Here is a 144,179-nt window from a genome sequence, read left to right on the forward strand (position 1 = left end):
GAAAAGAAAAATACAAAAAAAAAGAGTTTGATGTATATATATGTATTGCTTTAGGGGGAGAAAATGAGAAAAACACAAAAACATTAGAAAAATGAAAAAGCCAAAAAGAAAAATTGCATGATATGGGAAGTGAAATAAATGTTTGTGTTAAAGGGTTTGACTAACACATGTAAGGTGCCATAGCTGAAAAGACTAGGATCTACTGCGATATGTCGATAGGCTTGACGCTCAACATGATAAAAGATACTAAGTGATATAAACATAACGAACTATGTACCATGTGGGTAACATACCAACGGCGTATGATTTTATGGTCTTAAATCTTGCGTTGATAGATAGCCAACATCTGAGGTTTCGGGTCTTTATATTGTTGAATCATCCGAGGATATTTTGGTTGTTCTTCTGCTTAGAACTAAAATTGTACATGACCCCAGGAAAGAAAGTCACTTGGAATTAGCTCATTTCTATTTGAATGTCTGTATGTTTTCCCGATACACACAATTTTGATCTGATTCTGAAATCTTTTCTGAAAAAGTCGTGTACCTCCTCTGCTGCATCCAGATACATGCTGACCTGGAGGTGCTAGGCAACGACAGCTTCTGCTGCATCCAGATACATGCTGACCTAGCTGTCTGTTGTCGCGCTGTAGATCTAAACACCCGAAAGAGGCCCTCTAGTGCCCAAAAGAAACCCAAATAAACCTATATCAAATTGAGAAAAACTCATTTGATCTGTATATTATATCACCTCTGCAAAAGATCTATTCTGTTCTCTTCTCAACCTACTCCCAGTTAAGATTTCAGAAATCTGGATTGGACTTGTGAAATATGTGGTAGGGAAGATACTTACATGATAGAGTGTGCTGTTTATATTTCCGGGATTTGATTAGTATTTATTTGGGTGTTCATTGTTAAGAAATCAAAACATGATAAAACAGATTATATGCAGACCTAGACACAGTCAGGATATTTTAAAGGATGACATCAGTATACTCACCTGCTACGATGAATCGTTGTGCTTACCTTGATCGCGGGGGTATGCCTTGGAATGGGACACACAGGTATAATAGTATAATATTACCTTAAGCATATCACGAAGTTGAAAAAATGAAAGTTGAGCGTTAAAGTTTAAGTGGACAAACATATTGGCAATCGCATACACCAGTTTGATTAGGCTCGTACTGAAAAGTGTTCCTTAGTCTGCCTGAGAACGAATTTTGATCCCATTTGCAATTGTAATTGTATATTATGGTAGTTGTTTATATTTTGAGTTTTTTATTTGTTTTAGTTTTTGAAAATTAAAAAAAATAGAAAAATTCAAAAATCCAAAAATAGTGTGTTTATTTGTTTTTCTTAAAAATTAAAAAATGTAACCGTTCTTGAAGATTTGACTGATCATCAAAAGTTAAAAGAATTTAAATCGTGAAATTTAATGTACCTAGTGTTCATGTGGTACTCTCCCTGTTGCATAAGAAATGTTTGCTTATGAGTTTGTGAGCATGTGCAGAAATTGATTTCAATCAAGAACAGGGGTTGATGAAGACTGAGATGCTGTTAGTTGCTGAAGAAGCCCAAAGCATCACAACAACAAGATGTACCTGAGTCAGAAGAACCGGATGCGAGACATCGTCTGACAGTGAAAGTACATTCAAAGAAGTACCGTGAACCTGCTTGAAAGACAAAGACTGAAGAAGAAAAGAGCTGCTGAGAATCCTCCTCTCACATTCTTTTTGACAAAGATTTTCAAGCAAAGCTGATCGAGATCCTGATATGAAGCTAACCACAAGAGCTGAAGAAAGAGACCCAGTGCTGAGAGTTCAGAAGTCAAGAACTTCCACAACATCTGCAGCTTGGAGACAACCATAGATTTCGTTGAAGACGTTGCTGAATTCAAGTTATGAAGACAATTTGATGGCATCAGTCTAGGGGAGATTGTTAGGCCCTAAAGTGTGAGACTGACGCATCAAATTAATCCAACGGGCTATGGTTACGAACTGGGCTTTACCGGGTTAGTTTATATTAGGTTTTGGACCTTTATAGGTCACTTGGGCCAAGCTTTAGGCCATGTGGGCCAAGCAGGCCCAAGGGGAGCCCATGTAGGGAAGTGGGCTTAAGTTAGTATATAAACAAGTTTCTAACTTGTTTTAGGGTTGGACATTCATAGTTACAATTTTCCTAGAGAGAGAGGCGATTTGGTGAAGAACACTTGTACTAGACGGTTTTGCTTTTCAAGTAATAGAATCGTGTGCAAGTGTTTAAAGGTGATTCGGTTTGTTCTTCGTTTCCGTATTGTGTTCTTTGATTTTCATGTTTTTCGATTTATCTTGAATCATCTTGTGATTGGATTCCGCAGTCTCACAAGATTGGTTGATATCATTGAAAGATCCGGTTATACGGGACTTACATTAACTCTAACGTGTAATACTTTATAAATATTTCATTAAATTTCTATTTTTCTATGTAGTAGTTCATTTTAATAATATAAACATGCATCTTAACATATTCTAAAATGTCAGTGTAAATAAAAACTCTCAACATCATCAACAGTTAATAAAAATAAGAAACAAACCTAAAATGCAAAGGTCTCTTCTCAACTGTTGTAGCACATCTGACTTTTCACGATATTGCACGAAACTATACTCTCTATAAAAAGGAGAAAATCTTCCTGACGCAAGAAAACCTGACTTTCGATTTAATGAAAATTGAACAATGCAACTCTCCCATCAAAGAAGGTAGCACATGCAACTTTTCACGATGTTGCAACAATGATACTGCAACATCGATATTGAAAGGTTGATGTGTGATGGGAAGCTTTATTGAAACGACGATGTTGGAACAATGATACTGGAACGATAACATGTAAACATAATCAACAAACATTCGAACAAAGAAGTGTAATCGGAGATTAGCGGCTGAATCACGAGAAAGATGCATTTGAGAAAGAGAGATACGCTCACAGATATGAGCGATAGAGATTTGAATGTGGAGCCAGATTATTAACCCTTATTTATAGGATTAGAATATGTGGTTTGAATTTTGAATGTGGAGCCAGAATTTTGAATCTCGACAGATGTTTATTGGGAACTGATGTTTGATTATAAAATGTTGAGGGCAGATGTTTAAGCAAAAGTTTAAATGATATTTTATATTAGGCTTTATGTGGGCATACCTTTCCTCAGCAGACATTTGGATTTTGAATGTGGGCCAACTTTGAATTTTAAAGTGATTTATATATTAGGCTTTATGATGTAATAATGATATAAGAAAAGCATTGTTGGACAGCCTCTCCTGCTGACACATCAGCTTTTCTTATGTCATTGGAATTTCTCCTTTTATAGAAAGTATAGATAGATTATTTTTTTTTATTAATCACATATGTTTATATGTCATGTGTGTCTCTTTATTTCGGTATCTTTTAATGAGTATGTTTAATTGTGCATCGTAATTCATATTATAGTTAAGAGAAAATCACGAAAATAAACATTGACCAAAGGGAAAATGCCAAAGTAAAAATAGAAAAACGGCTAGGTTGTAGAGGTTTCACGAAAAACAAGAGGACGCAGAAGTGTAAGACCCTTAATTTATTATCAATCTCCTGTTAGTAATTAAACTAACTTTTTAAGTTAAAAGGAAATTTCCATATTGTTATATGGAGATATTGGTCATTACATAAAAAGGTTGTTTAGAACATCTGTTTAGATACATAGAGTATTTCCAAAACAACATAGATTAAAGTTTTAAACAAAGATTAAACAAAAATTTGCAGAAGCTAGATTCTTCATCGTGTTCGGATCTTTAGCGGCAGCTTGATCATCATCCAAAAGTAGTTACGAACAACCTAGTACTGAAAATTTACAATACATTAGTATTATAATACAAAAGAGAACAATTAACATGATTTGCGTTGCAAAACAACAAAATCAGAAAACTTTAGAAACTGGGTGGCGTCGGCGACGGCCCTTGAGGGCGTTGGCGACGCCCTTTACTGCATCATGTTTGCCGATGTGTTGTTTTATTTGTCCGTTTGACCCGTTTCAAGTCCTTTGCGTTAAAATTACGACTCGGGGCCTCCAGAAACACTTTTATAAAAACACTTTTTTGTTTCAATCTTATGTTACTTCCGTAATAAAAACTTATATCAAATATGCATTACCGGAAACATAATTATGCATAACTATTTAATAGAAAATTTTACCAATTTATCCCTTAAATCAAATAAATCCAACTCCTTACGGATGGAATTTAATTTAAAATATGATGACCCATACCGGGTTCCTCTTATCTTTATTATCTCGCGCTCCCATTTCCGGTTTGTGCTTTTAAAAAATTTGACCCATTAGTAATCCACGTGCATAAACTTAGACTACTTATGAAAGTTATTACTTGGGATTTCACATGTCCCTTCTACCCATTCCCACTATTTATGACTCTCACGCTCCCATTACCGGTTCGCGTGTTTAATCAAATACAACCCTTCATCCGGGCTTAACATTCATGGATAGAGTGCTCCCGTTACCTGGTTCGCACCTAACTTTTAATTTACCCATTTGATTTACTCTTATTAAATCCACCGTTTCAAATAAACCAAACTCATAAATTTTCAATTTCCACATAACAATGATTGATAACAACAAAAGATTAACCATAATAATAACGAAGCTTATAGTCGCATACCTTAAAGTTTTTCTTTCAAACGCCTGTTCGTCCCGGTTTGACCACTTGATGCTTCACCCAAATTGCCTATAGAGTTCACCCTGATTTATCCTTTAGAACTCATAATACAACATATCACACGCAAATTGTCAAAATTGTCATTTATGTGATTCTTTCATATTTTTCAACAATCCAAGATCACTTAGGCATTACGTCGAGCATCTTGTGAGCAAGATTTTTATACTACATTTATCAAGTTCACGATTTAGCTATTAACCATGTATTCACATCTTTTCATGCCTCTATGTCTAGTATGTGTAATTAACACCTAGAATTCAACATATTAACATCAAATTCTACCATTTCACTATCACAATTTAAGTGTTCATCATATTTATCAAAACCCATTTAACATAAGCATGGTTAATCATACAAATACTTAAATTATGGCATTTAATCACTAATTTCTCATCTAGGGTTTGTTCCTAGACTTGTATACATTTCGAATCATGCCATAACATCTACAATTCATACTTGAATTGCAACTACTGATGTTCATCCAGGGGCGTAGCTTAGTTTAAACTCGGGGGTGCACCCGCCCCCTACAGTGTTTCGGTTAGAAGTGTAATCTTTCCGATTTTTCGTCGAAAAATTTTAAAATTATAAAGGATCGTCCCCCCCCCCAACATTATTTTGCCTAAATATTTATATAATATATAAATATAAATTGGGTCCCATGACTTTCCGCCCCCCGGGAACTTTTGGTCAAGCTCCGCCACTGTGTTCATCAAATTTCATAACATCAACTAATATCAAAATTTAACATACCTTATGATTTCCTAGCTTGGGTGATCACTAATTTAGTTCATGCACTGATTTTAGGCCCGATTTCCCTTTTAATTTGGAAGAATTGGTGATTTTAGGGCTTGAGAAGTTTCCCCCTTTGTTTTGTTTCGGTGATCTTGGTCGACCAAAACACACACATCAGTGTGTGTTTTGTGTTTTCTATTTTCTTTTTATTACAATTAGTTTCTAAATTGTTCATTTCAGCCCTCCATGTTTTGTACATTATAAAAAGGGTAATTTTTCAAATGTTCTATTGTTTATTAACATGCAACTAACCAAGTTAAGTTTATAATAGTATTCGTATACATAACATTAACCATAAGGTAAATATTTTATGTTAATTATAGTTATTTTTAGGGGTGTTACAAGAAGGTGACACTTGGATGAAATGACTGAGCTGTAGGGGTTTCCTCTAATAGAGGGAACCACCGACGAACCAAGTATATGCAGACACATGACCTTTTTAAGACGAAATGGCTATGTAGCCGTTTTGAGAGAATAAACGCCTGAGCCCTAGCCATTATCCCTGAAACGACTAGGCTGCTGCTGAAATGGCTAGGGTAAGCGAAAACGACTGAGCCCTAGCCGTTATCCCCAACATTTAAAAAAAGTTGTATTTTTTAATAAATGAAGGAAGCGTTTAAAAAATAGAAGGAATGAAACACTAGGGAAACGTTTGCAAATCTATGGAAACGTCTACATATGTATGGAAACGTGTTAGCATATCCTTGGTCGTCTATGGGTCCCTCTATCATAGGAAACCCCTACACACAACCGTTTCAGCTAAGTGTTATCTTCTACATCCTCTTGTTTTTTCGTGAAAACCTTACATCCTAGCAGTTTTCTATGTTTATTTTAAGTTTTTCCCTTTGGTCAATGTTTATTCTCGTGCTTTTCCCTTGGTCGTCTATGGGTCCCTCTATCATAGGAAACCCCTAAAAACAACCGTCTTAAGATCATTGGATCAAAGATTTAATCTGTTTCATAAGGTTAGCAATTAAGTATAAATCACTAATAATTCATGCAAATACCTAATATTTTTTGTTGATTAATATGATGATGGAACAGGACCGGTAGCGTTAACGTTGTTCTAGCACTACTGTGTTGTGCTAGTCTTTATTCCATAATAATTGAATTACGACATGACCATAACTTTTTCTTTTTGTTTAAATTTTAATTGTCACAATCATTGCTAAACAACTATCCAAAACTATGAAAATTCAATTCTAAATGAATGATTATATATCTTGATTATTTTTCTATTGTTATTTTCTTTTATATCTTTTATTTATTTAAATTGTAATAAAACAATAACGTTCCTATCTTAGACCCCCCGTAACGGGGCGTTGTTTTTAAAAAAAAATTCAAAAAAAACGCTCAATAACGCCGGAATCCCCATTACATGGGGCGTTTCCGGGCGTTTTTTTTGAAAAAAATTGATTCCGGCGTGGTTATAAAAACGCTGAAGAATGTTGAATGGGCCAATCCAAACGGCTAGTTTTTAACGGCTAGTTTTTATTTATTTTTTTTTTATTTCATTTCCCCCTATATATATATATATACACTCAATCATTTTCAACCAAAAAAATCACAAAAACTCTCTAAAAAATACAAGCATTTTATAAAAACTTGATGGATTCTCCTAGTTCTTCCTCCATGCTAAACTATTGCTACCACGAGTTTTTTGCGGATGGCGATGGTTCAACCGATGAGGAGGTTGAGCAAGAGGCGGTTACGGGTGCTTGTAAACTAGCGATGAGATATGCCGAGCATTGTCGTCGCCCCCAAGCCAAAAAAGGTAAAAGAGGTTATATTGAACGAGACCGACGCGGGGCACACGATCGTTTGATGAAAGATTATTTTGATGAGGAGCCGACATATTCGAACGAAATGTTTAGACGTCGTTTCCGAATGAGTAAGCGGTTATTTCTACGTATAGTCCACGACTTGGAAGCCAACTACGATTTTTTTAAACAAAAAGCGGATGCGAGAGGGGAACTTGGATTTACCGGTATCCAAAAGTGTACCTCGGCGTTACGAATCCTTGCTTATGGAAACACTACCGACATCAATGACGAGTATCTAAAAATGGGGGAGAAAACAACGAGAGATAGCTTGGAGCATTTTTGTCGCGGTAAAATTCCTATACTTTACAATTTATTTTTTTAACATCGAGTATACTTTTATTTTTTTTGTCTATGTTTACAATTTCTATAATTTTTTTTTGTGACTATTTTTTTTTATAAAGGTATAATTGATGTGTACGGTGCGCGTTATCTTAGAACGCCCACATGGGACGACCTTCAAAAGATCTACGAGGTACATAATGCTCAGCATGGTTTGCCTGGTATGATCGGGAGCATAGATTGTATGCATTGGCGTTGGAGTAACTGCCCGACTGCATGGCGAGGCCAACACACACGGGGTGACCAAAAAGGACCCACTATTATTCTTCAGGCGGTTGCTTCACAGGACCTTTGGGTTTGGTCTGCTTACTTTGGCGTGGTCGGGTCATGCAATGATATTAATGTTTTTGAACAATCTCCGCTGTTAGAGGAGTGGATTTCTGGCAAAGCTCCTAAAGCGTCGTTTTACGCAAATGGAAACTACTACCCTCATGGGTATTATTTGAGCGACGGAATATATCCTAGGTATTCGATTTTCGTGAAGACGTATAGTGATCCTATTGATGAAAAAAGAGCATATTTTAAAAAGGTTCAAGAGTCTTCACGAAAAGACATTGAGAGATGCTTTGGGGTTCTTAAACAACGCTGGCATTATTTGAGAAATCCTTGTCGTGCATGGAGCAAGCAAAAAATGAGAGATGCTATGTACGCGTGTATAATCATGCACAACATGATTTTGGAAGACGAAGGAAAGGCAATATGCCAGAATTATGTGCCAGAAGCCGTTCAAGAAGAGCATCCGCAGGCGTCAATGGAAGAAAGAGTGAATAATGCGCGAGAGTTGCGTTACGAACCGTACCATTCCCAGTTAATGGTTGATTTACTACACCACGCATGGTCGGTTCGGTATGTACCACCGGAGGGAGAGGAAGAAACGGAGGACGAGGGTGAAGAAAGCGAAGATGAAAACTAGTCTTTTTTTTTTAAATTCGGATTTTAATTTTTTTATTTGTAGTATTTTTTTTATTTAACCGGATTTTATGTTTTTTATTTCTAGTATTGTATTTTTTTTATTTAATAAAGTATTTAAAGTTTAAAAAAAATAATTGGGAAATGATTGCATGGGCATTATCTGAATAATGCCCCACTACACCATTTTATGGTATAATGCCCCTTGCTGACTGGGCTGCCACATGGCGCAAAACGCCCCATGGTGGGGGCATTATAATGTTACACCATTACGCTTAGTCTTAGACTAATTGGTAATTATACCACTCCACTTGTCAAATGGCTAGCCAATGACCTCCAACAATCAACCCACATGGAGAGTTAGGTTGTATCTCAATTTGTCGCTTTATGTCTTTTTCTTGTTCCTTTAATTCAATATTATATGTTATTTCACAAAAATAACAATCTTTTTATTATTTATCATTGTCTACCAAAGGGGCTATTTAAAAAGATACAACTCATTCAAAATTTTCTATATATAAAGAAAGTGATAGGGTTAAAGATGGGGAACAGTGACTTGTTGCTATGAAAAGTATACATATAATTTTTATTAGAGATACTGAAAAGATATTAATATACGCCTATACGGGGACCCGGTGGCGAAACTTGAGATTTCCGACCGGGGGTCGAAAACGTATATACAAAAAAATTCTATAAAACCGGGGGGTCAAAAAACGTATATACCCAAAAATTTCTATACGAAAACTACATACTCTCTACTAACAAGCGAAAAGTTCAGGGGGTCGGCCGCCCCTCCCGCCCCCACAAAGCTGCGCCCTTGCGGGGACCTATATGAGTTTTAAACATGCCACAGATAGTTTTATATGCTTTAAATGAGCAAAAGTTTCTGTAAAACATATAAACTTAATGAATTATAAGTTGATGATGCCAAAAAAAAAAAAAAAATTCTTGAACCTACTTTTGATACAAAATACCTTAAAAGAGATCTAAATTTATGGGTGTTCCATTATTATTTGGAAAACTAGAGTAAAATTGGTCACTTAGATGACAAAACTGACGGTATGCATAGCGTCCTATCTGATAAATTTATTGTAGTGCCAAATTGTTCGTCCCTATATTTGATTTTGTGTATTATCATACTATTGGTATGTACTAGATTTGCAAGTATATGAAATATTGAAAACTTGAGTTTCATAATTGCATTTTTTTTTTTTTGAACAGCAAACGAAATCATTTTATTCATTAATCAGTGGGTTAACATTGAGTTAACCCATTTTACACCAAGAACAAGTAAACCAAAAACATACATCAGATGCCCATATACCTTAAATCGAAATTGCACCATTTTTCCCACGTAAGATTTGACTCCTTTGCTCGATTCTTTAACCATAAAAACCCCAATACTTTAATCTCCTCCTTGATGTTCCTCGCCATTGGTTGTTTACCGTTAAAAATTGCCTCGTTCCGTGCCCTCCATATGCACCAAAGTGTGGTTTGAATGACCGTGTAGATCGCCGTCTTCCATCTTTTTGATCCTCTAGCATCCTTATGATATTGTAAAGCATCTTTAACGTCGAATAACACAAACCTATGCAACTGGCACCATGTTCGCACGAATTCCCAAACCGATTGTGACAATCCGCAGGAGATAAAAAGATGCTCCGATGTCTCTTGCATTTCTCCGCAGAATTTACACATCAAAGATCCCACCTGTATATTCCTTCTAGCGAGATTCTCCAATGTCGGTAGCCGATCCAAAGCTAATCTCCAGGTAAAAAAATTTACCTTAATAGGGCTCCATTTGTTCCAAGTGCAGCATGTGTCCAAGTCTGTGAAGCTTTTGCTTTGCAATAGTTTCCTTAGGCTTTTTACCGTGAACTCGCCCGACTCCTCTAAACACCATTGCCATTTATCCTCCTGCTCATTCCTGTTAAATGACCGTAACTCGTCCTTAAGATTCCGCAGCTCTGCTGATTCAGCTCCTGTCGCAGGAACCCGCACCCACTGAAATGTCGGTTCTAGACTATCATTCGCTCCGCTACACCTCTGATCAAGCGAGACCATTTTGTTTCTTTCCAGCCCATATAAAAGAGGGTATCTCAGGTATAACGGTCCATTTTCGGCCCAATAATCTGTCCAAAATGTTACTGTCTTTCCGATACCCGGTACCACTCGAATTAAACTATGTGCTTCTATATCTAAGCCTTCCAATTCATCTACTGTTTTTGCTACCTGTTTCCAAGGTCCCGCCAGAGACACTTTTGCCGGAATGAAATTCCAAGTTCTCGAACCGCTATGTATACTCCATATGATTTTCCTCCACAATCCTTCTTGGTCCACTTTAAACCGCCACCACCATTTTAACAACATAGCGGTATTAGCTTCCCTAAGCGATCCTAAACCCAACCCTCCCATATCCATCGGTGTCATCACTTTCTTCCATTTTACCCAACACATCTTTGCGTGTTCCGTGGTTCCTCCCCAAAGGAAGTCCCTCCGAATACTTTCTAGCCGATCGATGATTTTGCGTGGCGCTTTATATAATGAGAAAAAATATGTAGGTAATGCATTCAATACGGACTTTACGAGTGTGAGTTTACCTCCAAACGATATCGTCTCAGCCTTCCATAACGAAAGTCTTTTTCTAAACATCTCCACCACTGGCTCCCAATTCCTGCACAGATTCATGTTTGCCCCCACATACAACCCCAAATACTTAAATGGAAATTTTTCGGCTTTGCACTTTAACAACGACGCCATATCTTGTACTCGAGTCTCATCCACCCCAATCCCATACAAGTTACTCTTGGAAGCATTAACCCGCAGGCCCGAAGCTAGATAAAAACAACGAAGGATCCTCTTAAGGTTCATGGCATTTTGGCCCGACCATTCACCTAAGAAAACCACGTCGTCCGCATAAAGAAAGTGTGATATAAGAGGACCATTTGATGCACATTTTATTCCCCTAAACACCCCAACCGAGCATGCTTTTTTCAACACCCCGGATAACGCTTCCATTGCGATTACGAACAAGAAAGGCGACAAAGGGTCCCCTTGTCTTAAACCTCTATAACATGTGAACTCTTGTGTTGGCGACCCATTTACCAATACCGATGCTTTTGCGGACGTGACAATACCCATTACCCACTTAATCCATCTAGTCGGAAAATTCATTTGACCCAAAATTGAGTCAAGAAAATCCCAACTTAATGAATCATACGCCTTTTCCAAATCAACTTTCCAAATCATTCCTTCCTTCTTACTCCTTTTCATCCATGCTATAAGTTCGTTCAGCATCAAGGGACCATCCAAAATGCTTCTCTTCTCCAAAAAGCCTGTTTGTTCTTCCGAGACCAATTTATGAATCACGGTCTTGAGTCGACCCACCAAAACTTTTGATATAACCTTGTTTATGCAATTTATAAGACTAATTGGCCTATATTCCCCAAGTCCACCTGGGTCATTGCATTTAGGAATAAGAGCCAAAAACGACGATGTGCACCCTTGGTTTAGAGTTGTGTTCCAAAAGAAATCTTCAAATACCCTCATAAAATCCACCTGAAACAACTCCCAACATTTTTTGAGAAACCTAAAGTTTATACCGTCTGGCCCCGGCGCCCGGTCGCCCGCACAATCCCACACCGCCTTACGTACTTCTTCGCAAGTAAAAGGTACAATTAGAGATTCCGCCTCCAGGCTCGTCAAAGACGCTAAATTTGGGCACACTAGTACCGGTCTAATCGGCATCGGTTCACTATACTTATTTGCAAAATACCCATAAACGTAATCTTTGACCAAGGTCGGATCCGTCACCCATGCCCCATCTATTTTCAACCCATTGATACGATTGCAACTAACATTTGCATTTATTACCCCATGAAAGTACCGTGTGTTTTCGTCACCGTCGACTGCCCACCTCACTCTCGCCTTCTGTTGGAGATCCATAGACCTTAACTTATCTTCCTTAATAATTAAATCCTTACACTCGGCCCGTAATTCCAATTCATTAGGCGTCAAATCTCGTGTTTCGGATAATAACTCTAAAGCCTCAAGCTGATCAATGTTAGCTTTATATGTGCCCTCCTTAGATGCCTTGTGATTTGTCACCCACTGTTTCATGCGGAACTTAATCCACTTCAGCTTTGTAGCCAAAAGTAGATCTGACGACCCTTCGAATCGGAAAGTAGGCCCAATCTGGTGGACATATCCGAGAAGACCCGGAATCTCGAGCCAAGAATTAAAAATTCTTGTCGGGATGGGACCGTAATCTACCGGAACCATATTCATTAATACCGGGCAATGGTCCGATACGTAGTTTGATAGAGCCACAACTGCAGCCGATGCCCACAAATTCATGAATCCGGTACATACTAAAAAACGGTCCAGCTTACTCCTTTTAACCCCGTCACTGGACTGGTAGGTAAACCTCCTCCCCCCCATTTGAAACTCAGATAAACCTGCCCGTTCGATAAAATTATTAAAGTGCCAGGCATTTAGTGCAATGAACTCAGAATTTTGTCGTTCAGACGGTTCGCGTACATCGTTAAAGTCTCCGAGTAACACCCACATGCCCGGAAACGAGTGCTTAATAACCAATAGTTCCTCCCACAAGCCCCTTCTTTCCACCGCATCATTCTGAGCATAAATATTAACTATATTCATTGTCTCCCCGGTAGCAATTATAGAGCCACTTACCATCAAAAACCGACGGTGTTTGAACACTCCTGTCTTTCGAAACACCCCCGGGTTCCATATAGATAACAATCCCCCTGACAACCCCTCTGCACCTACCGCCTCGAACTCCATTACGGACCGACCCCAAAAGCGTCTGACTGTATTATAACCTACCACCCCGATTTTTGTTTCCTGAATTGCAATAAATTGTACCCCGTTTGCAGTTTTTATTCCCCGAATCCATTCCTCTTTTCTTTGGTCTCTGACCCCCCTTAAATTAATAGTTAAGAAATTCATGTATTAACATCTTGTTCACCCAAAATAACATCACTCACCTGTGCCTTGAAGTCGTTTAATCTGAAACCAACACTCTCACCGACATTGATAGTAGCGATTGTTTCCGGCATAACATTGAAATCGGGCGACATTTGGGGATTTTCACCGGACTGAATTACGCTTCCACCATCAATCCGTAACCCATCGACTGATCTTCCACCATCCGCCGTTGAAAGTTCTACACCGATTGTCTGCTCCGCCGTCACTGACTGCGGCTCCAGCTCCGATGTTCTTTTATTATTTCCCGTCAGTGTTTTATTTAAGTCCAGAGACCCCTCAGATGTTTCATTAGCTAACTCGGACCCAATCCTTATTTCCCCAATTGGACTAAATGTTTCTGGGCTTCTGGCTTGTCTACTACGCTTCCTGGACCTGCAATTTGGGCCTTGGCCCAATTCAGCCCCTTTATCGACTGGCGTGGGACAATTCGAATTCCCAAAAAGACCTGCAGCCACCTTTGTTTTTGGAGTTTGACAACTTTCCTTCGGTAATTGTGCCATATTTTCTACACTGCATTCATTGCTCCCTTCCCTTTGTTCCTTCCCATGCAAACTGTTCGTTTCCTCCACCCTTTCATCTTCTTGCACTTTACGAACACTCGCCGGAATATTTTCTCCGGCTTCATCCTCTACCTCATTCTGGCGAATTTCACCCTCCTCCGCTTCCTCTTCCATGTCCTCTCCTGCCACCGATTCTAATGATTCCTCCTCCATATTATCATCCTCCTCATCCGAATTTCCCGCCGACTTCGAAGACAACCCGTCAACTAGAATCCGGAAATCCCGGTTCTCTGCCTCCGAAACCCACACCGGAAAACGTTTTTCTCGCCACACAAGATCAACCTCCTCATTGATCCTGTATCCGGTGTCAACTAGAACCCCACATTTTCCGTGCTCATTATCGATCGTAGCCCACGAAAAATCTGACTCGACTACTAACTTTCCAAACATGCTTCCGATCCGATCAAAAATGGACTCGTCCCGGAGGTGCACCGGTACCCCCTGAATGTTAAGCCAAACAAGGCGATTGAAGCTGATATCTTGCCCTTCCCACAAAACTGCAGATGCAACTAAGTCTTTCCATAACTCCTCCTCCTTAGTTATGAAATCGACGGCTGAGCGTTTATCCTTAAACACGACCATAAATCTCAAACCACCAATATAACTTACTGGATTATCCCCATAACCAGCTCTGTTAAGCATCAGTCGGAATTCCGGGATAGCCCTAACGTTTACCGCTTCCACCACAACGGACCTCATCATGCAATGATCGGGATATAACGCTATTTTATCATCTGCCTTTATCTCCTTTTTTCGACTTCTACCGGCAGCCACATCTGCATAAGTACCACCAGATTCTTTACGCATCGGTACATATCTGGCCATATTTATCGAAGTATTCTGGCCATTCTTCTGATTTATTGCCATCGGGGCTTTCCTCTGAGCTGCCTCCGTCCCCGTATTTGACCCGAAACTTCTATGATTCTTGTCGTATTTTGCCACCGAAACAATTACCTTTGCCTCATAAATCTTCACCTTGTTCATTTCGAACAAGGTAGCCTTTACATCATGGACCCCTTCATAACGCACAAAACCGAAATAATTTCCCCTCCAGTCTCGTTTTTTTGCCACATACGCATCCTTTATTACCCCGTGCGGTTGGAAAGCCTTCCAAAGTAGCGCCTTAGATACTCCCTCTGGAAGGTTAGCAATGTAGAACGTTGTCGTTGGCTTCTGGTTACTTGACTCTCCTCCAGGTTTCCCGTATCTTACCTCCGCTCTTCTCCCTGGCCAATACATCGACCTTTTCTTCTTTCTACTCTCTCTGCAATCCGAGAGCTAGAAAATAACCGCCCAAGAGACTTTTTGCTTCCTCTTCCCCTATGTTTACACGGTTGAACTTACACACCCCAAAAATAACAACTATTTTGACCACACCCCCTTCATAATTGCATTTAAGTACTTTTATCCCAACAATATCACTTAATTGATTATTTGACGACATTGATCCTCACAAGGGTGAGATTGAGGGCTTCGATCCTCGCAGGGGTTGAAACAAAGGCCATTAATCTTCGCGAGGTGAAATTTGAGAACTATGATTCTTCCTAGTTATTCGAAACCACTAATTTATAATAATTGCATTAGAAACCATGACTCTCATTTCTCACCAAATCAACATTGAAAACAATGATTCTCAGTTGTTACAATATGTTTGGATTGTTGGGTAAATCATAACTAATTCGTAACGGGTCAACGAGATACAAGTTACGGAGCTGGCTGGAATAGGTCGGGTCAAATGGGTTGCAGCAGCTGCGTCAATTTAGTCACTTTGCGTTTCTTTCAGTAGGTTACTTAAGTTTGTAACTCTCTATCGAACGTGTGGTCTTGTTCTTTCGATTTCAATCAATCGAAAAGAGTGAGCACTATCGTTCAATCGTCGTGTTTGAGCATGATGAATCGAGGGCCTGAACCAACATGTCGAATTGTTACGATCCACGATTTCTAAAGAAATTCGGTACTTCACAACCAGGGTTTTTAGCAAGGATATGTTCAAGAGGTTCATGATGTAGTTTAATATAACATGTATGATATATGTAACACTAAATGAGAAATATTAGATAGTAGGGTTGAGATCCTGTACAAACAATGCTAACTGTAAGAATCGTAAGAACAGATCTGAGCCATTGATAGTTTAAATTAAGGGTTGATATTGATTACAAATAAAACCCCAATAATTAATAATTAATACTATCAAGTTAGGGTATTTTAGTCATTTAGTCATTTCCTATAAAATACTAATTCCATCAAGTTTTTTAAACTAAAATAACTTTTATATATTTCATTAATTTTGGAAAAAAATTATACCATAAAATCAAGTATTTTTTTATCTTTAATATGAGTACCATATTGCTATACTTTTTTTTTATTTATAAAAATGACTTTTTAAAAAGTTACAAAAAGATGTTTTATAATTGTGCTAGTTACGTAGTTGGAATGTGCTAATACGAAAATGTATTGTGTTAATTTTAAATCTATACGTATGTTCTTATTTTATTATGTAATTCTTATGTGTTGTTATTTTTTTTCCTTTTGTGTTGTTATTGGGAGCATATTTATAAATAAATTTGTTTTCTACTAGTTATGTAATAGTATGTGTTATTTACAAAATTAAAACAAAAATATGAAATTGTGCTAGTATGTAACAGTATGTGTTGTTTATAAAATTAAAAAAAAATGAAATTGTGCTAATTATGTAATAATTATGAAAATGTGCTAGTATTTGTTTATAAAATTAAAAAAAAAAATGTGCTAGTATGTAACAGTATGTGTTGTTTATAAAATAAAATAAATGAAATTGTGCTAGTATAGAACAATATGTGTTGTTTATAAAATAAAAAAAAATGAAATTGTGCTAGTTATGTAATAGTATATGTTGTTATTTTTTTCCTTTTATGTTGTTATTGGGAGCCTATTTAGAAATAAATTCGTTGGAATGTCGTATTTTTATTGTGCTAATGTTGTTTTGTTGGTGTTACAGTCGGATGCCCAGACGGTGGTGTTAAGAGAGTGCTAATGTCGATATTTGATTGTGCTAATGTCGTTTTTTGATTGTGCTAATATTGTTATTTGATTGTGCTAATGTCGTTTTTTGATTGTGCTAATGTCGTTATTTGATTGTGCTAATGTCGTTTTTTGATTGTGCTAATGTCGTTGATAATGGAAGTTCCTTTTTTGATTGAAACGAGAATGCTGATAATGTGGATGGTCTTACGTTATGCTAATGTCGTTTTTTGATTGTGCTAAGGTCGTTGATAATGGAAGTACCTTTTTTTATTGAAACGAGAGTGCTAATAATGGAAGTTCCTTTTTTGATTGTTCTAATGTCGTTTATGTGGGTGTGCTTATGTTTTTTGTATTGGTGGTTCCTGAAGGTTTGTTTATCTGAATATGTTACAAAAATTCAAATTTTGGTTTGAATTAATATGCATGGATTTAGGGATATTTTGATAATTAATTTTAATTAATTATAAATAAATAGGGTCAAAATGTCTAAATTACCCCTAAACTAATTTTTAATTGAATAACACTTGTCATTTATGTATTGGTTCTTATGGTTCTTACAAAAACAAGAGTTTGTATTTGATCCCATGCCTTAGATAGTATGTTTTTCTTTATGATCATCATTATTTATCTACTAATCTACTATTATAATACCCTTATCCCTACATGATTATGTACATATGCTTCATCTGCACACATTATTTACCAGTAGATTTACTTCATATGGGAAAACATCATCATTCCAGCTTTATATAATCTTGAAAACCCGGCAGATGAATAACTCTATGATTCGGTATTGGAGCGCTCGTGGTTTTGTAAGCCTGTGTTTTCCGTGTTGTCGACAAAATGTGATTTTAATCCAATCCAACATTGGTAATAATCATGATCCACATACGGCGATTCTAGAGCCCACGGGCAGATTCGTGGCATTAGACATGATTCGAACATGAAAGCCATTGTATCTCGTATTCTGTGGGGCCCAGCATCATTGCCTTGCGCAATCGTAGCCTGTAGCAAAGTACTTAGGTTTGTAAAGTGAAACGAATTACATAAAAATGTCGTTTTTATGTGAATAAAGAAATTTTACCTCGTAAGTTTTAGTGTCGGGCCCATGAGGAGTCATGCAACTGTGAAGGCTTGCACCACCAGGCAGAAACCCATCAGCCTTTGCCTGAATATGTATATATTAGTTACTATCTGACAACATTACAAAAATCTAGGGGTGTTGAAAAAGCTCACATCTCCTCGGAAAAAGCTCAAAAAAAACTCGGCTCGAGAAAAAGCTAAGTTGTAAACAAGCCGGCTCGGATCGGCTCAATTGGTAAACAAGCCGAGCTCGAGCAAGGTCTGGCCCTGTGGTTTGGGCCATTTTGCCAGTTTAGTCCAAAGGTTTCATTTTTCGTATGTGGGTCCAAAAAGGTTTCACCGTTGCCATTTTAGTCCACTGAGTTAATTTCATCCATTATTTATGTTAACGAGAACGCCCCGCTTGCGGTATGCGCATATAATTTATATATGTGTGGGCGCTCGGGGGGCAAAAGTGAAAGTGCACTAATTTTAACGTTATTTTACTAATTTCGTGAATATAATTTTAAAAGAGGGGGATGGTTAATCATGCATCATGTGGTGGCATTGATAGCCGAAAGACAAGGGAGTACATGCACTAATTGGTCTGTCTTAATTGTCGAGTGTTATGTGCCTTACGTCCAAGGTTTGATGCAAAACTACCATCGAGCCGGGGGTCTCACTGGAAGCAGCCTCTCTATTCCTATGGGGTAGAGGTAAGGCCGTCTACATCTTACCCTCCTCAGACCTTACCTTAGCTTTGCTATTGGTGGGATTTAGTGAGTATGATGATGATGATGATTTCTATTAACGAGAAGGGCAATTCGGTCATTTTATATGGCCGAATTGCCCTACTAGTTAACATAATTACATATATTAAGTTTAATTAATCAATAACATATAAAAATAAGGGAAAATAAACCAAAGTTATACATATGATACTTTTTTGAATATGGCTTTCAATCTTTAATACACACACACACACATAGATACATGTATATTATTTTTTCTTTTTATATTATCAAGATTTGTACAAAAGAAATTAAAAAAATTAACGAGCCGGCTCGAGCTGGCACGACATTTTACAAACCGAGCTCGAGCTCGACTTTTCAGCTCGTTGAAATACACGAGCCGAGCAGAGCCGGCTCGTTTAATTTCGAGCTCGAGTTCAACCTAGCTCAGCTCGATTACAACCCTACAAAAATCGCATCTTTTTCTCTAGTTCTTGTTATGTGAACGGGTTATTGTTGTGCCAAGTTGAACGGGTCAGGCAAGGTTGTGTTGATATATTCTTTTTTTTTTAATATAATGATTGGTGTGTCAATTTGATACAAAATCCATATTATTTCAGTTACAGTATAATATTTTGAGTTCAAAATGATGTAGGTGGTATACAAGTTGGTTAGTTTTAACCCGTTCGACCCATATGACTTTATATCCTTTTGAGCTATTTTTTTCCTATTTCCTTTGTGGGTCAAAATTGTTGTGCCTCTAAACAAAACAGTACCTCATATCCTCCATGAATAAGACCCATAAATTCACTCATGCAATTGCGGTGGTAGTAAGGTGGTCTAAACGTATGTTCAGCAACCAACCACCGTGGCGGGAATATGACAAAATCAAGCAATGCAACACCAGGTTTATCAGTTGGCGCAGTCAGAACTACATCAGGATTGCAAACAAATAAGACAGGTTTATGTGAATATTAATTTTTCTTTTTATATTAAATTGCCTAAAAGACAATGACAGCAGAATCTACTCACCGGTATTAATTGACGGATCACCATGGTCAACCAAAACTGTATTGTAAGGGCAGAACTTGCTTAGATTATACTGCAAGCAATCGATATGACACCGTCAGTCATTAAGAAAATAAATATATAAATAAACCTATGGACAGTTAGCTACCCTAGCGTGCCCCGTTAAGCTTAAAAAAAGTTCTAAAACTAAATTAAATTAAATAATATACCTTGTAAGGGACATAATTACCATGCCAAGCAACCACATTGAAAGGTGAAAAATCTTGTTTAGCGGTAAAAAGCTCACCACCAAATTTCTGTATAATTGTGTACCCTGGACGAGATTCCTTTTCGAATGAAGCTTTGGGAACAAGGAAATCCCTTGCAGAAGCAAGACCATTTGCACCTAAACGGAATATAAATTTATAACCCATATAAATAACTTGGTTAAATACTTGAGGTGACGAATGAATATTAACATGTTTGATAATACGAGAATAAAGATAGGGAAAAAAGAAGCACCTATTGGACCAAGATCAGGCAGTTGGAAATGGGTACCGAAGATTTCAGCAACATAACCACGCGAAGGGCCATCTGGTAAATCTACAGAAAAGCGGAATCCTTGAGGTAGGACTACTACTTCACCAGGGCATACTTGTAATTTTCCACATTCGGTAGTGATCCAAAGCCCTGTATGGATCATCGAAGTATAAAAATTGTATGTCCAACGTCAAATCATAATATTCAACAAAAACATACCATCTTTCCAAGATAAAATAAAATAAAAACTAGTGAGATTAATATTTAACATAATTAAGATTAAAACTTTGGAGGTCTAAAATAACGATAAATGGGTAATTAAGAATTATGTTTTGTAACATCCGGCCTCTCATACCAACCAATACTGTCCATTTTGCCCATCAAAGATTTGTTTTTGGTTGCCCGGGCGGAAACTTCCTAGGATGGATGTCACCCATCCTAGGATTGCTTCCATTCCACCCGAGCAAGCTTAATTGTGGAAACGTGTTGGTGATATTTGAGGTGGAACATTCCTTACGGCCCAATATCTCTCATGTGGACATAACATAACATAACACAACACAACAATATAGAAGTTGCCTAAGGTGTCAGATGCTCAGTTACAACTTACTTCCAATCTGAGGAACTATCAAGAAATCGCCATCCGCATTGCAGAAAGCGCAGTTATCCATCGATTTATTTGCAGTGTACCTAAACAATCAAATTACATTACATTACTACAAAAAATGCAAACTCTAAAGGGTACCGCAATAAAGTAATTCGGAAGCATATGATACATATGAATGGCGAAACCGTGTCTAAGAAACGAACTCCCAGCCCCACAAACAGAGTACAACCCATCCACAAAATCCGTCGGTTCATCCGGCACATCAACCGGCTTCCACCGAATCTGAGTCGGGTTAATCGCACTATTAACCTGACTAAATTCACTCACAAGCTTCTCATGTTTCGGCACTCTTGGTTTAAACGGTTCATGAGTAACCGAAGGCTTGATCCGATACAACCAACTGTTACAAACAAATTTAACATATAAAATTATAAATCATCTAAATAACACAAACCAGTATTTTGAAACCCTAAATACTAAAAATCAACTGATCCACTAACTCAACTAGCTTTAAATTAAATTAAATTAAATAATAATAATAACTAATTAAGAAGTTAAGGGATTAAATATTGAAGTGTACGGTACCTTCGTTGATTGAGCTTTCGGGGTGCGGTAAAAGAGGTGCCGGAGATCTGTTCAGCGTAGAGGCCGAGTGGGCAGAGAAGTGGGCTGTTTTGGGCCTTGGGGAGGGCTCCGGGAATGGACTCCGACGAGAAGTTGTTAGCGAAGCCGGAGAGATAGTCGGAGTCGTCGGAAGGGAAGTGAGAAGATTTGGGAGACATGAAGTTACGTAAGGAAGTGGAAGAAGATTCAGTGAGTTTATTATAGATGGATATACATACATACACTGACGTGTATAGTTGATAATGTTATAGATGTTAGCTGTCCTTATCAACAATGTTTTAGCCCTTGTGTAATGGGGCGCTTTGGCCAAGCATGGCGCCCAAAAAACGCCCGGAACACCACCCCCTAGGCGCCATGTTTCAGAAATTTGGGGAGGCGCGAATATGTTCGCGGCGTGAGGGAGGAGTGAGGGAGGAAGGTTATTAAGCTTGGACCAATCAAAAAAAGGTTAATGTTTTTATAATTATTTAATAAAAACGAAAATTAATAATTAGGTATTGATGGGTAGGGGCTTTATGACTACGGGCTTAAATGCATAACGCCCCATAACGCCCACCCGCACACGTGGCGCGCCACATGTCGCATAACGCCCCTAAAAGGGCTTTATGACTACACATGGCCTTATAGACTAGTTTGAATGAAGGGAAAATAGTCAAACTGGCCAAGTTTCAGTCAAAGTTTCCGAATTAGCCAAGTCAAACATCTTGTGGAGACGTTTGAAACATGTTGAAACGTCTTGGCGGCTGACCAACGAAAACCTGCCACGTGTCCGACAGAAAAGTGAGACGTCCAGACGTCTTGGCTGAGACGTTTCAGACGGCTTGAGACGTTTCGTTATGGCTGGCCAATTATCCAGATGGCTTGAGACATTTCTGGACGGCTTGAGCCAATTAACTCTATTTAGCCGGCTACATCAGCTCGAACCGGCTAAGACGTTTTGTTGTACGTATTGAAGACGTTTTGTACGATTGTAAGACGTTTTGTACTACTTTAAGACGTTTTGTTTGAAAACATTTAAGACGTTTTTATAATTTTTTTTTTTATTTTAACATGTTTGTTGCAATTATTTAGAGGAATCCCTTATTTAAGATTCAAAAAGTTTGTTTGTTTTTAGTAAATATCTCACAACATGAGGGTGAGGTTTGTTGTTTATTCTGGGGGGAAGTGGGATGTCATTAACAGAAACATTGAGTATGTTACTGATGGCGATTCAAGGAGACGTGGTTTAGAAGTTGAAACATATCATTCATATAATAGTTTTGTAAACTATGTTTCTAACATGTGTGATACTCCAAACATTACACGGTTGTCATACCGGATGTCTACGTTTACTGATCCGATCGATATAATTAATGATCGAGATGTTAGATTTTTTTTTGATTTGGCGATGCAGAATCCTTTTGAATTATATAAATTATATGTTATTCAAGAGTCTGATGTTGGTTCCTCTGGTTTTTCTTGTTTAAACAACTTCAAAGCTCCAGATCTAAATATTCCATTAAAAGAAAGTGTTGATGTTTTAAACGATGAGTGTCCTATTTTAGAAAATAATTTTGAAAAATCATTCACGTCTAACAACGAATCAGGTTCTTCATCTATAGTGTTCGAGGCTGGTCATATATTCAATAACAAAGAAGAGATGAAGCTCGAGTTGGGAAAGAAATGTTTGTTAGAGCATTTCGAGTTTAAAGTTGATAGATCATCTAAGACACGGTATGAAGTTTCATGCATGGGTGATGGTTGTGAATGGCGATTTAAGGCTAATGCTATTCCTTGTGGTAATTTATGGTTTGTTAAACATATGAACGGTAGACACACCTGTTCGAAGACGCAAACACACCCACATTTCCGTCAGGCTAACCCAAAGGTTTTGGGTCACTTTTTGAAGGAACAACTAAAAGACAGTGGTAGGATATATCGAGCGAAAGAGATTGTCAAAGATTTTAGACAAAGGTTCGAGGTTGAGATAACAAACCTTCAAGCTTGGCGTGGTAAAAGCTATGCACTTGAACTTCTACAAGGAACGACCCGAGACTCTTTTGCCGAACTACCAATATATTGTTACAATTTGAAGCTTGCAAATCCTGGAAGCGTTACTCACATCTTGGTTGATGAGCAGAGTCGTTTTGAAATGGTTTTTGTTGCTTTAGGTGCTGCGGTAATTTACACATTTTCTTTTGTATTGCTCTTATTTTTTTTTAAAGTAACATGGGTTTTGCTCTTATTTCGTTTTCATTAATTTTCAGATTCGTAGCTTTATGTTTAATCTAAGACCTGTCGTTATCATTGACGCGGCACACCTAAAGGGTGAATTTAAAGGGACGTTGTTTTTAGCAGTGGGCATGGATGGAAATAATCAGATTTTACCACTTGCTTATGGCATTGGAAAATCAGAGGATGGTGAATCTTGGACATGGTTTCTCTCAAAGCTTAGAGACTGTGTTAGTGAAATAGCAGATATGGCGATCATTTCGGATAGGGCGAATTCGATACATGTAGGTGTTAGAAACGTGTGTACCACGGGTTGTGTTGTCGTCATTTAATGATGAATTTACGTTTGCCGTCATCTAAAAAAAAGAGTACGAGGCACTATGGTGGAAGACATGTAAATCTTATCGGATGTCTGACTTTAACGAGTCATTCAATGCTTTGTGTCTTGTTGTTCCTAGAATACGCCAGGTTTTAACAAATACTGGGTTTGGTAGATGGGCAAGAGCTCATTGTCCCGGCAATCGATACCACTATATGACATCTAATAGTGCGGAGTCTATTAACTCTTTGTCTAGATTCTCGCGTAAGATGCCGATAACGCAACTTATCAAATTTTTCCGCGAGTCTGTACAAAAATGGTTTTATGACCGTCGACTGCAGGGCATGCAGGAGAGCCATTCACTGACTCAGTGGGCACAGAAGAAAATTTTAAAGAAAATTGAAGGGTCTAGAACCTGGACTGTTGCAGGCATCCGGGTAAACAGTTTTGTTGTTGAAGACGGTGGGAAAAGGGGTGTAGTTGATTTTTCGAATCGTTCGTGCAGCTGTCGTGTCTGGCAAGTTTCTGGTCTACCTTGTGGGCATGTGATTGCTGTTTCAAGATTTTTGGGTGAAGCTGACTGCAGTCATTATGCTTTCTCGTGTTATTCAAACGAAGTATACAAAAAAACGTATGAAGAATCGATTAATCCTCTGCCTCATAGGTCTGAATGGGTGATACCAGAAGGCCTTAGCAGTGTATTACCCCCGAATATTACAAAACGTCAATCAGGTCGTCCAAAAGAAAACACCCGAATCTTGTCTCGTGGGGAAGAACCTGTTCCGGTATATTGTTCGCGGTGCCGAACATACGGACATGTTCGTGACGTTTGTTTAGATCCAATGAAATCACAGATTCGTTCACGTAAATCATCAGGAAAAGGAAAAGGAAAAGGGAAAGAGATAGAAACCCAGAGTCCAACGGATGACATTTTTCCATCTTATAATTTAGCAGAATTTTAATAATAGATTAGTTTTTTTTATGTTTTATTTATGAAAATAATGTAACAAATTCTGTAATCGCAATAGTAATTAGTACTTTTAATTTATATAAGAATTAAATTTTACAATGCGTACGTCCAGCCATCAAAAATTACTTGGTGTGTAGCGCCCGGCGTAGAGTTCATCAGCCATGTAGCGTCTATATCTGACACAAGCATCCTGCATGTTTACTTCGTTCCATGTTAATGAACGGTTGTTAACTAGATTTTCCAATAGCATACATATGATAACACCTGAGTTTCGACCAATATGAGCTCCGTGCTCAGGCCACACAACATCCCCGCAATACTCTAAGGCTTCTACACCATCTTTCCTTGATTGTTGCCAGTATGATATACGTCCCAGAAACCATACGAATGGAGATTCAAATTCTAAAAGAATTTGATGTATTTTCCTGTGTATGCAAAATCCTTCTCCGCAATTACTTAGGTTACAGTTATCGGGAAAATAAGCATATATTTTAAGCGAACGCATATTTATTTTTAGAAGTAACCAGTGGTTTTCGTTGTGCGCTACGGGCATGTAAATCTGCAAAAATTTGAAACGTAAATAAGCCCAGGAAAAGGTATTATTTTCAGGGAATTTTTTTTAAAGTTACAAATTATTTAAAAATTCAATATTTGTTTATAAAACAAATATTTAAAAAATCAATATTTTTTTATAAAACATAAAATACAGAAAGTTTATTTTTAAATTTATTAAAAAACGTACAAATCTATTATTTCGTTGTCAATTGTTGATGTAAAAAAGTAAAGGTCTTCAAATTTAACAAAAGCGTACATTCCGAATAATCATATTTCACAATGTACCGTATCAACCTCCCAAAAGGGAGGAAAATTTTCTTTTGAACCGTCTCCATATCCGTAGGCCTCTCTATTTTGTTCTATTATCATGTTAAAAAAAGTAGGCGGGAGAACTGTCCACCGATAATCATTTGACGACATCGCCCTTAACCGTTTGTGAAGCTCCCGTTGATACATAAGCTTGTTGCACCATGCATTGATATGCTAAGAAAAATATGGTAAATGTTTGACAAAAAAATAAATAAAACTATCATTAACATGAAAGGTATTTCGAAGGTACCGTTTCCTGAATAAAACCGTTTCCACAAAATCCAAGTAATCGGCCCCACCATTCTTTTTCGAGAGGTGTTTTACCGAGTTTTTTCCCAAAACAGTGTTGGTAGAAAAATTATTTACTAAAATAGGTGATTTGAAAAATAATTACCAAAATAGATTTTTGCAATGATTTTTTTCCCAAATTGGTGAGGGTGGAAAAATTATTTACCAAAATGGATGATTTAAAAAAAATTATTAAAATGAGTGTTATTTCTTATTTCTTTATATTAACTAGTCTATTATATTTTTTTTCAATTAACCTAATATGTTTTTAATTTATTTTCTCCAAGCAATTACTCTTTATATTGTATTTACTTTTTAACCAACCATAATAAAATTCTTTTTTCTTAAGGCCTTTTATTTTATTTACTTTTTAAACAAGATATGTGTTCATGTTTACATTAATTGAATGAAATAAATGTTGTTCGTGACTATTAAAAAATAAGTTGATAATAAAAAATAATAATAAGTATCAAGTTGGCCAATAAAATTATGAACCAATCAATCTACGTAAATATTTTGCCCACTGGTTGTTAATAAAATTTATGTAACTTTAGGAAACACTATATTATGGGTTTTCATTTGAATTGATAATCAACTGCATAGACAATAGTAAATGAAAAATTACTCTCAAAAAAAATAAATTAAAACAGTAAAGGAGAGTTATGAGCATTTAAAAATAAAATGAATCCAACGATCTCAGTTTATTTTAACATGGGTTTCATTATAAAAAAAAGAAAAAATATAATAATTAATAAGTTAGTTAAAAAATCTATATAATGATTTAGATGAAAGAAAAGAATACAAATATGATAGGTTGATTATATAAAAATAGAAGAACTATAATATATTAGTTAAAAATAAAGAAATATAGAAAAACACCCATTTTAGTAATTATTTTTTAAATCACCCATTTTGGTAAATAACGTTTCCACCAACACCGTTTTGGGAAAAAAAAACTCGTGTTTTACCCATGTAGGTTGAGTAGCAAGTTGGAGTATCGCCGTCATAGTAAAACTCTAGAATATTTGGCGACCAATGTTCAAACCGATCATTTTGGTTTATCCAAATGGTGCGTTGCACGGAATGAGGAATGTTTGAGTAAGACATCCGGTGTGACATTATTGACATAGTGAGGGCACACATATATATACACACATGTTCACAATAAAAATAAAAATAAAAATAATTAATATAAAATATAATATTCAAAACATATATACAAATAATTCTGTTTTATAAAATATAAATTAATATAAATCATTGAATAAAATCAATATCGTCCTCTTGTAGCTCGTTGACTAATTCTTTAGGAATAAGCGAGTTGTAGAAAAGTATCAACATATGGCGCCTCATCCTTGTAGCCGTTATGCTTGTGTCTTCACCATCATTTAGTGTTTTTTTGTTAATCAATCGGTCTAGAAATATACAAACCCAAACCTCACAGTCCCCTAATGGTCCTGACTGTTGTGGTACATCATTTGCATATACTGTTTCAAACGGAAACTTTAACGGTAAAGGTTTGTTGTCATAGTAACCATGCAAACGAAGCCAATGGTCAAAAACAAAATTTATGTGGCAAACCACTTCCGTTCTTCCTTTTTCCAAATCTCGCATACCCATCAAGCTACCAAAAAAAAAACAAGCATTGATTAAAAGTCATACCTTTTGAGAGTAAAACTATTAAATAATCACTGTTTTTAAATTTTTACCTGTCGTAAATAGTGAGGGTCTGGTTAACCAGGTTGAAAACTCCTAAAAACCAGTGAACTGATGGTATAAATAACGGTACATACACCTCGTCAACGCCAAATATCCGAGGAAAAGGCTCTACTGTCACAACCCCCGGTCCCTAGTTCCCGGGAACGGGCGGCCGTGAGCCAGTTTCGGTGGTATCACATTTATTTATCCAATTTGGCAGCGGAAATTTTCATCAGCACCGTAGTTAGGAAATATTTTAATCAGAGTAAACCACCATGATTTATAACATTAAACATATGGGTAAAACCCAAGTTTTCAATACACACGTTTTATAGGAATAAATCCTATTTATAAAAAACATCTCTTTTATTCTTAGGTAACTTTATTGCCACTTTTCCAAGCCTTCAGTGCTGTCCAGCTGGCTTCTATTTGGCTTTCACATATTGTTACCTGAAACGCGTTTTAAAAAGGTTTTTGTCAGTGGGAAATACTGGTGAGTGAATCCCAATTTAATCAAGTTTAAATAAAAATTCACAATGAACAGTATTGAGGGCGCATCCGCAATTACATTTGTTTCCAAGTTATATCAATTACCACCACACGGTAATGTCGTTCCGACTTATGGTCATGTTACTCCTTTACCAGCTGGTAACAAATTTTGTATACAAAACCTCAAATTTACCGACTGTAATTGTATTCTTACAAATACTCAATAACTGTTATTCGCATGGAAATTTAAGGTTTTGTAAAAACAGTTAACAAAAAGTGGATCAACTCACATTGCTGTCTTAGGTGATTCTTTAGGGTTTCCTGGTGAATATCTATAATTTACACAAATGCACGTGTGTTAGTATAATAACCCATTTTAACATTAGTAATACCCTCCCCGAGACGGCATTCCAACGACTACGTCGGGCAGAACCACGACAGCCGTTACGGAACCCTAGATCAATCGGGCAGCGTATCTAATACGTCTCCAGGGGTTATAATACTTACATCGTAGCAGAACCTCGCTATTTTAGGGGGTATAATGCCCGGGTATAGTAACGCCACTACAGAAATTGTGATTGAAGAAAGAAAATTGAACGAGACGAACTGAAGGCCGATGCGTTCTATTTATAGGGCTGTCATCGCACCCTCTCGCGGCCCGCGTTAATAATGGGCTAAGCTCACGCGGCCCGCGTCAATGCTGGGTCAACGCGTAGCTTGGCCCGGTCACCACCTAGGTTCGCCGTGTGTTGGGCCACGTGGCGGCCCAGGGCTGCGCCACATTCCAGATCGCTCGCGGCCCGCATGAACTTAAACGATCTTGTACGCGGCCCGCATCAACTAACGGTTTAAACGGAGTCCAATTATATCCTAATGCGGCCCGCATGAGCTTGAGGTGAGGCCCTACGCAGCCCGCCTCAGCTTAATAATTATTGTTTTTAATTTATTTAATATGTTATATTCTAATTTGGGCTTGGTTTTCACATACGGGGTGCATATAAAGACATATTGATATATTTAAAGATATATTAGGGTGTCAGAAATATTATGAGGGTGTCGGTTTTACCGAGGGTTGTTATATCCTCCCCACCTTGTTTTAGAGCTCGTCCTCGAGATCTACTGGAACAAGTGTGGATATTTCTTTTGCATTTCTGATTCAAGTTCCCATGTGTATTCAGGTCCTCTTTTGGAGTTCCACTTTACTTTGACCAGAACTAATCTCTTATGCTTGAGATTCTTAATTTTTCTATCTTCAATCTGTAGAGGCTTCTCTACAAATTTGAGTTGTTCATTAACCTCTATATCCTTGAGAGGTACTACGAGTGATTCATCAGCTAGGCACTTTTTAAGATTAGATACATGAAATACATCATGTATTGCTGCCATTTCCTCTGGTAGTTGTAGCTGATAGGCTACAGGTCCTACTCTTTTAAGAATTTTGAAAGGTCCAATATACCTGGGACTAAGCTTTCCTCTCTTGATGAATCTTACTACTCCTTTCCAGGGAGAGACTTTCAATAATACTTTATCTCCTACTTGAAATTTTAATGGTTTGCGTCTGTTATCGGCATAACTCTTTTGTCGATCACGTGCTGTTTTCAGTCGTTCCTTGACTTGAGTAATTTTATCAGTTGTTTCCTGTACTATCTCGGGTCCAGATAATTGTTTTTCCCCAATTTCTGCCCAACAGACTGGGGTTCTGTACTTTCGTCCATAAAGTGCTTCGAATGGTGCAGCATTGATACTGGTGTGATAACTGTTATTATAAGAAAATTCTATTAAAGGTAAGTGTTCGTCCCAGTTACCTCCAAAATCAATTACACAAGCTCTAAGCATGTCTTCCATTGTCTGAATTGTCCTTTCGCTTTGTCCGTCCGTTTGAGGATGATAAGCTGTGCTTAGATTTAACCTGGTTCCCATTGCTTTTTGGAAACTTGACCAAAAATGAGAAGTAAAACGGCTATCTCTATCTGAAACAATTGATAAAGGAATGCGATGTAAAGAAACGATTTCATTTACATACAATTTGGCTAATTGTTCCATACTAAAGGTTTCCTTCATTGGTAAGAAATGAGCTGACTTGGTTAACCTATCTACAATCACCCAGATTGTATCATTACCTTTCCTTGTTTTAGGCAATTTGGTAACAAAATCCATTGTTATCAATTCCCATTTCCAAACTGGTATTTCTAATTGTTGTAACAATCCTGAGGGTTTCTGATGTTCAGCTTTAACTTGTGAGCAAGTTAAACATTTAGAAACATAAGCTGCTACATCCTTTTTCATTCCTATCCACCAGAAATTTTTCTTTAAATCCTGGTACATTTTATCACTTCCTGGATGCATCGTATATTTAGACTTATGAGCTTCTTCTAATATACGGTGACGTAAATTTCCTAATTTAGGTATCCACATTCTGTTTTTATGGAACCTCCAAATTCCATCTGTTCCTTGTTCTAATTCCTTAATCATTCCTTTTAATTTTTCAGTATCCTCTTTGATTATTGTTTCTTGTGCTTTTCTAATCTGATTGTTTAAATCTACTTGTAGGTTTAATTTAAGAGAACGTACTCTTTTTGGCTTTTCATGATACTTTCGACTTAAAGCATCAGCCACCACATTGGCTTTTCCTGCATGATACTGGATATCACAATCATAATCACTAAGTAATTCCATCCAGCGTCTCTGTCTCATATTCAATTCTTTTTGCCCGAAGACATATCTTAAACTCTTATGATCTGTGAATATGGTAAACTTACTACCATAAAGATAGTGTCTCCAAATCTTAAGGGCAAAAATTATGGCTCCTAATTCCAAATCATGGGTCGAATAATTTTCTTCATGACTCTTAAGCTGTCTAGATGCATAAGCTATAACCTTTTGGCGTTGCATTAATACGCATCCATATCCTAACTTAGAAGCGTCACAAAAGACTACAAAGTCTTCAGTTCCTTCTGGTAACGCTAGTATGGGTGTATGGGTTAATCTCTGCTTAAGAATTCTAAAGGCTTCTTCTTGTTTTGGTCCCCATTCAAACTTAACAGATTTACAGGTTAACTTAGTTAAAGGAATGGCTATTCTAGAAAAATCTCGGATAAATCTTCTATAATAACCGGCCAATCCTAAGAAACTTCTAACTTCAGTTGGTGATTCTGGGGTTTTCCATTTGGTAATTGCCTCGATTTTTGTTGGGTCTACATGAATTCCTTCATGGTTAACTAAATGTCCAAGAAATTGTACTTGTTCTAACCAAAATTCGCACTTTGAAAACTTAGCATAAAGCTTCTCTTTTCTCAATAAACTTAAACGTAAGTGCAAGTGCTTTGCATGCTCTTCTTTACTTTTAGAGTAAATTAGAATATCATATATGAAAACAATTATGAATTTATCCAAATATGGCTTACATATTCGGTTCATCATGTCCATAAATGCGGCTGGGGCATTGGTTAAACCAAATGGCATGACAGTAAATTCATAATGACCATACCTTGTTCTGAATGCGGTTTTAGGAATATCCTCTTCCTGTACCTTTAATTGATGATATCCTGATCTTAAATCGATCTTAGAGAAAAATCGAGCTCCTTGAAGTTGATCAAACAAATCATCGATCCTCGGTAATGGGTACCGATTCTTAATCGTGACTTTATTCAATTCACGGTAGTCAATGCACATACGCATTGATCCGTCCTTCTTCTTGACAAATAAAATCGGTGCTCCCCATGGCATGAGCTTGGCTGTATGAATCCTTTCTCCAACAATTCGTCTAGTTGCCTCTTCAGTTCTTGCATTTCAGCGGGTGCCAAACGGTAAGGTGCTTTGGCAATCGGTGCTGTCCCTGGTAACAGGTGAATTCTGAATTCAACTTCCCTGTCTGGTGGTAGTCCTGGCAATTCTTCTGGAAAGACATCTGAAAATTGGGACACTACTGGAATGTCTTTTAGATCTTTTCCTTTAGTGTTAGTGATTATAGAAATCAAATACACTATAGATCCTTTCCTTATATAACTTGCAGTTTTCATCACAGAGATGAATTTAGTGGATCTAGATGGCTTATCTCCTTTAATTATGATCTTTTCACCACTTGGTGATTTTACTTGAATTACCTTTTTATCACATAAAATACTGGCTTTATTGGCTATTAACCAATCCATACCTAACACAACATCAAATCCAGCCAGATTTATTGGGTAAAGGTTTGCAATAAACGTTTGATTAAAAATTTCTATTCTTGCTCCTTGCAAGATTTCAGAAATTCTAACGGTTTCTCCATTTGCGGTTTCTACTAGACATTCTTGTGGTAGTTTAGTTAATGATTGATTTAGGAGTTTGCAAAATGAAGTATTAATAAAACTTTGGTTGGCACCAGAGTCAAATAATACTTTAGCAAAAATATCATTAGCTAAAAACGTACCAGTAATCACGTCTGGAATCATCCTGGCTTCCTCTGTAGTTAAAACGAATGCTCTAGCATTTTTAGTGTTCTTGTTGTTCGCAGCTAGGGCTAACTTTGGACAGTTTGGCTTGATATGACCTTTTTCTCCACAATTGAAGCACATCCCATTAGTTGGTTTTCTTCTGCATGTCTCCTCCTTATGTCCTGGTGCTTTGCAGAAATTGCAGTAAGTAGAGCATCTTCCAGAATGCTTCTTTTTGCAGGCTTTGCAGTATGGTGCAGAGGTAGAACCTATATTCCTACGGTTGGAATTCCCCGAACGGAACTCTTGAGTAAGCCTTTGGGTTAGGTTTCTCCTCTGGTCTTCTTCTCTAGTACGAATTAACTCATCTGTCAAGGTATTGGCTAGTTCTACAGCTTCTTCTATAGTTTGGGGTCTAGCTGCCTTGACTACATGTCTAATCTCTCCAATTAATCCCCAGATATAACGGGAGATTAATACCGGTTCAGGTGATGCAAGGGTTGGTACTATTCTAGCATATTCAAAGAATGTGGTAGTGTAACCCTTACTGTCTACCCCGGTCATTCTAAGATTCAGAAACTTATTTGCTATCTGTTCCTTTTCATTGGGAGGGCAGAATTTCCTTTCTACCATATTTTCAAATTCCTCCCATTCCATGTTATAAATCCTATCACTTCCTCTTGACTGGAGGATAGTGTTCCACCATTCTAAGGCTGCGTTTTTAAACAGATTTGAAGCAAACATTATCTTATCTTCTTCAGCACATTTGCTTATTTTTAAAACGGCCTCAGTTTTCTCTATCCAGCGTAGGGCTGCAATGGATCCTTCATTGCCCGAGAATTCAATTGGTTTACAGGACCAGAATTCTTTGTAAGAACAACCATATAGCATGGTTCTTCTTCTTTTGGGAATGGGCGCTTGAAGTACGGGTCCATTGTTTACGCTGTGTTCCGGTTCACTTGGTCGCTTACTGCTATGCTTACTTTTATTATTCGCTTCTTGAACCGTTTGAATAATAAATGGCATTGCATCTATAATTCCTTGTGCCACTATATGTTGAACGGCACTATTATCCATTTGGTTTCCATTGTTATTGTTGTCCGGATTCTCATTAACCACGTTAATGTTACTCTGGTTATCGTTATTCAGATTATCCTGATTTTCCTCGTCGGCCATCTGAATTTTAAACAATTTACCAAATATTAATATCACAATTAATATTTGAATATAGTCAATCACATGTCACGCACTTTTAACCAAAAGCGTCGAGCATTGCGACTTTTACTCTATTTATATAGTATGCATCATTACACACTAGCACTGAAATTTAAATTACAATACTGACTGAAATGTAAAGCTACAATACTAATAGTAGGCATCCGTATTGTTTTTTTTTTTTTTTTTAACACATACACACATATATTATTTTATTATTATTATTATTACTACTACCGTTTCTGTCATCACCTTCACTGATATGGATTCATCCAAAAATCCATATTACGCTCATCGTATTTCCATACGAGGCGTTCTCCCACCTGTCGCATTCTATCACTGCTTTCTAAAATTTCCTCCCCAAAAGTCCTAAGTTCTTGGACATTTTCTGCACTCATTGGGGGTGCAGGTTCTAGGACTGGGTTTGGAAACTGAGGTACGGGTTCCTGATACGGAGGCATAGGGGCTTGGTACGGGTATGGATTCTCTAAAATTTCCCTAACATATGCATCACTAATGTTGTAGGGATCTTGAGGATCTAACCCTGGGTAAGCTCCTAAGTTGGGCATTGGCACATTTTCATGTATTGGGTTTTGTTGCACGTAGTCCCTAACATCGTCCCACCAGGGGTCGTAGTTGTTTGGGTCTAGAGGATCAGGTGCAGGTACCCTAGGTATCTCCTCTGGGTTGTAATCAGGCATTTCTATCTGGTTTTCTACTTCCATGGGTTGGTCAGGATTTTGTGGTTGTGGTGCTAGTATTTGTTCCAGGTTTGGGTCAGCAGCAGTGGTTGCTAAAATATGGATATTAGCGATACCCCTATTGAGCATATCCTGATTATAAGCATCAGTTTCTCTTTTTGCTGCGGCTAACACTCGCTGTTCCTGCAACTTTTTCATTCTTTTCCTACGCTCCTGCGCTCCCCTACTGAACCATCCCCTCTTTTTCTGAGGAAATGGCTCTTCAGATTGAGCCTTAAACACAAAGATTCCTTCTTCTGTGTCAGCAGAATACCCCGAGAGGGCAGGCTGAGAAGAGGAGGTGCCTTCGCTCCTAGGCGAACCAGACAGTTGACGATAGGCGTCAGAAGGTCCTTGGTCGCTCATACTGTAAACTAACAAATAGTCAGATAACACAGAGCAAGAAATACAATTATACACGTATTTTCATAATTTATTTCCTAACACTTTGAATTTCGATGTCACCAGAACACTTCTGTGGCTGAATCAGTGGCATAGCTCTGATACCACCTTCTGTCACAACCCCCGGTCCCTAGTTCCCGGGAACGGGCGGCCGTGAGCCCAATTTAATCAAGTTTAAATAAAAATTCACAGTGAACAGTATTGAGGGCGCATCCGCAATTACATTTGTTTCCAAGTTATATCAATTACCACCACACGGTAATGTCGTTCCGACTTATGGTCATGTTACTCCTTTACCAGCTGGTAACAAATTTTGTATACAAAACCCCAAATTTACCGACTGTAATTGTATTCTTACAAATACTCAATAACTGTTATTCGCATGGAAATTTAAGGTTTTGTAAAAACAGTTAACAAAAAGTGGATCAACTCACATTGCTGTCTTAGGTGATTCTTTAGGGTTTCCTGGTGAATATCTATAATTTACACAAATGCACGTGTGTTAGTATAATAACCCATTTTAACATTAGTAATACCCTCCCCGAGACGGCATTCCAACGACTACGTCGGGCAGAACCACGACAGCCGTTACGGAACCCTAGATCAATCGGGCAGCGTATCTAATACGTCTCCAGGGGTTATAATACTTACATCGTAGCAGAACCTCGCTATTTTAGGGGGTATAATGCCCGGGTATAGTAACGCCACTACAGAAATTGTGATTGAAGAAAGAAAATTGAACGAGACGAATTGAAGGCCGATGCGTTCTATTTATAGGGCTGTCATCGCACCCTCTCGCGGCCCGCGTTAATAATGGGCTAAGCTCACGCGGCCCGCGTCAATGCTGGGTCAACGCGTAGCTTGGCCCGGTCACCACCTAGGTTTGCCGTGTGTTGGCCACGTGGCGGCCCAGGGCTGCGCCACATTCCAGATCGCTCGCGGCCCGCATGAACTTAAACGATCTTGTACGCGGCCCGCATCAACTAACGGTTTAAACGGAGTCCAATTATATCCTAATGCGGCCCGCATGAGCTTGAGGTGAGGCCCTACGCAGCCCGCCTCAGCTTAATAATTATTGTTTTTAATTTATTTAATATGTTATATTCTAATTTGGGCTCGGTTTTCACATACGGGGTGCATATAAAGACATATTGATATATTTAAAGATATATTAAGGTGTCAGAAATATTATGAGGGTGTCGGTTTTACCGAGGGTTGTTATATCTACAACCCCGTTGAAGTAACATTCGAACTTCTGATCCAAAGTTTGACAATGCATCTGGAAATACGGGGGTAAAATGGACCAACGGTCGGATGGATTTCTTGAATTATACATGTGTAGCATCCATCCAAAAAGATGTTGTCATAAGTTTGGACAATTTTAGCGAAAGTTTATAGGAAACTATAGTATATTTAGTATTAACAAATGTACCTCATCGCTTAACCAGCCAGTCCCGCAGTGCCTAGCAAGGTCGCCCAGAAATCAGGACCAACATAGCCGCCTGCTGTGAGTGTTAGTTGTCTAACGCCGCTACTTGGTGCCCAATTTTTTATCTTTTCAAATAATTTACATTCATCATTTGCTATCTTTTTTGGCTTCCGCTTGAGGTTTCTGTAAACTATAAACGGTGATAGCACAGCCTTGGCGGGCTTCACAAGCCTTTCGGACCGCCTCAATTTAATCATCTCCAGATCCTCATCCTACAATTACATTATTTAAGAAGTTAATTAACAAAACGTACATGGATAACAAAAATAAACATATACGCAGGCCAAACTTACGGCTTCTTCGGTAACATTTTCGGGATTTGCAGACACATGAAACACTTCGGTAACATTTTCGGGAATTGCAGACACATGATACACTTCATTATTGAAGTTAAAATAGGAATCAGCTGCCGCCTACAAATTTAAAAAAAAAATGTTAGAAACATTTTCAAATAAATTTATTTTTTTAGATTTTTATAAGCAAATAAATGGGTTACATTTTCATCTTCTTTTTGGGATTGGTCCATCGGTGTTCGTATGTGGCTTGGAGTATTAACCGGAGCCATACGAAAAGTTTGCAACAACTCCGACTTGAGCATGTCAGTCAACGCCCGGTTGTTTGAGTACATCGTTTGCAACAACTCCAAGTTGATCATGTCAGTCAACGCCCGGTTGTTTGATAACATCATTGACTGAAATTTAGAGACAAGCTGCTCTTCAGAATAAAATCCTGACGAAAACTGACCGGGACCAGCATCCCGTTGCAATTTAGCCGTCTTTAACGGAATATCATTCGTCTGAACCGGTATTTCAGGTGCAAATCCGTGCGTTTGAGGCACCTGAACTTCATCATTGCCGAACAAGCTGGCCATGTAGTCCTTCTGTGGCTGGCCGTAGTTTTAACTCAGGCCGATTGGATTATGAATTGGAGGGGGTAATTCAGTCGCCATAGCAGGATTAAAAACTTGACGTTCAAGGTCCAAATAATCCGAGCTTGAAGTATACCACTCTGTCTCGGCCTCAAACATAGTTGGTAGTATGAAGTTTAGCGGTTTATATTCACGTATCTAACAGATTGAAAACGAAACATTTTACAAAAAATTGTTAAAAACTAACAAAGGTTCAAACTGTTAACTGTTGGAAATTTTATTTTTTTAATTTTTTAATTTTATAATTTTAACAGTTTTTATTTTATAATTTTATAATTTTATAATTTATCGGTTTTCAAAATTTTTTATAATTATATTCTTTTAAATTTAGTTAAGATTGTAACTGTTAAAATGTTTAATTTGTTTTTATAGTTTTATAATTTTTAAAAAAATTATAATTTGAAACTAATAAAGGTTGAACTGTTAACGGTATGAAATTTATTTTTATAATTTTTTAATTTTATAGCTTCAAACTATTATCGGTTTTTAAAATATAGTTATTTAAAATTATAAAATTTTATAAAATAGCAATTTACCTTTATTGCATTCGCTAAGATGCCATCAACACTACCCTTCACCAGCTTTTGTCCTTCTTTCCATCCTAAAAATCTCGGAATGGTCTGAGCATTGAAATACCCCCTCCTGTGTTTAAATTCCGGAAATACCTCTAGAATCCACATCTGTAAATGCATTAACATATTTACCAGCTATTAGTATACAAATTAAAACGAACATTACACTTAAAATATAAAATATAATATATATATACGATTTGTCAGGTACCTTAAAGGGCCAAACAAATCCATCTAACGAAAAACCCTTCGCGTCTTCCTTTTGACGAACGTGCATATCATACACGTTCGTATACGTGCTCTCCCAAAAATAATTACCCCATGGATATTGGTTAAACTCATTCAGATTATCCACCAGGTGTAACAGTTTAATATCGATTGCATTTGAATCCTACAAACCTAAAAACCCTTGACCCAAAAGCATCAGTAGACATATCCTTGTGCAATCTTCGTCACTATATCGCATCGGACCTTCAAACATATCTCTAATTCGTTTGAAATTAATACGTTCACGGCCCGGGAAATGACGGTTTTTAAATGAGTCAGGGTGGTCAATCGGGGTCCAATTAGTGGACCCAAACCTTAACCCCGTTATTAGACAAAATTGTTTCGGGGTAAACATTAAAATTTCTTGGCCTAGGCGATATGTAATCCCTAATCTGGGTGTAGGTGTATGCACTTGTAATTGTGCTACACCGAGTAAGAGTAGACTATCACACATAACACACTTAATATCCAAATAAGGCCCAAAACATGTCTGCCTAATCTTGGATTCAATAGATTCCGGCATTCTTTTGTTCATAGTCTTTACTATATTCCATGTTTGATGAACTTTGATCTTTTGGACCTTGTAAAGTAACAAATAAAACAAAAAAAAACAAGAAACAATAGTAAATATACTAAAATACTAAAACACTATAATAAAGAAAGAAAAGACATAAGATATCACCGCTACAGATGGGAGAACATTTTCTCCAACGTCTTGCATGACATGTTCAGGAGGTTGCATGTGCTCTTGACGTGGGAAACCGTAGTAATTTGGATCCATTTTCAGTCAATGGGCAACGTGGTAGTTCGGAATTTCTTCAGATCTTCAGTGTCGTCTGGTCTTCAACACGGGTCGGGTCTTTGGTCGTCGGGTATTTCTTCGGATCTTCAATGGTCTTCGGATCTTCAATGGTCTTCGGATCTTTCTTCAAGATGGTCCCAAAAGGAGAGAACGTGGTCCCGAAGCCGTTTGCCGGTGGAAATGGAACACATGAACCCACACTCTCGAAGTCAAAACATGTTCCGCGACACGTGTCACGCGATGGCTACACGGGGTCCCGAAGTGAAACACGTGTCGTTCATCAAACGTGTCCAATGGCTGAAACGTCTCAACATGTGCTGAAACGTCTTAAGAACTTGGGAAACGTCTCAAGACGTGGGAAACGTCTCAAGATGTGGGAAACGTCTCAAAATGCCACGTGTCTAACCCTGAGACGTCTTAAAACTCGTGAAACGTCTTAAATTAATTGAAACGTCTTAAAATGTCTGAAACGTCTTAAAATGCCACGTGTCTAACCCTAAGACGTCTTAATTCTCGTGAAACGTCTCAAGATCTGCTGAAACGTCTCAACATGTGCTGAAACGTCTTAAAATGTGCTGAAACGTCTTGCATGAATGCCACATGTTCGAAAAAATTCTCATTTATCGAATTTTTTAATTTTTTAATAAATAGCAATGGGATCCCACAATAACAATTCTTCCCTATTTGAGTACCTTTCTGTAGCACGCGGAAATGTCTGAAAAAAATAAAAATGATGTATACTGCTCTCAACCAGCAAACAAATCATCATCTTGGATTCTCAAAAAATGGAGAACTAACAAGGGTGAAAGTTCTTCTGAAGTTCCACAACGAAATGATTCAGAACAAAGGCACTTTGTACACAATCGACAAAGTTTTCACCTCCACCGGGCTGGTACATGGGCAATTTCAGACGACGAAATTGAGAACTGGTCAAAAGACATGGAAACATTCTACAGAAATGGGGATGCGCCGTTCTGTTATTCAGCAGTTTTCACAAGATCAATAGAGTTGGACAAAAAATTTTGGGGGACTCTATTAGGTTTTCGCTGTGGCGGCTACCTAACCTCAACAGTTAATTATTCTTCCTAATTTTTTTTTATTAAATCTACAATTTTCCCCGTTTTTAATTAATTTTAAATTACATACAACTTATACAGCATATTGAAGGATGGGTGGGAAGGCTAATGGCTTGGAGGAATAGAAAGATTCAAAAGGATCCGTTGTTAAACTTGCGGTGGACAATTCTTCCACCACAATTTTATGAAATGTTGTTAGATTCTACTCCTAAAACCGTTGTTAAATATGCCAATGGCAAATTACACCCATTTCCTTCTTTCTTCGAAGTGGATTACGTCTTATTTCCGTTACCGTTAGAAAATAACGAATGGCTCCTAGCTCGACTAGAGTTATCGTCACAGGAGTTGGTGTATTACCCGTGCGAAGATGTTTGTGTCGGCAATAAATACAGAAACGTTATTCTCCCCCGTTTGATGAAGGTTAAAGTTTACTTAAGAGCAACTAGTGCATCTGCAATATTGGAAAAAAACGGGAAAACCAGAAAAATGTATCTGTGTCGAGCTCAATGACAACTACGTGGTATCTAACACAACAATCGCAGGGAATGAAGCAGTCTACCTTTGTATGCTTATGGAGCATCTGGTTACGGATAAACCAATAAATATAACTGGAGACATTTGTAAAACATTTTTGTCGTACAGACAATTCATTGCATAAAAACTGTATTTTTGGCGGTGTTTACCCCGTCCAAATGTTGTCTAGTTTATGCAATAAAATACTTGTTTTTAATTTATTTTATTAATTTATAATTTATTTTATTAATTTGATTAATAGTGATCAATGAACCCACTATAAAATGGCATAGACATTCTTGCCATTTAACCACATCATGGATTCTTCTTGGACCGACGAAGAAGACATTGCTATTGCCGTCTCCTACGCTGCCACTCATGATGAAGGCACTTACTCAGTTTCCGATCCCGCGTTCTGGGGTCAAGTTATGAACTATTTCTGCATTCACGTGCAACAAACGACCCGTAGCGCGAATGACCTCAACACTCGGTGTGCTTTCCTACGCTTCAAATGTAGCCGTTTCTTAGGAAGGTACAAGAACGTTAAAAAAAGGATCGGAACAATAACCTGGCTGAAGAAGAGGTGATTGAAGAAGCCCTGCTAGACTATGCAATAATTTATGACGAGGATTTTGAACACATTTCAGTGTTTGAAACCTTGAAAAATTATATTTAGCTAGCGTTTTAGGATTTTATTTTTATTTTTATCTTGTATCGTTTTTTATGTTATATTAAAGTTATGTTGTATCGTTTTAAAAGAAGACCACCGTTTTTAGACAGTCTGGCCAATTTTGATTTACACAGTTAGTCAATTTTGGTTCAAACATTGACAATTTTGGTTCAGTTGCAAATTCCTTCATAACAAGTGCTTACAAATGCTTACAAACACTAAATACGATAGCAATGCAATACATACTAATTCCACAAATACAACAATATTGCAATTGCAATTAAAAAGCTTAGCACATATAGTTTCTTCGACTTCGTCTTTGTGTCAAATCTCATTGCTTTCAAGTTATTGTTCTCTTCTATTAATAACTTATTTTGTAATTCAAGGTTCTTTATCTTCATGTCTTTAAACGTCACTGGAGTTGAGGTGCCGTATGAACGTTCAACGAACATATTATCAACATCTTGTTTCCACAAGAAGAATTTGCAATCACCTCTCTACAAAAACACAACAACTATAAAGAAATTGCAATTGACTATCTACAAAACACCAAATCGAACTTACAGGCCAGTGAGAACACCAGCAAAATTCTTCACCATGTCTTTCACTTTTAAGTCCAGCAACTCGAAGAACAGCAAGAATGTCGTGATGACAGTACACATTTCCATCCAAACCGACCTTGAAGAGTTTAGGTCTTTGAATTAGACCAGAGGTAGAAGACGAGGACATGTTGAACCAATGTTCCAAATTGATTGTCACAAGGGGCCAGTTCTTTTATAACCCAGCTTTTTCAGATTTTTAAGTTTTTGATATTTGTTTTTAAATAATATAGTTTAATATAAAGACTATATAAATATAATTGAAGTTCAAATGATAACAGCTCTGGACGGAGGATAAACTGGTTAGGACGTTTGGGTTACACACATGTTGCGCGGGTTCGAATCTCACAAACGACCGGTTCTTTAAAGAAGACCCCGTTTTTGAATATTTTTGTTTTAAATATATACTTTAATATAAGGTAACTACTATATAAATATAATTGAAGTTCAAATAATAACAGCTCCGGACGGAGGATAAACTGGTTAGGACGTTTGGGCTACACACGAGTTGCGCGGGTTCGAATCTCACAAACGGCTGGTTCTTTAAAGAAGACCCTGTTTTTGAATATTTTTGTTTTAAATATATACTTTAATATAAGGTAACTACTATATAAATATAATTGAAGTTCAAATAATAACAGCTCCGGACGGAGGATAAACTGGTTAGGACGTTTGGGTTACACACGTGTTGCGCGGGTTCGAATCTCACAAACGGCCGGTTCTTTAAAGAAGACCCCGTTTTTTAATATTTTTGTTTTAAATATATACTTTAATATAAGGTAACTACTATATAAATATAATTGAAGTTCAAATTATAATAGCTTCGGACGGAGGATAAACTGTTTAGGACGTTTGGGTTACACACGTGTTGCGCAGGTTCGAATCTCACAAACGGCCGGTTCTTTAAAGAAGACCCCGTTTTTGAATATTTTTGTTTTAAATATATACTTTAAAGAAGACCCCGTTTTTTAAATATTTTGTTTTAAATATATACTTGAATAATTTTGTTTAAAATATATACTTTAATATAAGGTAATTTATTATTTTATTAGTTAAGGTTCAACTTTTAAAGAAAATATAAAACATTATATTAAAACATTATATTAAAAAAAAGGAAATACATACTAAACATTAAATTTAAAAAACAAATATTTACAAAAGAAAAAAAACATTACATTCAAAAAAAAAAAAAAAAAACCAACATCTAAATCCAAACCCTAATCGTTTCCCACTGCGAGACATGTTCGAAATCATGTCCTTCATCGTGGCGGAAGTTGATAAGGGCAACCGCCTTGATGTCGTCCTCGCTAAGGCCCTCGGATGAATCCTCCACAGACTTGTAGTAACTCTCGAACTTCTTACATTCCAACCGTATAACCCGAAACCTTGAAGATAAGGCATCAACGGTATGGCCGTGGTTCGGACCACGGAGTTGTGCAAAATATTGTTGCACCCGGACCCATAGACCCCCCTGCCCTCGACAAGGAGGATTGACATACACCTCCTCCCAAGCCTCCACCAATGCTATGTCCTCAACTTCCGTCCACGAGTTAGCAGCCATGTGTGGTTGTGTGTTTCTGGGTGGAGAAGAAAGATGAACAAAGAAAGTGGAATAACAAGAACGACGTGTGTGTTTAGTATTAGGGGTATATATAGTTGGTAAATTGCCGGTTGAAACACCTTAACAGGTTGAAACGTTTTAACATTTAGGGAACTTAACAGGTTGAAACGTCTTAACAGGTTGAAACGTCTTAACAGGTTGAAACGTCTTAACATTTAGTAGGCTGTTAAAACGTCTTTAAACATTGAATTATACTGGATTGAGCAAGAATTAAAACGTAAACTAGTAAAATTTATAACTTTATTATCATTGAATACAAAGTACATAAAAAACATAACACTGTTACAAATATAATCATTTGAACTAGAATACACTAAACCGCTACTTCATTTGAACTATAATACACTAAACCGCAACTTCCATAAATTTAAAATGGGGTAGGAGATCCGGATTTTGAATCCGAAATTCGCATCAAAACACCTAGGAATAAATAATATGGGTCGTGAAATGGTAAGTTCCATCAACCCACATTTATATTTATTTTGGCCTAGGTGATATGTAACGGGTTGTTCACATTTGGTTCTGCGGTTTCCCGGCTGGGTGATGTTACAAGACCTGGCTAACACACTGGTGAGAGCCCATTGTGTTAGCCAATGTCTCATCAACCACCCGAAACGGGTAGAATCGTCATTACCTGAACAACCCATTTAACCCTTCATGTGTCCGTTGTAGATGAGTTCTTCAACACGATCGACACTGCAGAGCACGTAGAAGGGGATATCCGATCTCATCCCATTAAAAGGGAGAAGATCTGTGTCCGTTGTAGATGACTTCTTAGACCCGTTGTAGATGATTCCTTAGAACCATTTGTTGAATCCGGGGGTCTGCCCATTTTTTGAAGCTGTGAACACCAATGTGGTAGAAAATATGGTGAACAAGAAAACATTGTGTATAACAGGGTGGAAAATTGTGAACGACTTAAAAACAGGTTTCAAACGTCTTGAAAATAACTTTGAAAACCGGGAAACGTCTCAAACGTCTCAAACATTGGAAAACGAGAAACGTCTCAAACGTCTTAACCTTTTATTGAAACATCTTAAAACAAACATAAAAATAAAATAAAATAAAATAAAATACCTACTAAACAATAAATTAAAAAAAAAAGAAAATATAATAACAAACATATATAAACATATATTTTTGATATAAATTCAAACATTTAAAACAAACATCTAAATTCAAAAAAAAAAAAACAAACATCTATTTTTCATATAAATTATAAACTTATATTAACTATAGACACTAACCGGGTTAGTGTTTAAAAAGAAATTCTTATATAAACACTAACCCCATTAGTGTGTATAGTTAATATAAGTTTATAAAATATCAAAAAGGGGGTCTTCTTGTTAGAACCGGCCCTTTGTCAGATTCGAACGCGCGCAACATGTGTATAACCCAAACGTCTTAACCAGTTTATCCTCTATCCGGAGCTGTTATAACTTGAAGTTGTAATATATTTATATACTCATTATATATTTAAAACAAACGTATAAATTAAAAAAACTTAAAAATATCAAAAAGGGGATCTTCTTATTAGAAACGGCCCTTAGTGAGATTCGAACCCAAGCCACCCGTGTATAACTCAAACGTCTTAACCAGTTTATCCTCCATCTCGGAGCTGTTATAACTTGATCTTATATTGTATTTATATACTTTTATGGAACTTTATTGAACTTTGGAGACCGTGAAACGTCTCAAGCCGTGTTGAGGCGTCTCAGAGCCGGCTTCAAACGTCTCAAGCCATGCAAAAGTAGCAGCTTATCGACTAAGCTTTTAAAACGTCTCAAGCAGCCGTCTGAGACGTCTCAGCCAAGACGCCAAGACGTCTGAGCTCTGTCGGACACGTGGCAGGTTTTCGTTGGTCAGCCGCCAAGACGTTTCAACATCTTTCACACGTCTCCACGAGACGTTTGACTTGGCTAATTCGGAAACGTTGACTGAAACTTGGCCATTTTGGCTATTTTCCCTTGAATGAAAGTCCCAAGTCTATCTTGATTAGGTATTTTTCTTAACTTTTTAGCCGCAGTATATCTTCTTTTACGAACGGCCAACAAAATAAACGTCTAATTATCCGAGACTGCGAACATGGCTGGGTAGCTCAAGCCTACCCGGTTGGGGAAAATCTGTCGCCTGAAGGTCCACTGCGATAAACCCGGTTGAAATCGGATTTGAACTTGAGACGTATGGCTCAAACCCAAATCTTCACTTCCCCTTCAATATCAATTGAGCTATAGCTTATTGGCTGACCAGCAGTGTACGGTTTATTTTATTGTCAGTACCTCTAAGCGTGGAGCTCTTACATTAATTCGATGCAATGACAAAAGTCAAAGTTTTCACAAATGATTTGCATGATCATAACTATGAGGGTCAGTCAAAGGGTGAGTGAACTATCTTACAAGTAAGTTTTGTTTTTAAGTTATTAATACTTGCATGATCATAACTATGAGGGTCGGTCAAGGGTGGGTGAAATCAAGCGAGGGGCTTTGGGCCTCTACTTTTTAAGGGTCTCTCTTAAAGCCTTAGAGTAATGTTTTAAAAACCGGTTTTTAAGTCATACCGGGTTGTGCTCTAAAATGGTTCAACCGGCTGAACCGGGTTTTATATCGGGCGGTTGAACCGGGTTACTAGTTAACCCTATAAATTCTATAAAATACAAATTCATCTCAAAAAAACAATCCAATCTCAACTAGGATTTATGTAAGTGATCATAGTTTTATCTAATAACAACTATTTTTATTGTAAACTATTAAGCATTTTAAGAATATTTTTATTAGTTATAAATAATATTGCATTGTATGAGGTGAGTAACAATTTCAACAACGAAGAAATATTGGAATAGAAGGCACTAGATTAGTTACCGGAAATATGGAAGATCAATATTACCTTAATATTGTATTTTATTAAAATTAAGAAATCAAATCTTAAGATAATGCAAACCGGTTCAATGGTTTGAACCGGTAGAACCGGATTTACCGCCGGTACATAAGACATACCGTATTCGGATTTTACCGGCCTTTATCGTACCGGACTCGTGTCTGATATCCGGTTTAACCGATATAACCAGCCAATTCATACCGGTATTTAAAACATTGCCTTAGAGTAATCACTCTCTCAAAACTTTACCTTATTTTCAAATTTTAAGGTAAAAAACTAAAATCATGTTATTTCTCTTCTACATCAGCCTCCCCAATCTTCAAATTCCTTCCTCAAATTTTAAGGGGAGTTATGTTGAAGCCCCAAATATGAGGGTCACTATTCACCTCAATCTTCAAATTCCCTTCCTCAAATTTTAAGAGGAGTTATGTTGAAGCCACAAATATGAGGGTCACTATTCACCTCAAAGTTATTATTTTTGTAGCTGTTCATATTAAAATATTATATATAGTATTATATAGAGAGAGATGCCGATTTTTGTACAAATTGACTTAACGTACGCTGCGTACAAGATACAGTATCAACATGCGATTTTTTTAACATGCGAGATTTCCTTTCTGGGATTATAACATGCGAACTTGTCATAGCGTACGTTAAGAGTTAAGACATTTTGTACGATACACTTTTTCTCTCTATATATATGTGTGTGTATGTATTATTGTTTTATATAAATTCAAATATATACTTGTAATGTGGTTTATAAAAATATTTATATCATATGTCTCAAATTCTTATAAATTTTATATCAAAATTTAGAAAAAATAAACATGACATAATGATGTATTATATATTATTATTTTGTAACATGTTTATGCATGGTTGATTTGTACTTTATGCTTTAGGTGTATTTTTGGTTTCTTTTGTTGTATTGTTTGTTTTGTTGGTTATACATGTTAGCTAAGACACATAAGCAGACACGCGTCATTAATCCCCCGTCAGATGAAAACCCTAAACCATCTTCCTCACGCAAAAACCAACCATCAGACAAGTTCTCATGCTCTGTTTATCACAATCGGAAGAACCCTGAATGAAATCTTTGACTGAAAATCGATAAATTCAGACCAACCCTTCATAGATCAAAAAGAACGAACCCGCAGAAATCGAACAGAACCTACATCGATCATTTAAGGTTAGATGACGGTGTGGATGATGATTTGAAGTTCTAGAGGGCAGATGATTGTCGTTTTTAGACCCAAATAAATAGAGATGATAGTGAGAGAAGAATCACCGGCCGGACTTCGTGGCTTTTTGTTCTCATCTTTTGCACTGTTTCAAATCATTATAACCCTAACTAGCCCCCAAACTTATTATAACCTTAATTCGATTAGCAAAACCTTCAAATCAGTCGCCCCCAAATTGAGTTGTCGGACCTACAACTCCAGTTTTTCATTTGTATAGCCTTCTTCATTAGTAGCCCAGGTTTGTCCTTTTTTTTTAGATTAATTAAATTATTTTATGCAAATATTAGTAGTAATCGAAAGTTAAGCAAATATAGATTTTGATTTTGATGATGTAATGTTGACTCTGCATATTACAGTTTTCTTCGATCGTGGGGTTCGGGTTTAGGTAGGTATATGCATTTAGCATCTCTGATCAGGTGCTGCTGGCGAAGAGAGTAACCAAGCACGTGAGCTTACCTTGGTGCATTAGGTTTAGAAGTTTTGAACTAAATATGGCAGTCCATTTGCTGTATTTTTTTAGTGTGGTTGTCCTTTTATTTAAAGAGTTTATATATATTCATTTTCTTTAGCAGTTCTTAAAGTCAGTCTGCTCGCTGTTTATTTAATTAAGTAATTGAATCTCACCAAAGGACTTGTAGCCTAGCGGTTCAAAGATGTGTAGTAATAGTGTTTCTTTACAAGTGATAGAGATTGGTGTAGATTTTGGGGCAGGTATAATAGGTGTATAAGTTAGCCGTTTAAAAAAGAAAAGTAACTGAATCTCATTTGACATTACTTGTAATAACATTTCACCTTACAATGAATTTGAATAGACATTCGACACTATTTTACCCTTGTCTAATGCTTGTCGGTCACCCACAAGTTTATTAGAGTACTCGAATTGTCGTCTCATTCAATTATTTATGTTTTGTGAATGTTCGCTGCTTTCGATATTAAAAATATATGCATATACAAATATTAGGGAGATCTGACAAACATTAGTTACAACTCAAGAGACAGAGGGGCTCTTTTATTGAGACCTCCTAGCCATTGGCGCAGCTTCTATAGGGCGGGAGGGGGCGGCCGACCCCCCGAACATTTCGCTCAGTAGTTGAGAGTATGTAGTTTTCGTATAGAAATTTGTGGGTATATACGTTTTCGACCCACAGTCTTATAGAAATATTTTGGTATATAAGTTTTCGACCCCCCGGTCGGAAATCTCAAGTTTCGCCACTACCTAGCTCCAATATTTTTTTATATATTTTTGGAAGTTGGTATGTTTAAACTAAATAAACGTGTAGGAAGATACATATGAGGAAAATAGTCTAAGAAACATGTATTGGTTTGATCTTAATGCTCTTGGGGTGTCGTTAACTTGAAGTAAACACTAAGTTACCCTTTCAACACTTAGTTTTACAAATAAATTCCATGTTACATTGTTCTGTTTTACGTATATTACAAATATGTAATAATGTAACTACTGAGAGGTGTTATTTTCATGTGATGTTTTGTAGTTGTAAGATCAAAAGGCGAATTGGAGGACAAGGACAAGAAGCATAAAAATCACAAAGACAAAGAGAAGGAGAAAAATGAAGAACATAAAAAACATAAAACATTATCATCAGGATAAGAAAAACAAGAATGATAAAATCAGCTATCATGGCTCTGGTTTTGAGCATTTGAAGAAACCCCATGAAAAGGTTAGATTCTTCTGTCGTATTTTACAGCTTTTATTTTGATAAGTATTAAGAAATTGAGTAATATATAATTCGCACACATGTTTAAACCACACAATTAATTTTATTTCTTTCAATGGTGCCAGAAAAGGATGGTTGAAGAAGATTAGGACCTTAGTGCCATTCACAAGCACCCGAATACCAAGGTAAATTTAATCAACTTTTTTTCCAACTTAAAGTGTTGTACGCTTTTAGTTACCTATTTGTATTTATAGTGACCAGTGTTGCTGAAGTGTTTTCGAGAATTGATCACAAGTTTGATTTGATGTATGCGAAGAGGGCGTTTGTACATTGGTATGTTGGTGAGGGTATAGAGGAAGGGTAGTTCTCGGAGGCGAGAGAGTATTTGGCTCCTTTTGAGAAGGATTATGAAGAGGCCGGGCTCGATTCTGCTAATAACGAGGAAGACATTGGTGAAGAGTAATAGTTTGATTAGCATTAAGTCTGGTTTTTATGTTTCCGAAGTATAAAAACCAATGTGTTTAAAAGAAGGTATAAGCAGGTACTACTCTTATTATAAAGAGATTTCAAGTGAAATAACATGAAACGACTACAAATCTGATCAAATGCACACCCGTGATGTTTCTTTTCTACCCTCTTGCCCGCGCTGCAACACGCGCGGGGCAACCATCTAGTTGAGATTTATAGAGCATGACTCATATTCTTATAAATTATAATGTCTGAGTAAAAATAGTTAAGATTGTAACATAAAGAAAAAGAAAAAAAATAACAAAAACAGGATATGATTGGGGAATGAGATGTAGGAGGCTTCTTAGAGCATTCGTATCAACTTCTCTCTTCTCATCCATATAATTACATGAAAAGTCATCACATTTTTTGTATCCTTTTCAATTAAACAATACTATTTTATACATTTATCATTACTTTTTCTCTATCATCCACTCACAACCACTTTAAAAAATATTAAAAAAAATATACAGATTAACAATAACATTTTCTCTGTCATTCATTCACAACCACTTCCTAGAATATGGTATGCAAAACTTGCTATGAATGCGAGAGTCAATTTTTGAAAAAGGTGGTTTTTATTAGATTATAGGGTTGGATATGAGGAGGTTGCTAGGGAAAGGGTACAAATTTGTTCTAAGAAGGTAGAAGTTAAAACAAGGCAAACGAAGAAGCGATCATTGAGGCTTGAGTAACCAACACGACAATCAACCAAACGAGGAGGTTGGTTATGGAAAAACTCATGATTGACTCTCGAGACTCTTTGAGGACAATTAGACCAAGGGTTTTAGTTTTGACAATCGACAATCACAACTCTCAATCATAGGCATTCACGATTCAGTGTTTCAAAAGTATTTAATTACATCGAATTTATTCATGATGTTTGGTCAATCAACTTGTGTGATGGTTTTGACTTGAAATAAAGATACCAGAAGTGAAAATATCGTTGACAGAAAACGTTCCGGTCACGACGTTGCCATCGTTCCTAGCATCACCTGCCCCAATTGTAAACACTCTCCCACGAGCGCCATTTCCACCATTGTTTCCATTGTTGTTGTTCCCCGCATTGTTGTTATTTGGGCGGTTATTATTCCCATTGTTGTTGTTGGCGTTCTGATTCAATTGTGGGCAATCCTTATTGAAATGCCCTTCGTTACCACACTGGTAACATCCCTTTTGATTACTCCGGTTCTGCTGTGGTTGCTGTCTCTGTAGTTGTTGTTGGGGCTGTTGCTGTTGCTGCTTTGAGTATGGAGCTTTACAGTCTTTCGCCATGTGACCCACCTTGTCACACCTTTGACATGTTCGGGTACACGGGCCATAGTGGTGGTAGTTGCACTTGCTGCATTTCGGCTATTTTCCATTTTTCCCCATAAGAGCCCGTAGTTTGACTGTTGTTCTGATTTTGGTTGACCGAAGACGACTGGCTGAAACTAGGGGTGTTCAGGATTCGTTTCGAATTCGAAAAATTCGAAATTCATTTAAATTCGATTCGATTATCAAGAATTCGTTTCGATTATAAGCATTCCAATTCGAATTCGATTCAATTCGAGTCAAGTAAATCGAATACGAATCGAATACGAATTTATATTTCAAATTCGATTCGATTCGAAATTCGAATAAAAATTATACATTTTTATTTATTATTTTTATATATAATACATATATAACTTTTATTAAGCTATACTATAAATTATTTTCAAAATTTTTTCCAAGTATTAAAATTACCCATTACCAAACCCACTACATGACCCATAAGTAAAACCTAAGTAACAAATTTAGGAATAGATTTCTAACCATAAAAATATTAACTTGTAATGTGGAGTGATTATTCCCGACTTCTCGTTTTGAATTTTAGACTTGTGGTACTTTATTTGAAACATTTTAATGTGATATCATGCTTTATGACTGCTTTAAAACTTATGTTTCATTTTGATAGTTTTTTTACATGTTTTAAAGAATCTGAATTAAATCGAATTTATTGGAATTCGATTCAAATTCGAAATTTTAATCGAATACGAATTGGGTTTTTTATTCGAATACGAATTCGAATCGAATTCGATAGGTTTTAATCGAATTCGAATCGAATACGAATTCAAGGAAAAAATAAAAATTATTCGAACAATTCGATTCGAATAGTTCGAAAATTCGATATTCGATTCGATGAACACCCCTAGCTGAAACTGCGACTGTTGTTGTTGTCAGGCTTCTTCTGCGACTGGTTCAAGTTGGTCGCCTTGTCCACATCATTCCATGTACGCTTGTTGTCAGCGGTAGGGGTAGTAGTAGTACTAGTAGTAGCAGCACGTGGGGGTAGCGAGCCACGCTCCACCTCCTGGTCGATGATCTTGTGAGCTAATCGGATGATTCGTGGTACATTGTCAAGATTTGCTGCAGTAACCAAGCCTTTGACTTGCGGCGCCAAACGATTGATGTACAGTTCGATTCTCCGGTGTGGTGGTCGTGATAGGTTGGGACACATGTTTGCTAGCTCATGAGATCGTTTTGTATAAGCCTCAATCTCTGACCCTACCATTTTCAAGTTGTAGTATTCGTTCTCCAACTTTTGCACTTCATCACGAGGACAATACTCCTCTCTCATCAATTCCTTAAAATCATCCCACGTAGTAGCGTTTGCCATCTCGATGCCCAGCATCTTCACCTGGGCATTCCACCAAGTTAAGGCACCATCCTCCAAGGTGTCCGAAGTATACTTCAGTCTGTCCCCAGTTGGACAGTTACACATAGCAAAGACGGGTTCAGCTTTCTCGAACCAACGGAGTAGTCCCACAGGACCTTCAGCTCCGCTGAAAGTCTGCGGCTTGCAATCCATAAATGTTTTGAACGTACACACAGGTGGATTGTTCAGGTTTTGGTTCGCAGGTTGACCTAAAACAAAAGGAAAATACGACGCACGAATGAGAATCGGGTAAAACAACTAAGGATTATGTTTTGCCTGGTATGTATCATACCAGCTTGCTGAGCTGCCAGAGCTTCAGCCACCCGTGTGTTAATCAGATCCGTCAACTCCGCCTGAGTCATCACAATGTTGCCACGTCCACCATTACGTCTGCCCCGTCCGTTCATGATTCTAAATAAGAAGAGTGGAAAAAGGTAAGGATCGCGATTGATTAGAAGTCAATCATCACTATGACTTCTATTGATTACAGAATTCTACCATTATGTCGGATAATGGACGGAACCCCCTTCACACTTGTTAAGTCTCACTAGGACTCACATGCACCCCACATTATTGTTATGTGTGCACCCATAATGATGATGCAGTTTGCATGTTTATCTCAGTTCCTCCTAACTCGTGCAAAAAGGTTCCCCATATTCGAGTAACAAAACGAAGGATATCACAGAACTAGGGATCACGAAAGTCTAAGGGTAGTATCACACTATCAAGCATCATATCACAAACAAGCAGCACATGTAGTCATACCGTAGTGTAAAGTATGTAGTTTCATGTAATATCGTGAGTGAGTGTACGCTAGGTGGGTAATGCATAAAGTAAACAAAAGACGAACCTTGCAATCTGGAGCTGAGTGTCATGGTCGTTTTCAGTACTGTTCGGTTATAGTCTGGTTTTATGAAAACATTTTAAAACCCAGTTCACTATAACCGGTGGCTCTAATACTAAACTGTCACACCCCCAAAAATACCACCAGTGGGACCCCCGCGAGTCGTGTGACGTACCAGGATCTAGCCACTAATCACATTGAACCATAAGTAAAAATAGAAATTTCCATTAAATGAGAATAGTAATATTCAAACATCAGTTTTGAAAATCAACGTATTCAGCGGAAGCATTAAATATTGTTCAATAAGTTTAATGTATAAAGTTTAGAAAACAATCCAACTTCGATTGTCTATCCAATCGCCACGACCCATGACTACTCCAGCTTCCCAGACAGCAAGTACCATATCAGTGTACCTAATGGCCTGCAAGCATGCAGAAAAAGTGTATCAGCATAAAGCTGGCGAGTTCCCAGTTTTGTTAAACGTTTGGTTACCAAATGTTCGTTTTAAGATATGTTTATAATAATTCGATACCGCAAGACGGCTGTTTGTTTGCCTTCCCCAATGCTCTATCAAACATTGGTCATGTGGTTAAGGTCATTAGTTCACGCCCGTCCTATCCAGGTACATCGTGGGGGTGCCAAACCTAATAGCGCTATCAACTAATAACCCCGTTGCCCTACAAGTAACTAGCTCGGTAGTAAGATGGGACTTAAGTGATAGAAGTGAGTGTATTATCCAACATCAGCATTAACTAAAATCTGCTTCATATCCCCTACAAGGATATGGGTTTGTAAAGTATCCCCTACAAGGATGCAAGTTTGTTTTCTTGTTCCTACTCGATGCATGCTTGTAAAGAAAGTAGTGAACTCACCTTTGATTGCTCGTAGGGGCGGACCTACCTTAGTCCGTGGGTGGGCGGCCGCACCCCTTGAAAAAAAAATTTTAGTGTTATTTTTCACGAAAAATCCCGACCGCACCCCTTGGAAAATTTCGACCGCACCCCTTAGAAAAAAAAAGTTAGAAATTTATATAAAAAAATTTGTGAACACGGATTTAAACCCGACCCAATTATGTAAACAAATCTCTTTAAATAAAATTTGTATTCCTATAACCCAACATTAAGCCCAATTGAATAAGTTTATGGCAAAACCCAACCCAAATAACAAAATCAATTAACAAAACATAACCCAATTACCCAAATAAACCCAATCAGCCAATCGACCTTTCATCTCTCCCGCCCTCTCCTCTCTGCTGCAGCGACCAAGAAAGAAGAAGGATCAACCTGCAGACAGGCTTCGATCGACCAGGTACCACTCCTTGATTTTATTCTTCAAGAGTTTTGATAAGGTTTTTGATAGGGTTGTTGTCTTGTTGAATGTTGATAATTGATAAAGTTGCTGTTGTAAAGTTACGGCAAGTCGGCAAATGGTTTATTAAAAAAAGGTTGCTGACTTGCTGTTGATTTATAGCCATAGGTTCCACTTGATTAATTGATTTCATTATTAAATGTTAAATTTAATATTTAATAATAAAATGTTTATACTGGAATTTGGATCATCTTCCGATTGTTGATTAAATATTAAATTGTTTATTTTGTATGTGATTAATAGGCACAATGAGTAAAGATGTTATGGCGCGATTTCTCAACAAGAGGAAAGCGGATGAAATTGGATCATCTTCCGATTTTGTTGATGTGAATGATCTTCCCTCGGATCCTCATGATCGCAAGGCGATAGCATCATACAACGTGAATCAACAAGATGATGTTAGAAGGGCATACCTACTAAGAGGACCATGTCAACCAACGGGTATTAAATATCCAACATCAACGTTTCAAGGTAAAGAGTTGAGAAAATTCAAACAAGAATGGTATGACCGAAAGGAATACAAGGGATGGTTACAGTATAGTATAAAATCGGATCGTGTGTTTTGCTTATGTTCTTACTTGTTTAGGTCCGAATTTGGTGATCATAGAGACACGTTTGTTTTGAACGGGTATAACAATTGGAAAAAAGTACATGAGGTACTTACAAAACATGTTGGGTTAGTTAATAGTGCCCACAACAAATGTTTCCAAAAGTGTGCCGATTTACTTAACGAAAAGCAAGCGGTAAACACACAATGGGACAAAAGGACCCCTAAGGAGAAACTTGATTACAAACTTAGATTAAGTACTTCTACTTTGCTTGGAAAAAGGTTGTTGAATGGCAGTTTGGCGTTTCGTGGTCATGATGAGTCAAAAGATTCATTAAATAAAGGAAATTTCTTAGAGCTTTTAGAACGAATGGGTGAAATGAATGAAGAGCTTGGTAAGGTTATCTTAGAGAATGCACCGGCGAATAACCAAATGAATAGTCCTAAAATTCAAGCGGACATTAAACATTGTTATGCTCAAGAGGTACTTAAACAAATTTTTGAAGATCATGGTGATGATGTTTTTTCTTTATTAGTTGATGAATCATGTGATGTTTCAAAAAAAGAACAAATGGCGGTTGTTATTTGTTATGTTGATAAAGTTGGGATTGTTAAGGAGCGTTTTATTGGGCATGTTCATGTCAAAGAGACAAGCGCATTAACACTTAAATCGGCTATTGATGATATGTTGGCACGTTATGGGTTGAGTTTGAAAAGGATTAGAGGCCAAGGTTACGACGGGGCAAGTAATATGTCGGGTGAGTTTAACGGCTTAAGAGCTCTTATTTTAAAGGAAAATGTTTCGGCTTTCTATATTCATTGTTTTGCACACCAACTTCGATTAGTTGTTGTGGCGGTTGCACACAAACACACACCTATTTGGAGAGTATTTGAAACGATAACATGTTTAACAAATGCCGTTTGTGCATCTTCTAAGCGACAAGACATGCTTCGTGAAAGCCAAAGAAGACAATTGGAAAAAATGGAAGACGTGCTTTGTACCGGAAGTGGGTTGAATCAAGAAATGACACTTTCAAGACCCGGAGATACACGTTGGAATTCCCACTATAAAACGCTTTCGCGTTTGATTACTTTATATCCAAACATTATGGAAGTTCTTGGATGTATAGTAGAAACGGGTCAAACTCTTCCTTGTAGTAGACAAGCTGTAACACCCTTATTATTATCCAAACATAATTATTCACGACTATTCCATCTCACTTATTTCATATGTCGAAACTACTATTCGACTTCATGATTAGTTAACTTAGCTTATTAAGGTTAACTGCTTTAAATCACAAGGTTTACAACATTAAGGCTACATCAACACAATATTTAGAACCCTTATCACTTCATATTACGCGTAATCGCCATATAATTCAAATACACGTTTTCGCTCTAATTTCAACACTTTAGTTTTCATTTAGGCATTTTAACAAACACCTAGTGTGCATAATTTTACATATTTACTAACTAGCTCATAACTAGTTATCTTTACCATGGTTAACATCAACACATTCAAACCTCAAAGTCTAGTGTTCATGAATTACATCTAGAACTTATATCATAACCTCAATACTTATCAATCTTACATTCTAATCTGAGTGTTCATCATATTAACATAAAACCCACTTAGCACATAATAGGGTAGTTACCAAATCCCTAGTTTTGACAACAATTCATCAAATTTTCTACTAGGGTTTGTTTCTAAACCAAGATATAATCACAATAACACTCATAGATTCAACATTCATTCCAGAATTTTGATTATGATTGTTCATCATAATCTCAAAGTATCACCAAATCATAAAATTCAACATACCTTGGAATCCCCATGACTAGGTGATCACGAATTTGTAAACATGCAGACGATTGGGTTTGATTTGAGCTTCAGTTTGAGAGATTTGTTGGATTTAGGGCTAGAGCTCCATGGGAGCTTTCTCCTGGCCATCCTACGCACGCACACACACACTTTTTAGTGTGTGTTGTGTTATTATTTTTTTTTTATTAAAACCATTTTCAAGATATCTCAGTTTGGTCCCTCATATTTGGTTACTTATTAAGTAGGCCACAATCTAACTATTTCTAACACTACTCCCACTTATTAACTAGGTTAAATATTCCTAGTTAACTTAGTGGGTTCGGGGAATTATGACTCAGATTATTTTAAGTCCCGTTAATTCAGGCTTCTTATAAACTTTATTTCCTTAAAAGCATTTACTCTCGTTTTATTGAATATTAGGTTTATTTATTTTAAATCCTAATATTTACCAGGTTACCTTTACCGCTAACGGTATTTTCCCCGTGTTTTAGCATTAACAGAGTTTGATTACCAAACCCGTTTTTGGGGTGTTACAAGTCTACCCCCTTTAAAGAGGTTTCGTCCTCGAAACCTTTCTTACATAGTTCATTGAGTTCTAAACTCAATGCGTTTGACCTGAGTAATCTTTTAAGCATTACTCATACTTTAACCAATTGTTAGTATTACCAGAAGAATTATGGTAATATCTCTTTGGTTACAGAACATCTACGTACCTCATACGACATAATGTAACTTGAAATAACGTAATTCCGTTATTTCTACTAGTTTAGTTAACTCAGCGATATCCATCGCTTTTATATATTATCGAACTCTTTGTGAATCCGTTACCTTGACCCGTTTAAAGGTCTTTAGTGAAATCTTTCACTTTTAGCAACTATTTCTTTTGTTTTCAAATTCATTTATTCGGTTCAGTTACTCCGAATCCTCCGCTTACGAGCAAACCAAATTTCTCGATTTGAATTGCTGACCTTCACCGGTCTCACTAACTAGACTTATTAGTCCAGTTACTTTTTACCGCTCGCTTGGTTATAATGCGATTCTACTTCACATTACATTTCTTAACCGTGATCGTGTCGCATCATGTTAAATTTATATATCTACCTTTCATTTTCGAAAAGATCACTTTTCGAATATATTGTCTTGCGCCTATCAGCGTCAAGACTTGAATCTTCCATGCTTACTATTCAATTTCCTATCGGAATTTATATTTGTAAAAATGTTATTTCTTACTAAAACTGAATTTTCGTCTAACGTTTTTCTCTTTAACTATGTCAATTACTCATATCAAGGAAATTGACAACCCAATATTTATTGTTTTCCGTTCTCATTTTACGCGGGGAATCGTAACAAGTTCCCTCACCTTACACTATTGTCCCGTAGGTTCCTTCACTTAACTTCATAGGCTATTTCTTTATATTTTTCACCTTTTTGAGGTGAGACCCAACAGTTCGTTTCCTTCTATTTGTGACCCGAAGGTCTTTTTGGTCCCGTAGACCTTAGCATTATTTATAATATCATAAGTTATGATGATCCCGAAAATCATCTTAAAATAGTTGAACGTAACTATAAAAAAATTTCTGTTTGCAAAATCTTATCATCTTTTAGTCATGACCCATCATCCGAGTCTTTTGACTTTCTAATCCGCGTTCCCGTCTATTGGGTTACGCATATTCTTAAAATCATACCCATCTATCGGGTATCCTTATCGAAGTCATTTTCAAAATAATCATTCTGATATGATTTTAGACTTCGTTTTAACTTATTTGGTCGTCTTAACGAAACCCATCGCTTTTATTCAATCGTGTCCTTATTTCTTTATTTAATTTGTTTGACTTGTCCGTGTGAAGTTCATCACTTGTGGCAGTCAACTTTTATCCCTATGCCTTAGCATTCCCATTGGTCGGTCTGTATTTTCTTTTTTACTTGATCCTTGTCCCTTCTCTCGGGCTCGTTATTCTCACGTAATACGTTTCCGTCATCCGACTTACGTTTACGTTTACTATCAAACATCTTACTTCTTTGATTCATTTGGGTACTATTTAAGTTAGTCTCATTCACCCCACCCTTACTACATCGGATGTAAATGTGTCCGCTATAAGAAGTTCATGGTATCATATGCCACTACTTACTTGGCCAGAGTAAGCGATTAACACATGACACGCATGACCTTTTTATAGTTTTCACATCACGCCCTATGTAAGTAATGCCTCTATTTGTTTCTTTTGGAAACAATATCCCGAATACATTTTCTATTCGGGTTTTTCCAAGTTTTTAATCTACATATGCAACTTTCAAATTCTACTTATTTGTTGCATATTACTGTTTGTGCAATTAAACTTAAAGTGTGCACCTGGTAATGCTTGCCCTGACGGGCTTCTCTTGCCATTAGCCTTGTTCGCGACCGTTACGCGATTTAGGTCCTTGATGAGCATACTCTTTGGACCGTTCCTCTGTCAAATCTGCGATTTGTTAAACTCTCGCTATCCTCATATGCGAGTGTCCTTCAACTAAAATATATACAACAGTTAGTAATTTCAACATTAAAGGATGCCCGTATTATAATACAAGACTTTTCTACTATACGCATCAACGCGTGTAATTTCGTTGACTATATCTATTCTATATCGTTTTTATTGGTGTAACGTGTATTACACGATAACCATATGTGTTGTTCTCAACACTTTAATCATACTAAACCTTTGATATACATGTACTTACCGTATTTGCGATCAAGCCTCGAACCGAACACATTTGTCAACAACCTTGAGCTCTGATACCAACTTGTAACACCCTTATTATTATTTAAAGGTTTTCGTATAATTTACGAAAATAAACGGGTAATTATGATTTCAAATACATTAAAAATACGGGTTCATTAAAACTTTTACAGAATTAGAACTAAACAACATAACATGTGTGAGTTTCGTCATTTAACATAACAACGATACATAGTGCGGAAGCTTGTAACTTAATCGCGTTCGGTTCTTCGTTGAGCTTGATCATCCTCCGGTACTGTAAATATACCTACAATCCATAAAACATGAATTGAATCAGTCATACGTAGTTTAAAACGTGTTAAAACGAGTCCAGGAAGCCGAACTGATTGAAATACAAATTTTTCAACAAAAAGGGGTTCTTTCGCGCCACATGACGGCGCCATGTTGCTCCCTCGCGTGGGGCGGGGGAGGCACTTTTCCAGCAGGTCTGCAGCTCAGTTTCAGCTATGCCAGTTTTCACGGAAACGGACATAACTTCTTCGTTATTGATCCGTTTTACCCGATTCTTTTTCCTACGCATCCGTAATTTAATCCTCCATCTTATGGAGTTAAAATCCTACATCCAACATAAGAAATTTTGAGACTTCTAAGCCTTCGACTCGTTACCTTTTTATCGAATTTTAACCCGTTTATGCATTTTATCAAACAAATGTATTTGTTTGATTCCTATATCTCATACACTTCTTCAAATTAATGTTACCTACCATATTAGGTTCTAATCATAGGTTTATTACACAATTTAAACCCGTTTTCGCTCGTATGCTTATTTTGACCCGTTAAGGGTATTTTAAGCACTTTAAAGCATGAAATCGCTTTCATTCATTTCTAGCATCTTATTCCTACATTTCTTATCAAGTAATCTTCCACTACAACTATATGTGTGTTGGGTTTAATGTGGATATCTATATATTCCGAGTTTTACCCCTCGGATTATCATTTTACGGCAAAGATTCATATAAAGTCTTTCGACCCAAGAATTTACATCTTTCACTACTCATACTCATTCTAAGCATTTATTTAATCCTAAAACTCGTTTCCAAACCACCTTTAAAGGTTGTTCGTTCGAATTAGCTTACAAGGGCAATTTGGTCAATTTTCACCCTTCTTTTACTACAAGGACCTTTAAATACTTGTTTGACTCAAAATCCGACCTTTTAACTATAATTCTTGTTTGTAAACCCATGTGCTTCTAAAACACTATAATCTTAACTCAATTTATTCGGTTTGCCTAAAAGATAACCGAATATCTATATTTTAACCTTGTCTAACTCTTATAGAACACCAAATTCTACATGATGAGTTGTGTTATTAAACATACCTGGCTCGGATCAATATATTGACCCATTTCAATACCTTGCCTTAGTGGCGGCTAAAAGATAGCGCCGTAAACATCCATGTGCTATTTATTCCCTAAAATCATACCACTCGACAACCCGTTAGTCGATATTGTCAAAGGGTGATAATTTCACCTTTTGACCCGTTTGGTCTAAATGACCGATTATATTAGCGAGACGACATGTATTTTCATCTCGACTATATGACTCGCTCCGATTCACATCGTGCGGTCATTTTACCTAAAATTCATTTCTTAACACCTTTTGGCCTATTAAGGCTTACTTCATAAGTGTCCTTTAAAACCAATAGTTATGGTCAATGTGTGACCAATTTACCGTTTTACCCTTATTGTTTGTTTTGGTTTACACTATAAGGTAACCATTTAAAAGTTCATTTTCCATTTGTCATAAAATGATCGAATTACCGATTTAACTCCTTTTAAATCATCAACATGGTTTCTTGTCATGCTCGACTATCTTGTTCCGTACGTCTACTCGTCGGAACATCATACCTCAACTATGTATTTATCTTATTCGTAACTAAAACGATAAGAGAATATTCTAAAATATAAGACTAGTGTAAGCCATACTTACCTTACTTCCAAATTATGCCTTTCCGTCATTCCTGCTTCGTTTGACCCGCTTCGTTTCCAAGCTTTCACCTAGCTTGTTAATCGTCAAACTATCATTGTAAATTGTAAGATGGTTAGATTAGTCATAATTATTCACGACTATTCCACCTCACTTATTTCATATGTCGAAACTACTATTCGACTTCATGATTAGTTAACTTAGCTTATTAAGGTTAACTGCTTTAAATCACAAGGTTTACAACATTAAGTCTAAATCAACACAATATTTAGAACCCTTATCACTTCATATTACGCGTAATCACCATATCATTCAAATACGCTTTTTCGCTCTAATTTCAACACTTTAGTTTTCATTTAGGCATTTTAACAAACACCTAGTGTGCATAATTTTACATATTTACTAACAGCTCATAACTAGTTATCTTTACCATGGTTAACATCAACACATTCAAACCTCAAAGTCTAGTGTTCATGAATTACATCTAGAACTTATATCATAACCTCAATACTTATCAATCTTACATTCTAATCTGAGTGTTCATCATATTAACATAAAACCCACTTAGTACATAATAGGGTAATTACCAAATCCCTAGTTTTGACAACAATTCATCAAATTTTCTACTAGGGTTTGTTTCTAAACCAAGATATAATCACAATAACACTCATAGATTCAACATTCATTCCAGAATTTTGATTATGATTGTTCATCATAATCTCAAAGTATCACCAAATCATAAAATTCAACATACCTTGTAATCCCCATGACTAGGTGATCACGAATTTGTAAACATGCAGACGATTTGGGTTTGATTTGAGCTTCAATTTGAGAGATTTGTTGGATTTAGGGCTAGAGCTCCATGGGAGCTTTCTCCTGGCCATCCTACGCACGCACACACACACTTTTTAGTGTGTGTTGTGTTATTATTATTATTTTTTTATTAAAACCATTTTCAAGATATCTCAGTTTGGTCCCTCATATTTGGTTAGTTATTAAGTAGGCCACAATCTAACTATTTCTAACACTACTCCCACTTATCAACTAGGTTAAATATTCCTAGTTAACTTAGTGGGTTCGGGGAATTATGACTCAGTTTATTTTAAGTCTCGTTAATTCAGGCTTCTTATAAACTTTATTTCCTTAAAAGCATTTACTCTCGTTTTATTGAATATTAGGTTTATTTATTTTAAATCCTAATATTTACCGAGTTACCTTTACCGCTAACGGTATTTTCCCCGCGTTTTAGCATTAACAGAGTTTGATTACCAAACCCGTTTTCGGGGTGTTACACAAGCGGACGGACTTCTAGAGGATATGAAAAAATACGACTTTGTATTTTACATACACTTGATGGAGCATATTCTAAACATCACACACATTGTCCCAATGTCTACAAAGTAAAGAACAAGATTTGATGAATGCGGTTAAATTGGTTTCTTCCACAAAAAACCAACTTGAAAAGTTTAGGTTGGAAGGATTTAATGAGTTCTTGGAGAAGGTTAACTCTTTTTGTGACATGTATGAACTTGAGGTGAAAAATTTAGACGATGAATATATTAACCCAAGATGGCCAAGAAGAAAAACGAACATCTCAAATCGGCACTATTACGAGTATGATTGCTTCAATGCGGTTCTAGATTTGCAAATTCAAGAATTTAGGAACCGTTTTAACGAGGTAACATCGGAACTACTTCTTTGTATCAGTTGTTTGAGTCCGTGTGATAATTTTAGTGCGTTTGACATTCCAAATATACTAAAGTTAGCCGGAAAGTATCCATATGATTTCGATGAAGCCGAAAAACGAAGGCTTCCGGTTCAACTCGGAAACTACATTGATTTTGTGAAAAAAGATAAACAATTCGCCAACTTGGATGGTTTGTCAAGTCTTGTAAGGTTAATGGTTTCAACAAATATTCACGTAACTTTTACATTGGTATATCGTTTATTGAAGCTTGTTCTCGTATTACCCGTCGCAACCGCAACCGTTGAAAGATGTTTTTCGGCAATGAAGAATGTGAAGACCGACTTGCGTAATCGGATTGGCGATGAGAATTTAAGTGATAGTTGTATATGTTAGTTATATAGAGAAAGACTTGCTTAAGAAAGTACCTTTAGATGATGTTTTGGATAGATTTCAAAAAATGAAAACCCGTAGGGCGACTTTTTAAATATGTTTGTAACATCATTTGATGCGTTTTTGATGATTATATAAATTTAAGTTTGATGTTCTTTTTTTTACATGACCCGACCCGAACCGGTTTTTTATGTATATATCTAGACGCCTAAAATTTTAAAAAAATTTCCGCACCCCCATGAAAAATTCCTGGGTCCGCCACTGATTGCTCGGTTAGACTTTTAAAGTGATTAGGAGTTGAGGTAGGTCAATCATGTCCTAATACGATTACCATTTAGTTTATTAGTGTGTTCATGTAAGGCACGAAACTCATACACGTATCAGGCAATCACGTTGACAACTTACATACATATACCTATTTCACATATAATCACTTGTGATCATAGCACACAACTCACATAACATTTTCGTTGACATAAAACAGGTTTGATCATTCTCAGATAGCATAAACAACCATTTTGATACACACATAACAACTTATTACATTTCAGCTTTGATGTCCAGAACTGGGCTGTTTTTGGGTATTTTTATAAAATAGTTGTCTTATTCCAAAAATTCCAAATAAATTACAGAAAGTTCCAAGTGGTCCGCATCACCTTGTGTAAAAATCTCAAGACCTAAATCATTACCAATTATTTATTAAAAATCATCTACTAGGCTGCAGTCAGATTCGTCACTTTCTGACTGCAGTCCACGGAAAAATTTATTTAAAAATCATCGTCTGTCCGATTGGCAAAATTCCAGTGGGAAATTTTCGGGAACATCCGTGCCCAGCTACTGTACGAATTTCACGACCTAACTCTATCCAGTTTACAGGATATAACGAAAAACATAACATGTAATTTCTGCAGAAAAAAATGCAGCTTTAGCTGCTGTACGAAACAGCTCTTTAAAAATAGTAAACGACATCAGAAAAATGTGATTCCAGTGCCATTTGAAGCGTTTTTCAAAATCGTGCATTTTAGACTTCAGAAAATCTATTTTTCGATATATAACGACCTGTTTACAGCCAACTGAAGTTGGTTGTTTATGCTAATCAGCTTTCAGTTTTCATCTTTATAATACTAGAACGAGTTTAACCGATCATGAAACTTAGTAATATCAACTAATAACAAGTTAACCCATCAAGTATCATCTAGCATATCAAAAATCACAACAACCCTAGGTATATAACATCCCAAACATCAACAGAAACGCAGCTTTAAACACATAAAGAACATCACTAATCTTGAAGCGGAATGAGAGAACTAGAGGGAGAGGGAGATGCGATCAAGAGGGGGGGGGGTGCCGTCGCACAAGGAGAAGAGCAACTAGGGTTTCTTTATTATTTTTTTTGATCTCATGCACCAACATACGTAATTATAAAACACAAGGGGGTGGGGCGATTTGGGCCAGTTGGGCCGCAAGGAAAGGGGTGGCGGGTTGGGCTGGTTTGTTTGGGCCGAAAATTAGTGTGGGAGAATGGGGTTGGTTCGGTTTTTGGGTCACAAGGTAACGGGTTTCGGTTTCTCGTAAGTTTTGCAAAATAACATATTACAATGTTTCGGTTTCGAGTTTAGTTTCCGCGTAATTCACATAATAGTGTTTTGGTTACGATAGTCGAGTATTATGCTAATAAAATACAAACGAGTATCACGCCACTAAATTATCCGCGGCACACGTATTTTATAATAACCACCTAAACTAAAGTATAACCGTAACGAGAACTGAACCAGAATGGATACCTGATTTTCCGGAATGTCACATAAAACACCGGTAAGTACCGGTACCAAACCTGTGTATTCGGTACCGGTACCACTTTTCACTATTTTTCAATACCGGTACTTTCGGTATTGAACGGTATTGCGGTTAAAAAAATTAAAACCTTAATAGCAAAGAAAATCAAAATCCACCAACTTTATTAATATTATTATATTATTATCATTTCGGTCGAAAAATCTTGATATTTATTGAATCTTCTTCATTTTCGAAACGCGTACGCGCCTCTCGTGAATCTTGTCGATCAGATTCTGAAAATCTCCGAACGAGCTCTTTTAAACGAATCTACAATCCTAAACCTGCATAATCCATTCTCCATTAGATACCAAATTCCCTGTTAATGGCGGCATACAGAGCTGACGATGACTACGATTACCTCTTCAAACTAGTCCTGATCGGAGACTCTGGTGTCGGTAAATCTAATTTACTTTCTAGATTTGCTAAAAACGAGTTTAATCTCGAATCAAAGTCAACGATTGGCGTTGAATTCGCCACTAGAAGTATTCGTGTCGATGATAAGATTGTTAAGGCTCAGATTTGGGATACTGCTGGTCAAGAAAGGTTTGATTATCTTTTATTTTTTTTATATATCTTTTTATGTTGTGGTTGTTTGTATGTTATGGTTTGAAATTGTGGTTAGATTTGGTGTTTTGTTGTTTGTAAGTTTTTGGGATCTGAATTTGTTAAGGTAATTGAAGTTGTGGGTTATGATTTTTTTGGGTTCAAAGATCTATGATCTGTTTCCAAGGTTTATGTCTTGATTGGAAGGAATAGGGGGACAATTGTATGATTTGTTTCTAGGGTTTATATCATATACATGTGTTAGTTTTTTTTTTAAAATGCGTGCATCGGGAGCGCGTAATGCGCGCGTTAGATGATGCGGTGATGAGTTCGCATATCGCGATGTGATTATGTGACGCGCATGTGATGTGCGCATTATGCGGTCTGACGCGATCTTATGCATGATGTTGTGGCGTCTTATGTGGTTGACCAGTATTTGAACAAATTAGACCGTCAATTGCAATGGGTCCGAGTTTTTTAAATCTGATTGAACAAATCTGACCATTAGTTAATCAATGAGTTTTCTGAGTATTTGAATAAATTAGACTATCGATTGAACAAATCTGACTAGAGATGATGAGAATATCTTATATTTGACTAGAGATGATGAGAATATCTTATATTTTATTGTTTAAAAGTTAACAAGTTAAAATATTATCTTTGAATATTTTTTAGTATTATTTTAGTAGCGAACGTCTCGCAAATGTGATGCATGTGCTTCGTGCATCACGCATCGGATTTTGGGATCAAATATTTGCCTTTTTGTTCCAAAATTCAAGAATCATTTCGCATTTATATGAGCAAATGTGTTGTAAATTATCTTTGATTTTGTAGAACTAATTTAGCCCTAATTACACTGGTTGGTTGTTCTTTAGGTACCGCGCAATTACAAGTGCATACTACAGAGGAGCTGTTGGAGCATTACTTGTGTATGACACGTCACGCCACGTCACCTTTGAGAACGTTGAGCGATGGCTAAAAGAGCTTCGTGACCACACGGACTCAAACATTGTGATCATGTTAGTTGGAAACAAAGCTGACTTACGCCACTTGCGTGCAGTCCCCACCGAGGAAGCAAAAACATTTGCTGAAAAAGAGAACACTTATTTCATGGAGACATCGGCTTTGGAGGCTTTGAATGTTGAAACCGCGTTTACAGAAGTCCTTACACAGATTTATCATGTGGTTAGCCGCAAAGCACTTGATGCAGCTAATGATCCTTCGGATTTGCCGAAAGGGCAGACCATTAACGTGGGGTCAAAGGACGATGTTTCTGCTGTCAAGAAAGTCGGTTGCTGCTCTGCTTAAGGATGTTTTTTAAGGATTGAGACAGTTTTGAATTCTAGTCTTGGATTATTGAAGACAAGACAGTGATTGAACTGAGAATCATCTTGTTGGGTCTCAGACTTTGTTAAGTAACATATGTGATTTCTATAATATTCAAGAGACATGTTTTGATTTCTATAATATTTTTCTTTCCAAATCTCTTGATTTCTCTTTCAAGTGCTCTACATACTTGTTTATTGTCTTGACAATTCCACTTAGCAGTGCACATAAACTAATTTATATCTAGAAATCTACACTTATTAGTTTTTAATTAGTGTTTTTTTAATAACAATTTCAAGATTTTATAGGATAGATTTGTCCCCTTCGCCTTCGACACCTTTGGATCCCTGGCTCCAGAAGCTATCCGTTTGTTGACTAGGGTCCAACAGGTTGTCCACAGCAGTGGCTCATCAACAGGGGGCAGGGGTTTGTTTTTAATAGGCTAGGGTTTGCTATCCAGAAAGGGGTAGCAGCCCAGCTTGTTGCTCGCTTACCTGCGATATTGATGTAAAGTGCATTTTTAAATAATTGGAACGTATTTTTTGGATTAAAAAAAAAAAAATTTCAAGATTTTATAGGATAGATTACAAACTGCACGTGCAATAATAGTACTCTTAGCCTTTTGGTTCTTGAGTAACCCGGTTAGCGACATCCTAACCGTACACTATTAAAAAAAAAAAAATCCCCTTGAGGGCATTAGTAACCAAGTTTCTTTATTGTACACTAAAGTCATTTACACCTTTTTTTCTAGCTGCAAGTTTTACTCAAGTTTTAATGTTGTTCCTTTGTTGTGAACTTTTTACAAATGTTATTTAAAAAAAAAATTAAGTAGCGTGAATGGTACATATATGAAACATGATTATGATTTAATTATTTTTTTTTTCAAGTTTGATATGAAATAGGTAGTTATTGTTAAGAAAAAAAAAATAAATAATAAGTAATGTTTTATACTTTTGGTATATGGGTCTTAAACAATAATGAATCTTGAGTAATGTAACACCCCAGTTTTCGTATGTCTTAATATAATAAATTAATAGTGAGGATTTAACGACAAAGAATGGTAAATATAATTTTTTACCATTATACCCCAAAATATAAATTTATGAATAGGTTAACTAAGAATGTATGAAAATAAAAGTTTAACTATCAAGTATAATGCTCAATATTTGAGGGACCAAAGTTGGGCAATTAGAAAGATAATTTAATTAAAATTCACAACACAAAACACACACATCAGACATATGTGTGCGTGTATGTGCGACCAGAAGAGGGCAAGGGAAGAACAAACCCTAAACAACACAAATCAATCAAATTGAAAGGGGATTTGGGGTCTAGTTGAATGCATGAGATAAGAATGGTGATCACCTAAGTGTTTCTTGTATCAAGTAAGTCGAATTTTGCAATTTGGTGATGTTTGATTTAATGGGTTTAGTATAATTCGTGAATGTATTGCTAAATTCAGTATGATTAACGGTTTCTAAGGAGATTTAGACATCACTAGATGCTAAATTTTAGTATGAACATGATTAGGGCAAAACCCCACTTGCATGTCAAATAATGCTTAGAAATTGTGAAGTTTTGTATGTTAAATTGATGATTGAATTATGAAATTGTTATGAATATTGATTTAGAATTGAATGCTCTTGATTTGAATGATAGATTTTGACATGGTAGGATGTTTGTGTTACTCAAGGAGTGAACTATGAAAAGTTGTGCTTAAAATGCTTGTACATTATGCTAGTCTAGTGATATGCACACCATGTGTTTGACAAAATGCCTAAATGAGTTTAGTTATGGCTTTTGCATGAATACTTGTTAAGATGATGCAACTTTCTCATGACAATGATATATGTGACTAGTAAATGCCATAACATACTATAAGGATTGGTGAAATTTATGTTAAAAGAAAGCTAAAGCACGAGATTATGACATATAGGCACAAAGAAGGAAGAAGGCGCAAGTCACTCAAAGGCACAACCATCACAAGATCGCGGTAAGTTCATATGAACTTTATGTACTATATTGGTAGATTATGAATGATACCATTTAGAACTATGATTTTAGTATAATTTCCCTTTATGAATCATGATTGAATAAATGCAAAGAGTTTGTATGGAGAAATGTCCGAAAGATCAAGTTGTGGTAAAATTTAAAGGATCCGTCTATTAGGATGAAATGTTAAATAGAATGATAGTTGGAATGTTTAGGAATTAAATTTGCCATACGGGTCAAATGGGGTAAGTACATGAAGGAATGATATGTGGCGATTCATCACAAATGAATTGGAAAAGTGGAATGATGAATGTTTCCGAATGAAAGTAAATATGTTGTAGGGTATTATGCTATGTTAATGGGTGAAAAAGAATATGGAACTAAAGGATTGTAATTGTTATGTGTTACGAACTAACAAGTGTTTGTTGTTATGAATGTTAGGTAAATCTCATGCTTGATTGCGGCGCATTCGGAGCGAACACACAATTGTCGACCTTTACACGCTTTCGGTTCGTGTTGTTGATTATGAATGGGTCAAAAACTTCGTTTTGTCATATGATGTTAAATTGTGTCTAGTATGTTAGTAAGTAGCTAGAACTTCTAAATCTTTTGGTATATTTTGTACAAAATTGTTCATGGTGAACCTTATGGTCACAACTTTGTGGTTTTGAAAGTGTCGTAGTATTAATAGTAATGGTATTGTTAAAAACAGGGAAAAGGTTAAATTTTCGAACGGGTCATGTCAAATTTTTTTAGAAATTGTATAAAGTTATGTTATACATCAACAAGGGAAAATGGGCGTTTCAAGTTGGTATCAGAGCCTAGGTTTGAGGGATTTAAGCATCAAATGCTTGAACTCAAACCAAAAGCTCGGGAGAAGTGTGTGTTCGATCCGTGGCGCAAAGCAAGTAAGTGTTCTAAATGATTACGTTATGAAATAATTTTGCATTTCAATTTAAGTTGTTGTGGGACGTTATGAAATGATTACGTGACGTAGTGGAAGATATAGGATGAATCAGATCAGTTTGGGGGTTAATACGGGTCAAAAGGGAGTAGAAAAACATGAAAAAAAACAATAAAAGTACGCTGGGCACTACCGTAAGTTACGGTGGTACCGTAACTTACGGTAGCACCTGGGAGAAAGAGTGGCTACCGTAAGTCAGTAGCTTGGCACCGTAAAGGGAAAGGGGTCACCGTAAGTTACGGTACCACCGTAACTTACGGTGGAGCTCATTTTCAGCCATTTCAAAATATATTGTTCTGTTTATTGTTTTATTCATACGGAAGGTACCTAGAATGATATAATTCGATCCTAATGGGTAAGAAAAGTATATCAAGATGCAAGGGATAAAGAATACTACGGAGTTGGTTGTCGGAAACGTTGAGTTTCCAAAGAAAGTTTAAGCATGGTTTAGTCATGAGCAATTTCTTTCACATAATAGAAAGAATGAGAGCTATGTAGCACTAGCATGGTCATATGATAGAAAGGATGAATGAACGTCTAAAATAAAGCATGATACGATACAATGACGATAAGGCAAGAAGTATGAATGATGAATGGAACGTGTCATGATAAAATAATGTTAAGACATGATGGTGGAATAAACGAAATGAAATCTAATGAATGTAACAAATGTTTTATGTAGATGGCCGATAGGGTAAATGCGAATGAGGACGATGAAGCACGCCGAAATGAAATAAAAGCTATGGTTGTGGAAGAAGTAATGAAAGCAATTGAGGCTAGTATTCCCCGACTAGCTCAAGAAGTCGAAGGGCAAGTATTGGAAATAATTAATACCTCGGTAACGTCCAAGGTAGAAGAATTGAAAGAAATGATTAGCGAATTGCAAGTGAAGAAAAGCTTTCGGCGATGCACGTACAAGGAGTTCATGGCATGCAACCCCTTACCATACAAAGGGGAAGTTGATCCGATAGCTTGTCAAAGGTGGATTTCCAGTACCGAGGCAGTGTTTACACGAAGTAGATGTGAAGCGGAGGATCAAGTAATGTTTGCCACGGGCCTTCTACAACTTCGAGCAAAAGATTGGTGGGACGCATACTCGAAGGAATTGGGGGATGATAAGGTACGATCGTTGACATGGCAAGAATTCAAGGAGTCATTTCTGAAATATTATAGCCCACAATCCGCAATCGATAAGATTCAGGAAGACTTCTTACGTCTCAGACAAAAGGATGAAACGATTGATGAGATAACAAACAAGTTCCTTGAGATGGTGAAGTTCTGTGAGGAAATAGCGGGGACTGAGAGGCAAAGGATTGTACATTACCATGCTATGTTAAAGGCTGAATATCGGGAATTTGTGAACCCCTCCAAGTGTGCGACGTTAAATGAACTAATTGAGCGGGCAAGGGACAGGGAAATTGAGATAAAAAGGCAGGTTGAACGGGGAGAGAAAAGGGTAGCGGAGAAGCCTACCAATGCAAGTCCAACGAAAAAGACAAGATATCAAAACCAAAGCAAGAAAGGGAAAGCAAGTAGCGAGATTCCGACTTGCAAGACGTGTGGGAAGCATCATTCGGGTGAATGTTTGTCGGGAAAGAAGGGATGCTACAAATGTGGACGAGAAGGACATCCGTTTTATAGGTGCCCCAAAAACTCAAAGGCGTGTTACAATTGTAATGAAACGGGGCACATTAAAGCGGAATGTCCAAAACTCCAACAAGGGACAAAGAGAGATGGAAAGAAGGATGAGCCCCCCAAGGCTCGCGGAAGGATGTTTCAGTTAACCTCGGATGAAGCCAAAGCTAGCCCGGACGTGGTTTCAGGTATATTTTTGGTGAATTCTATGCCTATGAATGTTTTATTTGATTCCGGGGCTAGTAGGTCGTTCGTTTCTAATGAATTGTTAGCTCACCCATCGTTTAAGCTTGAAAAGATGATAGTACCCTTAGAAGTAGAAGTTGCTGATAGTAAAAGCTATTTGTTACATGATATTTGTAGAAACTGTAAGATCTTAATTGAAGATGAGGAATTTAGTATAGATCTTGTTCCGATGTACATGGGGGAATTCAAAGTAGTTGTAGGAATGGATTGGCTTGCCCAAAACCACGCTGAAATCCAATGTGAAAAGAAAGTCATTCATGTAGTAACCTCGGGGGGGAAACGAGTAAGTGTTCAAGGAGATAGAGTCATCAAGTCGAAATTGTGTTCTATAATCAAAGCTGTCAAACATGTGAGGAACGGGGGTAGAGCTTATCTATCTTATGTGATTGACACCGATCGAGGTGTCCCAAAGCTTGAAGATGTGAAAGTGGTGAACGAATATCCGGATGTGTTTCCGGAAGACCTACCAGGCCTTCTGCCTGAACGAGAAGTAGAATTCAAAATAGATCTTAACCCGGATGCAAAACCGGTGGCTAAGGCTCCTTATCGGTTGGCCCCAACCGAAATGAAAGAATTGATGACGCAACTTCAAGAGTTGCTCGATAAGGGTTTTATTAAACCAAGTGTTTCACCATGGGGAGCACCTGTATTATTCGTAAAGAAGAAAGATGGTTCGATGCGAATGTGCATCGACTATCGAGAGTTGAATAAGTTAACAGTGAAGAATCGATACCCGTTGCCCAGAATTGACGACCTTTTTGACCAGCTACAAGGGGCGAGTTGGTTTTCAAAAATTGATTTGCGGTCGGGATATCACCAACTGCGTGTGCGAGAAGAAGATGTACCGAAAACCGCGTTTCGAACACGATACGGACATTACGAGTTTTTAGTAATGTCCTTTGGACTGACGAACGCGCCAGCTGCGTTTATGGATTTAATGAATCGGGTGTGCCGACATATGCTTGATAAGTATGTAATCGTTTTTATCGACGGTATTCTAATATACTCCCGCAGTGAAGCAGAGCATGCTTCCCATTTACGTGATGTATTAGAAACGCTTCGCAAGGAAAAGTTATATACAAAATTCTCAAAGTGTGCCTTTTGGCTTAGAGAGGTACAATTTTTGGGCCATGTGATCGATGCGAATGGTGTCCATGTGGATCCGTCCAAGGTAGATGCGGTAATGAATTGGGTACCCCCGAAGAATCCAAGCGAAATAAAAAGTTTTCTAGGCTTGGCTGGGTATTATAGGAGATTTATCCAAGATTTCTCCAAGATAGCCTCTCCTATGACGAAGTTAACAAAGAAGAGTGAAAAGTTTATATGGGGCGAAGAGCAAGAAAAAGCGTTTCAAACTTTAAAAGAAAAGCTCTCAAATTCTCCGGTGTTGACATTACCGGATGGAACGAATGGTTTGGTGGTGTATACTGACGCCTCTCGTCAAGGTTTAGGTTGTGTGTTAATGCAAAGGGGTAAAGTCGTTGCTTATTGTCACACCCCGATTTCCACGTGTCTCACCGGTGGGCCCGGTGGGGGATTACCGTGACGATGTTGGCAACAATATAGTCAAACCACACAATTATATAATGCACAGCGGAAGCATAAAATAAATATATAAACTTCAACCTTTGATCGTAATATCAAAATGTATTACAAGGGTTGAATATATCCACAGCGGATCGTAAATAATTATAAAGTATTGTTCCATCAGATACTGCAATCAAGCTTGCGAGGCTTATCCCGACGCTAGGGAGCTAATACCAGCCAATTACGTTTAGGTACCTGCACTTAATCTTTTTGGGGAAAATACGTCAGTTTACACTGGTAAATACATTCAACTGACACATTTGAAAATGTTTATTAAAATTTGATTTGAATGCACAAGGCACAAACTCTTTTATAACTTGGGAAAATTCATAATGATCTTGTGAACGTTTTACATGTTCTTTTATGCGTTCAGTAGCCCGGGTCGTGCCGGGTTAAAGATTTATAGACACACCACGTTTGCGTAAAACCGTAGTATGAAAACCAACGGCTACGTCTTTTAGTTTTAATGTCGACACTTTATACCGGGTGTACGCCTACACCGGGATGTCGATGGTCGTGGCCATTTCGTAAAATGATGCCGAGGATATCCGGGACAACGGTCATTAAACCCCCCAAAGGCTTATAAGCAACAAAACTGTTTAAATGAGCCAATCATATTTAATCAATTAACCACCTAAGCGATGGAAGTATATAATGCTCAATCAAGCGGTATTAATATACCGTAACCCAAGCCCATATAGGGGAAATAAGTCAAAAGTATTTACCTTTGCAAGTATTAATCCTTAATTTAGATCAAGTCACCGATAGCTTTTACTGGGGCTCCTAATCTGGAACGAAGGTTTTAATTAACCTTTTAGAATCCTAACGGGTCGTTATAATGGCCGTAGCCTAGACCGGTTGGTTCCGATATATAGATATGGTTAATTCGCACGAAAAGGCGAAAACCGAGAATGGAGTATGATTTGGACCCAACAAGTTCAGAGACTTGTTTTTATATGGGTCAATGGTTCATACTCTGGATTTTGGGGTTCAAATAGTATAATTTGACCCGTATCGGCTATTGCACGAAAACTAGTTCCATGAGCCGTACCGTGTGCGCAAATAGGCGAAACGGTTAACCATAAGAGTCGTACGCTTATTTCCTAAGTCAATATGCCTTAAAAGTATTCTGGTATCAGTAGGATACCTTCCGTAATGCCCGTAACGAGTTTAAGTTAATATTATGCCCCGTAGGGGCTTTTCGGTCATTTTAAAGACTTTAAAAGGGATTTTCGAGTTCTACAGGAAATCTGAGTTTCCCGAACAGCTTATAAAGCTTAAAATACTTTATTTATTATTTAAAACCAGTAGCAACTGGAATCGGGTCAAAAGACCTTGTAGAACTCCCGTTTTGGCCAAAAAGGGCATATTCGGTATTTACCGAACCGTAGCCATAACCGCAGGTTATGAGCAAGGTAAAAATTATTAAAAATCTTTAAAATTCCCAAAATATTATTTTACCACAGTGGGTAAAAGTTTTGGTGACGAAAACTTGGGTTAGATGGGCGTTATGCTAATTGCGCCATTAATTACAAAACTTTCTTAAAAGTGCGCCTTTTAGCATAACTCTCATTCTAGACCTCGGATTGATGTGAAACTTTAGGGACATGCTTATAATTTAGTAAGCAAGGTTTTGGTCCGTTCACGTGCCCGAAATACTCGTTTTAATTTCAAAAGGCCGTTACGGTCAACTTTTAGGCGAATGACGGAAATGCGCTAAAGACTCGGATAACTCATGAACCGACCACAGAGGCTTACACCAACATGTGACCTGGTCCTAAGAGAGTCCTAGGGTATATTTATACCTCACTAAAACGGGTCAGAACCGAAGTCAAAGCAAAAGTCAAACTTATGCGACTTTCGGCTCCGAACCGGTTCAATATAGTAAATGATCGATTCAAACGAGCGCAAACAAGTTTATATACTTATCATCATGTTTTTAGGATTGTCAAAACAGGTTCCATAACATATACATTACAGATTATGCTTAAATCGCTAAAATAGCTTTCTGTTGACTTTTTAACCGCACGTTTGACTCGATAATTGACATAGTTAGAGTGGTGATCAGGGGGAACCATTTTAGAGGTTTAATACCCACATAAATACCAACTCATAACCATTTTTGATTCGTCATAAGACTGAACCATTTGCAAGATATTGCAATGTCAACCGTTAGTTACGACGGTTGCGTTTATGAGCTATAACTATGGAAATGCAAGACCAAATTGATTGTGAACGACTTACAGAAGTGTGTTCTTGATTATAGAACAGAAGAGAATGCTAGGGAGCTCTTGAAATGATCAGTTGTAAGTGTTTTGTGTTGTGTGATTTGTTATGCACAAGGTGTGGCTATTTATAGCCAAAGGAAGCAACTTATGATCATTACAAGCACTACAATCAGTCCAGAGCTGATGGGTAGATGTCCCCTAAGTGTATGGGTTGAGCATAGGGTGCCCATGCCCCATAATTATGTGCATGATCGTTCACAAGCTCCAAAAGTCAAGAAACTACAACTTTCTGCATCTGGGCGTCGTACGCGACCCGCATGGACATTCCATGCAACTCTTACGCGGGTCGCCTGGGATCAGAAAATCAGACGCGTAATAGAGGAGGCTCGCGGCCCGCCTCAACTTATGTTTAAACCTTACGCGGGTCGCCTAAGGTTAAGATTTCAAGATTTTTAAATCTTTTTGTAATGATTACAGAATCTGGCCATTAATAACGAAATCTTTCGTAATGATTTACCTGACCTTTCGGTTTTGAAGGGGTAACTTTGCGGTTTGGCCCTCGGTTATTTACCGATAGGGGCCTCGTGTTAATTACCCGCATTATTAAGTCCCCGGTTTATTTATTAATTATTTTGGAAAGCCTTAACTTTCACTGTTGACGCTTTTAACCTTTCTTCTACGAATTCGATCGTAACTTTCTCGTTTCATACCGAAACTTCGCGAAGTTCATATATATTATTTTAGTGAGGGTATAATACCGTTACAAAGTCTTTGGGACGTTAAAGGGTCACTCAGAGGTATTATTAAACATGTTGACACAGTTAACCCCTGTAGTTTGTAATCTCTCACTTTCTTCCGCGTTTTGTTTTTGTACGATCTATAATTTATTCGTTTGAAGGTTTAAGCATTATTTAGGGATACTATACAGTATATTTACCCTTGTTGACATTTATAACCCTCGAATTTATATACTTTCAAGGTTTGTCAAAATTAGTCCTTTATTTATTATAGATGCCACGTGTAAACAAATGACACGTGTTAACACATCATTGGACACAAAAATTCGAGGTGTTACATCCTCACCCCCTTAAAATAAATCTCGACCCGAGATTTACTCAAATAAATAGGGGTATTTTTCTTTCATTGCAGCTTCGACTTCCCACGTATATTCAGGACCTCTACGAGCATCCCATTTGACTTTTACAATCGGTACGTGTTTTCTGCGAAGCTTCTTCACCTGTCGATCTTCAATCGACAAAGGTTTTTCTATGAACTTTAAGCTCTCATCTATATGCACATCTGTGTGTGGAATCACCAACGACTCGTCAGCGAAGCACTTTTTGAGATTGCAGATGTGGAACACATTGTGAATTCCATTGAGCTCTTCAGGCAAGTTTAGTTTATAGGCAACTGATCCGACTCGTTCAATGACCTCAAAAGGCCCTATGTATCTTGGACTCAGCTTGCCCTTCTTGCCGAAGCGCATCACCCCCTTCCAGGGTGACACCTTAAGTAATACTTTTTCACCCACTTCAAAGTGAAAATCCTTACGCTTTGGATCAGCGTAGCTCTTCTGCCTATCGCGGGCAGCCTTGAGACGTTCCCGGATCTGGACAATCTTGTCCGTTGTCTGGAAAACAATCTCTGGTCCCGATAATTGGACCTCTCCTACTTCCGCCCAACAAACAGGCGATCTGCATTTCCTACCATATAATGCCTCAAAAGGCGCAGCCTTTATGCTGGTGTGGTAGCTATTATTGTAGGAGAATTCAATCAGGGGTAGGTTTTTATCCCAATTACCACCTAGATCGATCGCACATGCACGAAGCATGTCTTCTAGCGTTTGGATAGTACGCTCACTTTGGCCGTCCGTCTGGGGATGGTAAGCCGTACTAAAGTTTAAACGCGTGCCCAAAGATTGCTGGAAACTTTTCCAGAAGTGAGATGTGTATCTAGTATCCCTGTCGGAGATAATAGACACAGGTATGCCGTGTAAGGCTACAATCTTGTCAACATAAAGTTGGGCTAACATATCGGAGCTATACGTCTCCTTGATGGGTAGAAAATGAGCTGATTTAGTCAGCCTATCAACTATGACCCATATTGTATCGTTTCCTTTCCTGGTTTTGGGTAACTTGGTTATGAAATCCATAGTTACGCATTCCCACTTCCACTCGGGAAGTTCAGGCTGTTGTAGCAAGCCAGACGGCTTTTGGTGCTCGGCTTTGACTTGAGCACAAGTCAAGCACTTTGCTACATGGGCGGCAACAGACTTTTTCAAGCCTATCCACCAATAATTTGCCTTTAAGTCTTGGTACATTTTATCAGCACCAGGATGGACTGAGTATTTGGAACTATGGGCTTCCTGGAGAACAACATCTCGTAGTCCCCCATAAATCGGAACCCATATACGTCCATTGAGCCTAAGAATTCCATCCTTGCTAAGAGTCAACTGCTCCTCAGTTACTCCCAGCTTTTCATTTGGATAATTAGCTTCCAACACAGCCTCTCGCTGTGCAGCCAAAATCCTCTCAATCAAATTATTTTTAACTTCAATGCTCTTGGCATTGATTCGAATGGGTTTTACCCTTTCTTTTCTACTCAATGCATCGGCGACTACATTCGCCTTGCCGGGATGGTACCTGATCTCGCAGTCATAATCATTCAGGGTTTCCATCCAACGGCGCTGTCTCATGTTCAACTCCTTCTGGTTGAACAGGTGCTGAAGGCTTTTGTGATCTGAATAAATCACAAATTTAATACCATAAAGGTAGTGCCTCCACAACTTCAGTGCAAATACAACGGCACCCAACTCCAAATCATGGGTGGTGTAATTCTTTTCATGCACCTTTAATTGCCTTGAAGCATAGGCAATCACCTTGCCCTTCTGCATAAGCACACACCCCATGCCTGTATGTGATGCATCGCAGTAAACTACGAATTCATCTGTACCTTCCGGTAATGTCAACACAGGTGCGTTGCTTAGCTTCTGCTTCAGTATTTCAAAAGACTCTTGCTGTTTTGGGCCCCAAATGTACTTTTCCTTCTTCTTGGTCAAGGAAGTCAAGGGCGCAGCAATCCTTGAAAAATTTTCAATAAACCTCCGGTAGTATCCTGCTAACCCCAGGAAACTACGAATTTCGGTAGGCGTCTTTGGCTCTTGCCAGTTCATGACCGCCTCTACCTTAGCGGGATCCACCTGGATACCACGCTCACTCACAACGTGTCCTAAAAACTGAACCTCTCTTAGCCAGAATTCGCATTTCGAGAATTTGGCGTAGAGTTTCTCACGTTGTAGTAATTCGAGAATGCAACGGAGATGCTTCTCGTGGTCAGCTTGATTCTTGGAATAGATAAGGATATCGTCAATGAAGACTATGACGAATTTGTCCAAGTATGGCTTGCAAACGCGGTTCATGAGATCCATGAACGCGGCCGGTGCATTTGTGAGCCCAAAAGGCATCACTAGGAACTCGTAATGACCATAGCGAGTCCTAAATGCAGTCTTGTGTACATCTTCATCTCTGACCCTTAGTTGATGATAACCCGACCTTAAGTCGATCTTGGAGAAGTAGCTTGCTCCTTGCAGCTGATCGAATAGATCATCGATCCTTGGTAAAGGATATCTATTCTTTATGGTAACTTTATTCAGTTCTCTATAGTCGATGCACAACCGCATTGATCCGTCCTTCTTCTTTACAAATAGGACAGGAGCTCCCCAGGGAGATGAACTAGGTCTGATAAAACCTTTCGCCAGCAGTTCATCCAACTGGGTCCTCAGTTCTTTCATTTCCGTTGGCGCTAATCTGTAAGGTGCTCTTGCTATCGGAGCGGCTCCAGGAATGATGTCAATTCTGAACTCCACTTGCCTATCTGGTGGCAAACCGGGTAGTTCTTCGGGAAAAACCTTGGGGTATTCAGAAATGACAGGAAGATCCTCGATCTTCGGCTTTGGTTCTTCAATTATCACCTGAGCCATGTAAATTACACAGCCTCTGTTCAAACACCTTGAAGCTTTCAGCATAGATATGTCTTCGGGCAATCCGTAATGCGTATCCCCTCGAATGGTAAGAGATTCACCATTCGGAGTCTTTAAGACTATTTGCCTCTTGCCGCAGATGATTTGGGCCTGGTTATGGGATAACCAGTCCATGCCTAGCACGATGTCAAAACCCGCAAGTTTGAAAGGAAGTAGAGATAAAGGAAAAGAATGGTTCCTAATGGATATTTCACATCCTTCTAGAACAGTAGAGACGGTTTCTATCGTGCCGTCTGCCAACTCTACTTCGTAATTTACGTCTAGGGTTTTGATTGGCATATTTAGTAGTTGGCAAAATTTCTGGTCTACAAAGGACTTGTCAGCGCCAGAATCGAACAGTACTCTTGCAAATATATTATTTACGAGAAAAGTACCTGTAAGCACATTGTCGTCCTTGACCGCTTCCTTTGCATCCAAGCGAAAAACTCTCGCATTTGTCTTCTTAGTCTCTTCTGCCTTCTTGGCATACTTCGGGCAATTACTCTTTATGTGCCCCTTTTCATTGCAATTAAAGCAGGTTGCATCCTTTATCTTTTTGCACTCCACTGTCTTATGATCCTTGGACTTGCATAGCCCACAGGGTGGAGTCCTTTGTTGCGACTGTGAACCAGACGCAAACCTACACTTCCCGGAGTGAGGTTTCTTGCAGACCTTGCAGTAAGGTCTTCCATCAGCTTGCCCCTCCTTCCTTGCCTCCGACCCTTTCTTGCCCTCACCGTTTCCACGGTGCTTTTTACCGGACTTTCGTGAGGTATCATCCTCACGCTTTCACTTCTCAGCCTCCTTGCTCCTTTGTGCCCTCAGACGGACAGCATCAAGGGTAAGATACAAGGAGAGGTCAGTAACTGACCTGAAGGTCGTTGGCCTAGAGGCTTTTACGCTGGCCTTGATCGCCGGCTCTAAGCCCCCAATGAATCGGGCAATCCTTCGTGGTTCTGGTGTCACAAGATATGGCACCAGGCGTGACATAGTGTTAAAGCTTGTCAGATAAGCTTGACAATCCAGGTTTGTCATCACTAGTGAGACAAAATCAGCCTCAATCTTCTCAACCTCGTGCTGAGGGCAGTAGTTTTCTTTTATGAGGGTAATAAACTCCCCCCATGACATTTTGTACAAGGCAGACTTACCTGAAGCCTGCACCAGAGCTCTCCACCATGCCAGGGCCTCGCCCTTGAATGACTGGGACACAAACTTAACCACGTCCCTCTCAGCGCACCCGCTGATGTCCACAATCGTGTCCATCTCGTCCAGCCAGGTGATACAGTCAACCGCACCTTTCTCCCCTGTAAATTCACGGGGCTTACATGATACAAAGTATTTGTAGGTGCAACCCTTAGCACTGGACGCATCAGTATATTCTCTCTCGCGATGAACGCTGTGCTCAGTAGACGAATGCTTGTCGTCATCTTTCTTGGGTTCAGAGGGTGGTTTGGAGTGTGTCTTTGGTTTAGAGGGTGGTTTTGACACAGATCTGCCTTGAGACTCAGTATGTTGACGATCAATAGCTGCCTGGACAGCATTGTTGATCAGAGTCTTTAGCTGTGCGCCTGTCAAATGTACTGACGCATTGTCATAGTCATCTTCATTCGTGTGGCTGTTCTCTCCATTGGGATCCGCCATTGTAACTTGAATCTGTTACAGAAGGTAACAAAATTTTAATTTAGGAGATTATTATAAAATTGTCTTTTATGACAATTTGTCAACCATGGTACAGAGACCATATCTGGTTAACTTATTATTTCATTATATATTAGGATCTGAATATCTCCTATTTCAACTATATAAATAGTATTGGCGGCATAAAGCCTAATCATGATGATGTTTTATAATGTTAGTCGAGATTTCAGAGAATCAAAGGCATAGAGAGTTGAACCGTAGTTCTTTTATCTCTTTCTGACAGAGAGTCATAGACTACTACTGCCTTTTGTCTTATAAGACAATTATTATGGCCCATAGGCACTACACCTCTAATGGATGTCTTAATATGGTTGGCCCGTAGGCACTACATCACTAATGGATGTTCTGATAATTCTGGCCCGTAGGCACTGCATCACTAATGGATGTTTTAATAATACTGGCCCATAGGCACTGCATCACTAATGGATGTTTTTATAATATTGGCCCGTAGGCACTGCATCACTAATGGATGTCTTTATAGTACTGATCACCTTCATTGGTGATTTAACCCACGATCTATATATCATTTAGTTGGGTTTTGAAATCCTCAAAGGATTGTTGTATAAGAATGACGTGCGTGATTATAACGAATCACATCTGCCATGAATGTTAACATGAGTACAGAGGTTAACAGGGAATCAGAATCTTTTCAGCTAGGTCGTACCATCTTGACTGATCTTAAAAGACCCCAAGCTAGGTTTCACCCCCTTAAGATTCCTTATTAGGCAGATCAATATAAAAGGAATGGTTTTGATTTATTTTTTTATATCTATTAAAACAAAACTCATAACATACATTCCAAAATCTCAAATACAATTACATATTGCCCTAAACGGGTCTTTCAAATAATACATACCTCCATAGAGGTTTTTAAAATAAGTGACAAGTCCACGCAGGGACTAATTCAAGATAAGTGTCCATGCAAGGACTAAAGATAAGTCCACGTAGGGACTGAAATACGATAAGTTGTCCACGCAGGGACTTATTTTAAAGTAGAAATTACAGTAGTACAGCTATTAAGGGCTAGTGGTCACGTTTCTTCTTTTTGCCCTTTAGTAAATTCGCCAAGCCCTTGAGAAATCCTCGGTGGCTTTTCTTCTCTTCCTCGAATTCTCTCTCCACTCGATCTAGTCGATGGAGTATTTCTTCCTGTTCAGGAGGAGAAAATCGTGGTTGTGGCGCTTGATGTGGAACTGGAGGTCTGGGAGGTATTGGATACCCATGAGCTGAGTAGTCCGGTGGTCCCATGTTTCCATGTGCTCCGTCAGGGTAGCGCGCATTATATCTTGCCGACACCACATAGGGGTCGCGCTCATAGCCGTAGTTGTATTGTGCTTGTGACGGTTCGAACGGGTTGTAAGCCGTTGGACCTGTGTAAGCTGGTATGGGTTGGTCATACCCAAATGGTGGCGAATTTCGTGCAGTAGGTGCGGAGTTCGCCTCCTGTATAGGACTTGAAGGTCCTTCTTTATGTAGTGGCGGATAGTGGCTACTACTAGAATGTCGAGGAGTGCTGAAGTGGTTACCCCCCCTCCTCGTGTAGACATACGAGCATTGGTCCTCCTACGCCTCGGCGGATCAGGTATTACTGGTTGTGCCGGTGGCGGAGGTGGTGGCGTAACTGCCTCAAAGCGTGAATCCTCAGAGGGATCCTGTGGATGTCTCGGTTGCGATGTCTGATGAGATGGTGTGTTGTACCACTCATGTCGGTCAAACAAGGCCATAAAGCTGTCTGGGCCTTGATATTGTGGACCATGATATGAAGATCCATCAGATACTTCTATCGGATGCGTGGGCGTACCACGAGCTGGTTCAGTTGGATCCTCATCTTCCTCCATGGGATCTTCAGAAAAGTGGTCTTGAGGACCAAGCGGAACAAATCCTGAAGGTTCCTGTATGTAGTCAGCCGGATTAAACTGAGCTACGTAGTATGGAGTAGGGTCGTCATAATTCCGGTACGAAACCGAACGTTGTAGAGGTATGAAGGAAGGTTGTGGGTTGTTGGGATCATTTTCCGAATTTGGCCCAAAGGAGTGCCGGTAGGATGGCGTCGAGCTGTGCGAAGTGGAATGCCTCGCTGGTTCGTATAGATCTCTTCGTCGTTGTGGCTCTTCGCTTCGTGTCATCGAAGGATGTCTTGTACCAGATGGTCCAGCTTCTTGATCGTGATGTGTCACGATTTCTCCTCGGCCTCTACGTCCCCTTCCTCTTCCTCGGAATATAACAGGTGGCATTTTCCTGCTCCAAAACTTATTAAAAAAATCAAATTGAAAATAAAGACAAAAAGGAGTATTAATCCGAATTTGTCCTAAGTTCTTGTCTAGACTCAAGTATGTGCAATTGTGTCACTGAGATTAAACACGATGCCTATTGTGTTTAATTCACTCAATGTTGGCTCTGATACCAACCTGTCACACCCCGATTTCCACGTGTCTCACCGGTGGGCCCGGTGGGGGATTACCGTGACGATGTTGGCAACAATATAGTCAAACCACACAATTATATAATGCACAGCGGAAGCATAAAATAAATATATAAACTTCAACCTTTGATCGTAATATCAAAATGTATTACAAGGGTTGAATATATCCACAGCGGATCGTAAATAATTATAAAGTATTGTTCCATCAGATACTGCAATCAAGCTTGCGAGGCTTATCCCGACGCTAGGGAGCTAATACCAGCCAATTACGTTTAGGTACCTGCACTTAATCTTTTTGGGGAAAATACGTCAGTTTACACTGGTAAATACATTCAACTGACACATTTGAAAATGTTTATTAAAATTTGATTTGAATGCACAAGGCACAAACTCTTTTATAACTTGGGAAAATTCATAATGATCTTGTGAACGTTTTACATGTTCTTTTATGCGTTCAGTAGCCCGGGTCGTGCCGGGTTAAAGATTTATAGACACACCACGTTTGCGTAAAACCGTAGTATGAAAACCAACGGCTACGTCTTTTAGTTTTAATGTCGACACTTTATACCGGGTGTACGCCTACACCGGGATGTCGATGGTCGTGGCCATTTCGTAAAATGATGCCGAGGATATCCGGGACAACGGTCATTAAACCCCCCAAAGGCTTATAAGCAACAAAACTGTTTAAATGAGCCAATCATATTTAATCAATTAACCACCTAAGCGATGGAAGTATATAATGCTCAATCAAGCGGTATTAATATACCGTAACCCAAGCCCATATAGGGGAAATAAGTCAAAAGTATTTACCTTTGCAAGTATTAATCCTTAATTTAGATCAAGTCACCGATAGCTTTTACTGGGGGTCCTAATCTGGAACGAAGGTTTTAATTAACCTTTTAGAATCCTAACGGGTCGTTATAATGGCCGTAGCCTAGACCGGTTGGTTCCGATATATAGATATGGTTAATTCGCACGAAAAGGCGAAAACCGAGAATGGAGTATGATTTGGACCCAACAAGTTCAGAGACTTGTTTTTATATGGGTCAATGGTTCATACTCTGGATTTTGGGGTTCAAATAGTATAATTTGACCCGTATCGGCTATTGCACGAAAACTAGTTCCATGAGCCGTACCGTGTGCGCAAATAGGCGAAACGGTTAACCATAAGAGTCGTACGCTTATTTCCTAAGTCAATATGCCTTAAAAGTATTCTGGTATCAGTAGGATACCTTCCGTAATGCCCGTAACGAGTTTAAGTTAATATTATGCCCCGTAGGGGCTTTTCGGTCATTTTAAAGACTTTAAAAGGGATTTTCGAGTTCTACAGGAAATCTGAGTTTCCCGAACAGCTTATAAAGCTTAAAATACTTTATTTATTATTTAAAACCAGTAGCAACTGGAATCGGGTCAAAAGACCTTGTAGAACTCCCGTTTTGGCCAAAAAGGGCATATTCGGTATTTACCGAACCGTAGCCATAACCGCAGGTTATGAGCAAGGTAAAAATTATTAAAAATCTTTAAAATTCCCAAAATATTATTTTACCACAGTGGGTAAAAGTTTTGGTGACGAAAACTTGGGTTAGATGGGCGTTATGCTAATTGCGCCATTAATTACAAAACTTTCTTAAAAGTGCGCCTTTTAGCATAACTCTCATTCTAGACCTCGGATTGATGTGAAACTTTAGGGACATTCTTATAATTTAGTAAGCAAGGTTTTGGTCCGTTCACGTGCCCGAAATACTCGTTTTAATTTCAAAAGGCCGTTACGGTCAACTTTTAGGCGAATGACGGAAATGCGCTAAAGACTCGGATAACTCATGAACCGACCACAGAGGCTTACACCAACATGTGACCTGGTCCTAAGAGAGTCCTAGGGTATATTTATACCTCACTAAAACGGGTCAGAACCGAAGTCAAAGCAAAAGTCAAACTTATGCGACTTTCGGCTCCGAACCGGTTCAATATAGTAAATGATCGATTCAAACGAGCGCAAACAAGTTTATATACTTATCATCATGTTTTTAGGATTGTCAAAACAGGTTCCATAACATATACATTACAGATTATGCTTAAATCGCTAAAATAGCTTTCTGTTGACTTTTTAACCGCACGTTTGACTCGATAATTGACATAGTTAGAGTGGTGATCAGGGGGAACCATTTTAGAGGTTTAATACCCACATAAATACCAACTCATAACCATTTTTGATTCGTCATAAGACTGAACCATTTGCAAGATATTGCAATGTCAACCGTTAGTTACGACGGTTGCGTTTATGAGCTATAACTATGGAAATGCAAGACCAAATTGATTGTGAACGACTTACAGAAGTGTGTTCTTGATTATAGAACAGAAGAGAATGCTAGGGAGCTCTTGAAATGATCAGTTGTAAGTGTTTTGTGTTGTGTGATTTGTTATGCACAAGGTGTGGCTATTTATAGCCAAAGGAAGCAACTTATGATCATTACAAGCACTACAATCAGTCCAGAGCTGATGGGTAGATGTCCCCTAAGTGTATGGGTTGAGCATAGGGTGCCCATGCCCCATAATTATGTGCATGATCGTTCACAAGCTCCAAAAGTCAAGAAACTACAACTTTCTGCATCTGGGCGTCGTACGTGACCCGCATGGACATTCCATGCAACTCTTACGCGGGTCGCCTGGGATCAGAAAATCAGACGCGTAATAGAGGAGGCTCGCGGCCCGCCTCAACTTATGTTTAAACCTTACGCGGGTCGCCTAAGGTTAAGATTTCAAGATTTTTAAATCTTTTTGTAATGATTACAGAATCTGGCCATTAATAACGAAATCTTTCGTAATGATTTACCTGACCTTTCGGTTTTGAAGGGGTAACTTTGCGGTTTGGCCCTCGGTTATTTACCGATAGGGGCCTCGTGTTAATTACCCGCATTATTAAGTCCCCGGTTTATTTATTAATTATTTTGGAAAGCCTTAACTTTCACTGTTGACGCTTTTAACCTTTCTTCTACGAATTCGATCGTAACTTTCTCGTTTCATACCAAAACTTCGCGAAGTTCATATATATTATTTTAGTGAGGGTATAATACCGTTACAAAGTCTTTGGGACGTTAAAGGGTCACTCAGAGGTATTATTAAACATGTTGACACAGTTAACCCCTGTAGTTTGTAATCTCTCACTTTCTTCCGCGTTTTGTTTTTGTACGATCTATAATTTATTCGTTTGAAGGTTTAAGCATTATTTAGGGATACTATACAGTATATTTACCCTTGTTGACATTTATAACCCTCGAATTTATATACTTTCAAGGTTTGTCAAAATTAGTCCTTTATTTATTATAGATGCCACGTGTAAACAAATGACACGTGTTAACACATCATTGGACACAAAAATTCGAGGTGTTACACTTATGCTTCGAGACAACTCAAGCAACATGAAGGCAATTATCCGACTCATGATCTTGAACTGGCGGCGGTCGTATTCGCCTTGAAAATATGGAGGCACTACCTTTATGGGGTGAAATGTACTATCTTCTCGGATCATAAAAGCCTCAAATATTTTTTCGAACAGAAAGATCTCAATATGAGGCAACGAAGATGGTTGGAACTCATTAAGGATTATGATTGTGACATCCATTATCATCCCGGGAAAGCTAACGTAGTAGCGGACGCACTTAGCCGAAAGGAATACCCGCCCCCGATTCGGGTAAAGTCCATGAAGATGGTAGTTACTCCTAAACTACTTGATGAAATTCGAGAAGCTCAAACGAAATCTTTAAATGTTGTTGACCCAAAGAAAGAAAGAACAAAAGGATTTATTCATGAATTGGAAGAGAATGCAAATGGTATGAAAACGAGGTACAACCGAATTTGGATACCCCGGTATTGCGAGGTGAAAGAACTATTGTTGAATGAGGCTCACAAGTCTCGATACTCCGTTCATCCGGGGGCTACAAAGATGTATCGAGACTTGAGGATGAATTATTGGTGGCCGGGGATGAAAAGAGACATTGTCAAGTATGTTGCTAAGTGTTTGACGTGTTCCCAAGTAAAGGCTGAACACCAAAAGCCGTATGGAAAGTTACAACCCTTGGAGATCCCGGTGTGGAAGTGGGAACATATAACGATGGATTTGGTGACTAAGCTTCCCAAGACAAGAAAAGGGCACGATGCAATATGGGTGGTCGTTGACCGACTGACCAAAAGTGCACATTTCCTACCTATTCGGGAAAATTATAAATCAGAGAAGATGGCGGAAGTCTACATGAACGAGATCATATCCCGACATGGGGTTCCGGTGTCTATAGTGTCCGATCGGGACACCCGGTTCACCTCTCGTTATTGGAGGAAGTTTAACGATGAATTGGGAACCCAATTACACATCAGCACCGCCTACCATCCACAAACCGATGGTCAGACAGAGCGAACTATTCAAACATTAGTTGATATGTTAAGGGCGTGTGTTATAGAATTCGGAGGAAGCTGGGATGATCAACTACCTTTGGTAGAATTCTCATATAATAATAGCTATCATAACAGCATAAAAATGGCCCCCTACGAAATGCTTTATGGAAGGAAATGTAGGACCCCGGTTTGTTGGGGGGAAGTGGGTCAACGAGAGATCGCGCCAAAAGAAGTAGTGACCAAGACGAATGAAAAGATTGATATGGTTAGGTCAAGATTAAAAGCAGCGCAAGATAGACAAAAGTCTTATGCGGATCGACGAAAGCGACCAATAGAATTTCAAGTGGGAGATCATGTGTTATTAAAGGTCTCTCCATGGAAAGGAATAATCCTTTTTCGTAAACGCGGGAAGCTAGGCCCTCGATACATTGGGCCATTCAAAATACTCGCCCGGGTTGGGGCGGTGGCATATCGGTTAGAGCTACCACCCGCGCTGGATGGGATTCATAACACCTTTCACGTGTCTCAGTTGCGAAAGTGCCTTTCGGATGAGACGGCATACGTGCCTATGGATGACATTGAAGTGGATAAGAAGTTAAATTATGTTGAAAAGCCCGTAGCAATCAAGGATTTTAAAGTGAAGCACCTCCGAAACAAATCTGTTCGACAAGTGTTGGTTCAATGGCAACATCGGAAGGGATCGGATCTCACCTGGGAAGCGGAGGATGACATGCAAAAGCACTACCCGGAATTATTTGGTACGTAGTCAGGTTTCGGGGACGAAACCTTTTATAAGGGGGGTGGACTTGTAACACCCCGGTTTTCGTATGTCTTAATATAATAAATTAATAGTGAGGATTTAACGACAAAGAATGGTAAATATAAATTTTTACCATTATACCCCAAAATATAAATTTATGAATAGGTTAACTAAGAATGTATGAAAATAAAAGTTTAACTATCAAGTATAATGTTCAATATTTGAGGGACCAAAGTTGGGCAATTAGAAAGATAATTTAATTAAAATTCACAACACAAAACACACACATCAGACATATGTGTGCGTGTATGTGCGACCAGAAGAGGGCAAGGGAAGAACAAACCCTAAACAACACAAATCAATCAAATTGAAAGGGGATTTGGGGTCTAGTTGAATGCATGAGATAAGAATGGTGATCACCTAAGTGTTTCTTGTATCAAGTAAGTCGAATTTTGCAATTTGGTGATGTTTGATTTAATGGGTTTAGTATAATTCGTGAATGTATTGCTAAATTCAGTATGATTAACGGTTTCTAAGGAGATTTAGACATCACTAGATGCTAAATTTTAGTATGAACATGATTAGGGCAAAACCCCACTTGCATGTCAAATAATGCTTAGAAATTGTGAAGTTTTGTATGTTAAATTGATGATTGAATTATGAAATTGTTATGAATATTGATTTAGAATTGAATGCTCTTGATTTGAATGATAGATTTTGACATGGTAGGATGTTTGTGTTACTCAAGGAGTGAACTATGAAAAGTTGTGCTTAAAATGCTTGTACATTATGCTAGTCTAGTGATATGCACACCATGTGTTTGACAAAATGCCTAAATGAGTTTAGTTATGGCTTTTGCATGAATACTTGTTAAGATGATGCAACTTTCTCATGGCAATGATATATGTGACTAGTAAATGCCATAACATACTATAAGGATTGGTGAAATTTATGTTAAAAGAAAGCTAAAGCACGAGATTATGACATATAGGCACAAAGAAGGAAGAAGGCGCAAGTCACTCAAAGGCACAACCATCACAAGATCGCGGTAAGTTCATATGAACTTTATGTACTATATTGGTAGATTATGAATGATACCATTTAGAACTATGATTTTAGTATAATTTCCCTTTATGAATCATGATTGAATAAATGCAAAGAGTTTGTATGGAGAAATGTCCGAAAGATCAAGTTGTGGTAAAATTTAAAGGATCCGTCTATTAGGATGAAATGTTAAATAGAATGATAGTTGGAATGTTTAGGAATTAAATTTGCCATACGGGTCAAATGGGGTAAGTACATGAAGGAATGATATGTGGCGATTCATCACAAATGAATTGGAAAAGTGGAATGATGAATGTTTCCGAATGAAAGTAAATATGTTGTAGGGTATTATGCTATGTTAATGGGTGAAAAAGAATATGGAACTAAAGGATTGTAATTGTTATGTGTTACGAACTAACAAGTGTTTGTTGTTATGAATGTTAGGTAAATCTCATGCTTGATTGCGGCGCATTCGGAGCGAACACACAATTGTCGACCTTTACACGCTTTCGGTTCGTGTTGTTGATTATGAATGGGTCAAAAACTTCGTTTTGTCATATGATGTTAAATTGTGTCTAGTATGTTAGTAAGTAGCTAGAACTTCTAAATCTTTTGGTATATTTTGTACAAAATTGTTCATGGTGAACCTTATGGTCACAACTTTGTGGTTTTGAAAGTGTCGTAGTATTAATAGTAATGGTATTGTTAAAAACAGGGAAAAGGTTAAATTTTCGAACGGGTCATGTCAAATTTTTTTAGAAATTGTATAAAGTTATGTTATACATCAACAAGGGAAAATGGGCGTTTCAAGTAATTTCTATATTAGAAACTAGCTTATAACCCCGTGTATTACACGGGTTAAATGACGAAAAAATATAAATTATAAACTTGTATATAACCTTATTAATGAAATGACTTATTTAGATAAAATAGTAAAACAAAAGAATAGGTATATTTTCACTATTCAAAATAATTTTCTAAGTTTTCACTTCTCTTTTCAGATACTACAATCCATTTTATTATGTCTTAAAAAGAAGTAACACTAAAAAATAAAAAAAATAATGATTATAAAATTGTAAGTATTTTTAAAAATAATTATAAGTTATGAGGTTATGGTATATGAATTGTAATTAAATTCTACTATGTATATTAATGATATAATAAATACTTTGATATAAATACTATTTTTAGATATATGGATCATGAGACAAGATACGAATATCATCATTATATAGAAATATTACATATTAAAAAAATCATATTAAAAATAAAGTATACGTTTAAAAAGTAGGACTAAAGTTTTTTAAACTATAAATTTGAGCGTCTACAACAACATTTTTTATTAGTAGTTGACATTTAAATATTCAAATTAAAATTTTTATAATATTATATAATGTCTTTATTTAGCATGATGATAAATTGATAATGTCTTTAGTTGCGTAAATCGTAATATGATTGAAATTAAGTTTAATATTTAAAACTCAATGTTATTAGGAAGGTGGACCATTTTTTAAGATGAAAACATATTGATAGTAACATAAATTTAAAATTGGAAGAAAATATTGAACACGTGTATTACACGACTTAAGTAAATATGATGTTATATACTTAATAGCAAAAATTGATAGTAACATAAATTTAAAATTGGAAGAAAATATTGAACACGTGTATTACACGGCTTAAGTAAATATAATGTTATATACTAAATAGCAAAAAAAATGTCTTTTAAAAACCATTTAGTGTTCGCTTTAAAGATAATTTGGTACTTTATTTAGATAATCCGCTTGTAATTTTAGTCTTCTAAGTTATATACTATAAGTACTTGTACATGTGATTTGATACTTTATTAATAATTATTGTTTATATCCAAATAATATAATTTATCTTAACAAATATATATGGTTAGGGTAAAATGAAAATTTCGACAAGTTGTGAGAACTTAGAGAACTTGGCCTTACAAAAGGTTTTTTGAATTTTTTTACAGGGGGTGTGAATGAGAGGTTAGAGACTCGGGACGTTAAACTTTTTGATTTGGATTCAAGTGGTTAAAACCACTAAAATATAAGGACTCAAAAAGTAATTTACTATTTATTAAATTTGAAATTATACGTTTGATCTCTAACTATATTAAATAATATTATACTTATTATATTATTTGATACATTTATATTTGTTATAGATAATTATTAATTAAATTTGAATTTATACGTTTATCTCTAACTATTAAATAATATTATACTTATTATATTATTTGATACATTTATATTTGTTATAGATAATTATTAATTAAATTTGAATTTATACGTTTATCTCTAACTATATTAATTAATATGTAATACTATTATTAAAAGGGGGGAGGCACCAGAGAATGACACGTGTACAAAAAGATTTTTGTTTATTAGTATAGGAAGAAAAGTAATATGAATAAATTTATTGGAACAATATTGAAATTAGGTTATTATTTTATTACTATCATCAAACCATGATTTAATAATTAGTGTTTTGTTAACAACCCATTTTCATTATTATTTTAAGTTGATTATTTTCATCGATTCATAAGAACTAGTTGGTTGCACCCACACTTCATGGCGGGGTGACCCGACTTTTAACAAATTTTAATTAGAAACATAGACACAATGGTAACGTGAATGGTGTGAATCCAATCAGTATCTGTTCAGTTTGTTACGGTATCAGCACTCGCTGTATGACCAAAAGGATATCAACACGTGTTTTACATTTATCGAAAAACAATAAAAATCAATTCCGATAACGGTACTGAACTTGTGATTTGACCAAAAGGATATCGACACGTATTTTACATCATCAAAAATAATAAAAACCAAATACCGGTACCTACGTTGTTCGATCGCTATCGGCGCGGTTCATTCCGTTACCTGTACAATACGAGAAATTTATAAAGTAAACGAACATAAGTTATTTAAAATATAAAAGTCAGATTAAAATTCAAAAAAAAACCAAAAAGATAATAAATTAAAAGAAATACCTAGGAAAAGGACAAAATAAAAATACTGTAGCAAATATGCTATAGCATTTGATATATATACTAATTTGATAGTTAACCATTAATCGAATACAAAATAACTCTTTAAAAGGGTATTATTTCACGTGTTCAATTATGTTGTGTTCAAATCTTGATGTTGCCTAAATTTAGAGCATGATATTATGTCTACAGAAATCTTAACATGGGCTCCAGCCTCATGACGTGTAGCTCAGTTGGTTTAAGGGTGGAGTCTTTTGCACCCTTACCAAACAGAAGGTCCAGTGTTCGATCCTTGGGGTTGACATTCTCCATCGCCTTGCCACCGAACGAGTTTGGGCATGGGGCTATCTGGCGTGAGCCGATTAGCATGTCCAGAACATGTTTGGCACCTGATACGTGCAAAATTTTAGAGAGAAACTAAGAATGAATTATGTCAACTAATCGGTAATCTTCTATTAACGACTAACAGTTTATGTATACAATGACTCAACTAACAGATACTAACAACTATTACATGACTACAAGTTCAGTCCTCCTCTTTATCAAAAGTACAATTAAGTCCCTAGACTAATTGACACATAACAATACTCCTCCCTCCATATAAGACAGTTGCATTTCCACCCTTTTTATTACTGTGCACCTGGGTAACAGAAGGATGCATGGTAAAAGAATTCATTAATACCCCATAAATAAATTTCTGTGCACTAGCCTTCATAACAGATGATGTACCAACCTCACCCCTTATAATGCAAGTTATGCCAACATGCATGTGCATCAATTGATTGTGTAACAAGTCAACATCAATGTCAATTAACATCTTTATTTCACTTACAAAACCATCCATAGTTATCACCTTACAACTTGGAGTATTCCTTTAATAATAGTCATTCATGTTCACACCCAAAAGTAAAACTTTAGTTTTCCATTTCCACCAAACGAGCCTACTTCTCCCACCTTTTCTTTTGTACTTGAACTAGTAATCTAACCTCGCGCATTGCGGCAATAGTCTGGTTGCATTGTTTCGTTTAATTACAGTATCAGTACAGTACCAACACCCGATATAGCAACAAAAAGAGATAGCGCAACATACATAACTTTGTATAAGAAAAATGAAACCTAGATGTGTTGATAACCTTTGTAGCTTAAAGTGCAAAGGGTATCGATAAAAGATGAAAATATATTTTTATTAAAATTGAGGGGCTATATAATAAACTTATTAATATTAAGAGGGTGTAAATGAAACTATGAAGTAAAATACAAAAACTCTTATCATATAATTAGAAGCATAGTTGTACTTTATGTTTGTAATTTATAAATCACTGTTAACAAAAGTTTCGTCTAGCTGCCTGTTGGTTGTTTTGGAGTCGGGGGTCTCTTAGGAAGCAGCCTCTCTATTCTTGGATAGAGGAAAGGTTTGCCTACATCCCACCTCTCCCAGACGCTACCAATAGTTATGCTATTTGTGAGATTTTCCTGGGTATAGTTGTTGTTGTTGTTAACAAAAGTTGTTAATGGTATGTTCTTGTAATGTAATGTAATATCACTTTAATAATCTATGTATTACCTTCAATTTGTTCCACTACCTCATCCCTAATAATCTCCTCTTTCTTGTATTTAAACATCTGTTTACTTACCAAATAAGCATGACAATTTTGAACGCGAACGTTTAGATATACAAGTTTGTTTTTACTGTTTAAAATGTAAGCAGACTCATTCCTAGTGTTCATATACCTACTTAAGGGATTCACTTGAGGGATTCAACCCATTGCACACTTGCCCATATGACCTGTGATGGTTCCCTTTCTCGAAACCAAAAACCTGTCCGGTATCTATCCATCTAACATACATAGTTGGATCCAAACTCTCTTCCTTGTCAATTTGAACACTAAACTTGGTTTTATTCAAATGTGGTCTCTTCAACTTGCTCCCCGCATGAGGTCACCGAAGGTACCCCGTCCAGCCTTTACATTGATATCATTATTAACTATCAAGTATATTAAATATGGTTTCTAAAATATACCACTACTTTTGCAACAAAACAAATAAGCAGATCAACATAAAGAAAGGCAAGCAAAGCAAACGGCTTCATCTAAACTAACCATATATACAAAATCACCAGCATCCAAATCATCCTCAATTTATATGTACCAAAACGCATAAAAACATGCTAACCCCATATGGTTAAATACATCAATCACTCCACTTGAGTGAATCAGGCAGCTTTAAAAGGTCTATACAAAAAGGTTCCGGACGAGATTAAGCCAACTAAAAGACCACTTTTAGGCGGTTATTAACAGTTTCACCTCCAAAACGACAATAGACATTTTAGTCTGATAATTACCATAACTTATAAGAGAGAGAGAGAGAGAAAGCACCCTATGTTTAGTAAAGTGCTATGGATTTGCAAATCGGGCAGTTCCTCTTCACATTGAACCACTTACTGATGCATTCTACATGGTACTCGTGGCGACAATCTAGCACCCTGATTCTTTCTTGATCTTCAAAATCCATCTGGAAAGATGACACAAAATTGTGATATGCTTAAATAACCAAACCAATAAGAATATACAGTCACTTGTAAAGGTATGTATAAATACCTGACAAATTACACAGAAATTAGCTTCTTCATCAGCAGGTGAAGATTTGGATGAGGTAAAGATTCTTACTTTTCCATGATCTGAAATAAAATCATCCGACAAACCTAAATCCTTGTTGCCAAACTGTCCACCTTGCTCCTGCGTAAAAGAACGAGTGAAATTAATTATGTGAAGACAGTAAAATAATAAATAAGATATAATAAATGAATAAATAAATACATGACCTTCAAAGGCATATAGAAACACATTTGGAAAGATACTCAGCTCGATTCAAAACCAAATATATACTTGAAATAAGTTTGATAGTGTTAAAAGCCTCAATATTTGTAAAAAGATAAAGAATAAAACTTAAATATGTGATTAATAGACTTTTTTGTTAGCGTATGCAAGTAAAGAAACCATAAAAAGTTGGTGATTACTCTCATTACTATACCTATATTATCATCAAACCTATTGTTTTTTCAACCGAGCCCGTGAATGACATTCTAACATATTTCTCGAGCTAGGGCCAGATAGTAACAAATCGACTCAAACTAACAAAACTACAGACATACAGCAAACATATGAGTTGGTGAAAGCATGAATGTATGATACTTGATAAACCAAAATGCAATCCCGATAATAAGTCATTGACTTTTTCAATCATCATATTTGGCTTTTGGTTGTAAAACAACCATCATTTGTACAAAAACGCCCAAAAAATAAGGGTTCAAAGAATAACTGATGCAGATTAAAGAAAAATGTCCTTTTTTCTAAATGATTAATACATTCACTATGATTACAAGAGCAGTATAATTACAAAAATAGTATAAATCATTAAATAAAACAATTTAAGAGTTTAAGCGCACTGAAAATTTGGCAGATATTCAGCTCATTTGAGATTTGACCCATTTTACTAGTTACCTTTTCAGCTAAATTTTGTTATTCGGGCCGTTTGAGACAAAACACAACCCGAATTGACTCATTCATAAGTAAATGGATCAAAATTGCCACCTCAAACGTAGGCGCCCCGCTTGCGGTATGCGCATATAATGTATATATGTGTGGGCGCTCGGGGGGGCAAAAGTGAAAGTGCACTAATTTTAATGTTATTTTACTAATTTCGTGAAAATAATGTTAAAAGAGGGGGATGGTTAATCATGCATCATGTGGTGGCGTTGATAGCCGAAAGACAAGGGAGTACATGCACCAATTGGCCTTTGTCTTAACTGCTGAGTGTCATGTGCCTTAAGTCCAAGGCCTGATGCAAAACTACCATCGAGCCGAGGGTCTCACTGGAAGCGACCTCTCTTTTCCTACGGGGTAGAGGTAAGGTTGTCTACATCTTACCCTCCTCAGACCCTACCTTAGCTTTGCTATTGGTGGGATTTACTGAGTATGATGATGATGATGATGATTGTTTCAAAAGCCAAGCATTTATTTAATAAATAGCAGTTGGGAAACTAGAAATTTGCATCACACACACACACACACACACATATATAGAGAGAGAGAGAATAATACATCTACGGGAAGAAATCTGAGATGGGGAAAATAATGTGCTGAAATTGAATCGATCATCAAGGGTTGTCGACGAGCCTCATATACCATTACGCCATGTGGCATTGTTGGACTCACAAACCTAGGCCCGGGATCCGCATCGTTCTGAAAAGGATATGTGGAGGAGGTGCTTGTCATATGCCTATGTGAAGTTGATGGTAGTTGCAACTGACTGTCCATGTTTTGTGGTTGTAGTGCCGCCATAGGCGGCAGCGGTGGTGGATGATAAACGTTGTGGGGACCATGACGAGGTCTCATAGGAGGAGGTTGCATGAAAGCTGGTGAGTTTCTACTCATGGCTGCACCTTGATATCCATGAAGAGCCATATCTGTAAAAAATGGTACGCTTATGATATTCTCTCAACACATCTTTTCACTTAAGAAGAATCCTTACATCCTAAAACACGCCATTTATGATTTAGCGCACAGTTTTTGAAAAGAGTAAACTGTCATTTTCGTCCATGAGGTTTGGCCAGTTTTGCGACTTCCGTCAAAGGTTTGTTTTTCCGCATCTAGATCCAAAAGGTTTGAAATCTTGTCATTTTCATCCGGCTCGTTAACTCCATCCATTTTTCTCCGTTATGTCAGAGGTATTCCCGTCTTTTTTGCTAACTTAAAGGGCAATTCGGTCCTTTTCACTTTTTGTAAAAAGACCGAATACCCCTGAAAAAGACCGAATTTCCCTTTAAGTTAGCAAAAAAGACAGAAATAGCCCTGACTTAATGGAGAAAAATGGAAGGAGTTAACGAGCCGGATGAAAATGGCAAGATTTTAAACCTTTTAGATCCAGATGTGGAAAAACAAACCTTTGGACGAAAGTCGCAAAACTAGCAAACCTCAGGGACGAAAATGGCATTTTGCTCTTTTGAAAACTAAACAAATATAAACATATGTTTCAATTGCCGCATTGCACATTGTGCCCTATCATTGATATTATTACATTATTCATGTAATCAGTAATCACCATAACACATAATTTGAACTTGTAACCGATAGATACAAATATAGTAACAAAACCAACACGTGGAATAATCAATTCAAGAAATATTAACCCGAAGAAAATAGAATTAGCAGATACCTTGCAAATAGGGCCCACCATGAGCGCGATTCCACGAAAAAACGCCAGTAGCACTATGAGGGTCCAACCAAGGAGTAGGTACCGCATGTACTAGTTGACCACCATGAACCACATGGCTACTGTTATGAGCCACCATCGGGTCAAAGTCAAACCCCATAACATCAGTGGGAACCGAAGAACCAGATCTTTTAAACACACAATTAGGTCCATCCATATAAAGACTTCTGGCCCTTTCATATATTTGATGATTGTTTGGAAAAGGTAAATGATCATGATTCATTGGAACTGAAAAAACACCGGCACTAGGCGAGGGCATCATGATGTAGGGAAGCTGCCCGTGATTTTCAGGTAGGTAAGGTGGGTCAAAAGTAGTTCTTCGTCCAGGAGGTGGTAAGATTGTGTGACTATTATATGGCTGCGGAAAACATGTGACCCCACCATAAGATACCAAACAAGGTTCGGGATGACGTTGTGGTCCCACATCAAGCATTGGACAAGTGTACAATACATTTTGTTGCCCCATGATGTTTAACGGTCGGCGGCAAATAAATCCTGAAGACAGGAAAAGGGAAGTTATATTACGTGTATAATTTCATTTATGATCGTCGTGAAAGAAATTTAAGCACGTGATTTTAAGTTGCCGAAATTAAAACGAAGACCGCGAATTACTATTTTCACACGCATCAAATACCATACATAAATCAAAACATACGTAACCGAATGAATAACACAATTACATTTATCGAAGGTACACTTCGCAGATTTAGCTTCTTTCGATTTCTTACCTCGATTAATAAATCTCCTAGCTCAAAGTTCCCAATCAACAATCCCATCCAAACAAGCAAAATTGACCTAAATATCCTTACAAAAACTAAACTACTCTTCACCAAACAGTCAACAAACATCATGTTCACAACAATAGCAACTTCACAAGTCAAAAACTAACCTAAAATTTCAACCATACCTTCTAACATCAAAAGCTTCAGAGCTTAATCAAGCCACATATTCGATTCCTCCAACCGGAAAAGCCATAAATTAAACCGCCTGATAAACTGACAAAGAATAATTCTGAAAATGCAACTAGGATCTAACTCATAAGTTTAACTAAACTATCACAGGCTTGTATGCCTTGTGTTCCAAGTCAAGAGTTCCTTTCCTTCTTTCAAAAGACACAAAACGCTTTTTTTTTCATTCCCTACACACTTGAATATACGGTATAACGTTACAAACTTCTAAAGTGAAAACAAACATTGCCCTAATTTTCACACATCAAACACCATAAACAAATTCAAAACACACCGAACCAATTAAACAACCCAATCAACACTTATCGAAGGTACATTTCGCAGATTTCGCTTCATCATTTCATTTTCAAATCTCACCTCAATTAATAAATCTCCTACATCCAAACTTCCAAACAAGCAAAATTAACCTAAATAAGTAAATATCCTTACAAAACCTAACCTACTCTTCACCAAACAGTCAACAACAATCATGTTCACAACAACATCAACTTCACAACTCAAAAAATCAACCTAAAAAACAAAAAAAATCAACCATACCTTTTCAAATTTGATCATCAACAACCTTCAGAGCTCAATCAAGCCACAAATTCGAATCGTCGAAACGCAAAATCCCTAAATTAAGTATTAAACCGCCTGATAAATAAAACAAGCGTCAGCACACAGTAATCCGATGAAAAACCCTAATTCCTCAACCAAATGACGATCAGACGATGAAATACAGATTAAATTATTATTAAATTAAGGTTGTGTTTAGAAATTGAAAGATTTAATATGAAATTGAAGGTGAAAATTGATAGAAGTTGATGAAATGCGTACCCTAAAGGGTTGATCGGAGGTTTGAGGAGAGCATATTCGAAGGGATTTTAGAGAGAAATAATATTAATATTAATATTATTGTTATTACCTGTAATTGTTGGGTTGAAGATCAACTTTTATTTGCGCTCATTCTATGTCACCGTCAGACAGAGAAGGTATAGCCATTGTTTTGTAAGTTTATTACATGAGGGTGCCATTGTAAATAAATAAACACATGCTTTAAATTGTATTGTAAGAATATGCTTGAAATAAAAATCTAGTAATATTTATTAAACATTAAATACAAATGGTTCTTTAACATACATAATGGCTTTTTCTTGAACGGTCAACAGAATCAATTCTGAGCACTTTTGGGGCACCCACTGGACAAACGGAGTACTCCAAGAGTAACCCGAGTCCACCACCAATTTCGAGGAAAACCCGATAACCCACCCGCCTGTAGGCACGACGGTGAAATTACCGGTAAAACCCGTTTGGCTCAAGGATCCAACCCAGGTTTCCCTGGATCTCCTATCATTGTCCACCAGTGCCTCACTCTGCACCAAGTGGGAGTCAAACCTGCATCTCTCAAGAGAAATGCAAGTCTTCCGTCACTTGATCTTGAGATCATTGGCTACATACACAATGGCTTTAATATGAGAAGCGATTGAAGTTTTTTTTTCATCTACTTAAGAATGATGTTTAATTGCAAATTGTAAAAAAAAAAATTAAAATTTGATTTTACACTAGTAGCATAATTATGTAGAGAAAATATAATGTACTTCACGCCTTAACGTACATTAACGTACTTCACGAAATATATAACATGCGTAATTATTTTTTTGACCAAAATAACGTGCGTGATTTTGGATCCCATGCGTGATTATGTGGTCCCATGCGTGATTATATATTCCATGCGTGATTATACCCCTGATCCAACGGTTACCATTGTCTCCTACGTGAAGTATGATAAGCCGTGAAGTATGTTAACCTTTCTCTAATTATGTAATTACTCTACTCTACGACGAGTAGAGTAATTATAATGACTCTAGAATAATTACATAATTACTCTACTAGTGTAAATATATATTTTTTTGGATTCTAGTATTTAAATAAGTGCTTAATAAGATGAGAAAAAACAATTTAAAAATTTCTCTCTTTCACCTTTCACGTTAAACCAGTTTGTATGTTACAAACCATTTGTAGAATAACCTTACTCCATATAAATAAATCTTGTTATAATTAGAGCTAATTATATAAATTGTTATGATAATAATGGTTGTGAGGATTATGTTTTTTTTTTAAGTTGAATTTGCTTGACTTTGTAACCATCCATGAATAAATATTGAGTTAATTGCCAAAATCACCTCTGAGGTTTGGGCACATTTTCCATTTTCGTCCAAAATGACACTTTTGTACCATTTTGCCCCTCACGTTTGTAACTTTTTGCCATTTTCATCCAAACCACTAACTTAGTTTATTTTTTCTGTTAAGTTAAAGGATATTTGGATGAAAATGGCAAATATAAACCACAGGGACGAAAATGGCAAATATGGTCAAACTCTTTTTAATTTCTTTTATTTAGTTAATTTTGTCACATATATAATAAAAAAGAATATACATGCAATTTTTATACGAAAAAAATAATAGTTTTCTCACATATTTTTTTATAAATTTTCATCCATCCACTAAGTTAATTTTTTTCTATTTAGGCGAAAGATGTGTTAAATTTTATAAATTAATTTTTTGTATCAAGGTTATTATATGTTGTCTTTTGTTCAATAGAACTTTGTTTTCTTTCTCTAAGTAACATAAATATTTCGATTCTGTTTTTGAGAGTTTAACAAGAAAATAGCTCGTCGTGAAAAGTGTTTATCACAAAATATTAGATGGCATTATACTTACTATTTGGTGGGTAATTTTAAGGTTTTGTAACAGTACATTGTTTGATGGGGGCACTGGCTTTTGTTTTTCGTTAGGAGCGAATTTAAAATAGTAGAAGATGAATTAAAAACTTGGTACATATGATAATATTTGTTTATTTGACATTTTTCTATAAAGTCACAAACATTTTAGTTTTATAAAAATTAGAGGTTTAAGTAGATTTATTTTTATAAAATTGATCTATATAAACAATTGGAAATTATTTTCTGTATTAGTTTATAAAATTTAAAACATCCTTCACCTTAATAGAAAAAATTAACTTAGTTAGTGGTTGGATGAAAATTTATATAAAATATGTGAGAAAACTATTATTTTTTTCATATAAAAATTGCATGTATATTCTTTTTTATTATATATGTGACAAAATTAACTGAATAAAAGAAATTAAAAAGAGTTTGAGCACATTTGCCATTTTCGTCCCTGTGGTTTATAGTTGTCATTTTCATCCAAATATCATTCAACTTAACAGAAAAAATCAACTAAGTTAGTTGTTTGGATGAAAATGGCAAAAAGTTACAAACGTGGGGGGCAAAATGGTACAAAAGTATCATTTTGGACGAAAATGGCAAATGTGCTCAAACCTCAGGGGCGATTTTGGCAATTAACTCATAAATATTTCAAAACTACTTATAGTGATTTTAATGATAACAACATATAGTAAGCTAACAAAAGTTATAATGTAGATGTAACTAGTATTAAGTAACCCGTGTTGCGGCGGGGGCGAGCACTAATTCCACACTATTGCCAGCGACCACCGACACTGAAGTTGCGGCGTGTTAATACGAAGAAATTAAATCGAAACGTAAAATATACAATAAAATAACTAAGTTGATCTAGGACTCGCGCGTTACGATGAACCCGCGTCTATTTTTTCCCGTTTGACAGGTTCATCGTAATCTATATATAATATATCTCATTACCACTATACAAACCATAATGCATACATTACAACAACCATTGCATCAATATGTTGCAAATTATATTTATACAAGATTTTGGCTAAATTAATTAGATTATTATAAATAATAATAATTTACAAATAAAACAACACAACTTTGAATGGATCAAACCGAATGAATGTGCTAAGATAATGAAACCATTATTTGATTAAGGTACAACCACTTAAGCACAATTTACAACCATACATGCATACAAAACAAATTGAATTTGGTAAGATAATGAAACCATTATTTGATTAAGGTACAACCATTTAAACAAAATTTACAACCAAACAATATAAATGTACAATAATACCTTGCAAGACAAACCTTTAATGCACAACTTACAACTTACTAATGCACTCACTTGTTGCAAATTAATAGTATATAATAGGGCTGGCAATTTTACACGAATACACGACACAAACCTACACGAAGTTAACATGTACCGTGTATGGCCTTAACAGGTATTGTGTACCAAACAGGTAGACACGAGATTACCTGTTAATTTTCGTGTATAAACAGGTTAAATACATGTTTACCTGTTAATACCTGTTAGAACACGATAAAAAATTAAATTAAATAAAACCATTAGCCATGTGCGTGTGGGTTCCTTAAATCCTTTCTATTTTCATTCCTCATTCAATTCAAAAAAAAAACCCTAAACTCCCTCTGTAACTCTCAGATAGCATGTCATTTTCGTGTTTTTGTTCGTGTTAACAGGTATTAACAGGTCATTTTCGTGTATAATAGTCGAACAGTCGTGTTAACAGGTAATTTTCGTGTATATCGTGTCGTGTTCGTGTTTGAAAAAAAGGACACGATAAGTTATCGTGTCGTGTTCGTGTATGGGATTTCTTGTATCGTGTCTTATCGTGTACGGGTATACACGATATGCCAGCCCTAGTATATAAATATACAAATATCGTAATGTAACGTAATTTAATGTAATGTGATATGATATTAGGTAACGTAATGTAATGTAATATGATGTAATGTAATCTAGTTTAGTATGATAATAAATATACAGGTTTAAGTTCATGTACAAAGTGTCTTATTGTACAAAACGTACGAAAGACATGAAAAATCCAAAAAAACGCGGTGACATTTTCGTAATTATTTGTTTGTAGGGTAATTATCAAAATTATTCTAAAATGATCTGGTAGAGTAATTTTGATCTTATAGGGTAATAATCAAAATTACTCTACAAGTGTATCTTGTAGAGTAATTTTGATCTTGTATGACAATTATTAAAATTACTCTACAAGCGAATCAAAATTATTCTATAAGTGTATCAAAATTACTCTGCAAGTTTATCAAACAACATACAATTCAAAATTACTCTACAAGATCATTTGTAGAGTAATTATGATACTCTACAAAAAACCTTAGAAGATCAAATTTACCATACAAGATCATTTGTAGAGTAATTATGATACTCTACAAAATTACTCTTACTCTACAAGATCAAAATTACCCAAAAGAACATTTTACAAAATTACTCTACAAGATCAACATTACCGTACAAGATCATTTGTAGAGTAATTCTGATAATTACTCTACGAGTAAATAATTACGAAAATGTCACCGCGTTTTTTACATTTTCACCCTATTTGTATGTTTTGTATAATAAGAGATTTGTATTTGATCATTTGTTTAAATATATAAACAATGATTTATTTCTTTAAACTTGTAGTAGGGTGGCTTTACTATTTAAAAGAACAACAATAATTTAATCTAATACTAATAAAAAGTCCCCTTAATACCACATGACATTCTCTTATAATAAAGGATTTTTATCAAAATGCCATGTGGCAATTTATTATACTACATCAACCATAAATAATAATAATAATAATAATAATAATTAATTTTTATAAAGACCATTCTCCACCTTAATAAATAATTTTTTATGCATTATCTCACTCAAAAGAAATTGATATACCATGATACTTGAGTTACCAAATTATACTATATGATATCTAGATAAAAATATAAGAATTATTTTATCTCTTGAATATACCTATTTTACATATTAAAGATCAAGATTATCTCACCTTCATGACATACGATAAAAGGATCATTATATTTTTTTTAATATGTTTGTGTTTAATATGAATATCCTTTAAAATCAAAAGCCTTTTAATTGTAGGTTTATTATTATATATAAAAAAACTATTATTATTTTTTAGTATTATTAATATCCCTGATTTGATAATATAACACCTCATTAAGATTAACCACATGTATAGATAAACCACGCATATTTCTAAAACCAAATGATTTAAAATACTAAGTATTGATAAAGATGATAAAGTAACAAATCTACTAATAAAAAAGTCTTCTTAATGCCACATGTCACTCTAATTTAGCTTTTAATAAATATCAAATCTTATTTAACTTTTAATATAAGATTCCAATTATTATCACGAATCACTCTCTCCTTCAACTTTACAATTTGGACTTACATTGTATTTAAAATATTTTGTTAATCCTTATGCTTACTAATGTAATAAACTTAATTAAATATGTTAATAACCATATTAGGATGCACTATTTAATTAATTTTATAGATAAATACAATGTATTTTGTTAAATATTATCGTAAAATAAAAAATATAATAATTAGATCTTTTTTACTAAACTATTCTTATATTAATACTAATCGGAAACATGTAATAATTAGATTATAATATAATTACTTTTTTTAACTATGTGCTTAGGATTAAATAGAAGTATTATTTACAAAAAAAATTTTATTTTAATACACGGGTTTGTAACACTTATAAATTAAAATATTATGGAATCTAAGTTTTTTTTTATATTTAATGCGTGTAATACACGAGTTTATAAATTAGTCTAAAATATATAGTTAGTTATTAGTAACAATTCTACTTATAATAAACAATTTCATATAATGTCAATGTGATAACACTTTCTTATTCTTTAGAGTTAATTGCCAAAATCGTCCCTAAGGTTTGGGCAGGTTTGCCATTTTCGTCCAAAATGACATTTTTTTATCAAATTGCCCCCAACGTTTGTAACTTTTTGTCATTTTCATCCAAACAACTAACTTAGTTTATTTTCTCTGTTAAGTTGAGGATATTTGATGAAACTGGCAAATATAAAACCATGGGGACGATTTTGGCAATTTACTCAAACTCTTTTAAATTTCTTTTATTTAATTAATTTTGTTACATATATAATAAAGGCGAATGATGCTTATAAACTAAGACAGAAATTAATTTCTAATTTTTTATATAGATCAGTTTTATAAAAATAAAATCTACTTAAACCTCTAAATCTTATAAAACTAAAATGCTGGTGACCTTATTGAAAAAGGTCAAATAAAAAAAATCTTATCATATGTACCAAATTTGTAATTCATCTTCTACTCTTTTAAATTCGCTCCTAAGAAAAAACAAAAGCCATCCCCCTCCCCCCGCCCCTCTATCAAACAACGTATCGTTACCAAATCTTAAAATTACCTACCAAATTGTAATTATAATGATATGAACCAAAAGTTTCTTTACTCAAGCCACTAAGAATAAGTATTAGTTAGTTACCCTCATAATCTTAATTAAATAAATATTTTATTTCTACCAACATATTTCCTAGGTGGTCAACACATTTAAAAAATATGTAACGTTTTACAATTTTTTTTTATCTCTACAACTGATAAATACTAAAAGTTGTAATCGATTGTTATGTGTTGCACACCAATGACGTTTTCTCTTTATAAAACTGATTTATATAAAGAAGCTGTAAATTAATTTCTGTCTTAATTTATAAAATTTAAAACATCCTTCACCTTAACAGAAAAAATAAAATAAGTTAGTGATTTAGATGAAAATTTATAAAAATTATGTGACAAAACTATTAATTTTTTTTCTAAAAATTCCATGAATATTTTTTTATTATATGTGTAACAAAAATAATTAAATAAAAGAAATTAAAAAGGGGTTGAGTAAATTACCAAAATCGTCCCTGTGGTTTTATATTTTCCAGTTTCATCCAAATATCCTCAACTTAATAGAAAAAATAAACTAAGTTAGTGGTTTGGATGAAAATGGCAAAAAGTTACAAACGTTGGGGGCAATTCGGTACAAAAGTGTCATTTTAGACGAAAATGGCAAACGTGCCCAAACCTCAGGGACGATTTTGGCAAAAAAGGATTTCTTTACAATAAATTATTAGTTTATATTATAATAATAAAAAAAGGTAAATAATAGGTTAATCTAATATTTGAAAACCGGTTTGCTTCCATGCTTTGAAAACACTTTTAATGTTATCAGACATGTGTAACAAACGCGTTTAAGGATATAATATCTTCATACTAATTTTGATACAAGTCTATACTCACTGGATGTCCTAAATAGAGTTATAATTTTAGGCTTGCCAAACCATTGATAATTAACAAAGGTCAGTGTTCCATGGACGTTATCAAGAAATATTCATTGAAAGAATAGTTTATGTAACGAACTCGACTACATGTCCTATCACTAGGTGACTAGGTTATTGAGACACTCACATTATCCTCCGGAAGTAATAATAACACTTGAACGTTTATCCCTAGATTTCGTTTAATACCGCCAAATAGAAAGATTTCATTTATATTGAAAAGAGATAGATTCCTCTCGCCCAATTTTTGCCATGACGATAAATAAAAATATAGGACAATTTTAATGTAAAGTTGGTTTGTTTCTAAGAGAATTGGTTTTTACACATGACCAACTGTTGCATCATCTACAATAAAGAATTCACTTATGTAAATTTACGAATAGAATATAAAATTAAATAATTTACAAATTTATATCCTTAAACCTGTGTAGTACACGGGTCTAATAATCTAGTAATAATAATAAAAACTTCTCGTTTTAGGACTTGAGTTTTAAAGGCCCCGAAAATATTTACATAAAATTAAATAATTTACAAATTTATATCCTTAAACCCGTGTAGTACACACTACACGGGTCTAATCATCTAGTAATAAAAATAGAAACCTCTCGTTTTAGGACTTGAGTTTTAGAGGCCCCGAAAATATTTACAGGTAGGGTTATAACCTGGGTGACAATGAGATCCGATTTGAGGTGTTATAGGCCCCAATACTAACAACCGGTAGGTATTAAGTGATTTGCAAAATTACATTTGTATTTAGTGTGTTATACAATAAAGTTAACTTTTCTATTAACCGATATCATGAATCACTTTACAAAAAACCATTCAATGATTTAGGTGCCAATTAGGTTGTGGTTCATTTTTATTTGGTACCATTCTTTGATTTTCTTTCTTCTAGAAAACCATACACCTCAGAGATCTAAAGTTAAATCTCATATGTATAGTTCTATACATGCATATGGAAGCATGAACATCATGTACAAGATGTTTGGCCAAGAACCTTAGATTTTTCAAATATCAGTTGATTTGTTAAATATAAGAAATTGAAGTTTGTGATGATTTATGATTGGATTATGTGAACGGCCTTTTTTTTTAACTATTTAAGTTTATGATACATATGTTATTGTATTTTGAGGAGGTTATCTAGTAGAAACAATTGCCCATGACATTATAGTCTAGTGGCATCTTAGGGGTGGGATAAGGCCATTAGATTCTAGGTTCGCTTCCCACAATGGGGTTTTTCCCAGATTTATTGGGTTTCTTCCTGAATTGGTGTATATACATCAGTGTCTAGTGAAGATGGATATGATTGGGTGGTTCTGCTTGTGGCACAATGATACTTCAATAGTCCGTCAGTGATCTAAATTTACCGTTTAAAAAAATATCTAGTAGAAACAATTGTGGAAGGGAATCAACTACGGTTTCCACAAACCTTTAAATGTTGAAGTCACTTGTTTGGTTTTATCCTTTTATCCTCCATTGAGAGATCTAGATGTAATTAATCTTCATTTTACATATAAAAACGCCATTCATTTTACTTCTGTGTGTGATTTTATTCATGATTTCACTTGTGTTTGTTGTTCTCAATGATTTATCACTACAAGTAGCGTAGGGTTACCATAGTGATCCTAATGCGACAAGTTTGTTTGCAGTTATAAATCCGGTCATGATCGTAAACCATTATTAGGATTGTAAACAAAATAATTCTTACTTTTTTCGTAAATAATCCCAAAAATCAGATATGAGTATAGTAAGTTTCACTTCTTAGATCAATGAATGTTTTCTTTCTATCTATGTGGATACGAAGGGTGAACTAGGCTTTGAAAGCTTTGTTGTCTCTTGATGTTTGCACTAGATTAGATTGAATAGCTCCTATGACATGCTAGAAAGAACTATTAAATTTGAGAAGGCTTTTGATATATACTTAGAAAGATTCAAATTTTCGGATTGAAATTATGCAAAAAGAGGATGATTTACTAGAAATTCGAAATGGAAATAATAGATTTTCTTGTTAAACATATGAGGTGGAACATGATTATATTATGAGGTTACTATATAATAAGGATGTGCATTTGGTACTGGGTAGTGGTACCAAATTTCTCTTACCGAATTTTATTCGGTATTGGTAGCGGTTCGGTATGGTATCGGTAAAATATCAAATTTTACCTTTAAATACCGGTATCGTACCGATCCCGTACCATTACCTAGTTTTGACGAATTTTGGTACCAGTTCAGTACGGTACCGATACCACACTTATCCCTACTATAATAACTAGGGTAGTTTCTTGTAAACATTGTTTTTTTTTGTCTTCTAGTGTTTTTATTAAGGTTATTTACCTTTTTAGTCCCTCAAGTTTGTATGATTCTATTTGTAATTTAAAGTTTTTACGTTTTTGTTTTATGGAGGTCTTTAAGTTAAAGCTTTCTCGGTATGAATTCGAGTTTGTCTACGTTTTACGTCAGCTCGCGCTATATGTTCGAGTTTGTTTTTGCATACATTTACGTCACGTGGCGGTATAAATTAACGTTTTTGTTTTACGATTTTTTATGGTTTTGATCATCGTTTGCTTATTATTTAGCACGGTTTTACAAACCCAGCCTCACAACGCGAGGGTTAAAGACTAGCTGTTTATAACTTAGGTAGATTGTCAATGAAAATGACCACGATAGATAGCGATTCCCGTTGTGGTTCGGTTCTGGCCATTTAATCACCCCTACACAAAGGTATAATTGTAGGCCATAAATACGAGCTTGTAGTAGGTATGGGTGGACGACAAACACATTGTTGTCACCATGTGATGTGTAATTTTTTAATCACAATCATTGGCATGCTCGATAGATAGCGTGGAGCCCAACCACCTCCACTGAATTTGGGTCATTAAGCCCAAAAGGACGAAAGTCAAAACCCAACTAGATTACCCAGATGCATGGACCAACAACCTAGTCATTGTTCACGTGCCATGTTCCTACTTGTGTACAAAAGTGTGTTTATTATGAGTAAATTATAAAGGGTGTACCTATCTACACATAATTTTGCCTATTTACACACTAAAAAAGGTGTTTTTTGTCCTTATATGCTAACCCTACAGTGTCGAACTGTGGCTAAAACGCGGCGTTTTGGTCCGGTTAACCAGACAAAGACTGACGGGTCTGTTGATCGGACCAAAACGTCGAGCTTTGGCCGTGTTTTGGTCCTATCAACCAGACAAAAGACTGACACCCGGTCTGATTGACAGGACCAAAACGCGACCAAAGCTCGGCGTTTTGGTCCGGTCAACAGACCCATCAGACACCCGGTAGTCTTTGTTTGGTTAACAGGACCAAAACGCCGCGTTTTGGCCACAGTTCAAAACTACAAAGTGTGCATATAAGGACAAAAAACACATTTTAAAGGGTGACTATCTACACACTTAGTGTGTAGATAGTTTGGCCCATTATAAAAATCGTTATGTCGCTTATTGCAAGCTGTGTCATTTATCTTCAATAGTTACAGAAAACATACTCGAAGTTTGTAAACCCTTGCAAGTTATATTCTTTAGCCCTAACTCAGTTAATTTTTTGTGGTTAAATCTGACCAAATGGACCTCACATGAGGGTATTTTGGTCATTTCACTCTTATGTGGGGTCCATTTGGTCAGATTTAACCATAAAAATACCCTCATGTGGGGTTCATTTGGTAAGATTTAACCACAAAAAATTAACTGAGTTAGGGCTAAAAGACATAACTTGCAAAGGTTTGCAAACATCGAGTACGTTTTCTGTAATTACTAAAGACAAATGACACATTTTGCAATAAATGACATAAAGAAAGGACGATTTTTGTTATTTACTCATTTATTATCCATCTAATTCTAGTATAATTTTATAAATACTAGGGGGAATACCCGTGCGATGCACGACATGCATAATAGTTATTGTTTTTTCCTGGAACGACGACTGATATAGATAGTGCGTGACACGGTACGAAAGTGCGAATATAGTATAGATTTTTAAAACAAAAACCGGGTTTTTTTAAAGTTAGCCGTTTGACCATGGTTATTTTGACCAAAGCCCACTCCTCATTCGGCGCTTTGTGGTAGCACCACCAGTTAAAAAAGGCCCAAAACACCCGAGGGTACAGTGTTCCCCCACGTTTTTAAGACGCTTTGAGAGAGGTTTGCGCCCCCACATGTGGTCTCACAAAACTTCAAATCTATGGACTTGTGGTTTCTCAATCCTCTTCAAAAGACGTCAGAGTTTTCAAATTTTTTTATTTTTTTATTTTTTCTTTTTCATTGTGTTTTAAATGGTGTAAAATAGATGTTATACATATATATATATATATATACATATTATACTACATACACATACACATATAAATTTAGTTTTAACATCTAAAAGTCAAATTGCAGGTTTTGTTCCCTTTTATAGATCAGAAAGCAGTTTATAAACCAACAAAATTAACAAATCCTAACAGTTCTTCAAGTGTTTAGTTATATAATCTATATATTTATTTACTAAAATTTATTACAATTAACCCAATACTTAATAAATAGGGTATGCAGGACTTAAAAAGTGTTATCTGGACACGTATGTCACTCCAGCTTGCCAATCTTGTGTACCGACTCCAAGGTAACATTTTCAGATGCCTGCATCACATCTGGTTATAAAAGTAAAAAATAAACAAAAATGATGTTTTAGATTTTTACCCTGGTCTCAAACTTAATGTAGTTGTTTAGTCCATTTAATTAAATTTTATTTTTAGTTGACGCATAGGTACAATGTAGTCCTCTATTTGTGACAATTGTCATTGTGCTTATAGTCATGTGATGTTTTAATACTCGTTAACCAACTCGTTTCGCCTCTATTTCTCAGTTATTTTAAGAAGCAACATATACATCAGAAGTAAATTTCTAAAGATAATGGTGAACCGTCAATGGTACAATAAACTTACCTCAAGACTACCATTTGCTAAATTGGTAGTGTATCTCAGAGTCCATAAATCCCGTGCTAGAGCTATTTCAGTTAATATATGGAGAAAAGGAAAAGCCGCATTGATTAACCATGGTCATAAAGGCTCGTACTATTTCATTAAAGTTAATTGTAATATTAAGTATTAGTTATCTAATAACCAATCAATCCTTTAAGGTGAATTGTTATGAAAAGTCTATAAACCCTAACTTAAACATTAATATATGGAGAAAAGGAAGAGGCTCATTGATTAAACATGGTCATAAAGGCTGGTACTATTTTATTAAAGTTAATTGTACTGCATTTAAAGCAACCATAAATTTTGATTTTAAATATAAGATATAGCTAAACTTAGAAATTGTTTACTGAAAGTTGAAGTTGAAATAAATCATATTCAGATAATTATTTTTTATATGCAAATTCAAACAGACCTATCAAAATATGTAGGAAAACTCTATGCAAGTCTAACTCCGTCACGCTTAAATTCATGTAACCTGAATGCGGTTCATTACTTATTTAACCCATTTATTTAAATAGGCAGGCGAGTAGTAATCGGGTTGGTGGGTTGTAAAACTGTGTTAATTTTACCAGCATGGTGGAAGTCAATATTCTACCAGTATCATTACATCCAACTTTTTAAAAGTAAACAAATGGTTTGATAATATGAAAACTATTTCAAATGAATATTAGTAATGTATAAATTTAAACGAACATTCAAATGAAAATAAAGAATGGTTACAAACGAACGCAAATAAGAGAGAGGACAGACATAAACGAAAGTCAATCATCGAACATAAATGAACGAAAATAAACGAACATAACATTGAACCTCCAATTCGTTTACGGGTTGCACCTACTTCTGTTTAAAGCAAGATGTATAGATTATGCAACGTACCTTAACCACGCGCGTGTGTGTGTATGTGAATATATGTTTTTAACTTGATCCGCATAAATAGTTTTGAGCCAATAGAAAGCGAACCGGGGACTAAATAAAAAATGGAACCCAACTAAAAGCGAAAACCAAGGAAACTGAAACCAAACCTAAACGAACCAAAAAACAAACCAGACCGAAATGAACCTATACAAACTGAATAATTTTACCGAAACAAATAAGCTGAGACAAATAATGTTGCTGAAATGAAAACCGAACCTGAACCAAAAACAAATAAAGCGAATCTAACCGGAAAGGAAACTAAATTTACACAAAACTAAAAAAAACTGAAAACGGAACAAAAAACGTAAAAGATCTTACCGAAACGAACTCAAAAAACTTAGATCGAAACAAAACAATTCCTGGGAAAAATCAAAACCAAAACGATGCAACTAATGAGATGTCGTACGGAGGCGAAACTAATGAGATGTCATACGGAGGCGAAACCGAAACCAATGGCGGAGGATTTAAAGCTTTTCCGGCGAACCTCCGATGACTCGCCTTCTCTTTCTTCTGGTTAGGTTTACGGCCGCGACAGTTAACCTGTTCACTACTGGTAAAGTTTTCTTCAATATCTTCAATTACTTGATGAATTAGCTCTCAGTTAACAGACGCGTCCCACCGGAACCAGTAGTTCGTGTAATAATCGAAGCAATCGCAGTCGAATACCGGAGATTTGTGTGCGGCCGGAGCTTTCTTCTTATTGTTATTATCAGATGATCTAGGGTTTGTGGAATTATTTTTGTGGAATTATTTTTGACACAAATGATTAAAGTAATGTAACTTGTGATTATTAAACTGGAATTGTTTTTGACCCAAATGATTAAAGTAATGTAACTTGTGATTATTAAGTAAATTAAATGAAATTAATAGGATTCTTATAGGCTGGTGCATTTAAAAGGAATTTTTACATATATCCTGTGACAACCCGTGTTTCAAAGGTTAGCATTGCTTACATTTTACACAAATCTTAACATGTATGCCCGTATGTATTATCTGTTTACTGCTTGTGTATACATGTCAATCCCGCTTATAACTGGGCCTGAAGCCCAACCCGGAACAACTACATATAATTAACCCAAGCCTTAGCATGAATCATGGAGTTTAGGACTTGGGCCGTAAACCAAACGAACCCACAATGCCGATGCTTAGGCCAGACTAGTCCATATAAACGAGATTCATGTTGGGCCGATTAGAGCCCAAACTGTGCTAAATCCCTGGGCCGAATACAAGCTTATTCTCTCTACAAATATTGACTTAACTTGTTGTAAATTTCATCACCACCAAACCCTAGATCCTCCAGAGCGTGTAACGGCAGTGGACATTCCAGTCCATCGGCAGTATCATCCTATTGGTCTATCATTCCCAATCGTGTGCAGCCAAGCATTAATTATCTGGTCCATCATTCGGTCAGTATAACATCTTTTATGTGTTGAAACAGAACCTTTTGTCTTGCATGCGTAGTGTTTAGGATGTCATTCTTAAATTATTCTTGTGTGCGATTACTGTGGTAACATAGAGCAATTAACCGTAAAGTGATGGTGTTCAAATAAATCAATAATACACGGATATAGCATGATTAATATATTAGGGTTACATGTTGTTAAAGGTTACGCACAGGTCGCAACGTAAAATAGTGTGTTTATGAATGATACTGTTTTTACAAAGAAACTAGTGAGAATGATGTTAGGGTTAAGTGGTAGATTGATTTTAGTACATGCATTGATCCATGTTCAGATCCGTAAATTCCAACTACTTGTGTGATGAAAACTATGTGTTAGCATGAGATGTAGACTGTCAAATTATATTGAGTATATGATTATCTATGTTAATGGCTAAGGTAGAAATCATGGTGTTTTGACATTATCGAATGGGCTGTGGACCGGTTGGGATTAGTATGAGCATAGAATTCACGAGGAAATACGGGTAACATCGGCTGATAATAAATAATAATTAAAGGTTTCAAAGGGGAATGGGTAAACCAAATCGGGGATACCCTAACAGGTGGGGATCCCTACTGTTACCAAACCAAACGAATTGGGCCGCACAATGTTGAAAGGAAACTGTAATGGGCCGGCCGTGGTCTGGATTAAGGTTGTGGGCCGGGGGTGCGGTTCGGGATAAATGGGAGAGGGTAGGCTAGAAATGGATTAGAATGGGTATGTTCTTTTGACCGAAGCCTAATGGGCTGTACAAACCCAAGTATGGAAAATGAATGTTAAACATCTATTGGATCATTTAAATCACTAATGGGCCTGAAGGGCCATATGCTCCATAATCACTAAATCAGTAATGGACGTTGAACATGGATATTAAACATGGGGATCATGTAGCAAACTGTTAAATGTGGTTAGTCGACTGTGTAATGATCTGTGACTTGAATGTTTATTGGGTTGTGACTTGAATATTTATTGTGCATAACGTTGTGTGATGTGGTTATATGCAATATGTGGGATGGGTACGTTGAATACGAGATCTTGTGCCCATGAGACTAATTAAATTCAGTGACCATAATAGGTCTTGGGTGATTTACTGTGAAGGTGCACGAATATCTAGGCTTACCGAGCAACCCAAAGGTGAGTTCACTACATTCGAGCATGTGTCCCAGTGGTTGGGGACAGTCAGTGGGTATCCCATAGGGGGATAAGTCTTTGGGTAAAAACGGGTATATTGGTTAATATTCTCACCTATCATCTTTTGTAAGTCCCTCATCGGGTATTAGTTAGTAGCGCTACTTAGGTTTGGCACCCTTACCCCGTGCCTGTAGAGGACGGAGGTGAACTAATGACCCAGTCTGGCCCAGTACTAGATAGGAGTACGTGGGAAGGGCAGTCATGTATTTCAGGAGCCGTCCGTGTTTGGAAATGAGATATTAACAACATTACTTGCATTGGGTATTGAACTATTTTATATACAACGGGTAATCAAACGTTTTCTAAAACTGTGAACTCGCCAGCTTTGTCTGATACACGTGTTACATGCTCGCAGGTCCTTAGGTACTTGGAAAGCAGGAACTTGCTGGCTGGAGGGCGCGAGTGGTCATGGTTGCTTGATGAATTTATTATTAGACATTTATTTACTATGATTGATTGGATAACATTTATATTACGATACATTAATGCTTCCGCTAAACTTATGGTTTTTGAATAATTTAAGTTGGGATTTCAGTATCTTTAAATAATGAAGTTTTATTTCAAACTTGTGATTCAATGTAATTGGTGGCTCATTGCTAGTCGTCACACGCCTAGCAGTGACACTCCCTAGGTGGTAATTTTGGGGGTGTGACAGTTTGGTATCAGAGCCACTGGTTATAGTGAATTGGTTTTAAAAATGTTTTATAAAACCAGACTATAACTGAACTGATACGACATACTGATACGACATGGACCATGACACTCAGCTCCAGGCAGCAAGGTTCGTCTCTTGTTTACTATTGTATAATATAGTTAGTACATACTCATGATTGATATCACACTCGAACGCACACATGCCATTACAATACGAATTACTATGCTACCTGTCCATACTACGTGTTTTTAAGAGTAGGACTCTTCTTGTGTTTACATGATCTATGTTGTGATATCGACGGTCGTACTGTATGAATTAGGGGAAACCTTCTAACATGAGTAGGGAGGAACTGAGATAAGCATGCAAATCAGGTTATTATTATGGGTGCACACATAATAACAACGTGAGGTGCATGTGAGTCCCAGTAAATCTCGACTAGTGTGAAAAAGGAATCCCGCGTTGTTAGTCAATGTTGTATTAGAACCTCGAAAACTGTGAATACTATAGCAATACTTGACATTCGCCTGAAATGGTCTGTTAATTTGTTACTTCTTCCCATACTTATAGAATCATGAACGGACGTGGTGGAGGTCGTCGTGGTGGACGCGGTGGGCGTGGTGGAGGCCGCGGTGGCGGACAAGGCGAAATCCATATGACTCAAGCTGAGCTAGAGGCATTACTCAACGCCCAGGTGGCTGCAGCCTTGGCAGCTTATCAGGCTGGTATGACATGTACCAGACATTCTTTCCTTTGAATCGTGAACTTGAGTCTTACTTGTTGGTTTATTTTCTTTCGTTAATAGGTCAGCCGGCGCCACAAAACCAGCCTCACCCACCGGTCTGCACTTTTAAAACTTTCATGGATTGCAAGCCACAGACCTTCAGTGGCACTGAAGGGGCTGTAGGACTTATACGCTGGTTCGAAAAGGCGGAGTCAGTGTTTGCGATATGTAACTGCCCAGTTGGGGATAGGGTAAAGTTTGCAGCAGGCACGCTTCAGGATGGTGCCTTGACCTGGTGGAATGCCCAGGTCCAACTGCTAGGTATTGAGGCGGCGAACGCCACTACGTGGGATGATTTCAAGGAACTGATGAGAGAGGAATATTGCCCTCGAGACGAGATACAGAAGTTAGAGAATGAGTACTACGATCTAAAAATGGTGGGGTCTGAAATTGAGGCGTATGTGAAGCGGTCGTACGAGTTAGCTGATTTGTGTCCGACTCTGTCCCGACCCATGTCCCGAAGAATCGAGTTGTTTATTAAGGGGTTACCTCCACGGGTGAAGGGTTTAGTTACAGCGGCGAACCTCAATAACCTAACTCAGATTGTTAGATTGACGCATAAGATCGTTGACCAGGAAGTGGAGAGCGACTCATTGCCACCTCGTATTTCTAGCACTACCACAGCTGCCACTACTTCCACTGCATCTGCTGTTGATAGCAAACGTAAGTGGAACGATGCGGACAAGGGGTCCAACTCTGCACAGCCTCAGAAGAAGACGGATACTGGCAGCACCCGCAGTTTCAGTCAGACAGCATCAGTAAATCAGAACTCGAGTAACAGATCAGGGCAGGGATCATATGCGGGGAAGCTACCCTTGTGCAGCAAGTGTGATTTTCATCACAAGGGGCAGTGTACTCGAGTTTGTCATCGGTGTAATCGACCGGGGCACAAGGCCAGGGATTGTAGGACCACACTTCCAGCTCAGCAGCAGCCAGCGCAGCAGGCGGGTAGGCAACAGCCTCAGCAAACTCAGGGTAATCAGAAAGGGTGTTATCAGTGTGGGGCTGATGTGTGTAAAATGCAACATATAAAACACATCAATTAAGGCATAAAACTAAACCTTTTTAAGTACTAATGTTGGAAAAAGAGTGTTTTTGTCTTCCTTTTGTATTTTCAGGATGAAATGAGCTCAAAATCACAAAAGAAGCAAAAAGACTACTAAATCTACCATAAATACAAGAAAAGGAACAAAAGTGAACTGCCCGGACCCTCAACGGCACCTCCCAAGACAAAGAGAAGAGAACAGAGCCTGAACACGCCCCGTGTCCAGTGAACACGGGGGCGTGCCCAGGAAGCAGCAGAAAAGACAAACCAGTAGAAGCTTCCATTGCTCACCACGGGGCCGTGCCCAGCGGACACGGGGGCGTGTTGAAAGTACAGCAGGCGCATTAATTGTAATTCGCAATTACAATTAATGAAGAGAGAGAATGTCAGACGGGCACGGGGCCGTGTTCAGCGAACACGGGGCCGTGTCCAGCGCTCTGTTCAGCCTATAAATAGAGGAGCTTGGCTTCATTCCCTCTCATCCCTTGGCACACCACCTCTCTCACACTTCATCCACCACCCACCACCACCATAACACCATCATCCACCACCATCATCCATTGTCCATCATAGAGTGTGTGAGTCGTCTCGGGATCCAAGATTGATCGTAAGAGTTCTTGACAATCAAGGCCATGTTTGCCTAAGTCTCTTACATCACTTGGTGAAGACAAGTGTTTAGTATAATACTTTTTATTTTTAATCTTTTGCACTTTTTATTTGGTTTTGTATTAATGACTTTAATAACTAGTTACTTATGTTGAAGGTGATCTTTCCTTATCGTTTGTCCGTGGTGTCTTGGCATTATTTTACTGTCTATATAAAATAAAAGATTTTCACCATTCATATCTCCACGGTCTATATGGAGGTATGTTGGCTACCTGGTCGGGGGTTAAGGGAACGGTTTGGTAAAGGTCTTGCCCTTGTTCAGCGTTTAGAGGTCCTGCTTGGGACCTGGGTCAAATTTAGTAGGATCTCCTTCAATGCCCATAGGTATTGGATGGCGGGGATCCAAACTCTTTGACCCCCTCATAAGCTAACTACTATTAATACTATAACCCGGCTATTTAGGACTGTATCCCTGCTGACTCAGACTACTTAGCCGAGGGTAACGTCACCGCCAAAAGCGGGGCCTACCATAATTTGCATTAATAACTTAATTCATTATCTTTCAATAATCCAACCCTTTAGGATTGTATCCTTGCTGACTCAAACTACTGGGTTGAGGGTAACGTCACCTCCGAAAAAGGGGCCTACTACAATAACTAAGATAATCTCTTAAACAAGTGCAAAAGTGCGAAAATAATCAAAGGTTATACTAATACACGTGTCGGATCCAAGTGATTCATCTTGTCTATCTGTTTTTTATTTTATTTTCTTTTTCAGCATTTAGTTAGTTTTTATTTTTCTTAGTTTAAAACATTTTTCTAACTTTTTGATTTGATTAGACGTTGAGGATAAACCGGTATTAAAAGCTCTTGTGTCCTTGGACGACCTCGGTATCTTACCAACACTATACTACGTCCACGATGGGTGCACTTGCCCATATGTGTGTTTAGTGGTAGTAAATATCGTGTTTTATAAATTTAAAACTTGGCTAAAAGTGTAAAAAGGGCTTAAAAATATATCTAAAAATATAACACACTTCACGCACATCAAGTTTTTGGCGCCGTTGCCGGGGACACAAGGATTTTAAGAAAGCTTAAAATCGACGGCCTAATCAGTTTTTCAAAACAATTTTTTTTACGCGCGTATTTTTCTGCATTTTAGTTTAGTTTTGCATTTACAGTAGCTTGAACACGGGGCCGTGCTCGCTGAACACGCCCCCGTGCTGCATATTTTAGAGTAGATACCCAGATACAGAGTCTGAACACGGGGCCGTGCTCGCTGAACACGCCCCCGTGCTCAAAGTGACCAGTAAATTTAATTAAAACGCCCAGATACAGTCCCTGAACACGGGGCCGTGTTCACCCAACACGGGGCCGTGTCCAGCTTCTGTTTCCGTCTTATTTTTGTTTTCTGGTCCCGAGACTCAGTTGTAGTCTGTTGAGTGATTCCTATGGATCAATACTCAAGAGATTACAACTACACCTATGATGAGGATGATTATAGGGGTAATTATTGCACTAATTGTCGTAATGCACACTCGGTTCAATATAATAACTCATATCAACCATCCAATTCATACAACCATTATGAGGAACCCAGGTACGAGCCATCAACTTCATACACATCCTATGAAGACCAAAGGTATGAACCTCCTTCCTCATACTCATATTTTGATGAACCAATGTATGAGCCTTCATACTCATACTTTGAAGATTCAACATATGAGCCACCACCTTCATACACTTATTATGAGGAACCATGGCGTGAACAACCCACCTCATATGAGTACTATGAAGAACAAAGTTTCGACCCTTATCCATCATATATTTATAATGAAGAACAATGGTGTGAACCATCTACTTCATATGAGTACTATGAGGAACCAAGGAGCGAACAACCGGATTCAAGCTTAGAGGATCCAAATTCTTTCAATCTCACCGAAGTGACCAATAGGATATTAGAACACATTAAAACTATCGAACGTTGCATGAAAGAATCTCGCGCAAGGGAAGAGGAATCCCGCGCGAGAGAAGAGTTAAAAAGTAATAAAAACGTAGAGGTAGTTGAAAATGTAAAAATGGAAGAACAAGAAAGTGAAAAACAGACACATGAGTTAAACAACGAAAATGGTGAGTCCGATAATGTTAAAATTCAAGAAGAGTCTAATTTAGAGGAAATTATTCTCTTATCACCTACTTTCGAAAACCATTGTTTAATAACCCCTCATGCCAAGTTTTTAAAAGAGTTAAACACTAGTGCTAAAATCAAAGAAATGGTAAGTGTTAAGTTAACTAATGATCAAACCTCGCTAATAAAAGAAGATCCTTTTGAAATTAACATCACACCGGTTCCATGTTTCTTTCAAAATTCGTTTATTAGTAATGTCACTATTGATAAAGATCTTTGTGTTAACATAATGCCCAACTACATTTTTGAAAAGTTAAGTATTAGTGATTTTACTCCACTTCAAATACCCATTTTTCTATCCGACCGAAAAGTAATGAAATCAATCGGTGTAGTCGAAGATATTTTGGTTCAAACAAATCAAATGGTAATCCCAACCGACTTCGTCATCTTAGATGATGCCCCCTAGTCTTGGGAAAACCTTTTGTACAAACTCACAAAGCTTTGAAAAACCGGAAATTCAACAATCTAACTCTTCAATTAGGGGCATTCAAAAGGAGCATAGATCTTGAGCGCTCAATGAAATATCCTTTTGGCAACAATGACCCCCTAATTGAAGATGAAGCTGAACCACCTGATACAAACCACGAGGAAGACCACTTTGTCGACGAAGAGGTAGCCATAGAACAAACTTTTAAAGTTCTTGATCTAGATGAGCCACAAAATAAGGTGTCTCCTAAAGACCCACCCATCGAGCTCAAAGAACTCCCTAAAGGTTTGGAATATGCTTTTCTAGGCAAAGATGGTAGTCTACCTGTAATTATTTCGTCTAAATTAACTAGCATAGAAAAAGAAAAATTAGTTAACCTACTTAAAAAACACAAAAATGCGATCGCTTGGAAGCTTGTAGATATTAAGGGAATAAGTCCTTCCATGTGCACGCACAAAATTTTAATGAATGATGACTACAAAACAGTAATTCAACCACAACGAAGAGTGAACCCCAATGTTCAAGAAGTGGTTAAAAATGAAGTCATCAAACTACTCGACGCCGGACTAATCTACCCTATCTCCGATAGCCCGTGGGTAAGTCCCGTCCAAGTAGTCCCAAAGAAAGGAGGTATGACGGTAATAACTAACGAGAAAAATGAATTAATACCCACAAGAACCGTCACAGGATGGAGAGTCTGTATAGACTATAGGAGATTAAATGAAGCAACAAGGAAAGACCACTTTCCTTTGCCCTTCATTGATCAAATGTTAGAAAGATTATCCGGTCATAAATTTTATTGTTTCTTAGATGGTTTTTCAGGTTACTTTCAAATACCGATAGCACCAGAAGACCAAGAGAAAACAACTTTCACATGTCCCTACGGAACTTTTGCATATCGACGCATGCCATTCGGTCTATGTAATGCGCCTGCAACATTCCAACGTTGTATGGTCGCCATTTTCCATGATATGATTGAAAAAACCATGGAAGTCTTCATGGATGACTTTTCCATCTTTGGAGACTCATATGATCAATGCCTCGATAATCTTGAACGAATGCTATCCCGATGTGAGGAAACTAACCTCGCCCTTAACTGGGAAAAATGCCATTTCATGGTAACAGAGGGAATAGTACTCGGACATAAAATCTCAAGCGAAGGAATGGAAGTCGATCGAGCAAAAATCGAGACCATATCTCGATTACCTCCTCCATCCTCCGTGCGAGCAATCAGAAGTTTCCTAGGGCATGCCGGATTCTATAGAAGGTTTATCAAAGACTTTTCGAAAATTTCAAGACCTCTAACAAAATTGCTTGAAAAAGATGCACCCTTCATCTTTGACAAGGAATGCAATCAAGCATTTCTGACCCTCAAGGAAATGCTAGTCAATGCACCTATCATGATAGCACCAGATTGGAAATTTCCTTTCGAAATCATGTGCGATGCAAGCGACTTTGCTGTTGGAGCAGTATTGGGACAAAGAAAAGAAAAACATTTCCACCCAATTTATTATGCTAGTAAAACTCTAAATGATGCACAAGAAAATTATACAACTACAGAAAAAGAGTTACTAGCGGTGGTGTTTGCTTTTGATAAATTTCGTTCTTATCTTGTTCTTTCTAAAACAATAGTTTATACAGACCATGCAGCCATCAGGTACCTCTTCAAGAAGCAAGACGCAAAACCCCGTTTGATAAGGTGGATTCTACTCCTCCAAGAATTCGACATTGAAATCAAGGACAAGAGAGGAGCAGAAAACACTGCTGCAGATCACCTCTCACGCTTAGAAGACCCAGCTTTGGAGACAACCAGGGGCGAGCAAATCAACGAAAAATTTCCCACGGAGTCCCTGGAAATGATGGAAAGCAGACAAGAACCATGGTATGCCGACTACGCTAATTTCTTAGCCAGCGGTATAGTCACCAAAGGATGGCCACATCATCAAAGAAAGAAATTCTTTGCTGATGTAAAGCATTACTTTTGGGAAGACCCCTATCTTTTCAAAATGTGTGCCGATCAACTCATCCGAAGGTGTGTCCATGGTAATGAAGCACGAAGAATACTCCGTCATTGTCATGAAAGTCCATACGGAGGACATCATGGTGCCGCAAGTACCGCAAGAAAGGTATTTGATTCGGGATTTTACTGGCCAACCATTTACAAGGATGCACAAAACCTTGTAAAGACATGTGATGCCTGCCAAAGATCGGGTAATATTTCTTCCAAAAACGAAATGCCTCAAAATGGCATTCTCGTTTGTGAAATCTTTGATGTGTGGGGACTCGATTTCATGGGACCTTTCCCGCCTTCAAAAGGAAACAAATATATACTTGTGGCAGTCGATTACTTGTCTAAATGGGCAGAGGCCGAAGCTCTTCCAACAAATGATGGAAGAGTAGTAGTAAAATTCCTAAAAAAATTGTTCTCTCGTTTCGGCACACCAAAGGCATTAATAAGTGATAGAGGTACCCATTTTTGTAATCATCAACTCGAAAAAATCTAAATAAGATATGGGGTCTATCACCGGGTCTCAACAGCATATCATCCTCAAACAAATGGGCAAGCCGAAGTGACTAATCGAGGTTTAAAACGAATACTTGAGAAAACCGTAGGGATAAATAAAAAAGAATGGGCTGACAAACTAGACGACGCTTTATGGGCTTTTCGAACCGCTTATAAAACCACTATAGGCACAACCCCATATAAACTAGTCTATGGAAAAAGTTGTCACTTGCCAGTAGAAATCGCTCACAAAGCCTACTGGGCAATAAAAAACGTAAACTTAGATTTAGAAGTTGCCGGTAAGAATCGATTTTGTCAAATAAATGAATTAGAAGAACTTAGGAATTATGCATATTCTAACTCCGAAATTTATAAGGAAAGAATGAAAAATTTGCATGATAAATATATTAAATCCAATGAATTTCGGGTTGGAGACCAAGTTCTATTATTCAATTCGCGACTTCGATTGTTTCCTGGTAAGTTAAAATCTAGGTGGTCGGGACCTTTTTCAGTCACCCATGTTTTTCCACACGGTGCAGTAGAAATTAAAACTCGAAATGGAACACCATTCAAAGTCAATGGCCAACGGCTGAAACTCTACAGAGGATCCATTGAGGATGAGGAAGAGGAAATCACACTTCAAACGGTCAACGAATAAACTCATACCCGACATGTTACAGGTAAGTATACATTCGAAACTGGTAAAATCATCTAACCATTATTCGGAGATAAGGGGCATGCACACAAGCACGTTAAAAAAAAAAAAAAAAAATTTAAATTTTCACCCGGCACGGGGCCGTGTTCGCTGAACACGGGGCCGTGTCGAGGCGACTGTCGGGATAAAACCCTCTTTTTCTATCAGTTACACCATTCCACACGCCCCGTTTCGCCGAGAACTCTCTGGTTTAGAGCGATTTTCTGCCGATTTCGAACGTTACCACCAAGCCTAACAACGTCAAGGTATGATTCTATCCTTCTTAGTAGTTAGATTAGTTACTTGCATGTAGTTAAAACATCAAAAATTGGGGGAAATCTAGGGTTCTTCATGTTCATCCGGATCGAACTCAAAATTTTTGATGAAAATTGTTAGTAGTAGTTTAGAGTAGAGTAATAGGAAGTAAATAGCCATGTATTGTTGATAGATTTGTCCGATTTCCAACTAAAAACACAAACCCTTGTTCTTGAACCGAAAAACTCAAAATTGAAAGGGTAAATGGTTTGATTTTGGGAAAATGACACTTAGGGTTTCATTTTCGGGGGAAACCGCTGCTATTAGGCTAAAAATTTTCAGGTTTTCAAAACCGGGACGAAAAAATGAAAATTAGGTGTTACAGACGCCTGAACACGGGGCCGTGTTCGCTGAACACGGGGCCGTGTCCAGCCCACTGTTTGCAGTTTTCAACCCGAATTTCCATGTTTCGCACTAACTTTTGTTGTATTCTTTTCAGATGTCCAAATTCACACGGTTCAATGCCAGCGAACTTGACGCCAGGGCTCGCTATGAGGTCCTACAAACAAGGCCCGAAGAATATCCAAGGCGGGCATGTACCGATCTTCTGACAATGGTAAACCAACTGGACCGCTTCAACAACATAGTGACGGGTCCACTGCACGTTGCATTGACTACCCGACTTCGGTCGGTCCACCAATGCACATTGGAGTTCTATAGCACGTTCATCTTCAACTCGAGACGCGACCCGTTTGATCATGAGGCGGTCGAGTTTCGATGTGGGGGTACGACCTATAGAACCTCCATGGCGCAGTTCGGATCAATCATTGGGCTGTACAAAGACGAAGAAGCGGGGAACGAGGAGAATACCGGGGGATTGCGAGATTTGGACGCAACAGAACGCCAAGCCGCATGGGCTCAAATCGGTGAGGGGGTCTACAACTCCAGCAGCACAAAGAGTACCAAACTGAGAGACCCGTTATATCGCTACATCCACAGGCTCCTCACGTACTCGCTAAACCAACGCCATGACAGTAGTGGCGTTGTTGGGGTTAGAGATTTGGTTGTCCTTCACTGCATCCACAACCGGAAGCCTCTCGATGTTTCTTACCTCCTACTGCGGAACATGCACTTGAACCGCCTTGCCTCTGCTCCTACACCAATCTTCTTCGGGGGATGGGTGTACCGTCTTTTCAAGCACTTCGCGAACATCCCGAAATCCTTCGAAAGGAGCCCATGGTCGGGACGGGTTGATTACCATATCTGCCGGGCCATGAACTTGCTCTATGAAGCGGAGGACGGGACGGTGAGCTTTCAGAGGACGCAAGGCTACGCATGGAACCCGCAAGAGGCTCTAGTTCTTCATGCACCACCTCCACAGTACCAATACCCTCCCCAAGGCGAACAGGGTCAATCCTCCTCTCAAGGAGGCGGTTTTCCTAATTTCCAAAGTTTGCATGATCTTTTGCAGGAAAACCTCATGTGCACCCGAAACACCTACAACCTCGCCAACAACACACACCTCCGGGTAGGAGCTATCGAACGCAGCGTCAACGACATACAAGATGACATCAGTAGCATCCGGGAGTACATGGCGAGGCAGGGAGGCGGAGGTGAAGACAGTGATGAAGATATGGAGTAGGAGGCCGGGAGGAGCAAAGGGCTAGCTGGTTATAAGCCCACAGGTTTGATTACCCTTCCTATCGAACAATTCATGGCCTGCGTGCCATTTGTCAAGACAATTTACTTTCCTTAACTCTTTTCTTTTTATTTTTACTTTGTTTTTACTTTGTGTTGGATAATGTTTAACTATGGTAAGATTAGGATGTTTGGTGCTTGGTTGGATGGTATTGAATGCTTGAACAGGTGCAATGCAAGGGTTAGAATGCTAAACATTAGCACTCGCAGCCCTAGGAGGAAGAAACCGGGAGAAAACCATATTTTTCTGGCTAACAGACTGACCACACGGGGACGTGTTCAGCCGACACGCCCCCGTGTCCATCTCCCAGATCTGCTGTTTGGCTACTGACCTGCAGATTTTTGTCGAACACGTGGCCGTGTTCACCCAACACGCCCCCGTGTTCACCCTCTGTAAGTTCTTCGTTACTGGCAGTTCTCCACGGGGCCGTGTCCAGAGCGCCAGTAACACAAAACTTTATTTTTAAACACACTTTTACATATTCTAATCAACCAAAAACTCTATTTTTGGACACATTGAGGACAATGTGTAATTTAAGTGTGGGGGGGATGCTAAAACCTTGGAATTTTGCAAAATCCTAAAACAAGCCTTACACAAAACTCTATTGGAACCGCTAAACACCCCAAATTTTTTCAAAAACTTTTTCATTTTTTATTTATTTACTTGTCTTAGTTTAAGTTGGGAATAACAAGTTATAAAAGGGTTATATTTTTACAAACTTACAACCGATAGCGTCGTGATAAAAAGAACTAACATAAGAAAATTATGAAACGGTATAACAAGTCTAGCTAAAATTCGATTATATATGCTTGGTCACATTAAAAACCCATTCCCACAAAAAGTGAGTTTTGAGCCTTTATTGAGCACAAAAATACACATATTTAGATTAAATGCTCACTTTTCGTTTCTTGTGTGAATAGCCGCTCGGTCTTTACAAATCTAGAACTTGCCACGACGATACATTCCCAGTCCTTACCAACTTAAACCCAAGTAAGTAAATGATGGAGGCATTAGGACTAACTATTTTTCTTTCAAAACCATTATTTTTCAATTTTTTTTACCTACCCAAAATCCCCCTAGAAAACCCCTTTGAGCCTAAACCTTTCATTTCATTACCCCCAAAACAATTTTCTACCCACCAAAAACCTTTTTCATTTTTTCACCTTTATTTTAGTAACATACTCGGTTTTTCATAAACATACCCTTTACGTGACGAAAAAAAAAAAAAAAAAATATTTATGAAGTCAAAAACAAACATAAGCTACAAAAAGCTTGTTTGGAGAAATACTTCAAAAATAAATGTCACCAAAAATAAGGTATTTCACGAAAAACCGACACTTGTTACAATTTTCACCCTTTTTACTAACCACTAACCAACCACCCACCTTTAAACCCAAGCCTTCACCCCAAAAGACCTCTTGATATTTACAAAGGTAAAAGTTAAAAAGGAGGAGGATTGATCGCTTGGCAAGCATATGGAAAATGTAAATCCGTGCCGCTCTCGAGCGATTCACTTAAATATACACCTTCGGCCGAGTGATTGAGTGATCTCCCGTGAGGTATGTGAACTTGTATATAAATGGAATTTTAATAAGGCATGCTATGCCAAATTAAGTAGTTTATCTTATGTAAAGTTCAAAATAAACCATGACGAATAAGATTGTAAATAAAATGAAAATAGAACCTATACAAACCTTGGATTCCCGACACTCTAGGACAAGTTGAAAAAACTTCTCTTCTACCTATTCCATTTGGGAGTGTAAGCCACATTAAAAGAGTTTTGCTTGAGGACAAGCAAAAGTTCAAGTGTGGGGGTATTTGATGTGTGTAAAATGCAACATATAAAACACATCAATTAAGGCATAAAACTAAACCTTTTTAAGTACTAATGTTGGAAAAAGAGTGTTTTTGTCTTCCTTTTGTATTTTCAGGATGAAATGAGCTCAAAATCACAAAAGAAGCAAAAAGACTACTAAATCTACCATAAATACAAGAAAAGGAACAAAAGTGAACTGCCCGGACCCTCAACGGCACCTCCCAAGACAAAGAGAAGAGAACAGAGCCTGAACACGCCCCGTGTCCAGTGAACACGGGGGCGTGCCCAGGAAGCAGCAGAAAAGACAAACCAGTAGAAGCTTCCATTGCTCACCACGGGGCCGTGCCCAGCGGACACGGGGGCGTGTTGAAAGTACAGCAGGCGCATTAATTGTAATTCGCAATTACAATTAATGAAGAGAGAGAATGTCAGACGGGCACGGGGCCGTGTTCAGCGAACACGGGGCCGTGTCCAGCGCTCTGTTCAGCCTATAAATAGAGGAGCTTGGCTTCATTCCCTCTCATCCCTTGGCACACCACCTCTCTCACACTTCATCCACCACCCACCACCACCATAACACCATCATCCACCACCATCATCCATTGTCCATCATAGAGTGTGTGAGTCGTCTCGGGATCCAAGATTGATCGTAAGAGTTCTTGACAATCAAGGCCATGTTTGCCTAAGTCTCTTACATCACTTGGTGAAGACAAGTGTTTAGTATAATACTTTTTATTTTTAATCTTTTGCACTTTTTATTTGGTTTTGTATTAATGACTTTAATAACTAGTTACTTATGTTGAAGGTGATCTTTCCTTATCGTTTGTCCGTGGTGTCTTGGCATTATTTTACTGTCTATATAAAATAAAAGATTTTCACCATTCATATCTCCACGGTCTATATGGAGGTATGTTGGCTACCTGGTCGGGGGTTAAGGGAACGGTTTGGTAAAGGTCTTGCCCTTGTTCAGCGTTTAGAGGTCCTGCTTGGGACCTGGGTCAAATTTAGTAGGATCTCCTTCAATGCCCATAGGTATTGGATGGCGGGGATCCAAACTCTTTGACCCCCTCATAAGCTAACTACTATTAATACTATAACCCGGCTATTTAGGACTGTATCCCTGCTGACTCAGACTACTTAGCCGAGGGTAACGTCACCGCCAAAAGCGGGGCCTACCATAATTTGCATTAATAACTTAATTCATTATCTTTCAATAATCCAACCCTTTAGGATTGTATCCTTGCTGACTCAAACTACTGGGTTGAGGGTAACGTCACCTCCGAAAAAGGGGCCTACTACAATAACTAAGATAATCTCTTAAACAAGTGCAAAAGTGCGAAAATAATCAAAGGTTATACTAATACACGTGTCGGATCCAAGTGATTCATCTTGTCTATCTGTTTTTTATTTTATTTTCTTTTTCAGCATTTAGTTAGTTTTTATTTTTCTTAGTTTAAAACATTTTTCTAACTTTTTGATTTGATTAGACGTTGAGGATAAACCGGTATTAAAAGCTCTTGTGTCCTTGGACGACCTCGGTATCTTACCAACACTATACTACGTCCACGATGGGTGCACTTGCCCATATGTGTGTTTAGTGGTAGTAAATATCGTGTTTTATAAATTTAAAACTTGGCTAAAAGTGTAAAAAGGGCTTAAAAATATATCTAAAAATATAACACACTTCACGCACATCAGGGGCCGAGGGGCACTTCAAGCGAGACTGCCCTCAGCTGAGACAGAACACAGGGGGTGGTAACGGGAATAACAATGCAGGGAACAACGGGGGTAATGTTGCGCGTGGGCGCGGGTTTGTGCTGGGAGCTGGGGAAGCACGGAACGACGGCAACGTGGTTACTGGTACGTTTTCAGTAAACGGTGTTATTGCTTCTATTTTATTTGATTCTGGTGCCGACTGGAGTTACGTGTCTTTAGAGTTTAGCTCCCAATTAGGGTTAAGTCCTACACTTCTTGTAATGAAACACATAGTAGAAATCGCAAATGGTAAAACAATCGAAGCTACACATGTTCTATTTGGGTGTAAAATCGATCTTCTGGGTCAACTTTTCGACATTGACTTGATTCCTATTACTCTTGGAAGCTTCGACGTGATCGTTGGTATAGACTGGTTGTCCAAGTATCAAGCAGAGATTCTCTGTAAGGAGAAGATCATACGTGTTCCCCTTCCCAGTGGGGAATTTCTATCAGTTCAAGGTCATCGCAGCGGGACCCCAGTTAGCATTGTTTCGGCAATGAAGGCTCAGAAGTATTTGCGTAAGGGCTATCCTGCTATATTAGCTCTTGTTACCGATTCATCGTCTGATGAAAGGAAGATCGAGGATCTTCCAGTTGTTCGGGAATATCCTGACGTATTTCCTGAGGAACTTCCTGGTTTACCTCCACATCGTCAGGTGGAATTCCAGATTGACCTCGCCCCAGCGGCAGCCCCAGTTGCTCGTGCTCCTTATCGTCTTGCGCCAGGAGAACTGCAGGAATTATCAAACCAACTCCAAGAGCTGTTGGATAGGGGTTTCATCCGACCTAGCTCTTCCCCCTGGGGAGCCCCAGTCTTATTTGTGAAGAAGAAGGACGGGTCCTTACGAATGTGTATAGATTATCGCGAGCTCAACAAGATGACGATCAAAAACCGTTATCCTTTGCCTCGTATTGACGACCTGTTTGACCAGTTACAAGGGTCGAGCTTTTACTCTAAGATCGACTTAAGGTCTGGTTATCATCAAGTGCGAGTCAGAGAGGAAGACGTTCCCAAAACCGCGTTTCGGACGCGATACGGTCACTATGAGTTCTTGGTTATGCCATTCGGGTTAACCAACGCACCAGCGGTTTTCATGGACCTCATGAACCGCGTGTGCAAGCCATACCTTGACGACTTCGTTATCGTTTTTATTGACGACATTCTAATTTACTCCAAGAACAAGGAGGATCACGAGCGGCACCTACGCCTTATCCTAGAACTCCTGAGGAGGGAGCAGTTGTACGCAAAGTTTTCTAAGTGTGATTTTTGGATACGGGAGGTACATTTTCTGGGGCATATAGTCAATGAGGTAGGCATACATGTGGATCCTGCCAAAGTTGACGCCATTAGAAATTGGGCGGCACCAAAGAACCCTTCGGAGGTGCGGCAATTTCTCGGTCTAGCAGGGTATTATCGCCGTTTCATTCAGAACTTCTCAAAGATTGCACAGCCACTCACCTCGTTAACACAGAAGAAAGTAGTTTACTCTTGGGGGACGAAACAGGAGGATGCTTTCCAGCTTTTGAAACAAAGGTTATGCAGCGCACCAATCTTATCTCTACCGGATGGCACTGAGGATTTTGTAGTTTATTGTGATGCTTCGATTCAGGGTCTCGGTTGCGTGTTGATGCAACGCGAGAAAGTGATAGCTTACGCTTCTCGACAGTTGAAGGTTCACGAGAGGAACTACACGACACATGACTTGGAGTTAGGAGCAGTAGTGTTTGCGCTAAAGATTTGGAGGCACTATTTATACGGTACGAAATGCACAATCTACACCGACCACAAGAGCCTTCAGCATATCTTCGACCAAAGAGAATTGAATATGCGACAGCGTCGTTGGGTGGAATTGTTCAATGATTACGAGTGTGCCATCAAATATCACCCAGGTAAAGCTAACGTTGTGGCGGATGCACTTAGCCGCAAAGAAACGAAACCTAAACGCGTTCGCGCATTACAGCTCACTATCCATTCCAGCCTTCCTGATAGGATTCGTACGGCCCAGACTGAGGCATTGAAGGAAGAGAACATTAAAACTGAGGGTTTGCGCGGTATGGAAAAACAGCTTGAACAGAGATCTGACGGCATCTACTACATCATGGGAAGAGTATGGGTTCCTCTGTTTGGTGATCTTAGAGAACTTGTAATGGATGAAGCACACAAGTCACGATATTCTATTCACCCGGGATCGGACAAGATGTATCACGATCTTAAGGTTATGTATTGGTGGCCGAATATGAAAGCCCTCATCGCCACGTACGTGAGTAAATGCTTAACTTGTGCTAGAGTTAAAGCGGAACACCAGAAGCCTTCGGGTCTACTACAGCAGCCAGAAATACCTAAGTGGAAGTGGGAACAGATCGCTATGGATTTCGTTACTGGATTACCAAGAACTCAGGCTGGAAACGACACTATATGGGTGATTGTTGATCGACTCACGAAATCGGCACATTTTCTAGCAATCAAGGAAACAGATAAGTTTTCGCAGCTTGCAGCTGTATATCTTAAGGAGGTAGTTGCTCGGCACGGAGTGCCAACTTCTATCATCTCAGATCGAGATCCGCGCTTTACTTCTGAATTATGGCAGTCTATGCACAAATTGTTCGGTTCGAAACTTGATATGAGCACCGCTTACCACCCACAGACGGATGGTCAGAGTGAGCGCACTATTCAGACACTTGAAGACATGCTGCGGGCATGTGTGATCGATTTTGGGAAGGGATGGGAAAGACACTTGCCGTTAATAGAGTTCTCCTACAACAACAGCTACCACACAAGTATTCAGGCAGCTCCGTTCGAAGCATTGTATGGGCGGAAATGTCGTTCTCCTCTCTGTTGGGCGGAAGTAGGTGACAGTCAACTCACAGGTCCTGAACTCATTCTGGAAACTTCGCAAAATATAGCTCGGATAAGGGATCGTATGGCAGCAGCGCGTGATCGTCAGAAAAGTTATGCTAACAAGCGTAGAAAGCCTTTAGAGTTCGAAGTTAATGATCGGGTTATGTTGAAAGTTTCACCGTGGAAGGGCGTTGTACGCTTTGGGAAGCGTGGCAAGCTTAATCCACGTTACATTGGGCCATTCAAAATTCTTGAGCGGATCGGTAAAGTCGCTTACAGACTCGAGTTACCTGCAGAATTAGGTAATGTTCACAATGTCTTTCACGTTTCGCAACTAAAGAAGTGTCTGGTTGATGAGACACTGGTTGTGCCATTTCAAGAGCTCAAGTTGGATGACAAGCTGCAGTTTGTTGAAGAGCCTATTGAAATCATGGATCGGGAGGTCAAGGTGCGTAAACACAGTCGAATTCCGATTGTTAGGGTTCGTTGGAATTCAAGGCGTGGACCGGAGTTCACGTGGGAACGCGAGGATCAGATGAAACTAAAGTACCCTCACCTTTTCCCCAAAGACAAAGCTGAGTCAAGCAAAACTGGTGAATCTCGGGGCGAGATTCCTTTTCAAGTTGGGGATGATGTAACACCCAAGCAAAATCCGCAACAATCTTGATCTATCACTTCGGTCCTGTGTGCATACTTGTCAAATTTCGGGACGAAATTTCTTTCAAGTTGGGGATGATGTGACAACCCGTGTTTCAAAGGTTAGCATTGCTTACATTTTACACAAATCTTAACATGTATGCCCGTATGTATTATCTGTTTACTGCTTGTGTATACATGTCAATCCCGCTTATAACTGAGCCTGAAGCCCAACCCGGAACAACTACATATAATTAACCCAAGCCTTAGCATGAATCATGGAGTTTAGGACTTGGGCCGTAAACCAAACGAACCCACAATGCCGATGCTTAGGCCGGACTAGTCCATATAAACGAGATTCATGTTGGGCCGATTAGAGCCCAAACTGTGCTAAATCCCTGGGCCGAATACAAGCTTATTCTCTCTACAAATATTGACTTAACTTGTTGTAAATTTCATCACCACCAAACCCTAGATCCTCCAAAGCGTGTAACGGCAGTGGACATTCCAGTCCATCGGCAGTATCATCCTATTGGTCTATCATTCCCAATCGTGTGCAGCCAAGCATTAATTATCTGGTCCATCATTCGGTCAGTATAACATCTTTTATGTGTTGAAACAGAACCTTTTGTCTTGCATGCGTAGTGTTTAGGATGTCATTCTTAAATTATTCTTGTGTGCGATTACTGTGGTAACATAGAGCAATTAACCGTAAAGTGATGGTGTTCAAATAAATCAATAATACACGGATATAGCATGATTAATATATTAGGGTTACATGTTGTTAAAGGTTACGCACAGGTCGCAACGTAAAATAGTGTGTTTATGAATGATACTGTTTTTACAAAGAAACTAGTGAGAATGATGTTAGGGTTAAGTGGTAGATTGATTTTAGTACATGCATTGATCCATGTTCAGATCCGTAAATTCCAACTACTTGTGTGATGAAAACTATGTGTTAGCATGAGATGTAGACTGTCAAATTATATTGAGTATATGATTATCTATGTTAATGGCTAAGGTAGAAATCATGGTGTTTTGACATTATCGAATGGGCTGTGGACCGGTTGGGATTAGTATGAGCATAGAATTCACGAGGAAATACGGGTAACATCGGCTGATAATAAATAATAATTAAAGGTTTCAAAGGGGAATGGGTAAACCAAATCGGGGATACCCTAACAGGTGGGGATCCCTACTGTTACCAAACCAAACGAATTGGGCCGCACAATGTTGAAAGGAAACTGTAATGGGCCGGCCGTGGTCTGGATTAAGGTTGTGGGCCGGGGGTGCGGTTCGGGATAAATGGGAGAGGGTAGGCTAGAAATGGATTAGAATGGGTATGTTCTTTTGACCGAAGCCTAATGGGCTGTACAAACCCAAGTATGGAAAATGAATGTTAAACATCTATTGGATCATTTAAATCACTAATGGGCCTGAAGGGCCATATGCTCCATAATCACTAAATCAGTAATGGACGTTGAACATGGATATTAAACATGGGGATCATGTAGCAAACTGTTAAATGTGGTTAGTCGACTGTGTAATGATCTGTGACTTGAATGTTTATTGGGTTGTGACTTGAATATTTATTGTGCATAACGTTGTGTGATGTGGTTATATGCAATATGTGGGATGGGTACGTTGAATACGAGATCTTGTGCCCATGAGACTAATTAAATTCAGTGACCATAATAGGTCTTGGGTGATTTACTGTGAAGGTGCACGAATATCTAGGCTTACCGAGCAACCCAAAGGTGAGTTCACTACATTCGAGCATGTGTCCCAGTGGTTGGGGACAGTCAGTGGGTATCCCATAGGGGGATAAGTCTTTGGGTAAAAACGGGTATATTGGTTAATATTCTCACCTATCATCTTTTGTAAGTCCCTCATCGGGTATTAGTTAGTAGCGCTACTTAGGTTTGGCACCCTCACCCCGTGCCTGTAGAGGACGGAGGTGAACTAATGACCCAGTCTGGCCCAGTACTAGATAGGAGTACGTGGGAAGGGCAGTCATGTATTTCAGGAGCCGTCCGTGTTTGGAAATGAGATATTAACAATATTACTTGCATTGGGTATTGAACTATTTTATATACAACGGGTAATCAAACGTTTTCTAAAACTGTGAACTCGCCAGCTTTGTCTGATACACGTGTTACATGCTCGCAGGTCCTTAGGTACTTGGAAAGCAGGAACTTGCTGGCTGGAGGGCGCGGGTGGTCATGGTTGCTTGATGAATTTATTATTAGACATTTATTTACTATGATTGATTGGATAACATTTATATTACGATACATTAATGCTTCCGCTAAACTTATGGTTTTTGAATAATTTAAGTTGGGATTTCAGTATCTTTAAATAATGAAGTTTTATTTCAAACTTGTGATTCAATGTAATTGGTGGCTCATTGCTAGTCGTCACACGCCTAGCAGTGACACTCCCTAGGTGGTAATTTTGGGGGTGTGACATATCCCTTTATTAAAAGCCCTTACTACATATTTGCCCAATCTTTAAAATCAATTACATATTTCCTCCTTTCTTTATGAAATTACCCTTTTACCCTTTTTCTTAATTTCTTATCTCTTAACTTCAAAATCAATCTAGTAAATACTCTATATGTTGTGATAAAATCTTTAAAATATTTCTTTGAAAAAAAAACGGTCATACCCATTTTATAAAACAAGTGACCTTTTTACATATCTAGTTACTGGTTAAGTTTAAGTTTACATATTTTTTACAACCGACCCATTATACATTTAAATTTTAGTTAATTACACTAACAATTTACGTTAAAATATTGATTATCTAAAATATCTTATATAAAAAAACATATTGTTATACAATATACGTTTGTTTTTTTCAAGTCGTAATCAATTTTTCGTTAGCCTAAATCTTAGTTCGATCATCAACATTTTAATTGTTTTGAAGCAGGAGCTAAATTTCCATTTTTTTTTGTGTACTGCTATTTCAGACATCTAATTGTCATGTTTTAAACATTCAAAATAATATTGAAAAAACTGTTTTACAGCAAAAGTAAATTTTTAAACCATGGTCGCATGATTGTTTTCTTTAAAAAAAATAATGCTTAAGAGCTATGACGTATTATATATAAGCAAAACTTTCAATTTTCACATAACAGAGGCTGAAGCTTATAAAAAAATAGGCAGGGCTTATAAAAAATGAATTCATATCATTAGGTTAATATCTTATTTGTAAACAATTATATTACACATTAAATCATAAAATATGTAAGTAATGGTATTAGAAAGGGGAAAAATGTAATAATCATTTAATAAGTTCATTAAGGGTAAAATAGTAATTCAATAGGAGTGATTTTAATAAAATGGGTAAATATGTAATATGTATGGTTTAAAAGGGGGAAATATGTAATTGATTTTATGGGTTAGGTATATATGTAATAAATGATCTTAGGAGGGGGATATATGTAAATGACCTCATTTAAAACAACCATAAATTTTGGTTTTAAAATAGAACATATAACTAAACTTTAGAATATATATAGACGATGGCCAATGCAGTCTATAAGGATTAACGAACCCATTTGATATACATCTTGATAGATAACTTCTTTCTCTGTAAAAAGTATATCTATTCGTTTCTGAAGGAAGATAAAAAATATTCGAAAGTTTAAGAGCCAATAATCAAGAGATGGAGATCAAGATAAAGTTTAAGTTTGAAATTATTTAGTGTTTATGTAATTCATTTATTTAGGTTAGGGTGATTTGTGTTTGGTGTATTATAGCCCGTAGCGAAGCTTGAGATTTTTGACCGTGTGGGCGGAGGTTACCGAACCTAAAAATTTCTATAAAATTGGGGGTCGAAAAATTATATACCCAAAAATTTCTATACGAAAACTACATACTCTCCACCACCGAGCAAAAAGTTCGAAGATTTGGCCGCCCCCTCCGGCTCTTTAAAAAAGCTTCCCATGATTATAGCTACTCAATATCGGTTCATTAAAATTGTCAAAACAAACAACTAATAATATTTGCTACAACTTTGAAATGGTTGTACAATGCATGCATGCAGCATTAAACGAGTTTGTTGTGTTACGTCCTATTCATGATTTTAATTTATCACCCTTGTTACCGTGATAGATTTTTTTTGAAAAGCGAGAATAATTTTATATAGATTTTTTTTTTGAAAACCGAGAATAATTTTATAAATCAACAAAAGGATCTAGCAAGGAGATAGAAACCAAAGAATAAACCCCAACAAGGCATACACCAAAGATCAACTAGTTTAATATCTGCCTAGTGGTCGGGTACTTTAACGTCATGATGACACAAAATTATACATATAGTGCCAAAAAAATTTCTCTTGGTGACATGCACATTTACCATATAAAACAACTGTTATATGCCTACAAATTAAGCAAAACAGTTAAAACTTATTATATCTTTCCATTAAAGACATATTGTAAAGAAAAACCTAGCTATACACACAATTCGCTATTAAAACTTTTGCAGATAAACTACACATTTTTAAGACCATAATCCAGAGTTTGATAGCATACTTGGTGCATAAAAAAACTTGCATAAAGGCAGGTAGGGTTCTAAGCGTCAATAGTCATGAGCCGTCCATGTCTGATTGTGAATCCACGTGTATCGTCTGGCATTCTTGGTCCAGGAGGTGGCTTGGAAATTTTAACCAATTTTAACCCTGTGGTTATGTAACGCTATCTCGTGACCTAAATTTTCATGTAAACATGTTTGTTATAATGATATAATTATTTTTTTCTTTGCATTCCAAACAAAAACATTATTTTTTGAGAAACTAATATCAAATGAAATACACCAGTGACTTATTTAGGTAATAGAACTAAACTATAAATACAAATAAGAGATGCATTGATTCCTCACTTTCTAGTTATTTATAATGACAACACAATTGCTTTCTACATGTATGCTACTGAAGTTATTTTACTCGGAAGCTTAAATTGTAAAAATTTCTTCGAAGTTTATACAGAAGTCTTTACATGAATACTTATTTCAGGTTGATGGTTAACTGTCCACTTTCTCAAGCTTGCTATGAACTTCTTGCCTCGATCTCTAGCTTAAAAATTATATGAAACTTTAAAAAATACAAATGTTGAACCTATAACATCAACCCCTTGCGACGGCTTTTCATCTAAAATAACAACAAAAAATTCAAGTAATATATTAAGTACATTGTTCTAGGTTCATTAGACTTATTCAATATAGCCAAATATTCTAATCAATGTCATTGTATGCTAGTTGACTACGACTAAGAATCACACATCACCGTGTGATTCTAACCAAGTAATGTTAATTTTATTATTAAAGAAAGTGAGCATTTATATTTCAATCCCTGGCGAGTTACTATGTAACAATGATATTGAGTTTCCGCATCTTCTTGAGTATGGTGTGGCATACCGGACTTCCACGACATCATACAAAAGGGTGGAGTCTTGTGGACTAATATCTGCACTATTTTAAAATAGCAAACTATTGATATACTTTCAGCAAAAGCATTGATAAAATAGATTAATAAACACAAAGCCACATCATCACGAGTTGAGTTAGAGTTAGTTACCTGTGGACACGAAATGGACCGTGACAGTGATGGTACGTTACCGATGATTAGTCATCCAGACACGTGTCACCTCCTGGCTATGCCCTTAGCCATTCCGTAACGGACCATTATGGTTTTGGTAACGGTCCGTTACCAAGCCTTTTCCACATGGTACGCGGCCACTCAAAATCTCATAAAAGTCGTTATATCAATAGTGACGGTCCGTTATGACCCTCAAAATCCAAATTTTCCATCTTTGATCCCGGATTCCAATTCGCACACTGAATAGTCAAATCAGGGGTCGCTTATCTTTGAAAGTCTGGGGTATTACACCTAAATTGTTGACCCGAATACTCAGGGTGTTACATGCATATAGTTTTTAAATACTTTAACATGAAATTCAAATCATTGTGGCAAAAGTTTTAACTTGAGGTAGAGCGACTATAAATATATTTTTGATGAAATTTAATTAATATTGATTAAATAGATTCTAAAAGCACATGAAGAAGCAGAAACTGACATCCTTTTTACAAGATTTTATCAATTAATTTCATGCTTCATAAACCAATTAACTGAGTTTACGGTGAAAATGCGATTTATAGGGACTAAAGTTGGGCCCATATGATAAGATCTCCACACTAGCACTGTCTATTTGAAATTAAGGGTGATCGGGGCGTAGTCGGTGACCCCATGCGGGGACCTCCTCCACCGAAGAGTGGTGGTGCCGCCAATCAATCGGTGACCAACATAGGGGACCAAAATCGGTGGGGATTCACCGAAGAGAGGGAGGAGAGAGGGAGGAGAGAGGGAAGGGTTGGACCAATGAGAAATTTCCTTTTTTTTTTAATAAAAAACCAAGTCACCTAAGAGGGGAGTGCCGCCATCAATTTAGGGTGTTAGGGGAGTTTAAGAGGGGAGTTGACGTGGCACACGAGGATTGGTTATGCGTAAGAGAGGGGACTCCCCTCTTAGGGGAGTGCCCCTTACACCCTAAACAAAAAATTAAGATTTCAAGTGTAATAAAGACACTTAGAAAAGAATCAGACACAAAACTTATAATATGCAATCTGATAGTACCTAGCTTCATCAGATTTAAATGCAGTCAGTGCATTTGCTCCTGCTCCTGCCCCTGCACAAACCATGCCAATGATCTGTAAGTAATTCCCATCAAAATTGCAACTATTTTTATTTCAAAAGTTGCAGTTTTATGCAATATGATAAATTTGATAGTACCTCAGCTTGACCGGATTTAAATTTGACGTGCATTTCGTCCTGCCCCTTCTCAGATGTTCGAAGCTCTATCTTCTTACCTGGGATTCACTTAACTCAAAAATTAAAAACAGAGATGCAAAACCATAAACACAAAATGGATCAATAAAAACTTGCCAATAACTACGATGAATACATAAGCTAAACATATCAATCTATGAGAAAAAAACCTTTGAAACAACGAAAAGCAAAACATACCTGAAGAAAGGAGAGAGAAGAGGGAGGATCAGATTATATGACGACGAAGAAAGTTGGACAGGTGAAGACGAAGAAAAGAAACAAATTCCTTTAGATGCAGCCCCAAAATTTCAATCAATTGGGGTTTTGCCCTCTTCATAACTTCAATCGGACATGAAAACTTGGATGTTGAACCGTTTGGTTTAACTTTTTCTTTGCTGGAGTTAAAAAAAAATCTTCAATCAGCGATCAGATATCGATTCACCGATTGCAAAATTCATTGAAGGTCGGGTGGAGTAATGAGGAGAGTGGGGGGATGAAACCACGTAACTACATAACTTGTCCGGAGAAAAAAGAGCTAGATGAGAGAGTGCCTAACTGCTGCCAACCTCCCCTTCTAGAAGATTTAGTAACTAATAGGAGCCAGTGGGAGATGGAGCCTCGACCGGGGAACCATTAACCATAAGTTTTGCAGAGACTGTGGGTTCAAGTGCTATGTAGAGCAAGCTCCTGATTTCACTCATCCCTCTCTTTTACTATCTCCTTGTGTTTTACATAGGCTCGGAAAATATACAGTTTTTCATATAATAGATATGAAGGTTAAGTAGAGTCAAACATATGTTAATAAAGTCAAAATTTGTCATTACCTTCACCAGCAGTGAGACTGAAGTAGAGATAAAAAATGTTGGGACAACCATTCTAACACTAAGTCGAGCATAGATTCTGTATGAACGGGGAGCCGGGAAGGGAATCAGATGAGATTGCGAGAACAATACTGGCAAGACCGCACGCCTCTAAGCATTTATCACTTTCAATTCTGTTTTGTCACTCGGTTGACATCAATCTTTAAGGTCCTACAAACAAACACCTCATCGCCACTTCGTCGGACATATTTCTCAAGTAATCTACACATATCTTAAGAAAGAAATGGCACAGCTGGGAACACACTATCAAATAAAGCTACAGAAGCATAAATTACACTCTAAAAGTAGAATCAACCACTTATCTATTGATTTGAGGCCGATGGACAAAATGTTATCTGTCACACAGTTAGAGTCCTTTTAGACAAAATAAACATGAATCAAAAATCACATTTGGTATTAGATAAACTTTGCCCTGTTTTCAAACCGAAAGACAAACTCTCAATGCCTCCTATTAAGAAAGGTAAGAGTTTAAGCCGTAAGGTAATAGATCAAAATACATTATACAGCTTTCATTGTTGCTACCAATAGGTCGCATGCCATAAATATCATTTTTAAATAACTTACTATTATATATGCCCCATACATATTCAACCATGACAATCACAAAGCTTCAATGTGGCAATAATCTATAAATTTCAATATTCGAAAAAAAATAATGTACATCACCAGAATATGAACTTGAGGAAGTAACAGTACACAGACCTTGAGGGCGTGGGTGTAGCGATTGAACTCCGGGAGGCTTTTGATTATCGGAATGAGCGAGCTGACACGGATTTACCTTTTTCTCCTACTGATCGAGTATCAGTATCAAGGAAACTTTAGGATTCCTAACGGGGTGGTGCTTGCTCGTCGAAAACCGAAAACTAAACCCAGACAAAAGGGAAAACGCAACAAATTAAAAGAATAACTAAGACACGGTTAACAAACGAATAATTGCACATCCCAAAATTGAAATATCAAATCCTTTAATTAAGCATGCAGCTTATTTACCTGAAGTTCTGAACGAAGATTAGATGAGATGAGATTCAAATCCAACCAGCAATTATTGGCAGTTTTCCTCTGGTTGCTTTAAGAAGCTTCTTTTATTAGAAAAAAAAGTAATAGTTGATGATTTTACAAATTCAAACTTTTCCTATGGTGGTTTTAATCCAAACTTTTTTGCCCCAGGCCGTAAAAAATGGCGAACAGCATGAAACATTTTACTCTCCTTCCATAACTGCGGTGGTTTCCTTTCCAGCCCAGTTATTGAAAAATTCCCATAGAATTGAAGTCATCACACCCGACCTATCACCCGAACCATTATCAGGCCCCCACCCACCCATATGTTCCCTACATCCAAGAGCTGTAAGTGCATCTTGAACTGTTTGGTCAGACCCCTTGTTGTCCAAATAAGCGATAAACACCCCACATGCCCCTCTTTCGGCTAATAGGTCTTTCAAATTTGCAACCTAAAAAAGTCAAATCACAACGGTTAAAAAATCATTTAAAGAGAAACAAACCATAATGAAAATGTTGAAGAATTGCTTTCTGATTCTTGTAATTAACAGAAAGTAATATAACGATAACACAAACTTTAAACACGTACCAGACATATGCCCCAGAAATTGAGAGTTTGAAACAAACGCTATGGTATAACCTGGGTCAAAGAAACAACAATATTTTTTCAAATCAATCAGATTAACAAATAGACTTTTTATCAAACACTTGGTGTGCATACATTAATACACCAAACAAACCCATCTTGAAATCAATCAAATTAACAAATATCTTGAAATCAATCAAAATGCATACCTTTCTGCGGTTTATATTCTGGTTGCAAGTCACTTTAGGTGCCAAA

The 144,179-nt window shown here is 37.3% G+C and overlaps 7 protein-coding genes and 4 long non-coding RNA genes across 25 annotated transcripts in view; 6 read left to right on the top strand and 5 right to left on the bottom strand.

Moving 5' to 3' along the window:
- The first annotated feature begins 7,130 nt into the window (after positions 1-7,130).
- LOC110931724 lies at positions 7,131-9,773 on the top strand. Its single transcript, XM_022175107.1, has 3 exons — positions 7,131-7,632; positions 7,747-7,817; positions 9,750-9,773. The coding sequence occupies exons 1-3, from the start codon at positions 7,131-7,133 to the stop codon at positions 9,771-9,773; spliced, it is 597 nt and encodes a 198-aa protein (XP_022030799.1).
- A 7,901-nt stretch (positions 9,774-17,674) lies between these two features.
- LOC110929287 (homogentisate 1,2-dioxygenase) lies at positions 17,675-21,948 on the bottom strand. Its single transcript, XM_022172416.2, has 9 exons — positions 21,700-21,948; positions 21,284-21,514; positions 21,118-21,197; positions 20,490-20,657; positions 20,198-20,373; positions 19,992-20,061; positions 19,736-19,890; positions 18,251-18,334; positions 17,675-18,171 (listed from the first exon to the last, which is right to left on the bottom strand). Exons 1-9 carry the CDS (start codon positions 21,894-21,896, stop codon positions 17,947-17,949), a joined length of 1,386 nt encoding a protein of 461 aa, XP_022028108.1. The 5' UTR covers positions 21,897-21,948; the 3' UTR covers positions 17,675-17,946.
- Positions 21,949-22,867: 919 nt separating this feature from the next.
- LOC110931723 lies at positions 22,868-24,281 on the top strand. Its single transcript, XM_022175106.1, has 2 exons — positions 22,868-23,896; positions 23,985-24,281. Exons 1-2 carry the CDS (start codon positions 22,868-22,870, stop codon positions 24,279-24,281), a joined length of 1,326 nt encoding a protein of 441 aa, XP_022030798.1.
- A 76-nt stretch (positions 24,282-24,357) lies between these two features.
- LOC110931722 lies at positions 24,358-25,230 on the top strand. Its single transcript, XM_022175105.1, has one exon. It carries the CDS (start codon positions 24,358-24,360, stop codon positions 25,228-25,230), a length of 873 nt encoding a protein of 290 aa, XP_022030797.1.
- Positions 25,231-47,755: 22,525 nt separating this feature from the next.
- On the top strand, positions 47,756-50,234 carry LOC110927810. Its single transcript, XR_002585915.2, has 4 exons — positions 47,756-48,239; positions 49,495-49,680; positions 49,803-49,862; positions 49,932-50,234. It is a non-coding gene; the product is annotated as an uncharacterized LOC110927810 (long non-coding RNA).
- A 3,679-nt stretch (positions 50,235-53,913) lies between these two features.
- On the bottom strand, positions 53,914-57,578 carry LOC110927809. The gene is made up of 2 exons (XR_002585914.1): positions 57,446-57,578; positions 53,914-54,129 (listed from the first exon to the last, which is right to left on the bottom strand). It is a non-coding gene; the product is annotated as an uncharacterized LOC110927809 (long non-coding RNA).
- A 2,843-nt stretch (positions 57,579-60,421) lies between these two features.
- Positions 60,422-63,027, bottom strand: LOC110927808. The gene is made up of 3 exons (XR_002585913.2): positions 62,902-63,027; positions 62,151-62,238; positions 60,422-60,469 (listed from the first exon to the last, which is right to left on the bottom strand). It is a non-coding gene; the product is annotated as an uncharacterized LOC110927808 (long non-coding RNA).
- A 3,203-nt stretch (positions 63,028-66,230) lies between these two features.
- Positions 66,231-68,089, top strand: LOC110929286 (ras-related protein RABA1f). Its single transcript, XM_022172415.2, has 2 exons — positions 66,231-66,603; positions 67,479-68,089. Exons 1-2 carry the CDS (start codon positions 66,383-66,385, stop codon positions 67,909-67,911), a joined length of 654 nt encoding a protein of 217 aa, XP_022028107.1. The 5' UTR covers positions 66,231-66,382; the 3' UTR covers positions 67,912-68,089.
- A 1,075-nt stretch (positions 68,090-69,164) lies between these two features.
- LOC110929285 lies at positions 69,165-91,697 on the top strand. The gene is made up of 5 exons (XM_022172414.2): positions 69,165-69,314; positions 69,866-69,922; positions 71,568-72,708; positions 90,857-90,913; positions 91,354-91,697. Exons 3-5 carry the CDS (start codon positions 71,568-71,570, stop codon positions 91,368-91,370), a joined length of 1,215 nt encoding a protein of 404 aa, XP_022028106.1. The 5' UTR covers positions 69,165-69,314; positions 69,866-69,922; the 3' UTR covers positions 91,371-91,697.
- A 4,297-nt stretch (positions 91,698-95,994) lies between these two features.
- LOC110929284 lies at positions 95,995-101,160 on the bottom strand. Of its 2 annotated transcripts, none has more exons than XM_022172413.2 (6): positions 101,054-101,160; positions 100,687-100,782; positions 99,125-99,676; positions 98,011-98,375; positions 96,508-96,645; positions 95,995-96,421 (listed from the first exon to the last, which is right to left on the bottom strand). In XM_022172413.2, the coding sequence occupies exons 3-6, from the start codon at positions 99,645-99,647 to the stop codon at positions 96,293-96,295; spliced, it is 1,155 nt and encodes a 384-aa protein (XP_022028105.1). In that variant the 5' UTR covers positions 99,648-99,676; positions 100,687-100,782; positions 101,054-101,160; the 3' UTR covers positions 95,995-96,292. The 2 variants fall into 2 exon arrangements, with proteins under 2 accessions (XP_022028105.1, XP_022028103.1); XM_022172411.2 differs by having other exon boundaries at positions 100,966-101,073.
- Positions 101,161-139,793: 38,633 nt separating this feature from the next.
- Positions 139,794-144,179, bottom strand: part of LOC110929282 — a 4,978-nt gene continuing 592 nt past the window's right edge. Inside the window, exons 1-9 of one of the 14 annotated variants that reach the window (XR_004889844.1) lie at positions 144,134-144,179; positions 143,928-143,978; positions 143,333-143,790; positions 141,970-143,205; positions 141,660-141,856; positions 141,426-141,502; positions 141,270-141,321; positions 140,214-140,525; positions 139,794-140,102 (exon numbers count right to left, since the gene is read on the bottom strand). The exon at positions 144,134-144,179 is cut by the window's right edge and continues 592 nt beyond it. This is a non-coding gene — a long non-coding RNA (uncharacterized LOC110929282). Of the gene's footprint in view, positions 140,108-140,213; positions 140,526-141,269; positions 141,322-141,425; positions 143,206-143,332; positions 143,791-143,927; positions 143,979-144,133 lie in introns of all 14 variants that reach the window. The other 13 variants (XR_004889842.1, XR_004889840.1, XR_004889836.1 and 10 more) reach the window with 13 other exon arrangements.

This window comes from Helianthus annuus, chromosome 3 (genome assembly GCF_002127325.2).
Source record: "Helianthus annuus cultivar XRQ/B chromosome 3, HanXRQr2.0-SUNRISE, whole genome shotgun sequence".
NCBI classification, from domain to species: domain Eukaryota; kingdom Viridiplantae; phylum Streptophyta; class Magnoliopsida; order Asterales; family Asteraceae; genus Helianthus; species Helianthus annuus.

What these genes read in the sequence shown, in the direction of transcription:
- LOC110929287 (XM_022172416.2), bottom strand. Translation starts at nt 21,896, where the DNA reads ATGTCTCCCAAATCTTCTCACTTCCCTTCCGACGACTCCGACTATCTC. An exon ending in GTAATTATGTCCCTTACAAG is followed by an intron (nt 20,062 to 20,197) that starts GTATATTATTTA and finishes GATTGCTTGCAG; the next exon opens with TATAATCTAAGCAAGTTCTG. An exon ending in CCGACACTAAAACTTACGAG is followed by an intron (nt 18,172 to 18,250) that starts GTAAAATTTCTT and finishes ACTTTGCTACAG; the next exon opens with GCTACGATTGCGCAAGGCAA.
- LOC110931723 (XM_022175106.1), top strand. Translation starts at nt 22,868, where the DNA reads ATGAGGGTGAGGTTTGTTGTTTATTCTGGGGGGAAGTGGGATGTCATT. An exon ending in TTGTTGCTTTAGGTGCTGCG is followed by an intron (nt 23,897 to 23,984) that starts GTAATTTACACA and finishes ATTAATTTTCAG; the next exon opens with ATTCGTAGCTTTATGTTTAA.
- LOC110929284 (XM_022172413.2), bottom strand. Translation starts at nt 99,647, where the DNA reads ATGGGGCAACAAAATGTATTGTACACTTGTCCAATGCTTGATGTGGGA. An exon ending in TCAGATTTCTTCCCGTAGAT is followed by an intron (nt 96,646 to 98,010) that starts GTATTATTCTCT and finishes TCTTTTACGCAG; the next exon opens with GAGCAAGGTGGACAGTTTGG. An exon ending in ATTTCTGTGTAATTTGTCAG is followed by an intron (nt 96,422 to 96,507) that starts GTATTTATACAT and finishes TCATCTTTCCAG; the next exon opens with ATGGATTTTGAAGATCAAGA.
- LOC110931724 (XM_022175107.1), top strand. Translation starts at nt 7,131, where the DNA reads ATGGATTCTCCTAGTTCTTCCTCCATGCTAAACTATTGCTACCACGAG. An exon ending in CTTGGAGCATTTTTGTCGCG is followed by an intron (nt 7,633 to 7,746) that starts GTAAAATTCCTA and finishes TTTTTTATAAAG; the next exon opens with GTATAATTGATGTGTACGGT. An exon ending in ACCTTCAAAAGATCTACGAG is followed by an intron (nt 7,818 to 9,749) that starts GTACATAATGCT and finishes GGTATGTACTAG; the next exon opens with ATTTGCAAGTATATGAAATA.
- LOC110931722 (XM_022175105.1), top strand. Translation starts at nt 24,358, where the DNA reads ATGTCTGACTTTAACGAGTCATTCAATGCTTTGTGTCTTGTTGTTCCT.
- LOC110929285 (XM_022172414.2), top strand. Translation starts at nt 71,568, where the DNA reads ATGGCCGATAGGGTAAATGCGAATGAGGACGATGAAGCACGCCGAAAT. An exon ending in TAGCCCGGACGTGGTTTCAG is followed by an intron (nt 72,709 to 90,856) that starts GTATATTTTTGG and finishes TATGACATATAG; the next exon opens with GCACAAAGAAGGAAGAAGGC.
- LOC110929286 (XM_022172415.2), top strand. Translation starts at nt 66,383, where the DNA reads ATGGCGGCATACAGAGCTGACGATGACTACGATTACCTCTTCAAACTA. An exon ending in GATACTGCTGGTCAAGAAAG is followed by an intron (nt 66,604 to 67,478) that starts GTTTGATTATCT and finishes GTTGTTCTTTAG; the next exon opens with GTACCGCGCAATTACAAGTG.